Genomic DNA, 144,179 nt, shown 5'->3' on the forward strand with positions numbered 1-144,179 from the left:
TTACTGAGGGACACAGAATTGTTACTGAGGGACACAGAATTGTTACTGAGGGACACAGAATTGTTACTTAGGAACACAGAATTGTTACTGAGGGACACAGAATTGTTACTGAGGGACACAGAATTGTTACTCAGGGACAGACACAGAATTGTTACTCAGGGACAGACACAGAATTGTTACTGAGGGACACAGAATTGTTACTGAGGGACACAGAATTGTTACTCAGCGACAGACACAGAATTGTTACTCAGGGACAGACACAGAATTGTTACTGAGGGACACAGAATTGTTACTGAGGGACACAGAATTGTTACTGAGTGACACAGAATTGTTACTCAGGGACACAGAATTGTTACTCAGGGACACAGAATTGTTACTCAGGGACACAGAATTGTTACTGAGGGACACAGAATTGTTACTCAGGGACAGACACAGAATTGTTACTCAGGGACACAGAATCGTTTAATTAAAGAGTATGTCAGACAACATGCATAGGAGTGGCAGAAGAGGCAATGTTTTAGGAGCGAGCAGACGTGGCAGCAGAGGAAGGGGTCGAGGCAGCACTAGTCGCAGCCAGAGGCCAGTGCTCCCGGTGTCATCCAGCGGTCGTGTCTCCACCGACAACCCTGCCGTCATCGATTGGTTGGCTCGGTCGTCTTCCTCTTCCCAGGTCACCTCTGACACCTACAGCCAACGGTCGGTGGGTACATCAGACACAACCGTTAGTTGGCATGGCCCGGGAGCAAGCCCACTGAAATCACGTGTCCTCGACCTGCCCCTGTCCTTTGGTGTTCCCTCACCAAGCGAAGTATCGTATGCTGTGGGCTCAGCCCCACTGTACAGTGAGGAAGAGCTAACAGAGGGCGGTCAGGAACGGGGGGAGACATCCGCCTCTTCAGCAGCCAGGCGAAGAAGTAGTGGCGAGGAGAGTGGCTCGGTAGCCGGTCTAGAGACAGGTCTGTCTCCTGACCCACACGCAGCCGAGGGGGCTAGTAGTGAGGCGGAGACCCTAATTGATGATGATGAGGCTGATCGCACTTGGCAGCCTCGTCGTCATCAGGCTATTGCTTCCGCATCATCAGGAGAAGAGGGTGGCAGCTTGGCAGCGAGCAAAACAGTCGGTGGGTTGCTCAGGAGGCAGCAGGGTCGCAGCAGTGTCAGTGGAGGCAAACGGCCACGGAGTAGAGCACCAGCTCCACTGCAGCCTACCACCACGGCCAGTAGTGGTGCCGGTGTGCACGGAGGAAGCAGCAGTCAGCCAGTGAGGAGTATCGGGGGCAAAGTTTCCTACTCGGCGGTGTGGCAATTTTTTGTCAAGCCGCCCGAGGAAGTAAACGTAGCCGTATGTCGACTATGTGGCCAGAAAGTCAAGCGTGGCCAGGGGGCCCATGTTGGGACTACAGCGTTGCGGCAGCATATGCAGCGTCGCCATTTGGTGGCCTGGGAAAACCGTGATAAAGATACGGCGGTTCTGCCCGCCCCAGCCCCCGCTCCATCACCCGCTCCGTTACTTGCTCCATCACCCGACGTCAATCGCCCTCTATCAGCCAGTCAAGGCTCCAACACCTCTGCTGAGGGGAGTTGTCGCTCGTTGGCATCTTCCGCTTGTTCTGATGCTCCTTCTCCTGCTACTCCTCTTCACGGATTCCGTCAGCAGTCTTTCTTGGAATCCGTTTCCAAGAGACAACAGTTTGCGAGCACGCACCCGACGGTGCAAAAGCTGAACGTCCTCCTGTCCAAGTTGCTGGTGCTGCAGTCCCTCCCTTTCCAAGTGGTGGACTCAGCACCTTTCCGAGAAATGATGGCTTGTGCCGCGCCGCGGTGGAGAGTGCCAAGCCGTCATTTCTTCGCCAAAAAGGCAGTGCCAGCCCTGCATTCACATGTAGAAGAGATGGTGGGCCAGTCTTTGAGCATGTCAGTCTCTGCCAAAGTGCACGGCAGCTCCGACGTGTGGAGCTGTAACTACGGTCAGGGACAGTACATGTCATTTACGGCCCACTGGGTGAACGTGGTGCCGTCACAGCCGCACCAGCAACTTGGACAGGTCACGCCGCTTTTGCCTCCACGTTTGCACGTCCTTGGTCCACAAAAGATGTCCGCCTCTACCACCTCTTCTTCCGCCGTGTCCTCAGCCGCCACCCCCGTGCCAAGTCCCATTACCCGACCGGCATATCACATGTGCAGGGCGCAATGGTGTCACGCTGTGCTGCACCTGGTATGCCTTGGCGAACGTAGTCACACAGGGGAGGAACTTCTCAGTGTAATGAACAGAGAAATCGACAGATGGCTGTCTCCGCGCAAACTGAAAATCGGAACCATGTTGACCGACAACGGAAAGAACATGGTGTCTGCTCTGCGTCAAGGAAGGTTGTGCCATGCGCCATGCATGGCTCACGTGTTCAATCTGGTTGTCAAGCGGTTCCTAAAATCCACCATCCCACTGCAAGACATCCTTAAAATGTCACGTAAACTTTGCATGCATTTCAGCCATTCCTACACCGCAAAGCACACCCTCCTTGACCTGCAGCGGCAGAACGGAATTCCACAGCATCGCCTGATCTGCGACGTTGCAACAAGGTGGAATTCAACCCTACACATGTTAGACCGCCTTTACGAACAGCGAAAGGCCATCACCGATTTCCTGATGTTACAAGCGGATAAAGGTACTCCCCTGTGTAACTTCGATGTCAGCCATTGGCAGCTCATGCGTGACACCTGCCGCTTGCTCAGGCCCTTTGAGGAGGCCACGCTATTCGTGAGTCGGCAGGACTATGGGATGAACGACGTCATTCCTCTGTTGCACGTCCTGGAACAAATGCTGTTAACAATGGCTGGTCAGGGTGCGGTAGACGTGGCGCACAGATCTCAACGCCACATGACCCCTGTGGGGGCAGGACAGGAAGAAGAGGAGGAGGTAGAGGAGGACATTTGTGCTCAGGAATTATTGAGTGAAATGGGTGGTTTTTCCACTCAGCGGACAGGAGTGGAGGAGCAGGAGCATCTGGTAGAGGAGGAGGAGGAGGAGACAGAGGACCCAGACGCACCGTGGCAGTATGCTGTGGAGATGGAGGCAGGGAGTCCCTCTCATTCCTTGGCACAAATGGCCCATAGCATGCTCGGTTGCTTGCGTAGTGACAGCCGAATAATAACCATCAGACAGAGGGATGACTTTTGGCTGTCCACCTTGTTGGACCCTTGCTACCGTTCAAAAATGGTGGCCTTTTTCACACCTGCTGAGAGGGAGGCCAAAATAACGTACTATAAAAACCACCTATGTAGTCAGTTGGTCTCTGCCTTTCTGCGCCAAAGTCCATCCTCAGACACTGTGGACCCTGTGCGCTCGCGTTCCGCTGCCATGGCAGCAGGGGAGGGGTGGGGTGGTAGGAGCAGTGGCAGCTCCACCAGCAGCGGCTGCCTCAGTCTGCAGTCGATGATGAGTAGCTTTCTTCACCAGCGCAGTGAGGAAACTACTAACCAGCCGCAGCAGCAGCAGCAGCAGCAGCATCAGGTGGACCTGGAGCAGGACCTCAAACAACAGGCTTGGGCCTACTTGGACAGCACCCTGCCAACCGAGGTAGACAATCCCCTTGACTACTGGGCAACGAAACTTGACCTTTGGCCCCAACTAGCTGAATTTGCCCTTGAAAGGCTGTCATGCCCGGCCAGTAGCGTGGCATCGGAGCGCGTGTTTAGTGCGGCAGGAGGTATTGTAACTCCGCGGAGGACACGACTGTCCACCCAAAGTGTGGAGAGACTCACGTTTGTGAAAATGAATCAGGCGTGGATTAGTTTGGATTTCAAACCACCAGTTCCTGACACAACTGACTAAATCCGCCATGAATCATGCCCCAAACATGTGCCACTTTCAGGTCTCCTCACACTGCTGGTGTGTTCCATTTTTTGTCATAGGGTGCTGGCAGATTACGGGCCTCCCATAGCTGCTGCCAGGCCCCTAATCTGCCTTGGGCCCCTGTACCACCTCCTCATGCTGCTGCCAGGTCCACAGTGTCTCATGCCATGTGCCACTTTCAGGTCTCCTCACACTGCTGGTGTGTTACATTTTTTGTCATAGGGTGCTGGCAGATTACGGGCCTCCCATAGCTGCTGCCAGGCCCCTAATCTGCCATGGGCCCCTATACTGCCTCCTCATGCTGCTGCCAGGTCCACAGTGTCTCATGCCATGTGCCACTTTCAGGTCTCCTCACACTGCTGGTGTGTTCCATTTTTTGTCATAGGGTGCTGGCAGATTACGGGCCTCCTATAGCTGCTGCCAGGCCCCTAATCTGCCATGGGCCCCTATACCGCCTCCTCATGCTGCTGCCAAGTCCAGAGTCCCTCATGGGTCCCTGTACGGCCTCCCATTGCTGCTGTCTCCATCGCCACACTCTGCCACGTGCCACTTTCAGGTCTCCTCACACTGCTGGTGTGTTCCATTTTTTGTCATAGGGTGCTGGCAGATTACGGGCCTCCCATAGCTGCTGCCAGGCCCCTAATCTGCCATGGGCCCCTATACCGCCTCCTCATGCTGCTGCCAGGTCCAGAGTCTCTCATGGGTCCCTGTACGGCCTCCCATTGCTGCTGTCTCCATCGCCACACTCTGCCATGTGCCACTTTCAGGTCTCCTCACACTGCTGGTGTGTTCCATTTTTTATCATAGGGTGCTGGCAGATTACGGGCCTCCCATAGCTGCTGCCAGGCCCCTAATCTGCCATGGGCCCCTGTACCGCCTCCTCATGCTGCTGCCAGGTCCACAGTGTCTCATGCCATGTGCCACTTTCAGGTCTCCTCACACTGCTGGTGTGTTCCATTTTTTGTCATAGGGTGCTGGCAGATTACGGGCCTCCTATAGCTGCTGCCAGGCCCCTAATCTGCCATGGGCCCCTATACCGCCTCCCTCATGCTGCTGCCAAGTCCAGAGTCTCTCATGGGTCCCTGTACGGCCTCCCATTGCTGCTGTCTCCATTGCCACACTCTGCCATGTGCCACTTTCAGGTCTCCTCACACTGCTGGTGTGTTCCATTTTTTGTCATAGGGTGCTGGCAGATTACGGGCCTCCTATAGCTGCTGCCAGGCCCCTAATCTGCCATGGGCCCCTGTACCGCCTCCTCATGCTGCTGCCAGGTCCAGAGTCTCTCATGGGTCCCTGTACGGCCTCCCATTGCTGCTGTCTCCATCACCACACTCTGCCATGTGCCACTTTCAGGTCTCCTCACACACTGCTGGTGTGTTCCATTTTTTGTCATAGGGTGCTGGCAGATTACGGGCCTCCCATTGCTGCTGCCAGGCCCGTAATCTGCCATGGGCCCCCGTACCGACTCCTCATGCTGCTGCCAGGCCCGTAATCTGTCATGGGCCCCTGTTGTCGCTTGTTGGCATATTCCGCTCGTTCAGATGCTCCTTCTCCTGCTACTCCTCTTCACGGATTCCGTCAGCAGTCTTTCTTGGAATCCGTTTCCAAGAGACAACAGTTTGCGAGCACGCACCCGACGGTGCAGAAGCTGAACGTCCTCCTGTCCAAGTTGCTGCTGCCAGGCTCGTAATCTGTCATGCGCCCCTTTACCGCCTCCTCATGCTGCTGCCAGGTCCAGAGTGTGTCATGGGCCCCCGTACCGACTCCTCATGCTGCTGCCAGGCCCGTAATCTGTCATGGGCCCCTGTACCGCCTCCTCATGCTGCTGCCAGGTCCAGAGTGTGTCATGGGTCCCTGTACGGCCTCCCATTGCTGCTGCCAGGCCCGTAATCTGCCATGGGCCCCCGTACCAACTCCTCATGCTGCTGCCAGGCCCGTAATCTGTCATGGGCCCCTGTACCGCCTCCTCATGCTGCTGCCAGGTCCAGAGTGTGTCATGGGTCCCTGTACGGCCTCCCATTGCTGCTGTCTCCATCGCCACACTCTGCCATGTGCCACTTTCAGGTCTCCTCACACTGCTGGTGGTTTCCATTTTTGTCATAGGGTGCTGTATGGCCTCCCATTACTGCTGCCTCCACCGCCACACTGTGGCTCCACACTCTGGTTTTGGCCCGGTGACTGCCCAAATGAGTGAAGTGTGCGGTGATTCTAAGATCGACGGCACTCATCTGCATGTCATACTGACTGTCAGTATTATTTCTCTTCCCCAGCAGACTCCAAGGGCATTTAAATTAAAGGTACAGTGTTCTGCACTAATATAAAGGCTCTCTGAAGCCTAGAAACACCCTTTTATAAGTTAAATTCGCAGCGAATATATTCGACTTGAATCGAAATTTTTTCACGAATTCGCCGAATCAGTCGAATCGAATTTTTTAATAATTCGCTCATCTCTAGTCACAACACGTGACTTCATCAGAAGATGACCATTAGATGTTCTGCTGCTCATTTATACTGAACTCCATGATTGTTGTCAATGTAACTACCGACAATAATGAAACGAGCGCCATTTTCCCATAGCCCAACATCCTTACATAGCCTAATAGTGGAGCGGGTGCCATTTTACCATAGCCCACAATAATGTGCAATGAATATTCCAGTGTTTGCCAGCTCATCTTGTGAAAACCAATACATGAACAAAATAAAATATGCCAGTATTATAACTATACCCCCCTACAGTAGAGAAGCTAATACATTATTACACAATTTGATGATATAATATATAAAATAAAGAAAATAAATGAATACATAAAATTAAGTATATTCCGGTGTGTTATTAAAGCCATCTATGCAATGGATATATATAAAGACTACAACTGGACGTACAGCACATACTATGTGTGAGACATATATCCTCCCCTATAATTAATCCCCATACAATGCCTAGTAATAGTCCAATATAATACACAGTTAATTAAAAATTGTCTATAAAGCAATTAATATCAAAATCCAAGTTCAACCCCTGGGTACCAACGTTTGTAAATGGAAAATCCATTTGGATTCTTTCTGACTGAGGGTCCTGATTTTATTACTACCCCTCCATTGTGGTTTGTATCTTTCTATTCCCCAAAATTGGAGTCCTGATGGATCTTTGTTATGGTGTAATACAAAATGTTTGGGAAGGTTATGTTTCCTACACCCTTTCACAATATTACTAATATGTTCTTGTATTCTTTTGGCCAACTTTCTTTTAATCCTGCTAACATATTGTAGACCGCATTCACATTCAATGCAGTACACTAGTCCTTCTGGTCTACATGTAATGCAATCTCGAATTTGATACTGTTGCCCTGTACTGTTTGCTATAAACGTTTTCCGTCTTTTTAAATTACTTTTTGTACTCCGACATCCACAGCATCTACCAAAAGCAAAAAAACCTTTTTCATTGAAGATAATTTATTATTATTGTTGGGTGGATCCAACACATTTCTCACCAATCTATTTCTTAAGTTAGGTGCTCTTCTGTAAATAAATTTCGGTTTTATAGGTAGTATGCTCTCCAGCCATTTTTTCATTGTTAGAAACCCCAAATGCTTCTGTATAATCTTTTCTATTTTTTATATTGTTTATTATAATCTAATAATATTGCTACAAAGGACACAGCAATCACAGGCAGTGCCAGGTGCGCTCTGCTGGGGGCACGTTCTGGGAGGACGTCATATGATGCTCTCCCAGAACTGGACGACCATGCTGTAGCCGTCATTCAGCTATAGCACGGTAGTAAAGTGGTTAAATAACACCAAAGAAAGCTCTATCTGTCTCAAAAAATAACAATTTAATTTGGGTACAGTGTTGCATGACTGAGTAATTGGCATTCAAAGTGTCGGGTGGCTGAAAGCTTAAAAATGTCCTGGGCAGGAAGGGGGTGAAAGTATCCAGTACTGAGGTGGCTACAGTACAGTCTTTAAGGGGTCTCTGGGTGCTATGCATAAATACATTGTTCATCTCTTTTTATTTATCGGTGCTAACAGTGTGTTTAAAGGTGTATAGTACCTGCATCACTCTACAGCATACTAAGATCTCTATAAAGAACCACAACTTCCACTCCAAACAAACACACTGGTCCACCTACACTCTTAGGCCCAGGGCTGATTTTAAGAAGGGACAAAAGGGGCAGCTGCCCTGGGCCCAGTCATTGCTGTGGGACCCAAAGCAGCTGCCCCATACTTGCCAACTGTCCCAGTTTACAGTCCCTTGTCCCTTGATGTCTTTCTCCTAGGTGTCCCAATATCTCAGTGTGAAGTGCTGTCACTTATGCTGTCCAGCTCAGCCCTATTGTTATGTGCAGATGACTCAGGTGTGCAGACCATGTCATTCATATGTAAATAGAGACAACATTCATATGTAAATAGCGCCAAGAATGTGGCATTCGTATGTAAATAGCACCAGCATTCATATGTATATTATGTCTCCCTGCCCTTTCAACCACCATCACCTCTGCTAAATGCTGCCCACTGGGGAGGTCAACAGGGGCATGCTTGAAAGCCTTGAAAGCCTACCATTTGTCTGTTCTGCAAATGCAGAAAAGGAAGTTACAGTTTGGGGTGCACAGGTGAGCAAGAAGGGGGTGCACAGAGGTAAGGAAGTTGGGTGCAAAGATGAGCAGAGGAGGCATGTGGAGTTAAGGTGGGGGAGTTTGGAGAGGAGAGGATGGGGGAGGTTTTAGGTGCAGAGGTTAGTAGGGAAATTTAGGATGGAAAGGTGTACTGACAGGGTGGATAAAGATGTATGTCATGTGCAGGGCAGCCTATTCATTTCAGTGGGCTGCTCTATGCGCTAGAAATGCAGAAAAAAATCCCTGACCCTTTTTCAAAATCACACTGAGCCACCCAGTGCCACAGCACCATGAATTTTGGTACATGTGAAAACACACATGTCAGAAGATGCGTGAGGGTGTCATTAACAATTAACTTGCTTTTGTGGTTAGTGTCAAATCCTCCATTATAATGGTGGTCCATGTAGAAACCCCCTTAAGTTGGCGGTCAGTGTAAATTCCCCCTTACATTGGCATCCGGTGTAGAAATGTATTGGTTGTTGGTGTAAAATTCCCCATTGCATTGGTTGTCAGTGTAAATTCTTCATTACATTGGCGGTCAGTGCAAATTCCCCATTACATTGGTAAGTTGGTGGTCAGTGTAAATTTCCCCTTACATTGGCAACCGGTATAGAAATGTATTGGTTGTTGGTGTAAAATTCCCCATTGCATTGGTTGTCAATGTAAATTCTTCATTACATTGGCGGGTCAGTGCAAATTCCCCATTACATTGGTCAGTGTAAATCACCCTTTACATTGGTGCTAAGTGCAAAATTGCCCTTACACTGGTGATCAGTGTAAATCCCCCCTTACATTGGTTATCAGTGAAATCCCCCTTAATATTGGCGGTTGGTGTTGAAATGTCACCACCCATCCCCATCCAGCACTTCCACTGATCCCGTCCAACATTGCCACTGATCCCAACCACCCCAAGCACTTCCACTCAACCCATTCCCCCAAGTACTGCCACTGATCCCATCCCCCACCAGCACTGTCACTCATCCCATCCCCCCAACACTACCACTTACCCCCCCCACTGCCACTGATCCCATAGTCATAATGTGCAGTAACCACTAGCAACCAATCAGTGAGCAGTAATGATGTGCAGTAACCTCTAGCAACCAATCAGTTAACAGCAGTGATCTGCTGTAATCTCTAGCGACCAATCAGTGAGCGATAATGTGCAGTAACCTCTAGTAACCAATCTGTGAGCAAAAATTATGTGCAGTACCTTCTAGCAGCCAATCAGTGAGCAGTAATGATGTTCAGTAACCTCTAGCAACCAATCAGTGAGTGGTAATGATGTGAAGTAACCTCTAGCAACTGATCAACTGTGTGATAAGGATGTGCAGTAACCTCTTGCAACCAATGGGTGAGCAGTAATGATGTACAGTAACCTCTATCAATCAGTGAACAGCAGCGATCTGCTGTAATCTCTGGCATCCAGTCAGTGAGCGATAATGTTGTGCCGCAACCTCTAGTAACCAATCAGCAGTGATAATGTGCAGTAACCTCTAGCAACCAATTCATGAGCAAAAATTATGTGCAGTACCTTCTGGCAGTCAATTAGTAATGATGTGCACTAACCTCTAGCAACCGTTCAACTGTGTGGTAAGGATGTGCAGTAACCTCTTTCAACCAATGGGTGAGTGGTAATGATGTACAGTAACCTCTAGCAACCAATCAGCAAGCAGAAATCACTGTAACCTCCGGCAACTAATCAGTGAGCCTTAATGTGTGCTGTAACCTCCAGCAACCAGTCAGTGGGTGGTAATGATTTGCTGTAACCTCCAGCAACTAATCACAATCGCTGCCTGATCTGCTGCAGTAACTGATTTTGAGTCTAGCTGCTATTTATTGTATGTTTCAGAGCAGGCAGAGAGTGAATTTGTATGAAGGTCAGGGGGGCCAAGAAAAAGTTTGTCCAGGGTCTAATCAATAGTAAAGATGGCCCTGCTTAGGCCAGCTGAGTTAGTTGTGTCTCTGCTTTGACCTTCCTCTGCCTGGCATGTCAGAGTGGTCTTGTGTGACTTGATCTGCATTTTCTGCTGCTATTCTGATTACAACCCTGGTCTGTTTCCTGTTTTTTGCTGTTCTCTCTGTCTGCTGCCTGACCCCAATTCTGGCTGTCCTGAACTTTGTCTGTATTAACCACTTGACTAGAAGGCCATTCTAAGCGGTTCCCATCATATGACTCTGCCTAAGTACTGCATTTTATGGCCACAGCTTCCTTAAAGCCTAAGTTTAGTTACTGTTTTTTTTAATCAACACATAAGACGGTACTTACTGTACATTTAATGAAAAGTGTCCCCTGTGCTGGTGCCTGCTGTCTTAGTTGAAATCTTCTGCCCTCTACCCCCCAAAACCCCCTCAGGAATAATCTTCCTTTGCTGCTGGGGTTAATACAGTTGCTGGACCTGTCATAAGCACTTGTCAAGAGAATGACTATGTCTGCCCATTCTGCCTCCCTCCTCTATTCACAGAAGCTGTACTATAGCTTCCAGCAATGAAAAGTGCTCTGTGAATGGAGGAGGTGGACCTTTCATTCTGCTATGATTGTGCTCAGTAATACTGGACCTGCACATCAGGCTCTGCATTACCTTAAAGTGCACTTTAATTTAAAAAAAATGCAAACAGGCAGGCATTTTAGTCCAGAAAAGGAATACTATGTCTCTTCTGTATTAAAGTTTCTTACCTGCATGGGAGTAAAATATTCTCAACCAAGCCAATCGAATTGGCCAAAGATCAGAACCTGCAAGAAGACCTGCTGAAGATGATATCTTTGGCTTGTGAGGGAGTTCCAGGTCACCACAGCTGTGACAAGAAGGTAAGTATAGTTCTGCTTCCAGAGGCTTGACCACTGCTCATGCCAGTGAGACAAGTGCAGCGACTGGGCAGGGGGCCCACTATGGTTTTACCAGGCTATCGAGCTGTACTGAGGATAGAGTGTCTGGTATGGGCACTCTGAGCTCAGTGCTGCCCCCCATTGTGCCTCCATAATTATCATTTAAAGCAGCTGCTTTAGTTAGCCCTTATGGTTGGCTCAGCCTTGCATGGTATTTTGCACCTCCATGTGCGCTGTTAGGGTAGATCATTCATTTCCTATGGGCTGACAAAAATGCACCTAAAACCATCCATCTGTGCATTGTGGTGGTCTGAAATTCAGGTGAAGGTGCATTTAGTGTAACCATGTGGCAGGGTGTTAAGCATGTAGTTCTCACTTTTAACCACTAGATGCCTCCACATGTCTTTTGTTCCTTAATTGGAATTGTTTTGCAACCTTTCAGTCCTCTAGAGGGAAGTCAGTAATGGCACCAGAGTGTCTTCTGTCATGAACTTCCATGGCACCCTTTTGATGATTGGACACTAAGTTCTCCCAACATTTGGGCAGCCATATTAGACACAAGGAGACTTTATAAGCGCGCTGCTGGTTTTTTTTGGTGTTTATTTTTTGTTTTTGCTTCCTCAGTGTCCTCAGTATAGCAGTTTGCAGACCATTTCCACCCTTATTGAGATACCTATCAGGTATGATGGGAGGGGTGTGCAGGGTAAGTGAACTGTTATATATTATTGGACAAGTTTTCATGTAACTATGCTATGAATGAGTTATTTTGTTGACTGAATGCGTTAGCGTTTATTGCTGTGTGGAATATTTCACTCTTTACATACAATAAAGACGAGTTTTATTTTTCACCTTAAATAACTAAACAACCGGAAGCCTTACGACTTATAAATCCCGAGACGCAAAGATGTCACTTTCCTCCCAGAAAGTCCAAAACAAAACAAAGTCTCTCTCAGCGTCCGTGCAGTGAAATATCCCGATTATGTGAAAGATATTCTTCTTTTTATTCAGTGTTCAGCCACACGTGAATCTTAATTCATCTACTTAGTATCCTCAAAAAATAGATAAACACACATAGTGCATTATCCTCAGCATAAACATAGCTATACTAAGAAAAACGCACTCACAAAAATATGTAGCAAATCTGTGCTAGGTCACTCCACCATGTGATCACTTCTAAACGCCTGTAATTTCTGCCCTTAATCTGTGTGTGTATATAAACGCCTTATCGTAGATCCCAACAGTAGAACTCTTCCAATCACACCTTCTTCTTATCCGTGCTCCCTTCTATGGAAGATATAACTGGACTATGTCAGCCAGAAAGCATATAGAAGAAACCGCACGTCCCGATCCACAGTATACCTGGCCTTCCAATGGAAAACAATGGAAAGTAAATAGCATGTATTCCTCATCAATATGGAGCTTTTGGCTTCAAAACCTTATCCAAGATGGCTGCTACGCAACTTCCGGTGTACGTCTGACGTCACTGGCTGACGCGTTTTGTAATTTCCGACTTTGACTTTGTGTTTAAATTGTGTGGATCGGGATGTGATTGGAAGAGTTCTACTGTTGGGATCTGCGATAAGGCGTTTATATACACACACAGAGGGTAAGGGTAGAAATTACAGGCGTTTAGAAGTGATCACATGGTGGAGTGACCTAGCACGGATTTGCTACACATTTTTGTGAGTGCGTTTTTCTTAGTATAGCTGTGTTTATGCTGAGGATAATGCACTATGTGTGTTTATCTATTTTTTGAGGATACTAAGTAGAAGATGGATTAAGATTCATGTGTGGCTGAACACTTAATAAGAAGAAAATCTTTCACATAATCGGGATATTTCACTGCATGGACGCTGAGAGAGACTTTTTGTATTATTTTTCACCTTGTTGTCGACATTCAATATTTTGGACTTTATACATGAGCAGGTGTAGACTTCTGGTCTGGCATGGTGAATGGTGAATGATCAGGTTGTAGCACCTAGCCTTTGTTCTGAATCTACCCCTGCTGGGTCAGTCTGGAAGCTTGCAGTGTAGGCAGAGGTAGGGGGAAGAACCTGTCTTCTCAGGGACAGTTAGGTTTAGTACATGAAGCACCCTCTAGTGTGCAACTAGAATAGTGTAGTGCAGGGCTTGAAATTTCCGCTCGCCCGCTCGCCAAATGCGAGGGTAAATCCCTTTGTAGCAAGCGCAGATGGAGCTTGAAATGCGATCCCCAGGTCCCGGGGATCGATTTGCACTCCACCTGCTCTCCAAGCCTCGTTGTAAAGCCGACTTCCGGTTTCTGACTTCCGGTTTCTTCTTCGCATGTAGTCCATAAACATTGTCAGGATCAGTGGTATACGGAGCAGCTGACCTAGATCAGGTGAGAGACATCAGCCAGTGACCGTGATCTCAGACAGCTGGGTAGTGGGGCACAATTGTATACCCAGCCAACAGGCAAGAAAATGGAACAGTTACAGACGTGATGAAAGCAAAAGAGAAGTTCCAAAATCAGGCAGCAATGTATGTGGAAGGTGGGATATATGTAGTGGTGTATACAGTATAGGTACAGCACCTAATCATGTGAGTGGTACTATTTGACCTTTTTTTTATTAAATATTTGTATTTTATATTTTTGGCATTCCTGGGAAATATGGAGATATCTATGAAGATGGAGCAAAAAGTGTTTATTTTTTGCAATATTTTTTGGCCAAAGAGGCACTTCTCTAAGGCTACGTTCACACTAGCGTTGTGTGCAGGCGGCAGAGAGGCGTTTGGGAAGCGTTTTTACCGCTTCCCAAACGCCTTGGACAATCCTGCACATTGCAGCACATGGTGCTGTTCTAACGGGAGCGTTAGCGTCACATCGCGGCAAAACGGACGCCCCTGGTCAAGTCAGTGTTGAAGCCTCCTATTCTAGTTTATGGTGCCACTCTGCAAATGCCCGGCCGGCGTTTGTGCTGTGGTTGCGACGCAGTTGCGGGGCGTTTGCGGAGCGGTAACACCATTCAAACTTCATTATAGGCGTTTGTGGGGTGTTTTTAGTGCTCGGCAAATGCCTAGCAACTGTCGCTAAACCGCGCATGCGGTGTTTGTGGAGCGTTTGCCAAGCGTTAAAAAACGCTCTGCAAACACCAGGCCAACGCTTGCCAAACGCTATAGGGGTGTTTGGCAAGAGTTGGTAAAACAGTCAAGTGTGATTGATCCCTTAGGTCTCTGCTGGAGATAAAAAATACAACATGTTTACAGTAACTATTATTCCATGTTTTGTAGCATCAAAATAAGCACTTTTTCTTATGCTATACTTCTGTAAACTAAACTTACATCTTTTAAAAGAGACTTTAGTTACTAAAGTCTCTTTTTAAAGATTCAGGAGATAAACAAAAAAATGCAAAATGTTTACTACAGCTTTAAAGCTGTAAAGCTCAATATTTTGATTGCACCCTATTTCTATTAAGCTATTGCTGTTATGTTTAAATTGACATAATAAAGCTATGTTATAATTGCAGTTTTTTATATTTTGGACTCTTTATTCTAAAGAAAAATGTAATTTTATAAGCTTTAGGGGGGCGTGGTTGGGGTGGGGCTGGGGGATAGGACGGGGTGGGGTTGGAGGCAGACCTGGGAAAGGTTGGGTGGGGCAACTGGTGGAGAGTAAGGTTTGTGCCTGGCTAGTAGGTCTAGACTCGAATTTTAAGCCTTGGTGTAGTGCAGTGTTTCTCAACTCCAGTCCTCATGGACCCCCAACAGGTCATGTTTTCAGGATTTCCCTCAGATGAAACAGCTGTGGTAATTACTAAGGCAGTGAAACTGATTAAATCACCTGTGCAAAATAATGGAAATCCTGAAAACATGACCTGTTGGGGGTCCATGAGGACTGGAGTTGAGAAACACTGGTGTAGTGTATTGCAGGTAAAATCATTGTTCATGACTCAAGGTAACTGTGTGAGTCTGTGATTGAGGTGGGGTTATTGCAGGTCAGCTGGATGACTTAACAGGTTGTAGCTCTATTGCCTCTTCCTGACTCTGGAAGACCATGGAACCTTCCAGCAGCCAGTAAGCAGGAAGGGGTGGAGACCTAATCTACATGTTTATAGGAGTCTGGCCAATCCCAGGTTTGGAGGCCCTGGCAGAGTGGTGGACTGGCCCATAAATCTGGGATAGTCAGGCTGACAGGGGAGTTGGGTGGAAGATGGAGTGTTGAGGAGATTATCGGTGCCTGGGAGGGGTCCCCTAGGTCTGAGGGGGGTGGCGGCCTCCAGGCTGGGCTCCGGCTGGCTCAGGAGGATACATTTAGCAGTGAGGCATGAATGGGATCGAGACCTGGAGCAAAGAGGACAGAGTGAGTACATCAGCACTGCCTGGGATCCATAAGGGGGAAACCTGCCACACGTAACAAGTAGAGATGAGCGAATCGAACTCGGCGAAGTGGAATTCGTTTCGAATATTAGGAAAATTTCGATTCGCGTCGAATCCGAAAATTAGCAGACTTCGGATGCGCGAATCGAAATTTTCCAAAAATGGCGGCGACATGTGCGGCGACGGAGCAGAGATCTGAGGGACACAGAATTGTTACTGAGGGACACAGAATTGTTACTGAGGGACAGACACAGAATTGTTACTGAGGGACACAGAATTTTTACTCAGGGACAGACACAGAATTGTTACTGAGGGACACAGAATTGTTACTGAGGGACACAGAATCGTTACTCAGGGACACAGAATCGTTACTCAGGGACACAGAATTGTTACTGAGGGACACAGAATTGTTACTGAGGGACACAGAATTGTTACTCAGGGACACAGAATTGTTACTCAGGGACACAGAATTGTTACTCAGGGACAGACACAGAATTGTTACTGAGGGACACAGAATTGTTACTCAGGGACACAGAATTGTTACTCAGGGACAGACACAGAATTGTTACTGAGGGACACAGAATTGTTACTGAGGGACACAGAATTGTTACTGAGGGACACAGAATTGTTACTGAGGGACACAGAATTGTTACTCAGGGACACAGAATTGTTACTCAGGGACACAGAATTGTTACTCACGGACACAGAATTGTTACTCAGGGACAGACACAGAATTGTTACTGAGGGACACAGAATTGTTACTGAGGGACACAGAATTGTTACTGAGGGACACAGAATTGTTACTCAGGGACAGACACAGAATTGTTACTGAGGGACACAGAATTGTTACTGAGGGACACAGAATTGTTACTGAGGGACAGACACAGAATTGTTACTGAGGGACTCAGAATTGTTACTCAGGGACAGACACAGAATTGTTACTGAGGGACACAGAATTGTTACTGAGGGACACAGAATTGTTACTCAGGGACACAGAATCGTTACTCAGGGACACATAATTGTTACTCAGGGACACATAATTGTTACTCAGGGACACAGAATTGTTACTCAGGGACACAGAATTGTTACTCAGGGACAGACACAGAATTGTTACTGAGGGACACAGAATTGTTACTGAGGGACACAGAATTGTTACTGAGGGACAGACACAGAATTGTTACTGAGGGACACAGAATTGTTACTGAGGGACACAGAATTGTTACTGAGGGACACAGAATTGTTACTGAGGGACACAGAATTGTTACTCAGGGACACAGAATTGTTACTGAGGGACACAGAATTGTTACTGAGGGACACAGAATTGTTACTGAGGGACACAGAATTGTCACTGAGGGACACAGAATTGTCACTCAGGGACACAGAATTGTTGCTGAGGGACACAGAATTGTTACTGAGGGACACAGAATTGTTACTCAGGGACACAGAATTGTTACTCAGGGACAGACACAGAATTGTTACTGAGGGACACAGAATTGTTACTCAGGGACAGACACAGAATTGTTACTGAGGGACACAGAATTGTTACTGAGGGACACAGAATTGTTACTGAGGGACACAGAATTGTTACTCAGGGACAGACACAGAATTGTTACTGAGGGACACAGAATTGTTACTGAGGGACACAGAATTGTTACTGAGGGACACAGAATTGTTACTCAGGGACAGACACAGAATTGTTACTGAGGGACACAGAATTGTTACTGAGGGACAGACACAGAATTGTTACTGAGGGACAGACACAGAATTGTTACTGAGGGACACAGAATTGTTACTGAGGGACACAGAATTGTTACTGAGGGACACAGAATTGTTACTGAGGGACACAGAATTGTTACTGAGGGACACAGAATTGTTACTGAGGGACACAGAATTGTTACTCAGGGACAGACACAGAATTGTTACTGAGGGACACAGAATTGTTACTCAGGGACACAGAATCAATGAATTAAAGAGTATGTCAGACAACATGCAGAGGAGTGGCAGAGGAGGCAATGTTTTAGGAGCGAGCAGACGTGGCAGCAGAGGAAGGGGTCGAGGCAGCACTAGTCGCAGCCAGAGGCCAGTGCTCCCGGTGTCATCCAGCGGTCGTGTCTCCACCGACAACCCTGCCGTCATCGATTGGTTGGCTCGGTCGTCTTCCTCTTCCCAGGTCACCTCTGACACCTACAGCCAACGGTCGGTGGGTACGTCAGACACAACCGTTAGTTGGCATGGCCCGGGAGCAAGCCCACTGAAATCACGTGTCCTCTACCTGCCCCTGTCCTTTGGTGTTCCCTCACCAAGCGAAGTATCGCATGCTGTGGGCTCAGCCCCACTGTACAGTGAGGAAGAGCTAACAGAGGGCGGTCAGGAACGGGGGGAGACATCCGCCTCTTCAGCAGCCAGGCGAAGAAGTAGTGGCGAGGAGAGTGGCTCGGTAGCCGGTCTAGAGACAGGTCTGTCTCCTGACCCACACGCAGCCGAGGGGGCTAGTAGTGACCCTAATTGATGATGATGAGGCTGATCGCACTTGGCAGCCTCGTCGTCATCAGGCTATTGCTTCCGCATCATCAGGAGAAGAGGGTGCCAGCTTGGCAGCGAGAAAAACAGTCGGTGGGTTGCCCAGGAGGCAGCAGGGTCGCAGCAGTGTCAGTGGAGGCAAACGGCCACGGAGTACAGCACCAGCTCCACTGCAGCCTACCACCACGGCCAGTAGTGGTGGCGGTGTGCACGGAGGAAGTAGCAGTCAGCCAGTGAGGAGTAGCGGGGGCAAAGTTTCCTACTCGGCGGTGTGGCAATTTTTCGTCAAGCCGCCCCGAGGAAGTAAACGTAGCCGTATGTCGACTATGTGGCCAGAAAGTCAAGCGTGGCCAGGGGGCCCATGTTGGGACTACAGCGTTGCGGCAGCATATGCAGCGTCACCATTTGGTGGCCTGGGAAAACCGTGATAAAGATACGGCGGTTCTGCCTGCCCCAGCCCCCGCTCCATCACCCGCTCCGTTACTTGCTCCGTCACCCGACGTCAATCGCCCTCTATCAGCCAGTCAAGGCTCCAACACCTCTGCTGAGGGGAGTTGTCGCTCGTTGGCATCTTCCGCTCGTTCAGATGCTCCTTCTCCTGCTACTCCTCTTCACGGATTCCGTCAGCAGTCTTTCTTGGAATCCGTTTCCAAGAGACAACAGTTTGCGAGCACGCACCCGACGGTGCAGAAGCTGAACGTCCTCCTGTCCAAGTTGCTGGTGCTGCAGTCCCTCCCTTTCCAAGTGGTGGACTCAGCACCTTTCCGAGAAATGATGGCTTGTGCCGCGCCGCGGTGGAGAGTGCCAAGCCGGCATTTCTTCGCCAAAAAGGCAGTGCCAGCCCTGCATTCACATGTAGAAGAGATGGTGGGCCAGTCTTTGAGCATGTCGGTCTCTGCCAAAGTGTACGGCAGCGCCGACGTGTGGAGCTGTAACTACGGTCAGGGACAGTACATGTCATTTACGGCCCACTGGGTGAACGTGGTGCCGGCACAGCCGCACCAGCAACTTGGACAGGTCACGCCGCTTTTGCCTCCACAATTGCACGTCCTTGGTCCGGCAAAGATGTCCGCCTCTACCACCTCTTCTTCCGCCGTGTCCTCAGCCGCCACCCCCGTGCCAAGTCCCATTACCCGACCGGCATATCACATGTGCAGGGCGCAACGGTGTCACGCTGTGCTGCACCTGGTATGCCTTGGTGAACGTAGTCACACAGGGGAGGAACTTCTGAGTGTAATGAACAGAGAAATCGACAGATGGCTGTCTCCGCGCAAACTGAAAATCGGAACCATGTTGACCGACAACGGAAAGAACATGGTGTCTGCTCTGCGTCAAGGAAGGTTGTGCCATGCGCCATGCATGGCTCACGTGTTCAATCTGGTTGTCAAGCGGTTCCTAAAATCCACCATCCCACTGCAAGACATCCTTAAAATGTCACGTAAACTTTGCATGCATTTCAGCCATTCCTACACCGCAAAGCACACCCTCCTTGAGCTGCAGCGGCAGAACGGAATTCCACAGCATCGCCTGATCTGCGAAGTTGCAACAAGGTGGAATTCAACCCTACACATGTTAGACCGCCTTTACGAACAGCAAAAGGCCATCACCGATTTCCTGATGTTACAAGCGGATAAAGGTACTCCCCTGTGTAACTTCGATGTCAGTCATTGGCAGCTCATGCGTGACACCTGCCGCTTGCTCAGGCCCTTTGAGGAGGCCACGCTATTCGTGAGTCGGCAGGACTATGGGATGAATGACGTCATTCCTCTGTTGCACGTCCTGGAACAAATGCTGTTAACAATGGCAGGTCAGGGTGCGGTAGACGTGGCGCACAGATCTCAACGCCACATGACCCCTGTGGGGGCAGGACAGGAAGAAGAGGAGGAGGTAGAGGAGGACATTGGTGCTCAGGAATTATTGAGTGAAATGGGTGGTTTTTCCACTCAGCGGACAGGAGTGGAGGAGCAGGAGCATCTGGTAGAGGAGGAGGAGGAGGAGACAGAGGACCCAGACGCACCGTGGCAGTATGCTGTGGAGATGGAGGCAGGGAGTCCCTCGCATTCCTTGGCACAAATGGCCCATAGCATGCTCGGTTGCTTGCGTAGCGACAGCCGAATAATAACCATAAGACAGAGGGATGACTTTTGGCTGTCCACCTTGTTGGACCCTCGCTACCGTTCAAAAATGGTGGCCTTTTTCACACCTGCTGAGAGGGAGGCCAAAATAAAGTACTATAAAAACCACCTATGTAGTCAGTTGGTCTCTGCCTTTCTGCGCCAACGTCCATCCTCAGACACTGTGGGCCCTGTGCGCTCGCGTTCCGCTGCCATGGCAGCAGGGGAGGGGTGGGGTGGTAGGAGCAGTGGCAGCTCCACCAGCAGCGTCTGCCTCAGTCTGCAGTCGATGATGAGTAGCTTTCTTCACCAGCGCAGTGAGGAAACTACTAACCAGCCGCAGCAGCAGCAGCAGCAGCATCAGGTGGACCTGGAGCAGGACCTCAAACAACAGGCTTGGGCCTACTTGGACAGCACCCTGCCAACCGAGGTAGACAATCCCCTTGACTACTAGGCAACGAAACTTGACCTTTGGCCCCAACTAGCTGAATTTGCCCTTGAAAGGCTGTCATGCCCGGCCAGTAGCGTGGCATCGGAGCGCGTGTTTAGTGCGGCAGGAGGTATTGTAACTCCGCGGAGGACACGACTGTCCACCCAAAGTGTGCAGAGACTCACGTTTGTGAAAATGAATCAGGCGTGGATTAGTCTGGATTTCAAACCACCAGTTCCTGACACAACTGACTAAATCCGCCATGAATCATGCCCCAAACATGTGCCACTTTCAGGTCTCCTCACACTGCTGGTGGGTTCCATTTTGTCATAGGGTGCTGGCAGATTACGGGCCTCCCATTGCTGCTGCCAGGCCCGTAATCTGCCATGGGCCCCTGTACCGCCTCCTCATGCTGCTGCCAGGTCCAGAGTGTGTCATGGGTCCCTGTACGGCCTCCCATTGCTGCTGTCTCCATCGCCACACTCTGCCATGTGCCACTTTCAGGTCTCCTCACACTGCTGGTGGGTTCCATTTTGTCATAGGGTGCTGTATGGCCTCCCATTGCTGCTGCCAGGCCCGTAATCTGCCATGGGCCCCCGTACCGACTCCTCATGTTGCTGCCAGGCCCGTAATCTGTCATGGGCCCCTGTACCGCCTCCTCATGCTGCTGCCAGGTCCAGAGTGTGTCATGGGTCCCTGTACGGCCTCCCATTGCTGCTGTCTCTATCGCCACACTCTGCCATGTGCCACTTTCAGGTCTCCTCACACTGCTGGTGGGTTCCATTTTTGTCATAGGGTGCTGTATGGCCTCCCATTGCTGCTGCCTCCACCGCCACACTGTGGCTCCACACTCTGGTTTTGGCCCCGTGACTGCCCAAATGAGTGAAGTGTGCGGTGATTCTAAGATCGACGGCACTCATCTGCATGTCATACTGACTGACAGTATTATTTCTCTTCCCCAGCAGACTCCAAGGGCATTTAAATTAAAGGTACAGTGTTCAGCACTAATATAAAGGCTCTCTGAAGCCTAGAAACACCCTTTTATAAGTTAAATTCGCAGCGAATATATTCGCCTCGAATCGAATTTATTCCTCGAATTCGCCGAATCAGCCGAATCGAATTTTTGAATACTTCGCTCATCTCTAGTAACAAGCTTTCACAGGACAACACTGGGCTCGATCCCTAATCCTTGTCCCAGGAGATTTTCTGAGAAGCCAGGAGGGCTGGTAGTGTCTGCAGGCTGTGGAGCTGGGAGCAGAGCTCTGAAGGGGAGAAAGGATATCTCTGCATGTAATTACAAGAAGCTAAGTTGATGTCTGGAGGGGCTGCTAGTTCCCCGCCCATAAAGGGCTGTTGCTACTGATCTGTAAAAACTGACGACTTTCACGGAAAAGAACAGTCCAGGATCTGTCTTTGTACATATGAAGGAAGTTGTCCCCCCTTCATTGATTCAAGCCAAACTGGGCATCCCATAATGCCTATTTCCCTATCCAAGCTATTTCCCCTAATAAAATAAGAAATCCAAGCCCACAGACTGGTTACTGTCTCTTGGATGCAAGTCTGTGTGTATGGAAAATACTTATTGCCTGGCTGTGCACAGCTTAGGGGTACCCACAACACACAGCGGCCCTCATGAGGGTAGCGCTACATACAGTTAGACTCCTGTGGTATAGAGATAGTTTACACACCTCCTGGATCCAGTTGCATTGTTCCTGTAAAAAGCACCTCAGCTCTGCTGTTCAAGTGTCAGTCAGGTGCATCCCTGTAAAGCAAGAGAGAAACCAAGATATCCTCTTTGTCTGGGTCCTGTTTCACAGCCATGAGGACTTGTGCTTAAGAATGCAAGCCTCTGGCAGCCAGCTCCTGTAATCACTGTATAATTGTGCTATTCCATATTGCTGAAGATTTCCTGCCTGTGCCTTGCGTTGAAACTTGTTTGAACATTTATTCTAATTATCATTTTCCACTGCTGACTATCCGGCAGAGTAAACCAGAAAATCTATGGAAACTGTTGTCTTCTGATCTCTCTGTACCATAGCCACATACAAACCCCATCCACAGCCATTGAGGTCATGCATGGTAAAAGACTCAAGTTTTACATACCATTACTACAACATAAGCTAGCTTTTCACTCCTCTCCTCAGGAAAGCCCTTTTTTTTATATATATATATTTGGACCTCCACACACATCCTGGAGTGCAAATCTGTGTGGGTCAGATGTATGGATCAGGATGCAGACAGATTGTGTTCTGATCTATGCACTGGACATGCATGGATGAAAACTCTGAGATGCCCTTGGAGGTCCGTGCAGCTGGCCACCTGTCATTGATGTCAACATGCTGCCTGCTCTCCCCTGCACTGAACAAGTGTGCAAATGGGGTGACTGAAGGCAGTCCTATCCACGACCATATGGATCACTATAATTGTGTGAATGAGGCCTAAGTTCCCCGATATTGGGGCAAGATAGATACCCAGGTATTTAAAGTGGTTGTAAAGGCTCAAGGTTTTTACCTTCATGCATTCTATGCATGAGGTAAAAAACCTTCTCTGTGCAGAATTTCCGCCGGCCCCCCAATACTCACCTAAGCCCCCTCTCGATCCAGCAATGGGCACTGGAGTCTCAGCTATCTATCATTGGCTGAGACAAAAGCTGGAGCCATTGGCTTACACTGCTGTCAATCATAGCTAGCGAGCCAATGAGAAGAGAGAGGGGGTAGGGCCTGAGCCGCAGCTTTGCATGTGCTTGCTGTGGGGTACCCAACAGGAGGGAGGGGCCAGAAGAGGCTGCGGGAGACCCAATAAAAGGAGGATCCAGGCTGCTCTGCCAATGCACACAGCAGCTAAGTATAGGCTAGGGTTGCCACTTCATCCCTTTAAAACCAAACACTTATTAATTATATAGGTTCTGTGGCTGATTAAGGTGGTAATTAAGCTCAGTAATGCAGGCCATAGATGGGGAGAAAACTGGCTGATTTTTCTTAAAAAAAACGAAAAATTGGTCGTTCAAGCGTCTGACATTACCAGGAATGGTAAAAAAATCGGCCGATTTTCATCCCGTCTACAGCCGGCAAAAAGTGTCCCTGCAGAGAGCTCCGCTATTTCTTTGACAGTGCTTTGACATTTATAGCGGCTGCAACAATGTATTCTTCTTCTTCATCGTCTTCTTCATCCTCTTCTTCTTCTTTTTCCTCTTCTTCTTCCTCTTCTTCTTCTTCATCCTCTTCTTCTTCTTCTTCATCCTCTTCTTCCTCATCTTCTTCCTCTTCTTCATCCTCTTCTTCTTCTTCATCCTCTTCTTCTTCATCATCCTCTTCTTCTTCATCATCCTCTTCTTCTTCATCCTCTTCTTCATCCTCTTCTTCTTCATCCTCTTCTTCTTCTTCTTCATTGTCTTCTTCTTCATCGTCTTCTTCTTCTTCATCATCGTCTTCTTCTACATCGTCGTCTTCTTCTTCATCGTCATCGTCTTCTTCTTCTTCATCCTCTTCTTCTTCATCCTCTTCTTCTTCATCCTCTTCTTCTTCTTCATCTTCTTCCTCTTCTTCCTCTTCTTCTTCATCTTCTTCTTCCTCTTCTTCATCCTCTTCTTCTTCTTCATCTTTATCATCCTCTTCTTCTTCATCCTCTTCTTCTTCTTCTTTTTCTTCTTCTTTTTGTCTTCCTCTTGCAGGTCACTGCTCATGCGCAGATTTTTTATCGGTAAAAAGATCGGCCGATTTGCCCATAATTGCAGCGAAAATCGGCCGATCGGCAAAATCGGCCGATCTTTTTCTAACTTTACCGATCAAAAAAACCTGCCAAATACCGAAAAACGGCCGAACAATTAGCCCACTAACGATCCGAAAATCGCCCGATTTTATTTTCGGCCGAAAAATCGACCGCTTTTTGACCCATCTATGGCCTGCATTAGTCTACGTTCACACTAGCGTTGTGTGCAGGTGGCAGAGAGGTGTTTGGGAAGCATTTTTACCGCTTCCCAAATGCCTGGGACAATTCTGCACATTGCAGCACATGGTGCTGTTCTAACGGGAGCGTTAGTGTCGCATCGCGGCAAAACGGACGCCTCTGGTCGAGTCAGGAGGCATTGAAGCCCCCTATTCTAGTCTACGGTGCCGCTCTGCAAACTCCCGGCTGGCGTTTGCGGCGCGGTTGCGGGGCGTTTGCAGAGCAGTAACACCATTTAAACTTCATTATAGGCGTTTGTGGGGCGTTTTTAACGCTCGGCAAACGCCTACCAACCGCCGCTAAACTGCGCATGTGGCGTTAAAAAAACCGCCCCGCAAACGCCGGACCAACGCTTGCCAAACGCCATAGGGGCGTTTGGCAAGCGTTGGTAAAACAGTCAAGTGTGAACGAGCCCTAAGTGCCTTACCTGCATTAAATTAGCCTCAGAACCTGTGTAATTAATGTGTTTGGTTTTAACTGCTTCCCGACCGCCCTATAGCAGAAATATTGCTAGAGGGCGGCACGGGTGCGCAAAATCACGTATATATACATGATTTTGTATCTCCAGGTAGGGGGCGTGTGCACGATTTACCTGCACCACCATTCACGGCTGCGGCTGTCAATCACCGGGTCCTGGCTGGTGATTACTCACCGGCACCTGGTGATTGCCAAGCATCTCTGACAGAGAGAACTATTTGCAAACAAATAGCACAGCCATGCAAAGCAGTGTGCTTACAGTTAAGCACACAGACACAAATAAAACAGCACACAGTTAACCCTTTGATCGCCCCTCATGTTAACCCCTTCCTGCCCAGTGACATTAGTGCAGTGTCAGTGCTTTTTTTTTTTTAGCACTGATCACTGTATTGGTGTCACTGGGGATGTCAGTGACACCAAGTCAGTTCCCCCCAGTGTCAGAATGCTCGCCGATCGCCACTATTACTAGTAAAAATTAAAAAAAGAAATCCCAGTATCTATACCGCCATTTGTAAACTCTATAACTTTCACGTAAACCAATTAATTTACACGTATTTGGGATTTTTTTTAGCAAAGTGGGTATAGGATTATAACTTTTTTTTTTTTAATGGTTGAACTGGATGGACTTTTGTCTTTTTTCAGCCAGACTAACTATGTAACTATGTAAGTAAGTAGCGAGACCTACAAAGAACAGTAATACAACACAAAGAAAGGTAATATTTAAGGATAAGGGTTCATGTACACTGCAGCTAATAAACCGATGTTCAGGAGCATTTTTTTCAGCAGCCCCTGAACTTTCCCTAATGTTTTCCTATGTGTCCATGTACACATCTTCATTTACAGTCGTTTACAGGCAGTTTACAGTTGTTTTTTTGAACGTACCAAACTTGGGTTCAGGAGGAGATTTTACTGGCGTTTCAAATGCCAAACGCTTGTAAATACGTGTAACTGCTTGTAATCATGGTTAACTGCATTTATAAGCGTCTGCATTTTGGGCAGCACAGTGGCTAAATGGTTACACTTCCGCCTGGCAGTACTAGGGTCGTCGGTTCAAATCCCAGCCACAGCACCACCTGCCTGGAGTTTTCATGTTCTCCCTGTGCCTGCGTGGGTTTCCTCCAGGTACTCTGGTTTCCTCCCACACTCCAAAGACATGCTGGTAGGTTAATTGGCTCCTGTCTAAATTGTCCCTAGTATGTGTATGTATGAATGTGAGTTACAGACCAGTAGACTGTGTTCTTCTATTGTTGTGACTTAGATGACGTTCAGAGTACATTTTATGCCCAATTCATGCAAAACTCCACGTAATCCCAAGGGGTTCACATACTTTTTCTTGCAACTGTAATTGGTTCCTGTCTAAATTGTCCCTAGTATGTGTATGTATGTGTATGTGAGTTAGGGATTTTAGATTGTACGCCCTTTGAGGGTTAGGGGCTGATGTGAATGTACAATATATATGTAAAGTGCTGCGTAAATGGACGGCGCTATATAAGTACCTGAAATAAATAAAATTTAGAAGTGTTTTTTAACTGTTCCATGTCCAGATGCTGTCCAGAGCCTTTTGTCATCATCAGAAATACATGCAAAGCTTTTTCCATGTATTCAAATGGACCCAGTACACCAGCACAGTCAGTTCCAGGTTTGGCGTGAAGGAAAAAATGATAGAACATGCTGCATTATGCTCATGATGGGATCCATAGTGAATACAACCAGAAAAGACAGGTAATCTCAACACATACTGCTCTCTCTGCTTCTGCTCTCTCTATTCTTCTCAAAATAGTTATTTTTTTTACTATTTTTCAGTACATTCTGGGCATTTGGGAAGGTCTCCTGAGGTTATCTTTTAAAAACGCTTCTAAACGCAAACGTGCATAAACGTGGTATGCAAACGCAGCTAAACTGATGTTTTTTAACCTACGTTTTCCAGCAGTCAGTTTCCATTGTTCAGAAGAGTTTTCCAAACGCCCCGCATACATGAACCCTAAAAAGACATGGTTACTAGGAATGAAACAATTTTGGAAATATACTTTTTTTTTTTGGGTGGGGGGGTATTTTGAAACTTGAAATGAGAATGGCATTAAGAGTAAAGAATTAAACTAAAGGACACTTGTAGTACATTTCAGTGAAATATGTCAGTGATGGGCATTACACATCTCACAACTGCATTGCCCTACTTTCTCATTCAACGACAACGCAAAGCCATAAGCTTGGAGCTCATGCTCCACTGCATGCTCTGCTATGAACAAATGTCATCCATTATGTCTTTATTTCCTTCTCTCATTTCACCAAGCACCCAAATGCAGAAGTAAACCGCCTTCCCCGTCACGTTCACTAGGTATTATGTGACTTGGAAGCAGTTTTACTGTCACTGAAGGGTTAAAGCCCAACAGCTGTGAACTAATGATTCAGACAGAGAGAGGAGGGGAAAGCCCCATGCCATCAGTGATTGGATGACAGGAATCAGACAAGTGTGACATGCCTTCTGATTGGGCCATGGCCAGTCAGGAGCTGTAGGCTGTTCACAGACATGAGCCTTCTGAAGTCTCTGACCGACAGTTACCTCTTGCACAGTTCACAGGGTTTGTCATAATAGAGCTGCCTGCTATTGGCTCCGAGTGTTCAGCATATCCTCCTGCAGCCAGTAAAAGGCCCACTCTTCAGTCTACAATACACATGGAAGAAGGTGTGGGATGTGAACTTTAATAACGTTTAACTGTAATGTTTCAAGCATGTGTGAAGCGCCGCAAACGCCCCTGGAACACGTCGCCAAACAATGCTGATGCAAGGTGTAAAATTGTTGCCTGGCAGCGTGCAGTAAACATCCCATTTTTGTTCTACCATTTGTCATTATGTGCCGGGCCCGGCTCTGTAACTGAAAGCTGTGTAGTATCAGAAAGATAAAGTGTAGTCTTGTGTTTTCAGACAATAAAACCTGCGTCCAGGAGAGCGCACAATGGGGTTGATTTACTAACACAATATATTTGTAACTAAGCCTAGGGAAGTGTATTCAGTTCAGTCCAATTATGTGTGGAGGAAACACATTATTTTACAGAGAGAAATACTGGCCTCTTTGAGACCAATACAGAGAGAAATACTGGCCTCTTTGAGGCCAATACAGAGAGAAATACTGGCCTCTTTGAGGCCAATACAGAGAGAAATACTGGCCTCTTTGAGGCCAATACAGAGAGAAATACTGGCCTCTTTGAGGCCAATACAGAGAGAAATACTGGCCTCTTTGAGGCCAATACAGAGATAAATACTGGCCTCTTTGAGGCCAATACAGAGAGAAATACTGACCTCTTTGAGGCCAATACAGAGAGAAATACTGGCCTCTTTGAGGCCAATACAGAGAGAAATACTGGCCTCTTTGAGGCCAATACAGAGAGCAATACTGGCCTCTTTGAGGCCAATACAGAGAGAAATACTGGCCTCTTTGAGACCAATACAGAGAGAAATACTGGCCGCAATGCTTTCTGGGTCACGGGTCCTGAATAAGCAGGCATCAGAGCAAGTCTGAAGAGTGGAGTTCAAAACTTCTGATCTGCATCAGTGACTTCCAAAGTATTGGAGGCAACAAGATCGCTGTAACCCCCAGACATCATTTATACAGAGAAGGATCAGAGATGGCAGCCTTTATGTTATCCCTGTAAATGTTTTCTTTCTCTGCACATGATAAAAGCATAACTAAACCCAAAAATAAACATGTAACATATTGCAGCTTACGTTCTTAGTGGGGCCCACTGGGTTCAATACCATACTCTGAAATCGGATCAACAACAGATCTCTTTTCAGAGGGGAGGTAAGCTTTACTGCTAATGTGAACGAGAACTAATGCCCCGTACACACGATAAGAAAATTGTACAAAAAATTTAGCGGAACCACTGATCAAGCGATTTTCTCTTGATTGATGAGCAGGATGTTTTAACCAATAACGATATTGTGAACGAAAACATCCGGTTGAACAACAGTGAAAAATGTTGTCGTTTTGCATATGAACGACCGATTTTCTATGTGTTGATATGACAGTCGTATGAAAAAAATCTATCAAGCGCTATCATGCATGAGCGGAAACAGAAGATGACTTGGATATTTATGTCCAAGGAATCTTCGTAAACACGAGCGAAAAATCCAAATGTTAAAAGTAGATTGGCCTAATGAGATAATAAAACCAGAATTCTTCATATTATATTTTATGTATCACTATTTATGTATATAGTTAATGTAATAAACGATATTATACTCATTGCTGGTAATTGTTGTGTATATCGCTCGTTCTGGCCGGAAGGGTGTGGCTACAAGTTCACACGTACACTGCATCACTTCCACTTGTACGGAAGACGTCAACACTACATATTGCCCGACAAACGATTTTTTTAAATTGGTTATTGTGGGTCACGATTTCGACCAACGAATGAACGCATTCGGTCATCGGATAACCAATCGGACGATTTTCTAATCGTGTATTCCCACCTTAAGTCTGTTGTATTCCAAATTTGTCTAACAGAGCAAATTATCCAGCTAGAGGGCTGAGACAAACTATTTGAGCCCTGGTTTTCACAATGATGCGGTGCAATTTCTGTGTTTTCAAGTGCGATTTCATGAGCAGTTGCAATGCAATTCTGCTGCAATTTTAGACAGCTGCAATTTTTGTTTTGGCTAATTTTTTGACATTAGAAATATCTCGTACTGAAATCACATTGCATTTGAAAACCTATGCGTTTTCACTGCTGTTTCCATTTAAGGCTGTCGGCTTAAAAGCGCACCGCATCACACAGGACCCTTTTGGAAATTGCATCACGTTTGGAATGCATGAGTGCAAATGGCCAACATAGAAAGCGTCACTTGCGGCACAGCTGCATCCATTCATCCATTCATACCCGGGCACAGTGCATCTTGTTGTTCGATAGGATGTTGGACTATGGCTATGCCTATATCTGTCTACAAAACTTTAAGTTGCTCTCGTACGGACTTGTATATAGCCATACTTTGAGAAAATTTACAGACATATCTTATATGGGTGGGATTAGTAAATAATTTTTTTACATTTTTGTGTTTTTTTTGTGTTGAACACCAAAAAATGAGCACAGAAAAAAAAGCAAAACTGAAAACAGATAGTGGAAAATCATTCCAAGAGGCCTGGACAGAGTCAATTGGAGTGACTGAACACAATGGGAAAGCGGTATGTATTCTGCTTGGTGAAGGTGTTGTGCTTTGCACACCAACCACAAAAGTTATTGTGTTTTTTTGTTTTTTTTTTAAGACAAAAGATGTTAATTCGTTCAGACAATTGTAGGAGTTGTTTTTTTTAAACAAAAACCTCAGTATTAAGGTTTAATTGCAGTGTTGGCACTTTGAAATAAATAAGTGGGTTTGTGTTGCAGTTTGAGCACTCGGGCTTAAAAAGGTTCACCATCACTGCTCTATACGTTCTGGAACACATCGGAACCACATCAGATTTACATCAGTGGGAACCAAGTTGAACTATTTTTTCTTTTTTTCATTGCTGATTTCACTGGTGCACATAAATTCTCCATTATGTAATCCAACAGACCTACCCTCTATTTAGCCTGGATTGGTGCTTGTCAACAGTTCTTGTAATTTAGTCTGTGACATTTTGCTATGGCATTTTTCCCCCGCTTTTTTAAAAAATTGTTTTGCCTGAAATAGTCAATAAAAACAATTGAACAAGAAGAGTGGGACTAATACTGTGAGCAAGCAGGCTGTTTATTGCTGAATATATATGCAATGTCATGTGCAGCTCAGTTTACATCCTGGCACGCCATTGGGATGGGATGATTGCACTCCTGAACATGAAACCAATGAAGAAGGCTGCAGCCTAGCACCCAAAAGAAGGCAGGTAAAATATGCTGGCAAGGGACATCGGACCATTGAAGGAGAGGTAGATATTGCTCTGCTAGTTGGTTCCGCTTTACACTGACAGAGGTGCTTACAATGATCAGCTTTTATTCATTGATGTAAAACCTTTAACCCAAAAGGAACAAAACTGTTTGCTGCAACTGCTTATAAAGTATGGGATCAAGTTTGGTTTCAATTTGTTAGTGTATTTAACCATGCTAGTACATTTAACCCCCCCCCAGACTGACAATGCCGCTGTCCATAGATGTCTCTATGCTCCTTCATCCTGCTTATAAAGTGTTTGCTGGAGAGAGACTTTAATTTGATAGTCACTAATATAAAGTCTATTTACGTAGATCTACTAGGCCATCCAACACTACACTCTCCACAGGCTGATAATGCCAATTGTCCAAGGGTGGCTATGTTGCTTCTCCATAGATATACGGAAGGAGTGAATGTAGCCACCCTAAAGCTTGCCATAGACACTTTGATAAATGTTTGGTTTGATTTCCGATTGATCTCTTCCGATAGGAATAATAGATCTATAGTCGACAACTTATTCATTCAGTAAGCCGCACATGTGGAAGTGGATTACAATTGATGGTTACGTTACAATTGTAACTTATGATCTTATATTATCACATCTCTGTTTCCACCATGTAATCTCAAAATCTGATCAACCGAAATAAGATCGTATTCCTGAACAATGTTTTTCTGAGCTGTCGATTGATGCAAAACCATCAATAATACTCTGCCCTGACTGATCGACTCATTTTAATCAAATTTGATCAAAATTGAGGCTAAATTGATCAGAAGGGAAGTTGTTGCTAATCAAGCTTTTGTGAATTCCATCATTTTGATCAAATTGAACATTGAATAGATAACAAAAAATTGAAGCATGTATGGCCGCCATAAGACAGGGAGTGTGTTACTGGCCAGATCAACAGGTGAAAATAAAGGAAACTAATGCAGCCACCACATCTAAGATTTGGTATACTGCTATATATTACATATTTGTTTTTGAGTTTAGGTACACTTTAAATTGACCTTGTGCTTTGGCCATGAGGGACAAAGCAAAAGGTTCTGTTTATTCACAATTTCCACCAGTTTTTAGTTGAGTCTCCTTTACTCTTCTGCCATTTTGCTCTAGAGTGAAGAAAAACACCCAATACTTGCAGGTATGGGGGAGCATGTGAGACATTCCCTGTCATATAACAGCACTAATGCTTGGTGATTGGCTATCCAATGCTCTTAGGGCTTGTTCACACTTGACTCAAAATGCTGACTCTTCCCAGATCAGAACGAGAAAGTATCAGGCGTTTCAATCACCTCCATGGCCACAGGTGTATAAAATCAAGCACCTAGGCATGCAGACTGCTTCTAAAACAGCTGTGAAAGAATGGGTCGCTCTCAGGAGCTCAGTGAACTCAAGCATGGTACCGTGATAGGTTGCCACATGTGCAATAAGTTCATCCGTGAAAGTTCCTTGGTACTAAATATTCCACACTCAACTGTGAGTGGTATTATAACAAAGTGGGAGCAACAACAACTCAGCCATGAAGTGGTAGGCCACATAAAATGACAGAGCAGGGTCAGCGCATGCTGAAGCGCACAGTGCACAGAAGTCGCCAACTCTCTGCAGAGTCAATAGCTAAAGACCTCCAAACTTCATGTGGCCCTCAGATTAGCACGATAACAGTGTGTAGAGAGTATGGAATGGGTTTCCATAGCCGAGCAACTGCATCCAAGCCTTACCTCACCAAGTGCAAGACAAAGAGTTGGATGCAGTGGTGTGTAGCACATCACCACTGGACTCTAGAGCAGTGGAGACGTGTTCTCTGGAGTGACGAATCACGATTCTCTGTCTGGCAATCAGATGGATGTGTCTGGGTCTAGCGGTTGCCAGGAGACCAGTACTCACCTGACTGCATTGTACCAAGTGTAAAGTATGGTGGAGGGGGGATTATGGTGTGGGGTTGTTTTTCAGAGGTTGGTCTTGGCCCCTTAGATCCAGTGAAGAGAACACTTAAGGCATCAGCATACCAAGACATTTTGGACAATTTCATGCTCCCACCATTGTGGGAACAGTTTGGGAATAGCTCCTTCCTGTTCTGCTCTGGGGCTTTTGGAGGAAGGCCCTAGAGACAGTGGGTGGATATGAGGAGTGGCTGGCTGCACTTTTGAGGGATCCTAGCCCATCCCAAACAAACAGTTGGCAAGGGGCTGGACACCCTTAAAAGTGTTGGAGCCTGCTCAGCAGCAGGAGAGTTGGAGGGAGAGAGTCAGGGGGAAGAAGGAGAGAGGAAGGATGTGAGGCTGTGAGGAATAAGGCTGTGAGAAGGCCCAGTGGGATGGGGCCTACCTGCAGGCCTGGAGGTGGATGGGAGGAAAGCTTGAAACTCACTGGACCCCTGAGAGGGAACCATGTGTACCCCTGAGAGGGGACCACGTGTATGGCAGGGAAGGAGCAGCCAAGCTGATAGGCCTGGTAGCAGCAGCCAACCGACAAGCGGTGCAGGAGAGGCTCTGAATGAGTATACCTACGCCCTCTGGGCAGATATATGGGAAGGAGCACTCTGGTGGCAAACCAGATTGGCCCTCTACTTGTGACTGTTCCCCTCTTTAAAGGGACACGAGCTGGATCTCATGGTCAGGGATACCTCCAGATTGCTGGATGAAGAGAAGTTCATCTAGGGTCTGGGATAGTACACTAAGGAGACACTGGCTAGCTCTCCAACAGAGACTGTGCTGCAGAGAAGGCTTGTAAACAGTTCCAGGAAATTGTGCTCAGTTTTTCAGCACCCTTGGGCATCCTGTACACCCCTAACCCTATCCCAGTGCAAATCCCCTCAATAAAACAAAAAAACAAAAGCTCAAGAACTGATTTCTGACTCTGGATGCAAGTCTTGGTGAAGATGTGTAATGCCTGGCTGTGCAGGACTATAGGGGACCCAAATCTTCTAACGACTTCTAAGAGAGTAGTGCTACACACATAAGCAATGTGGATGCAGGGATCTCCCCTTCTGGGTTATTGTGTTCTTACAGGAGGGAATTCCCCCCCCCCCCTTCCCCAAATACACAGATCAGCACTAAAGCCGTTGGCTATAGTGACTGATTGATTGCTGGTTTTCCAGCATGACTGTTCGATAGAAGCCATTGAATAGAGAGGAGTAAACATACACCAAAATTTGGCTAGTTCCTGCTGAACCGGCCACATTTCACTGTGTGTACCGTATACAATGTATCCATATACAATGGATCGAACTCTGGATGCAATTCTTGGTGAAGATGAGTGATGCCTGGCTGTGCAGGACTATAGGGGGACCCAATTCATCATCATCAGCTCCTAAGGGGGTAGTGGTACAGTACAAAAGACAGTTATCAGAACAAAAAGACAAGGATCAGATATGCTTTGTTTCCATAGTTTTAAAAGGTAGTGTAGAAAACATTTTTGTTCAAAGTCAGTACTGTATGGACACATCCTAGCTTCCTACTATTAGATATGGTCCAGCCATGCATACATGATCTGCTCAGCGAGCAATCTTTCTAATGAGAGATCATTCTACAAATATGAATGTTCACATTGTACAAACTTGCATGGCTGTGCCTTTGAGGGAGAAGGAAGGAGGGAATCCTAAAGGCCTCAGCTGTCTCAGGGGGAAACAAGAATGATCAATTGGGAAAATCCATCCCCGCCAATCAACTTTCCTCCAAGTAGGCCTGGGTAGGGAGCCGATGCCGTGGAAAAGAGCATACAAACTTCTAAATATTTCTTGTTCTGTCCTGTGAATGTCCATGTCAAGTAAATGTTCTCTAATACAAGAAAATATGATTGCTTGGAAACTAACAATGAGGTGCTGATTTGCCCTTCACCTGATATCATTATTCTTTGCATGCCTCCCTACAGATGAGATCTGATTGTGAAAGCAGGCTATTTCTTTTTCTAATGAGACAAAAGCTGATCCCCTTGTGACAACAGCCAGGGGAATATTAACTGGGAGGCAAATAAGGAGTTTGCCTAGGGGGCGGCATTTATCGGGTGGGGGGGCGGTGCCACCCCCCTGAAGAAGGGACACACGCGGCATGGGGATCAGGTGGGATTTGATAGAGGCTACTGGTTGCTTGATGGCGTATGCACAGCCCGACTCTCATTCCCAGGGATGTTTGGAGCTGTGAAGGTAAGTGTCTTTCTCTCTCTCACCGGGAAGGGAGGGGGGTAGCGGCGGGTGTATGGGGGGGAGGTATTAGTGGAAGGCTCTCTTGGCCATTGAGGTAGGCTGTGGGGTGGTGGTGTTGACCTATGTGAGACTTTCTCTGTTTGTGGTCGTTGTTCGGTGTCAGGCTCTCTTCGCACGGGGGAGGGGGAGGTGTTGGTCTGTGTTAAGCTCTCTATTTTTGGGGTTGCCAATTTTTGTATTGCCTAGGGCAGCAAAAAACCTAAATACACTACTGAAAACAGCTTACTTCCTTTGTAACCATTACATTTTATATATATATATATATATATATATATATTGTTAGATGATTGTGTCAGAATTTTACAACTTATGTGACAACTATTTGTTCATTTCAGCTGCTAATATTCTCTGTCTCATTATTTCTTTATTCAGCCGTTTTCTGTCAAGTGCCTGAAACAGAGAGCCACAGTATTATTCTGTTGTCATACCTACCAACCTGGCTCATTTCCAGGAGGTGAGAAGCCTGTTTCTGCTTCTACCTAATTTCCCACTCCAAGTTGAGGTTGTTATTTTTAGCTGATCATATAAACATTATTAGTACCTCTGCTGCATTCAAGCTTCTCATCTGACCCATCTTTGGGTCAGTTGATTTAACATACTGTAGGTCCCGTACTGTACTCCAAGAAACATTTTATCGGTAAATCAAAAAACCTTTCTTCTTAGTCACACACAGGATACTTAGTCTTTACCATGGGATGTGAAGAAGCAGTCCGACAGGCTCCCATAACAAACAGGTCATGAAAGGCTTGAAAGACTCTGGGTGCAGCTTGCAGCCTTACACCCAAAACCGGCATCAAAGAAGGCCTGGCCATCCACCTCCTAATACAACTTAAATCCTATCTCTGGGCTGGAAGAAATAAAACCCCATGCAGTTGGGTCCCGTGCACTGCATAGGTTAAATGCTTGTTATATGTAGGGGGAGATGAAAAGGCAGATTTTCACCCCTGTTCTAGCTGTGTCCAGTGCTGTCCCCTTTTTCCCCGTGCAGAAATAACCCAGTAATGTAGCAAGCTGAAGTGCAACTGCAGTCAGGGGCACCTTAGAGAAGAGGGTTCACAGGACAGATAGCATTGGTGCAGGAACCATGTTGGAGTGAGGAAAAATGTAATACACTTTATTGCTCTACCCCTAGGCCAGAAAGAGCATTTAAACCTTTGATGTCAGCGGAGCCAGCTGCAAGGGAAGGTTTTTCTTATGCCCAGAGTTGAGCTTTAGCAAAAGTGTGAACATTTTTTGGGCAGCACAGTGGCTAAATGGTTAGCACTTCCGCCTGGCAGTACTCGGGTTGTTGGTTTGAATCCCAACCACGGCACCACCTGCCTGGAGTTTGCATGTTCTCCCTGTGCCTGAGTGGGTTTCCTCCGGGTACTCCGGTTTTCTCCCACACTCCAAAGACATGTTGGTAGGTTACTGTAATTGGTTCCTGTCTAAATTGTCCCTAGTATGTGTATGTATGAATGTGAGTTAGGGATTTTAGATTGTACGCCCTTTGAGGGTTAGGGACTGATGTGAATGTACAATATATATGTAAAGCGCTGTGTAAATTGACGGCGCTATATAAGTACCTGTAATAAATAAATAATAAATAACATGGCAGAAACTAGAGGGGGGGTGGGCTATGCCTCCCCAGATTTCAGTTTTGCCCCCCCTTTGAAAGCTTCCCATTTACAAGTCACAATGACCCTCCACACCTCATGCTGTGCACGGCCATCCCCCATCCCTGTACTGTACATGCACAGTCTGATCACAGACAGCAAGATCTCCCCCTCCGCTCTTCCCCACACAACAGAGAGCTGAAATCCGAATTCTCTTTCACTTAGCTACGATCTGCACAGTGTAGTTGGTTACTGTTTTGCACTTCTGACCTGTGAAATTCCCTGGTCAGCATGGCAGCACAGCTGTAGTAACCAGCTACACCCTATGCAGATCATAGCTAAGTGAAAGAGAATCAGATTTCAGCTCTGTGTTGTGTGGGGAAGTGCTGAGAAGGAGATCTTGCTGCCTGAGCTTAGGCTCATGTACAAGGGAGCTATGCTGAGTGCCCTGCCAGCAGTCACCCCTGTGCTCTCTCCTTCCAGCAGTGACCCCTGTGCTCTCTCCTTCCAGGTGTGACCCCTGTCTTCTATCTTTCCAGCAGTGACCCTGCCTTGCCAGCGGTGACCCATGTCCTCTCTCCTGCCAGCAGTGACCTCTGTGCGCTATCCTTCCAACGGTGACCTCTGTCCTTTCTCCTTCCAGCAGTGACCCCTGTCCTCTTTTTTTCCCAGCTGTGCAACTTGTCCTCTTTCCTTCTAATAGTGACCCTTGTCCTCTTTCCTTCCAGCTGTGACCCTGTCCTCTCTCCTTCCAGTGGTGACCTCTGCCTTCCATCTTTCTAGTGGTGACCCTTGTTCTCTCTCCTATGAGCAGTAACTCCTGTCCTCTCTCTTTCCAGCAGTGACCCCTGTCCTCTATCCTTCCAGTGGTGATCCCTGTCCTCTCTTCTTTCAGTGGTGACCCCTGTCTGCTATCTTGCCAGTGGTGACCCCTGTCCACTGCACTGCCAGTGGTGACCCCTGTCCTCCAGCCTGCCAGCGTTAGCCTCTGTTCTCTGTCCTACCACAGTAAACCCTGTTCTCTGCCGTACTGATTCCCAATACACTGCCTTACCAATTCCTGTGCACTCCCCTGCTGACCCATTGTGCACTGCTCAGCTGACTCCTGTATGCTGTCCTAAAAACTAATAGCCTCGGTACACTGTCCTACAAACTGCTAATCTTATCCTCTGCCCCACTAACCCCCTATACATCGCCCTGCTGACCTTCCATGCTCTGCTCCCCTGACATTTTTTACTGAACCCTCACATCAGACAGGTTTGATCGTGTGAACAGAAGTTAAGGTGTCAGCCTTGCAAATCTGAAAATCTGTGCAACAGATGCCTGATGCTAAAAAGGACATCCACATAGCAATGGCAAAGCAAGAAGCAAATTGGCCATGGCAGGAAAACTTAAGTAGTACAAAGAGAGAATCTGATTGCAGCTCCTCCCTAGCCAATTCAATGCAGTGGAAATCACTGGAATGCCCTTTATTTTGATCCTGTGGAAAAGACAAAATAGAATCTGGAGGGTTGCAAAAAATGTAATCAGGTAAAACTGATCCCATGGGATCACTAGACTGTCCATTGTGAAGGCCTGAAGGTCCCTAGACTTGGGGATGATCTTGTTTGTTGTTGAATCAGGATACCTGAAGATCCAGGTCTGGCATCCCTCACCTGTGGCAGAGTGCTTTATTTAGCGCTTGATGGGATGTAGACAACGGATAGGGTTGGTGCGTGCAGTAATGATCAAAAGCAGATCAAGTCTTCCTTTTGAGTGTTGCAGTTTTGGATGCCTCATTGATGGTTGATGTAGGCTATGGTCATGGCATTGCCTGACTGGATTCTCATTGGGAGACCATGCAATAGAGGAGGCCAGCATTCTTTGAACATACAGTACAACTAAATTACCTTGGGATGGGAAGGAAAAGCGGGTTTACTGCAGCAATCAAGTTCCCTGAACCAAGAGGGTATCCAAGGCTGTGCCTCAGCTTGACAGACTGGCATCTGCCATTAGAACTTTTCATGTCTTTGGAGGAAAAGGCTACAGCACTGGGTTTGAAATCCACCATGTATTGAGAGTCTGGCCTTGGGGGTCACAGGCACAAGGAGTTCCAAGGACCAAGTCTGTTCTCTCACACTGCCAGTATATTGACGTATAGCGGTCTGGAGTAAAACTGGAATATGGCACTGCCTCAAAGGAAACAACCATTAAACTCAAAACCCAAAGTGAGAGTCTCCCCTGGGCGTAAAAACCTTGGGCATGAGAGCAGAGGGACAGAAGTTTGTCCTGAGGTAGGAAGATCGTGGAGACGGCCATATTTAATGTCAGGCCCAGTTACTCCTGTTTGTAAGATGTATCCAGTGATGACTTCCTTAGATTGAGGATCCAACGGAAGCACTAAAAAGTCTGCACTGACTGCGGGATGTTGGCTAACAGAAGGAGGGAGGACTAGTCCTTCAACAGAGGATCATCCAGGTAACCCACAATATGAATCCCCTGACCACAGAGCACAGCCAGGAGCTGGGCAAGCACCTTGGTGAAAACCCAGGGAGCTGTGGCAATAAATTAGTAATGCTGATTAGTAACCCTGCAAAATGCAGACTTGATGAGGCGGAAATATGAGAATGTGCAAGTAAGCATCCTGAATGTCTTTTCAGGTCAGGAAATTCCCTAAAATGAGGTAGGCACTAATTGACCTTGCAGCTTTTATGTGGAACTTTTGCACCCATAGACAAGTCAGGAGTCTTCAGATCTAGGATGGGCCAGGTTTCTTCATTTGGTTTGGTAACCATGAAAAGATTTGAATGTAAATTTGAAAGCATTCTTCTGTTAGCCCTTGAGATAGGAGCTGCTGGACTGTAGTCAGAAGATCTGCTTGGCACAACGGGGAGAAAGGAAAGTTTGTAGGCAAAAAGCAGTGAGGAGTTAGAATCTGAAATTTCAGTTTTCAACCCCTGAAAATGGTTCAATGGACCTAGGTGTCTTAGGCTGGCCATAGACAGTTTTTTTTGTCAAGCCAGCCAGCTGACCCTAAAAAAACTAGCAGGTTCCTCCAACCAATCAAGCTGCAGCCATTGATAAAGAAAAGTTTTCCAACATTTTCCTCATCTAAAAAACTTCTGTCAAGCAGAGACAGCCACACACTGATTGAAATTCAGCCAGAACTAAATTTCAATACATCTATGGCCAGCTTTAGATTTTCTTAGACCAGAAGGCCAAGACAGCTGAAAGACGCATAGTTCCAGCCTTGGCTAATTTAAAGGTCCATACCTTAGGAATGTATGTACCTGCCTTAGATTTGGAACTGTAAGACTGTGTGGGAAGAAAGGAACCTTTTCTAACCCCGGAAGTATGATGACCTACTGATGGAGGCACAAGTCTTTTTTTTTTTTTTTTGGAGAAGAAGAATACTGTTACTCCCTGTATTCTACCTGATGTACTACCCATCTAAGGAGGTACCAAACAAGCATTTGTCTTCAAAGCTTCAAACAGCTGTTTGGATGGAAGCTCAGTTGACCAGCATTTAAAGTAATGTATATTATTATTATTATTATACAGTATTTATAAAGCGCCGATAGTTCACTCAGCGCTGTACATTACAAAGGGGGACAGAACATGTGACAGAACAATACCAATGCAATGCAAAACATGAGGGGATCGAGGGCCCTGCTCTTTCGAGCTTACAATCTAGAAGGGACAGGATAGTGATACAGGAGGAGATAGCTGTGGGGGATGGAGTGGTAGGAAGAGTGGAGGAGGTCGGTCAAGTTAGCAGGGGGTGGGGTAGGCTTCCCTGAAGAGATGGGTTTTCAGGGTGCGCCTAAAGGAGAGGAGAGTAGGTGATAATCTGATGGGTTGGGGAAGGGAGTTCCAGAGGATGGGTGACACCCTGGAGAAGTCCTGGAGGCGGGCATGGGAGGAGGAGACCAGGGAACTAGAGAGAAGGAGGTCTTGTGAGGAGCGGAGTGTGCTTGCTGGGCGGTACTTGGATATTAGGTCGGTGATGTAGTTCGGGGCAGTATGGTGGACAGCTTTGTACGTCAGTGTTAGGTTTTTTAATTTGATCCGTTGCGCAATCGGAAGCCAGTGGAGGGATTGGCAGAGGGGGGTGGCGGAAACGGAGTGGTTGGAAAGGTGAATGAGTCTGGCAGCCGTATTCAGGATCGACTGAAGCGGGGATAGCCAGCGGCGAGGCAGGCCAGTGAGGAGGGAGTTGCAGTAGTCGAGTCGTGATATGATGAGGGAGTGGATGAGCTGTTTAGTGGTTTCTAGGGTTAGGAACGTGCGGATTTTGGCGATGTTGCGGAGGTGGAGTCTGCACGAGTTTGTTAAAGATTGGACTTGGGGCTGGAAGGATAGGTTGGAGTCCAGAATGACACCAAGTACTCTGGCCTGCAGGGCGGGTTTGATATTGGCATTGTTGGATGTGATGGAGAAGTCAATGGGGGGTGGGGTTCGGGCTGGGGGGAAGACAAGAAACTCGGTTTTGGAGAGATTCAGTTTAAGGAAGTGGAGCGACATCCAATCTGATATGTCGCTCAGTAGGTGTGTGATTCGGGCAGAGACCGAGGGGGTGAGGTGGGGGGTTGAGAGATAGATTTGTGTGTCATCGGCATAGAGGTGGTAGTTGAAGCCGTGAGAGTGTATGAGTTGGCCAAGGGAGGAGGTGTAGATGGAGAAGAGAAGGGGCCCAAGGACAGAGCCTTGAGGGACCCCAACAGAGAGGGGGAGTGAGGGGGAGGTGGTAGCATTATAGGTAACGCTGAAAGAGCGTTGTGACAGGTAGGATGAGAGCCAGGAGAGAGCAGAATCTCTGAGGCTGAGGGAGTGTAGTATTTTGAGGAGGAGGGGGTGGTCAACTGTGTCGAAGACCGCAGAGAGGTCAAGGAGTAGGAGCACTGAATAGTGGCCATTAGCTTTGGCGGTTAGAAGGTCGTTGGAGAGTTTGAGTAAGGCGGTTTCGGTGGAGTGTAGGGGACGGAAGCCAGACTGTAGGGGATCGAGGAGGTTGTTGTCGTTGAGGTGAGAGCATAGGCCGGTGTAGACGAGGCGCTCGAGGAGTTTAGATGTAAGTGGGAGCAGAGAGATGGGTCTGAGGTTGTTCGGGTCATTGGGGTCCAGGGAGGGCTTTTTAAGTATGGGGGTGATGTGTGCATGCTTCAGTGGGGAGGGGAAAGTGCCGGAGGAGAGGGAGAGATTAAAGATGTGGGTGAGGGAGCGTAGGATGGAGGGGGAGGGAGGTCGTAGGAATTGTGAGGGGATAGGGTCGAGGGGGCAGGTGGTGAGGTGGGCATCAGAGAGGATCTTGGAGACTTCCTCATATATATACTTCTCACTGTTGCAAATTTACGCAGCATAATATAAAGGTACCCTGGGTAAATTTGCAACAGTGAAAATAAATACAAAAAAAAAAAAAAATATATATATATATATATATATATATATATATATTACAGTTTAGAGTTTTCTCAGATGAAGGCCTCATGGTTGACTGCAAGCATTTTTGAACCATGTCCAAGTTATTCTGCTCCAATAGACAGACGCACAGTGTCAATAAGGATATCTATTTATTCTAATTATTGAATAATATCTCTGCTACAGCCATGTCACCCTAATTAGATTTCTCAGAAAGAGAGGGATTATCCTCTACTACCACCTCCTCTTCAGGTAACCTGTCTGGCTCAAGGGCCAATGACAGACTCAGGAGGGGAGGTTGAAAGGGCACATGTGTGATCCCTGCTATCCATTACCTCAAACAATGTGGAATTCTGCCCATGAAAACTGACATTGTGGCAGAAAATTCATTTGTGGACAGGAAAGAGGAAGCTTGGGTAATAAAGAAACCAGCAGAATGGCCAGAGGAAGGCAGGTAGTCAGATAGAGGGCAAGGGTTAGATTAAATAAAGGGTGATAGGCCCTGATTGGATGAACTATCACCCCTTATTGGAGATTAATGCTGAGCCTGAGATAGCAATTCCATTTGATCCTGTTTCTATGTGCTTGTGATCTGCTATGCTTTGTGAAAAGTTGTCCCCATAGGGATATTCACGACCTCCACTGCTATGGAGAGGGAAGAGTAGATCTCCGTACCAAGTCCTTGTAGGCTGCTGTCAACCCAGGTAGTACTGTAAAACTGCTGTGCTATGCTAATGAAGGAGAACCAGGAGCTGTTGGAAAGTACGTCGAGAAAGAGGAAGAGGCTCGGCACACACCTGCAGTGACCTAATATAAATATGCTGTATATATTTTATTTTGCCATGACATTTACATTACGTTTGGGCAGAAAGTCCTTTTTCCTACAGAAGTCCCATTTTGTGGGGTTTTTTTCACAGAATTTAGATAAGTACATGTAGCACAACTCCTCTTCTTCCTCAGAAAAACCTGGGCTTGCCTCTGCATACCATTATGTTCCTGAAACCTTGCATTGTATTATTCAAAGATGTGAGAAAAAAACTTGACAGGTAATATTTACAGTTAAATAAAACCAGCAAGTTTTCCCAGCGAGTCCCTCAATTTTCAAGGAGAACTGCTGTAGCTGCTGTAGTTCCTTTGACTTTGTGGTGACATGAACTTATGTGGGGTAGTCATTTGGTTGGAAGTCTAGTTCTCAAAATAGACCTGTGAGGTCAGAGAAAGGCAAAGTGAAAGGCATCAGTTTGTTGGCAGATAAAAATCTGTAGTCATTTTCTATGCATTTCCCCTCTGAATTCAAAGTGTTACAGAAAAAAAAGAGATTTGACATCTAAACCATGTTTCTTATTTAATTACGTCTTAGCTGTCATATCCTTCAAGACTTTTTGAGAATAAATAGAAACACTGATAGGAAAGGCATATCTTTATACCTGGTTACAGTCAAATGCAATCAATTTCTTAACGTATATTAAACTCAACACACTTTCATCAGTGCAGCGTTGATAATATTTGTAACCCTTGGTAATAAATTAGCCTTCCATTTATTGTACCAATGTGATGATGTCTGGTTAATGTAGGGCTTTTTGCATTCCCTTACTAGGCTATAGACCCTTCCACAGAATGTCAGCCTTTTATCTAAAGCTTAGTACACACAATCAGAAATCCATACGAAAAATACTGCATTCGAAGCGATCGTACAATAATCTGACTGTTAGTACACAGCTTTCGTCCAAAATTATTCGAAGGGACATGAACATTTTTCTTGTACGATACCAGATCATACGATTTTCGTTTAATCAGTACAGTTTTCATCCAAAAATACAATACAACACATTACATCATTTTCAAATTTATATTCTGTCGTACAAGAATTTTCATAACTTTAGTAGCTTCTTCACTTTCGATATGAGGCTAGCACACAAAAAAAAACAAAACAGACAATCATTCATCCAATATTCTCATCATGTGTACAGGGCCTTAGACCATTTGGCAGACACAGGCTCTAGAGAACCCCTAGGCAATTGCAAGGCTTGAGCACTTATTGTTATTGGGCTACATATCTACATGCTTTAAAAAGCTGGCTATACAATAGCATTTAGTTGGACGTTTTTCGATTTTCTAATCATTAGTGAGTTCAAATCAATGTAATTTTTCCACTGTGATGAGAAAAGGAGCAGGATGCAGATTTTTTTCTCGGATAAACTAATTTCTAACCATGAATGTGGTTTTCATTTAGGAAAATACATTAATTCCAAAATCGAATGTTAAAAGCAAACAAAATGTTGAAGTCATTTTGAACATTTATCTGTCATCTAATGTACAAAGAATTTTCACATAAATGTTCATACAAATATTCATACAAACATTCTTTTGAATATCTACAAGTGAATAGCCAGTCTTAGTAGAGTGCCTACTGGTGTGCATTGTTCTCTGCAACAAGCATAGAAAGAACCCTGATTTTGCTAAAGCTGTCTCCCTAGCTTCCACTCACTGTGATTTTTTGCTACTGAAACCAACAGGAGTGGCAGATGCATATACAGTGTTGTCTCGAGAAATAGCGACGAGACCTGTCATTGCATAAACTACTAGTATTGACAATCAAGCTATTATGGGGTTGATTTACTAAAGGCAAGTAGGCTGTTCACTTTGCAAGAGTATTTTCCTCAAAGCTTAGTGAATGTGGTGACATTTCCCTTCATTAAGAATACTCAGTCACATACAAGGAAGATAAAAAAACAGTATTTATGCTTGTACATTATTAGATGACTTAAGTCAGCAGATCTTCTCATTAATTAAATAAAAGAGAAGTATGACCCATGTGGGTCACAGAAGTGTAATTACTTTTTCATTCCTGTGACCCACAATAAGCTGACAGACCCAGGCTAAAGTCTGCTGTTGGCTGATGTCACAGGGCTGCTTCAGGCTCTGCAAGGATCCCGACCATATTGTTGGGATCCTCCTGGCTGGTTGATTGACAGCTGACTCTGGCTCTCAGTACTTGGCCTAGTGCTCCAGTGAGCGCTGGAGGGGCAGAGCAAAGGGCGGTGACAGTCACTGCCCTTTACTCAGAGCTGATCGAGAACTGCGATCATGGGATTGCTGAGTTCTCAGTCTTAGAGCCGGCAGACCACAGCTGCAGCATCACACTGATGAGGTATGTATGTTTTATAGTTTTTTGTTGTTTACCCCAAACTTCTTAACCTCTTGAGAAAATTCCCTCACAAAATGAACATTGCATGAACCATTATTTTATTCTATCCTGTATTATTCTTGCACAGTCAAGTGCTCTAATAAAGGTTTTCTTTCTGTAGAAGCACCCCGATGAGGTTCTTTCTTATGTCTGTTCAAATAAGCTGTCTTTTTCTTAGGGGCTCCTGTGGAACAACATGAACTTCAAATGCAACATTTCTATTTCTGAGTGATCCCCAGACAGCTAGTAGCTTGGGGCCGCTCATGGATTTCTATGATGATGATCGCCATCTGAGTGTAGCAGTATGTAAAAACAGCTTTATTCGCAAGTGTAACAACTTAGAAAGAGAAATAGTAGCAAGCATGTAAAATCCCACTGTTGGGTTTTCCTCTGGCCACTGTGAGGAAGGACCGCTTGTCTGGGCTGCTCTGGTGGATCCCAGGGCTCCCTGGTTGGCGTGTATCCAACACTGACAGCTGGTGATGTCATTCCCAGACCTCGAGACAGACAGGGGGCGTGACGCACGTTCAGAGCATGCATGCTCCTTCTTCAGGCCATTATGAATTTTTACAGCTCTCACAGTAAAGAACCCTTTTAAAGCTTGAGATTCATCCTCTTTTCTTTCAGCCAGCCGGGATACCCTTGCATTTTTTCTGGTGAATTTAAAGGATAACTAAACCCAAGAACAAAATGCAGTATATTGCAGCTTACAGTCCTTAGATGTGCTGACTGCCCTAGGTTTCTTTTTTTGCCAGAAATGCAGTGTCTTTGTCACTTCACCTAAGAATATCTTCTTTCCAAACTATATTTTGTAATCTAACAATTGCCGTACCCCCCATGTAATAAAGATGAAGAAATAAGGACATGTTTGTAGATAATATCAGGAGAGTAGCCTAGGGTGACAACCATTGCTCCCTCCTGTGGAGCAGTCAAGAATATACCTAGGAACAGGAAGTGGGTTATTTGCAGAACTACCAGGTGAAAATAAAGTAGAAGCTTGAAAAAAGAAAATGAATGCTGACACCACACGAAGGACTAGTAATCTGCAATATATTACATTTTTGGCTTGGGGCTTAGATACACTTTACCGTGTAGAGCTTCTCAATTTTCTATATGAACCAATTACATATTAATTTGTGACCATTTCCTCATAAACACCTCTGTTAGGGTAAATAGTTTCAGTGTAGAGTTTTCTTGCAACTATGATTATCCACACTGCTTGCAGAAGAAAGCTGGGCTTAATGGCATTTTCCCCTTGGGCCATTACTAATAAAATATGTTGGGCTGGTGGCCCTAAGTGGAGATACTTCACCATTCTGACATTGATTGGAGCAGTACCAACAGTCAGCAACACGCAGTGTGCATTACATGCTGCCCATTTAAACCTGTAATCACAGTGCCTGGCCTATCTATATCTATTTTTAACACAATACGTTTTCTTGCTATTTTAAGAAGCTGAAACAAATTTGATTTACTGTTGGCAAATAGACTGTTCAAGGTAGCTGTCACTTTGCAAGGATTTTTTTTAGATTATTGAATGTAGTGGAAATTTACTATTGAAAAATATTCCCAGTCAGGTGCAAATAAAATAATAATAAAAAAAACAATATTTATTTTTACACCTGATGGGAATCAGCAAAGCTTCACCTCATTTACTAAGATAAAGGAAAATGCTCTTTCAAAGTGAACAGCTTATTTGCCTTTAGTAATCAACCCCATAGAATTAGTGTTTCTGTATGATCTAGCTTTTCCAAGCACAGTTGCAGTATAGAAAAAAAACACACAAAAACTCATCTTAACAATTTTTATTAATAGAAAATGTTACTTTCTGTCACACAGTTTAACAGTTTTGTTGGAACAGTATACATACAATTAACATTACATTTCAAAGTCAGGTTTACTTGGGTGCCAATTTCATTCTTGTTCCCTAGTGTTTCTCTGTGTAGGTCTTTTTTTCGAGCTTTACAATGCAATCAGTATATATATTTGCACCCACAGACCTCTTTATTTCTAGTCCAAAGCTGAGAGACCCAGACAAACACTCTAACTATGGTTTCTCCAACAAAATCACAAGACAATATACTATAATGAAATGATCAATAAAGAGAAAACAAACATCCTTAAAAGAATTTGTATGTTCAAAGAAATGTTGCTTGTTGCTGTCTCAATAAAAAGTCCCTGACTTTAATGTATTGTGTCGTTATCAAATTCCCTTTACTCACAGTTTATTGATGGAAACACATCTGCAATTGTTGAGATACTTTTTAGCATATTTTTATTGTATGAGCTCTAAATCTGTACACCAAAGGTATGATTTGCTGAATCAGATAAGGGTTATGCTTTGAACAACCAATAAGGCTGACTAGTGTTAAACTCAGTTTGTAGCTTATAGCAAATACAGATTTATGAATTTGTTTTTATTTTAGCTATGAAGCTTACTGTATTTTGAGCAACCAGTAGTAGGGACTTGAGCAGCAATCCACACAGAATGTTACATACTTAGTCTAACTATGAGTATACATTTTACCTTAATTTTAACCTACCATTGCTAAACAGATTAAACATCAGAACCAAAACCTAACACATCTACTTCAAATGTAAGTTCCATAACTTTGATGGCCAATTATTCTCTGTCTGCTAGAATCAAGCAAAGCTATCTGGAAAAAGTTCCTGTTTGGCCATAAGTTAAGAAACACAGTTTAAAACCCTACACTCATACACACAATCTCTTACATGAACTCTTCTGCAAGTCCACACTGACACTTGCCAAATTTGTGCATTAGCATAGACTTCAAGGCCCATTAGAAAACAAATCTGGTTCGTTATGTGGCATTGCAGAGAAGGCACCTCAATCACAAATTGTATTAGTATTAAATGTTTTTTACAGGAGAACTCCCAGAAAATAGATTAAATGGGGCACATAGATAAGCCAGATTTACCTTTCAGAGCCCCTCATCCTTTTTTGTCTAATCCTTTTCACTTGAGTTCATTTGACAGTGCAACAGATGACTCCAAGACAAACTTTTTGCACGTTTGAATAGAGTGGGGATGGTGTAGAACCTATATTAGGTTTAACTGTGGTCTATCCTTGTTGTGGAAGATTTCTCTCATTTTGTATTCCAATAACAGGGTCACCAAAATGGGAAATCTCCCAAATAGGGACTGAAACGTGCAATAAAAGCCAACAGATGTTCCAATCCTTCTGCACTCTATTACAAAGTGTGGGCTTGAGTTACATTTATATGAGGCAGTGCAAAGGTTTATATTGTATAGTAATTAATTAGAGGCAGGAAGATGTCGTCTTTCACTGGTCTGGCTACAGTAAATTTAACCTGAATTCCTGTTTTTTGCTCTGCCCTGCTGCCTGAAAGACTTCACAGGATCCAAGACCTGTACAATGAGGATATTTTCCAATTCAAGTATTTTGCAAATGACATACCAATGTGAGCTTTTCAGTAAAAAAATCCCCCAAAAGTACACAGCCAATCACATGGGCCCAACCTATATGTATGACAGGACAACCTGCACATTTACTAGGCAAAGTGCTAATTTCTAGAGATAGGCTAGACTACACTCTTAAGAATACTGGACTGACCCACAAAAGCTATCTGTAGTACTGATATTAGATATTCCATTATATGGGGAAGAAAACAGTTTGCTCAGACAGGTATGTGAAAAATAAATAGACTAAATTCACACAGCTGCATTATGTCTACTGATGGCCACACTTAATGCCAGAAAGATTATAGCACCTTGATAAGTACAGCCCAAGTCTACTTTATTTTAAAAAATAGTCCACTAATTGTTAAAAACAAAAATCTATCTGCTCTCAAGACTGACCACCACAGACTCACTCAATCTCTCATCTAGCGCTGGTTCTCTTTCAGGTTGAATGATGCCCAGTACCATTCATCCCATTTCCTGGAGTGCAGGGCATCATATCACCCCCCGGCCCACCTTGGGACCCAGCACTCAAGAGTATATTAATGCAGAGGATGGTGCTAAAGTCATGGGCTTTAGCATCATAGTAATATTTGCATCGTGCAGCATTTTATCCTGGAAGAAGCTGCAAAGCACTGTAGAAATGGGTAGCCTTTGTCAGCTGAGGAACAGCTGTAGCCTCACTTGGTTTAAATTCTTTAACTGGATGAAGCCTGCACAGTAGGCCACTGACAGAGCAAAAACACAAGTCCGACTAACACTAAGTCTGGTCTAATTTAAGTGCCTTTAAGAACAACCTCTACTACAAGGATAAGGGCCTCTTTAAACGTGTGCTTAATAAATGCACATCATACATACACACTGTCTGAGACCAAGATGGTTCCTTGATTCCTGTAAAAGTCTGCAATTTAACAGCAATGCCACCCTTGAAAAGTCATCATCCCCTTTCCTTTCATTGAGTTATACATTTTTTATCTGACCATTAATTCTCAGCCCTAAACTTGTTTCTTTTGAAATTGTTTAGGCTCATAGGGGATATGTCTCTTTAAGGTAGAGATTCGCTCCAGGAAAATTAACGTATTGAATAAGTGCTTTATGCCTAAGTGCTTGTGTTCATAAAAATATGAATTGTCTATGAAAGCCAAGGGAAATTACACTTTGGTAAAAATTCAATGCACCAGCCTACATTTAAACAAGCTTACTACTAGGCCAATCCATTGTGGCCGTACTTACTACAAAGCTAGTCTAGTCATAAATTGATGCAAAAAAGGCAATAATAAAAACATAGTGTGTATTTAAATACAGCACCATATTTGTCAGGCAAGCTCAAGGTTCAAAAAAGTGTCACATATTTGATTTTAGATGACCAAAAAGGATCTAACCTCCAGTCTCTAGAGACTGGAATTGATGCTTCCAAACTGCATCAGAAGGCTGGAAGAGCAAACATACAACATCAGAAAATTAGTACTTTACAGTGTAAAGTCAAAAGGGATTGCTAAAGGCTGATCAATAGAAGTGTATACATACACAGTTATTTTTCCCTTATAGTGGGAGACTGCAGCATGCTAAAAGCCAACAAATTTACAAAAATAATTTATTAGAATTTGCTTGCAACAATAAAGCAACAGAAGTGCACATACATTTCTATATAACACTGAGATGATTCTATAAATTGGAGAATCAAGTTTCAGATTTGCAATCCAACCAAGTGAACAGCAAAGGTTTTTAAGGAATAGGTTTATAAGATTAAGCTCTTTACCACACATTTGGCTACATTTCAAGTACTCCACATTACATTAATATTACATTAATGTAATTCATTTATTTATTTGATTACATTTTATAACCTATACCAATTAGGTGCTGCAATGAAAAAAAGACATAACTGCCTGCATGGTAATATTACCAGGGAGAGAAATTGTACTATAGAAAATGAATTAGAAAGCAGAACTTCTTAGCTCATATTTAAAATACAAATACAGACTTTATCTATGGATGGACAGCTAGAATAATCTATCCATGCAATGCTGGAACTGGTTACATTATTTTTCATGTTACTATTTTACATTACATTAGTTTGTTACTGATGACTAGATAACATATGTTCAGTTTGTTTTTCTCTTATTGGAGGCTTAAGCTGGATTCCCAAACTAACCATGCATGCTGCAATATATGTAGCAGTATTGTACAGAAGGCCTGATACTGTCAGGTTTTTTGATGGGACCCCCTTCCATTTCTAATAAGCATCTTATCAAATAATACAATAAATCAGACATGCTATACAACATTGACAGAAGATAGTCTTAGTATACTGTCATATTCCAAAGGGGAAAACAAACCTCTATTGAAAAGCTCTAACCATTGCACTTCAGCAGGATGTTATTTAAATTATCTATGTATGCAGGACCAGTAACCATCAAGATAAGAAATAAAACATAACACAACATTTGTTTCAGTTTTCTTAAACCAAACTTTAGTAAATTTTTTTGTCTTACTTCTTTGCTGCATGGATGTCTAAAGCCTTTAGGCATAGTTGTTTGCACTAAAGCCCCAATCTTCTGGGCTTGTCCACTATACACAAAAAAACCTAAATATTATACTTTCTAGAGGATCATAAAAAAAAAAGTCATGCAGGGAAAATCCACCATTTAATTTATGTTGCCCATATGTATGGACCCACAATGTTTAATGGTACATTTCAGCCCTTAGCATCAAACAGCTATCTGCTATAGTAAATTTTGGGAAATAATTTTTGTTCTATTCTAAAGTATAACCTGCTCAGTTGTATAGCACCCTTTACAGCATTAGACAACTAATGACCTGCTCTATCTTTCAGGATAATCCTTGGTTGAGATGTAAACATGTACTAATTTAAGAATATCATAATGCAAACCCTTTTTGGCCCATTTAAGTGCTTTTTGTTTTAAAAAAACTGAAATAGCGTTATTCTCCTACAATTAGGCAGGTATGAATCTAATAAGTGCATTCAACTGATAAATATTATAAGTATTATTTGTATCTTGTAAGCAGTTAAGTACTTGGATGTCAACTAGCTTTTACTGCTACAGAAATCCTAGTTATAAATATTCTAAACAGACAACATATTTTACATTATTAACTGAAGATTGACAGTAAACATCATAAAATACAAAAGGGTGGATTTTCAAGCCATGCCCATCAATGCACTAATTTCTAGAAATGATGCTATCTACTGAACAAGTTGGCACAGCTAACTGGGATGATCAAAGTATCAAAATCTGGCTTCTATGTTTTCCTTAACAATGTATTATAAAGGAAATGAAACATTACATACTATTATTGGAAGGACCTGTGTCTCTCTCAATGATACATTTCTAAACTGCCCCTCTACAATAGTAAATGTTTAGATCAATGCTGAAAATCCAAGGTTTCTATCATGCTCAGCAAAACAGTAACATTGTAAGCCATTACAAGGCCACAGAATGACCATCTCTAGGCTGGTGGTTTTGGATAAAACAGAGTAATGCATTAGCCTAAATGTTTTTGAATATAGAATCCTTTTTGCAATCATAAAATGAGGCAACAAATTTCTACTGAGGAAGCCAACTCAGTAACCTACTTTCTTGACCTCTCTACTATTATACTTTTCCATTTGAATCAGTTGAGTGGAACCTTTATGCGCACATTAATAGTCTAAGCAATCTTTAATATGCATACTGCCACAACTCACTTGAAGCGTTTGTCACAAAGTCTGCAACCTAACACTGCACCTAATCTAGAATCAGTGGTAGGGCAAACAGTTGCAAGACAGCAAAGGAACACCTAGAAACCACTTTTATACAAGAGTAAATGAAATAGATACAAAACTCATCTAGCTGTTTTTTCCGTATGTACAAATTGTTAAAAAATGGCACTTGTAAGTTGTCCACTATTTGATTTCATTCTTGTTGCAGAAAGCCTGAGAGCTGTCAATGAGATAACTTAAGAGAAAGAGAGAGCTGGAGTTGTGGTCAGTGTTCAAGACAAAGTTTACAGCAAGTAGAGATCTCATGGAATTAGGTCAAGAATTTACACTAACTTTAAGAAAGTGAATGCTTGGCAAAATATCAACCAATAAAACACAATTTAACTAATAACAAAATACAAAAGCCTAATAAAGAAATAGTACATATAACAAATAGAAGAAATGGTCTGAATGCTAAAACTTCAAGGTGGAGTTATAATTACTTTAAGTACATTGTTAAAAGAACACTGTGCTGGATCATGTTAAAGTAATCATATTCATCCTTGATCTATTTTTGTTTTTGTTTGTTAACTATATTGAGAATGGTCATTCTTTTCCCAGTATTCAGCCACTCCTATGGCTTCCATCCCCAGTACGCTGCTGTCGAGCTTTGATAGTATCTTTGGAGACTCTCTTGCGGTCACTGGCAAGGCCCAAGTAGCACATTAGATCTATAAAGCATGTAGTGAGATTGTATTTGATTCCAAACTCACTGCTAGAATAGTCATAAGGGAATGTGTGATGATAATTATGAAAGCCTTCACCTAGAGGAAGATGAAAAATAGTATTCAGAATTTAGAATCATTGGAGCTATAATTTTATATACTAGGTCATTTTACACAAAATTGCATTTACATATACTGTACATGTATGTCATTGTTGCTTTATTTTAGATTACGTATTACACTTCTTCCACATAAATGCACGAGATGCTGTTAGTCTTAGCTACGTATGATACGGTTAGTGTGTCATAGATATGTGTCGCCAAAATGATCATTTATATCTGTAGTAAATTAGGCCGGCAGTACATCTGTGTCTGCACGAAAGATGTACAAAGAGCATTCACTATAGTGTAAGACCAGAAACATCAGCGATTATAAGAATACAGCCACATACATTCATTCACTTGCATGGCAGGCTTTGTGCAGAATCTGTAGTTCCCTGGGCATGGGAGAACGGCCTGAATTTCATGCTGGACAGATCTCCAGCCTCTCACCACTATGTGCATGAAGCCTATAAGACAGTGGTTCTCAACCACTCCTAATGCCGCGACCCTTTAATACAGTTCCTCATGTTGTGGTGACCCCCAACCATAAAATTATTTTTGTTGCTACTTCATAACTATAAATTTGCAGTGGGAGGAGTAGTGCCACATCATTGGTGTCAGTGGGAGGAGCAGTGCCACATCATTGGTGTCAGTGGGAGGAGCAGTGCCACATCATTGGTGTCAGTGGGAGTAGTGCCACATCATTGGTGTCAGTGGGAGTAGTGCTACATCACTGATGTCAGTGGGAGGAATAGTGTCCCATCATTGGTATCAGTGGGAAGAACAGTGTCTCATCATTGGTATCAGTGGGAGGAGTAGTGCCACATCACTGGTGTCAGTGGGAGGAGTAGTGCCACATCACTGATGTCAGTGGGAGGAATAGTGTCCCATCTTTGGTATCAGTGGGAGGAATAGTGCCCCATCGTTGGTATCAGTGGGAGAAATAGTGTCCCATCATTGGTATCAGTGGGAGGAATAGTGCCACATCGTTGGTGTCATTGGGAGGAATAGTGCCCCATCATTGGTATCAGTGGGAGAAATAGTGCCCCATCATTGGTGTCAGTGTGGGAGCAATAGTGCCCCATCATTGATGTCAGTGTGTGGGGACGGGGAATAATGCCCCATCATTGGTGTCAGTGTGGGGGGGAATAGTGCCCAATCATTGGCGTCAGTAGAGGGGGGTTAGTGCCCCATCATTGGTGTCAGTGGGGGGGGGATAGTGCCCCATCATTGGTGTCAGTTGGGGGAGGAATCGTGCCCCATCGTTGGTGTCAGTGGGGGGAGGAATAGTGCCCCATCGTTGGTGTCAGTGGGGGGAGGAATAGTGCCCCATCGTTGGTGTCAGTGGGGGCAGCAATAGTGTCCCATCGTTGGTGTCAGTGGGGGGAGGAATAGTGCCCCATCGTTGGTGTCAGTGGGGGGAGGAATAGTGCCCCATCGTTGGTGTCAGTGGGGGGAGGAATAGTGCCCCATCGTTGGTGTCAGTGAGGGGAGGCATAGTGCCCCATCGTTGGTGTCAGTGGGGGCAGCAATAGTGTTCCATCGTTGGTGTCAGTGGGGGGAGGAATAGTGCCCCATCGTTGGTGTCAGTGGGGGGAGGAATAGTGCCCCATCGTTGGTGTCAATAGGGGAAAATAGTGCCCCATCATTGGTATTAGTGACACCAATGATGGGGCGCTATTCCTCCCACCGACACCAATGATACTTACCTTGCTCACCCTAGCCTGGGCTCGCTCCCTCCCTCTCCCATCTACAGCCAGCATACCTGGCTGCAGCAGCACCATCTGCATGGTACAGACACTTACCGGTCAGCTTTCTTCCTTCTCTGGCCGCTCTCCTCTTCACTCGCTCCGGCAGCTCCCTCACTCAATCTTCTTTGATCTTCACACTGCCGCTCGGCTCCTCCTCTCCAAGCTCCTCGCCGGTGATTGGCCGCCTGTGTGCCTCTCCTGAGCTACAGTTCCGGCGGCCAATCACCGGTGAGGGGGCGGAGCTGTTGAGTGATCTCGGGGGTGTGGCCAGATGACAGGGGCGGCATGTCATCCCACCCACACATCGCCTGGAGATGGATAGAGGAGCTGTGTCTCGGTTCCTAAGACCATCGGAAATATGTAATTTCCGATGGTCTTAGGCGACCCCTATGAAATGGTCGTTCGACCCCCAAAGGGGTCACGACCCACAGGTTGAGAACCGCTGCTATAAGATCATCGGTATCTACATACAGAACCTGTCAGAAGTACTCATCATACAAAGAGATGTATGTGTTGGAAAATCCCTGTGAGCATTTGTTCTCTATTTCCCCACTGACAAGTGAATGATCCTTTTCTACATCTGTCTGCATCCAAATGTCTTTGGACTTGTGCTGTGCCCAGATGCTGCATGATCCAGCTAAGCTCTTACCAGACATAATTTTTTGTGAGAAAATTTCTTTGGCACCTTTTCACATTAGGCAGCAGTAACACAAAGCACCAAGAGATGATTCCTCCCTGATCTCACCTTTACAGGCATACCTATCTATGGCCATACAAAGAATGTAAACCACAGTGCTACACCTATTTCTCTATGTAGATGCCTATGGTCTGTCTGTTAAAGTTTTCATCTTATATGATTCTACAGTCATTAGTGCACTTTGGACAGCTGAATAGTTGTCAGAAACCTGTCAAATTCATAAGTACCAAATGAACGCAGTCTTCTGTGGGTCCCTTTGGAGCTGCTAGTGCTACATACGCACCATACTCAGATCACATTCATGTATTTACATAAGGCAGCTGGTTGTTATTCTTTAAATATATAATAATGATTCAAAACCAGAGTTAGTCTGGCTGAAAAAAGACAAAAGTCCATCCAGCTCAACCATTAAAAAAAAAAAAAAAAAAAAAAAAGTTATAATCCTACACCCACAGTTGATTCAGAGGAAGGAAAAAAAAAAGCCAGCAAAGCATGGTCCAATTTGCTCCTGCTGGGAAAAAAATTCCTTCCTGATCCCTCGAGAGGAAATCGGATCAACTTTACCTATACATGTTAGTATCCAGTTATATTCTGTGTATCTAAGGACTTTTTTGAAGCAATCCACTGAGCTGGCCAGAACCAACTCTTGATGGAGTCTACTCCACATTTTCACAGCTCTCACAGTGAAGAAACCTTTCCGTGTTTGGAGATTAAATTTCTTTTCCTCCAGACGTAAAGGGTGCCCCCTTGTCCTCTGTGATGACCTCAGGATGAATAGCTCTACACCAAGTTCACTATGTGAACCACTGATGTATTTATACATGTTGATCATATCCCCCTTCTCAAGAGAATAAATTCAGTTCCTCTAATCTTTCCTCATAGCTGAGCTCCTCCATGCCTCTTATCAGTTTGGTTGCCCTTCTTTGTACTTTCTCCAGTTCCCCAATGTTCTTTTTGTGAATTGGTGCCCAAAACTGAACTGCATATTCCAGATGAGGTGTTACTAATGATTTGTACAGGGGTAAAATGATATTTCTCTCTCTGGAGTCTATACCTCTTTTAATACAAGAGAGGATTTTGCTCGCTTTAGAAACTGCATCTTGGCATTGCATGCCATTATTAAACTTGTGGTCTACCAGAACCCCCAGATCCTTCTCCACCATTGATTCCCCGAGCTGTACTCCCCCTAGTATGTATGATGCATGCATATTCTTAGCCCCCAAGTGCATAACTTTACATTTATCAACATTAAACCTCATTAGCGACATAGTTGCCCAATTAAACAGTGCATTGAGGTCGGCTTGTAAGTTGAAGACATCCTGTAAGGACGTTATTTCACTGCACAGCTTGGTGTCATCTGCAAAGACTGAAATGGGATTTTTAATATCAGACCCTATATTGTTTATAAATATATTAAAAAGTAAGGGTCCCAACACTGAACCTTAGGGTACACCACTAACAATCCTAGACCATTCAGAGTATGAATCATTAACCACTACTCTCTGAATACGATCTTTTAGCCAGTTTTCTATCCATTTACATACAAATGTTTCCAAGCCCATAGACTTTACCTTACACATTAGCCATGTGTGGGGAACTCTGTCAAACACTTTTGCACAATCCAAGTATACCATGTCCACCGCCACCCCTCTGTCCAAGGTTTTGCTCACCCCCCTCATAATAAGAAATCAGATTTGTTTGACAACTTCTGGCTTTCATGAATCCATGCTGTATGTTGCTTAAAATATTTTTTTCCAGCAAGAACTCATCTATGCGGTCTTTTATTAAACTCTCCATTATCTTTCCATCTATAGAAGTTAAACTAACAGGTCTATAATTACTTGGTAAAGATTTTGACCCCTTATTAAATATTGGCACCACATTGGCCTTACACTAATCCAATGGTACTATGCCAGTCATTAGAGTCCCTACAAACTAGAAACAATGGTTTTGAAATGACAGAGTTCAATTCTTTAAAGACCCGTGGGTGTATGCCATCCGGTCCAGGTGTTTTATTCACCTTTATAATGTCTAAATATTTTTGGATCATATCAATTGTGAGCCAATGTGGATCATCTGGAGCTTTGTCAATTCCATGCTCATTATGGAAAAGAGCTCCCCCATGCTCCTTTGTATACACAGAGCTGAAGAAGGTATTTAATAAATGTGCCTTGTCTTTGTCCCCAGTCATCCACTCTAGATTATTTTGTAAAGGACCTTTTTACTATTAATATATTTGAAGAATTTATTGGGGTTCGTCCTGTTCTCTTTTGCAATCTTTTGTTCATTTTCAATTTTTGCGGCCTTTATTTACTTTTTGCATATTCTGTTATATTCTTTGTAATGTTTAAACGATGATAGCGTTCCTTCATTTTTATATTTAATAAAAGCTCTTTTCTTATTATCTATAGCTTTTTTAACTTTGGCCGTAAGCCACATAGGTTGGATTTTTAGCCTTTTAAACTTGTTGCCCATGGGAATATATTTTGCAGCGTGTTCACATACAGTCTTTTTGACGAACTCCCATTTCTGTGTTGTGTTCATTGATGCCAATATTCCCTCCCAGTCTAAGTCTTGGAGAGCAGCTCTCAGCCTTGGAAAATTAGCTCTCTTGAAATTGAGCATTTTTATTTATCCAGTAAGTGCTCGCTGTTTACAGCTAACAATAAATTAAATCATGTTATGATCACTACTACCCAGATGTTCTTTTATATGGACATTCGTAATAAGCTCTGCATGGTTTGAAATTACCAGGTCCAGTAGAGCATCATTCCTAGGAGGGGCTTTTATGATTTGTACCATAAAACTGTCCTGTAGTAGGTTGAAAATGTTTGCTCTTTAACTGTTCCTACAGTACCATTACTCCAGTCAATTTCTGGGTAGTTAAAACCCCCATTATTATCACTGTCCCAGCCCTTGCAACCCTTTCAATCTGTGCAAGGAGCTGAGTCTCCACCTCCTCATTAACACTTGGAAGCCTATAACAAACTCCAATGATTACCTTTGTAGTACGCACCCCATCATCAGTTCCACCCATAATACTTCAGCCTCATCACACTCTCCATCAACTAGGTCCTCTTTCACACTCACTCTGAGATCACTTCACACATAGAGACAGACACCACCACCTTTCCTATTTACCCTGTCTCTCCAAAAGAGAACATAGCCAGGAATATTAATGGCCCAGTCATGTGAAGAATGAAGCCAAGATTCAGCAATACCAATTAAATCATAGTTCTCTTCATGCACCAAAGCTTCCAAACTCACCTATTTTGCTTGGCAGACTTCTGGCATTGGTGAACAAACATGCATTGACACCTTGTTCACACGTATTTTGCATATTTTTTTATTTTCATACAAATGGTACCAATTCCACTGGTTGTTTGTAATATGGGAACCTTCTTATCAACTGCCATAGCCTTCCCCTCATCTTTCCCCATTCCACTAATAAGTACTGACCCTTGTCTGATCTGTCTACTCCGTTATAATCTAATTCTCCCTCCCCCCTCGATCCTAGTTTAAATTCTCCTCCAGCCTTCCCATAAACCTCTCACCCAGCACAGCAGACCCCCTTCCATTTAGGTGCAGACCATCTCTAGCGTATAGGTTGCACCCCAATGAAATGTCAGCCCAGTGCTCTAGAAACCCAAATCCTTCCCTCTTACACCAGGTCTTCAACCATGCATTGAGTTCTCTAATCTCCTCCTGTCTTTCCTGAGTTGCGCATGGCACAGGTAATATTTCAGAGACTATCACCTTGGAGGTCCTTCCCTTCAACTTGCAGCCTAGTTCTTTAAATTGATTCTTAAGGAGCCTCCACCTTCCATGTATTTTGTCATTGGTTCCAACATGAACCAAGACAGCTGGGTCATGCCCAGCCCCTCCCAGTAATTTATCAACCCGGTCCACCACATGCCGAACCCTGGCACCAGGGAGACAACAAACCATACGGTTTAGGCGATCCTGGCGACAAATTATTATCAGTTCCTCTGACTATAGAATCCCCTACTACCTCCAGCTGTCTAGGCTTTCCTGCACTACCCTCACCACCCCTCCCAGATGGTCTGCCCTCCTGGCTGTTAGGGATAGCAGTGTAAAACATTTCATTTGATGGTAAAAACTGTTTTAAGAGAGAAAGAAAAATAACCATCTCTTTGCCTACTTTTGCTTTTCACATCTTTCTCTAGTTATTTGGTTTGCAGGATATCTTTGTTTTTCATAGCCCTCTAGGCTATTTCGCAACAACTTTCAAGTATTACAATGGGTTTTAGGCTCACAATTAATTTGACTTGAAAGGCAAAATGTAAGCTAAAGTAGAACTAATGGTAAAACCTTTTTTTTCACACAGCCAAAATGAGAAATCAGAGGAAAACCCTCAAATCTTAGGAAATCTTCATTGGAAATGTTTCCTATATTCCTGTTCTGACAATCCACAATTCTTTCACTTTCGCTCTCGGTGATAACGGTATACAGGACAAATAGAATGAGTGAATCTCCGTAACAGGGGTACAGGCAGCGTTAAAAGCCTGACAAGTGTTCTATTTCCTCTACACTCTATCCAAAACAAACAAAATTGCCGTTAGTTATACTTTAATGCACCAAAAAAGATGCATGACTTTTTTTTAATGCACTGCAATATAGCAGTCTGACATGAAAAATCCCCTCTAAACAGTGTACTTTTTCTGTGACCAATGCATTTTGATTGCATTGAAAAAATGCATCCAGTGTGAATGAGCAGCCTAGAATGGAAATGTTTGTACAGAGATAAATAAAATCAACAACTACTTTGGATTTGTATGGCTACTGTATAGCAATAGAGATTAGAGGAACAAGTGATACAGGAACTGATAACTAAGCAAACAAGGTCTGGGAACCAAGGCCATGGATTGAATGGAATGAAATTACAAGTTTGGTCTGTTCTCCAAAGAAACACAGAGAAGTAAGCAGTAATCTGATAACAACAATAACAGCATTTTGTTACATTTAAAGCAGACAATGAATGAGTCTAAAACCAAACAAAAGTTCTTGGTCATTCTTTTTTGGCATCATTAGTGTGCCAGGTCAAAAGTGCCTGATCCAACATGCTGGATTTTGTTTAAAAAAACAAAACAAATTATAGCACAATCATATGTGCCATATTCATTTTTTGATTGACAGAACGATTGGTTTTCAACTCGTCTATGACCTGCCTTAGTAGCAGCACAGTGTCATGTATAAAGTATGAATTTATTTTTACAGTATAAAGCAGTTGAAATGCAGACTGCCATCCAAAGATTGAATATATTATTTCTGGTCTGACTCCATATATACAGTAGGTTTGTCTGTGTATAACATAAAATATCATTACATTTGAAATCAACAATTTAGATTTTTTTGAGTATTAATATTTACAAATGTCAGTATTTTTGGTCAGAAATTACACATTATAGGGATTAAATTCAACAAATCCTATGGTGGGCTTAGAGAGAACTGCTGTTTGCTGTGACTCTTTAGTCTTATGTAAAGTAGCTCCATGCCTACATGATGGTAAAGGCAGGTCATGATACAGCCTCATGTAGCAGATACACCTATTTTATGGAGATCACTGAGGTATGTGAATTTGTCTTGTGAAGTTTACCACATCACTTTCACCTTGTAAGATCCTGTCCCTTATGCATAAGTGTATGTATTTACAGTACATATTTTCAATGAAACTAACAAATGAGTAAATGCTGTGCTATACTATGTATAGTGTTGGGTAACATATTGTCAGAATTGCATTTTAATTCAATGTTTATTTAATTTATAAATGTAATAAAGCTTTATAATCATCGTTGACAATAAATACATACCAATTGCTCCTATAGCAACAAGTTTATTCTCCCTTGGGTTGATGTTCTTGTCATATGGTCGGTTTCCATACATATGAGCTGCACTGTTCACAAGCCATGTCGCATTAAGCACCAAAGCATAGCGCAATAGACAGGGTACGTATAATGAAATGTAAAAAGATTCACCCCAGAAATACCAAGGGACCACAGTGGGAACCACAAAGCACATCAGTAGAATGAGTTTCTTGTAATGCCTGGTACAAAAAGTAGATGAGAAATTAATACATAGTGGTGCCAGTGTGAAATAATGGCTAAAATGTAAGATAATATATTTGCTAGAGTATGGCAAATTTAAAGCATGTTTCAGATATGGATTTCTTCTCACTCTGCTGCTCCATGATCCCTCCAGTACTACTGTATACACGAGCAAAAGTCTAAGCATTTTGGCTTGTTAGCTCTGCTGAAGGCAAGGATCAAATTTCAGCCTCATACCCTAATAAAGTCCCAGTCCCAGTAAAGCTGGCCACACATGGATCAAAATTCTGCCGGTTCAGCAGGGTCTGGACGAACCTTGATCCATTTATGGGCAGGGAGGTTGCACAGAAGAATTCAATCACCCAATCAACTTTTGCACAGCCGCTCTGTTGGATTTTAGCTTATCAATCAGTGCTGCAAACTACAGACTGCAGACCCGAGCAGTGTATTCAGATGGCAGGGAAGCCTTGCTGCTATCAGACTACAATACCTCAGCTGGGAGAATTCTCCAATCCACCTTGAATGTGTGGATTAAAGAATCAGGTCATATTTTTTTTATCTAACCCGCTGGTTCAATGAAAAAAACTAACTAATATATGGGCAGCTTAAAGCAGAATTTTACCCATGACAACTTGATAAAAAAAATGTTATTTAGCATGAAACATCCATTTCACATTAATAATTATGCTACCAAAATTGTGTGTGCTGTAAATTGCATCCAGCATTGCTTCTTGCTGGAGGTGGCCATTTTGCTAATGCCCAGAGTCCCAGTAAATCTTTGGGATGTCAGCGAACTGGCCTCTACAAATTCGGCACAGTGTTTAAAAATATGGGGCAACTGAACATATGCAGAGCAGGGTGAGCCAGTGTATTACTGGATTCTAAACTGTATAGGCACTTATTTTTAATGTTTTACATAGCTATACCTGCAAAAGGTGCCAGCCTGAAATGATCTAGCAGGACTTAAGTTATGACTAAAGTTGCACTTTAAGGCTCCATGCACACAAGCGTTTTTTTAAGCTCCTAAAAGATGTTATCAGCATTTTTTTCTTCTCCTCGAAACTAAAGAGTGTTATCATATGTGTCCATGCACACTATTTTAGGCTAGTAGCGTTTTTCAAGCTTCAGCGTTTAGGAGCAGAAACATTTTTTTTTTAGAGATTTTGGGAGAGTTTTTCCAACAGAATAAAAACCCCTGAATGCTAAACATTACTGAAATGCTCCTAACAGTTATTTCTAGTTTTTTGTACTGTAAAAACACTAGTAAAATGCTAACGCTCTAAACACTACTAAAAAATGCTATTACCAGTGTTTTTTTATCCAGTGTTTTTTGAGCTAAAAAAAAAATGCTAGTGAGGATGGCGCCTTAGGCTGTTATCTTTATCTATAGGAGTGGATGTTGAGTCAGTTATTTTTGCAACGTGTTACTGTCATTTTCATGTGATTTTCAGGTTTTAAATACTTCCTGCTTTAAATTCTTACCATGTCATGCACTTTACAATCTGATTGTACATTCTCATTTAAATTAACCAACAACTATGTAGTACAATTGCACAACTGACTGTATATAAATTGATTAGTTAATAAGGTAGGCCCTTGCACTACATAGCTGTTGGTAAATAAACAGGAGAATGTAGAATGATTATACTCCTAGGCTACAGAAAACTTCACTTAATTTTCATAACATAAGTAGGAGACACTTTGTGGTCTAGCAGAGGAGACTCATGCATCGAGATTTCAGCGCAGCAGAAGCAGCGTTGTCAGTTCAATACAGGAAGTTAGGGGCACACTGGAATTCTAGCAGGATCAGCAATTTCTGTGCTTGCACATTTCCTGATGTTTTGTCTTTAAAAAAACCCACTGCATTTATTATAGAGACATACTGCATTTTTTAAAATTTTGCCTAAACATATGCTTTAAGGTTAAATTACCAGGAACTCATCACAAGGTCTCTAATTCTACCTTTACCGTGACCCTAAAGTCCACCCAAAATACTATGCAGGTAATGCATTTTTTAAAGTCATCATGTGCCTAGAGGTAGGCACACTTCCTTGCCCCATGTGACAGTGCTCAGACCTTGCAACAAGTCTATCAGACACTGAGCACTGCATTATAGAATGCTGGGTACATGTATACCCATACTCAGAAGTTCAGGTCTTCCTCAGGAGCCCATCAGCAGATCAGAGAAGAGTAGGAATACAACAAAGGTAGAAGTGTGCAGCCTTTGTTAGTTCCCCTTGTGCTGTGACAAGTATAGATTCCCTTTTTCACTTTGCAAAAATAAAACAAGGCTGATAGTGCTGATGATGCTAGAACAAGGCCATTTCTGAACTGTAGCTGTGTTCTGCTTCATTTGTTTTTATGGTAGTTGGGATTGAGAATGAAAGAACATTGCAACTGTAATGGTTTACTATATAATAAATAATGTTTGCATCTTTACGAATGTGTCAGAACAACTAACAGTGATTATAATGAACATAGATTGTCTAAAGACACTGCCACTGCAAAATATACATATATCAATGTCTGAGTCACATCTTAGGAATAACTCACCTTCTCTGAAACATCACCACTGTGTCTGCATGGAGGTCACTTAAATCAAGCTTTTTTCCCTTTTCTATAACATCTGGGTGTTTTCGCATAAGAAGCCAACCAATATGGGCAAAAAAGAAGCCTCTCATTGCATTATGAGGGTCTGCATTTGTTTCAGAGTATTTGTGATGTGCCCGGTGGTCTCGTGCCCATTCATATATGTCATTCTAAAACAAAGGAAAAAAAATGTAACTTTATTTACCAGAACCTTTTTAAAGTATTTAGAGAGGATGTTGTTTTATTTACTTAGTACTTACTTAGGGCCCTTCTCACTTTTGCCCTTTTGTTTTTAAGTGAATGTTTTATACACTGCAGTGCGTTTTGATGTTCTTTGCATGCAGTCTGTAAACATTTTATATTGAGGGGCGGGGGTGAAGAAAACCTCCTGTGTGTGTGTAGTGCATTTTTATACCTCCATTAGAAAAATGTTTAGCTGGAAACAGTACATTTGGAAATAAATACACAGAAACCTCTATTTTGTTTTCTTTTGATAATTGTTTTACTCTTTGTAGCAGTTTTGCAGTTTTGTAGACTGCCTGTTTTCTTTACATCCATTTTGCTAATTTAAAGTGGTTGTAAAGGGTGAAGGCTTTTTGCCTTAATGCATTCTCTGCATTAAGGTAAGAATCCTTCAGTATGCAACTCCTCCCAGCCCCCCTTATATTTACCTGAGCCCAATCTTGATCCAGCACTATGCAGGAGAGCGGAGGCTCTCACCCTGCTCATTGGCTTAGACACAGAAGCAGGAGCCATTGGAGGCTCCATGAGCACAAGCAGTGGACCCAAGAAGAGAAGGATCAGGGCTGCTCTATGCAAAACCACTGCACAGACCAGGTACATATAACATGTTTGCTATTTTTTTTTTTCTTAAAGAATCAAACGTTTACAACCAACCTTTTTATTGGAACTACTAGGAATTTAATGTTGTTTCCAACCCTTACACATTTGTTAATGTATTTTTGGGAATATATATATAGATATATATGTTATTTATATTTTTCCAAGCATGAACTAGATTCCTGAGTTTATATTAGCTATCTAACCATTTCTGCTGGCAACTGGTAGACAGCCAATCCAGGCCTGCTATGGACACATTCACAAATAAGTCACAGGTATGTATTGTTTATATGGACTGACCACATGCATTCGGAGTAGCAAACAATTTCCCATGATGATATCTTCATGAGTGGCAGCAGTGGTCACACATGAGTCAAAATATTGTAGATGTTACAAACTGTTATAAAGCTTAAACTGGTTCTAAAGTCAAAAGGTTTTTTATCTTAATGCATTCTCTGCATAAAGGTAAAAATCGTTCCACTACCTGTCTCCCCCTCAAACACTTAACTAACATCGATCCAGTGCTGTGTCCATCTGTAGTATCGCTGTTCTCTCTTCCTGGTCTCACAGGGCACACTGATAGCAGTGGGGGCCATAGACTACAGTTGCTCTCAGTCAAATCTTGTGAGGAAGGAGCAAGATGTGTGGCTGAGCCACACTGTGTGTGTCTATGTATGCACACAGCCCAGCTCAGGAGTGCGCCTGAATGGGTGCTCCTATAGCACATGGTTTGGTATGAGGTCACCTTGAAAGAGAAAGAAGAGCAGACAATACTGGTGGGGGATACCAAAAGAGAATGTAAGAGACCACCCAGTGCAATATCATTGCACAGAGCAGGCAAGTATAACATCTTTTTTTATTTTAGGAAAACAAATATTAACCCAAGGCCCCAAGATACTTTTATTCTACTGTAGTAGGTTCTTCATCCTCCAATTTTCTGCACAGTGAGCATATAAAATGTTTACCTGAAATGCCATAGTATTTGAAACTGCCAGAAGCATCCTCAGGGGAAGTCTGGCTTTGTAGGATCTGTGACTCCAGAGGCGGTGAGCACCAGCAGTCACTCCAAGGGCACTCAACATAAAGCACAATACAGCTGTAAAATAATGATGTTGATCAGTTAGATCTGTGAATAAACCATTTACAATAATCTAAATCTAGTTTCCAGCTAGTTAGTTCATCATTGAGAGAAGCAAGTCAATGCAATATAATTATGTTCAGTGAATATTCTGATTTTTATGTATACCACTGCAGTGCCAAATATGTACTAAGGTAAAAGTTTTCTTCACACTTAGTTAACAATGCCTGCCTGTGATAACAATATGGGAAATAAACAGATCCAAACTTACAATAGTGCTTGTTTTAGATCCATTGGCTTTTAAAAAGACAGGAGCTTCTGCCCTTGTGTGGTATCGCAAATTAGACTAACAAGGACCTCATTTGTGTAAGTGTAAAACATTCCAGCATGCATACTGCCTTCTGACATTACTATATCGCGCTTTGTTTTTGCTTTATCTCATTTATTTTAATGTAACCTGCTTGTAACTGCATTGTTTTGGGATTAGAGGACACAAACTACCTTTGTAGATGGTGATTTTGCACAAGACCCCTTTAGGAGGCAGCAAGTCAAACCAAATGAGAGATAGATCATTAGTATGGACAAGGGCTTATCCTTTCTTTTCTCTTTTGAAGATAACAATAAGACTGATGGATCTAGGAATGCTATTGATTCTACTACTGATGGCGATGTCGGTGAAAACAATGTAGTAGCTCCTAAGTGGAGCAAAATAATGTCTATTAAAGTGGTTGTGAAGGCTGAAGGTTTTTTACCTTCATATGTTCTATGCATAAAGGTATAAAAAACCTCCAGTGTGGAGCCCCCACAAATACTTACCTGAGCCTGATCCCAGTCCAGCAATGTGCACAAGAGGCAAGGCTCTCCTGGATCTCTCTCCTCTCATTGGCTGAGATGGCTCCCGCAACTGTTAATCACAGCCAGTGAGGAAGGAGCGGAGGTGGGATTGAGAAATGCATTGTGTGTCCCATAGACACACAGAGGCAGCTCAGGAGCGAGCACGCCTAAGTGCTCCAGAGTAAGCAGCTTGCATTAGGGGCACTCAGTGGGGGTAAGGGACCAGAAACGCTGGCAGAGGGACCCATGAAGAGGAGAATCAGGGCTGCTCTGTGCAAAACCATTACACAGAGCAGGTACGTATGATGTGTTTGTTATTTTAAAGAAAAAAATAACCACTTTAAGGGAGTGTGCTAAACTGTTTCTTTGCCATCAATATCTGGCACTGTAACTGGAATTCCAGAAGATTAGCACACTGGCACCTAAACCCACAGCATAGAACATGGACTTCCTAAACCAAGGCATCTATTACAGATTGGCATTCATAGTCAAATTTGTCAGTATATATTATTGTTACCAGGTGACTGTGGAAAATGTTCAAACAGTGTGCAACAGGTATAAATAGTTGTCAGTGTATCTATCAGAAATTGCTGGATTTGCTCAGTATAGTTGTTTTTTCAGCACCAAGGACAATAGAAAAAGCTCTCCTTAGTGCCGCTAACATAATTAGTGTCCAACACTAAACATACTACCTGAACTCTTAGTCCTCATGCACACGGGGCATTTTGATAATGTTGGTAACGTTAGCTGTGTAAAGTCATGTTTTTTAGCATTTCTGCATTAGCGTTTAGTGGCGTTTTGCTACGATTAGCTGTGTTTTCCTGCATTTTTCAGCTTTTTTTGACCAAAAAGTCCACAAATGCCGGTTTGCACCATTTTATCATGTTTTACCATGTTTTGCCGTGTTTTTCAGCGTTAGAGCGTTTTTACAGCTGAAAAAACTCCTCTGGAAACCCACTAGTTCTGTTTTTTTTTTCCAGCCAAAAAACGTCCCTGCCAAAAAACGTCGATTACAGTCTATGTGTGCATGGACACATAGGATAACATGCTGGGGGATTTACTAGCTTTAGAAAAAAATGTCAAAAGCCAAAAACAGCCGCTGTAAAAACATCCAGTGTGCATGAGGATTTAACCTAATCCCTCAGTGTTGTTTCACACTGATGCGGTGTGGAATTTGCAGTGTTTTCAGTGCGCATTTCTGCACCGCATCACAATTGCACCCCGTTGATAGGAACCGATGCGGGTGTGTATGTTAAGTTAACAAAACCCCAACATCAGTCTGCAAAACACGGTGCGATGTGCAGAATCGGATTGCATAGGTGTGAATACCGATGCGATTTGATTCTAGTGCGGACCACGTTTTGGGTGTGGTGTGATTAGAGCCATACAAAATGTATGGCTCTAATCACACCGCATACAAATCGCATGTGATTTGTACGGGAATGCAGTGAGGTTCCTGTGCAAATCACATGGGATTTACCGCACCACTCTACTGTCAACCTAGGCTAAAAAAAGCCCTTTTCCCCTAGTCTAACCTCAAACCTTGAACTAATCCCTATATTTTAATTACCACCTTACATTTTAAATCCTATCCTTTTACCCCAACCAAAATATCCACTCCATCATCAACTGACTCAAAATCCAAACCTCTACCACTGCCACTTTAACAAAAACCAACGAAAACAGCTGCTGACCGGTATAAAGTGGTGCCTCCACATACCTGTATACCATGTAGTGCTGTTTAAATTAAAAAAGGCTTTGGCACTTTCTGGTACTGTTGAAGCATTTAACATGGGAGTAAGGGAAGCAAATTTCAATTTATAACTCAGCAAATTACGCATTGGGAAATGCATGATGATATCTGATGATATCTGGGTGAACCTGCAACTCTTTACAAATAAACCCCTTGAATCAATTTCTATGGATCAGTTACATGGTCCTTCACAGGAATATAATAGAAAAACATTCTTACTGTGGTGTCAGTGATTGCTACTAAACTGCTACACCAATTATATACAGAAGTTACAACATGAGACATTTCTTCCCAAGAGAACTTGTCTGATCTCAGTGCAATTATCTGCTTTAAATTAAATTATAGATTTTCATAATATGAGCTACAATAATCTAGTGATAAATGAATACCTGTAAATGAAGCATTCTCAAGAGACATAACTATAAAATGCACATGCTGCTTGTTCGAAAACTTTAAACAAACATATTTATTAACAAGCAGAGCAAAGTTGTTTTTTTTTTCAAAAAATGCTTGTACCATTAGTGAAATAGATGGTTTGCCTGCTGGCTCATACATTTTCCTGCTACACAGAACTGCTTTCACATTTGTTCAGGAAGGGCTGAATAATTGAATTAGCAGGATAAAGCTCTGAACAATTGAAATCCCATGAAAATGCACTGCGTTAGTTCTTTATGAAGAGTGACTTTATGACCTTCTGGGTGATTGGTAAATGTAGTATGACTTTATCAAAATTGTGTCTGTGTGGTGTACCACTAAAATGTTTCCATTTTACTGATGTGCATATAACCTGGAGAAAAGGTATTATAATTTTAAAATGAGATGGCAAGAAAAAATAAATATCTAATTCTACATATTTTTCAGTTCAGGCCACAGTAGCACAATATGGGGTAGAAGAGGTAGTAAAGGTTACTCATTCAGTTTCCTAAACATACCTATAATCCTGGCAAATAATGTAATGGAAATGAAGTTTGTTGTGGTATCAAATAACTAACTGTAGGTAAGGCCTGTGTATACACATTCTATCAAGGATAATCTATGGACATGGCACCATGCCCAATGCAGAGACTCTGTCCTGTAACTGCACCACCTAACTAACACCATGTAATGCAGAATATGTGACAAAGAGAGCAGGGGTGGGAAAATGTATATAGAATTTGAATGCTAAGTTCACCTTTTGCACCATGTTACATTTTATACCTGTATTTAGGGGGTAACATGGTGCAAATGCCTCCCCTCCCACCCTCAGCTGTAGAACTAACACTTGAGGAGGATGAGCCGGTAATCGGGCTCTATCAAACACTGAAAACACTTTTACAGAAGAGGAGGGCACAGGGATAGCCTAACTTACAGAGCTGTTTCAGGTGGAACATGTAACATGTTCCAAAAGTGAACTTATTCTTTAACATTTACACAGTAAGTGTACATTTATATGAAGTTAGGTCCTGCATACATCTCTACAGTGCAATGACAAGTGCTACCAAGGGAGAAACAACCTTCCTGCTCATTTATAAACTGTCAATAAAGACTCTAACAGCATATAAAGTATTTGGTCCAGAAACTGTGCTTGCACATGGACTGAAAGTTTCCAGATTTATGAATCTGTGCCAAGTCTTTCTGCTAAATAAAAGATGTGCAATTTATTATCCATTTCATACAATGTGCTCAGTCAATAATTCCAATTGTCTAATCCACTTAGAAAAAATGGCTGGAATCAATTCTGCCTAACAGCATATTGTAATGGCTTCAAAAACTCAACTGTTTATGCTGTTGATGCACCAGTCAGCATCACTGCAAATCCTTTTGTTTGAAAAATACTAGCTGTGATTCAGGGCCTTTTTAAATCTATGCATGTGTGCAGATGTGTGTTTTTTGTAGCATTAGTCAGGTGTGCTGTCCTGCATCAATCTATGTTTCCTTTGTGCACTGACGTGTTTTGATGCTTAATAACTTTTGTTTTTTAATGTTTTTGACTTTATACATTGGAGTGAATAGGGTTAAAAGTATTTATTCACAAAATTAGTATACTAACCAATCAGCTTCTTTATTTCAGGAACTTCTATAACGCTGTCAATTTACACAGAGCTTTACATATATATTGTACATTCACATCAGTCCCTAACCCTCAAGGGGTGTACAATCTAAGGTCCCTAACTTACATTCATACATACACATACTAGGGCCAATTTAAACAGGAGCCAATTAACCTACCAGCATGTCCTGGAGGAAACCCACGTAGGCACAGGGAGAACATGCAAACTCCAGGCAGGTGGTGCTGTGGTTGGAATTTGAACCAATGACCCTAGTACTGTTAGGCGGAAGTGCTAACCATTTAGCCACTGTGCTAAAGTTAAAGGAAAAGAATAGTCAAAGCTATTTTGGCTATTTTTCTCCTGTAGGTCACAGGAGTGCAGTTCGTTCTGTACTCCTGTGACCCATTTTAAACCAACAGCAGGCTAAAGTCTGCTGTCTGCAGACGTCACTCAGCCAGTTAAGCCTTTGAAAAGATCCCAACCATATAGTCAGTATCCGCCCAGAAGCTTGGACCGGCAACTGGCTCAGCTGCGCCGCTGGGGGACTGAGCCAGCTGTTCCCTGCCCCGCTTGGTGCTCCAGTGAGCGCTGGAGGGGCAAAGCAGAGGGCCGGCAACTGATAGTTATTGCTATCTGCTCAGAACGAAGGAGAGAACTGAGCAATCATCAGTGTTTGATCACTCAGTTCTCACTGCAGAACTGAGGGGACAGCCTACGTGAGTATAAATGTTTGGTTTTTGTTTGGTTGTCATGCACAGTTGCTGCTGATTCTGCATGCTTCAGATTTAGTAAATTCCCTTCACTATCATTACTATGGGGAACCATGACACACATGTTTTAGCGAGTAGGAATGCACACATTAAAAAGCAACAGTATATTATATTGTTCACAATAAAGACTGAGAATAAAATGTTTCTCAATATCTTATTCATTTATCCAAATTACTAACATGGCAATAAAATATATGTAAAAAAAACGACAGACCTATTTAATAGGGGCTCATTCACATCGCAATGTGCATAAAATGCATACATGTTCACAAGCAATTTGTAACGCACTGCACTGCATTTTACTTCATACTGAACTACATTTTTACATGCATTCTTCCTGTACAGGCCAATGTAAAGTTCAAAATTCTAACTTTTTTTCTATGATATGTGCATCACATTAACTCACACTGACATGCATTTTTGTGTGTTGTGTAAAAAAAAAGACACGCATCTATGGGCAGCACAGTGGCTAAATGGTTAGAACTTCCACCTGGCAGTATTAGGGTTGTCGTTTTGAATCCCAACCATGGCACCACCTGCCTGGAGTTTGCATGTTCTCCCTGTTCCTGTGTGGGATTCCTCTGGGTACTCTGCTTCCCTCCCACACTCCAAGAGCTGGGAGGTTAATTGGATCCTGTCTATATTGTACCTAGTACATTTGTGAATGTAAGTTAGGGACTTTAGATTGTATGCCCCTTGAGGGTTAGGGACTGATGCTGAATGTATGTAAAGCACTGCATAAATTGACAGCACTATACAATTACCTGTAATAAATACAAAATATATGGTATGAGCAAGTCACACAGAAAACAGTTGTTTAATTTGTGTTCAGCCTGAATTTATCAATATAGCTCACTGCAGCTCAATGGACATGGTGTGGATGAGCCCTAAGGAAATTAGAAAAGTGCAGTAACTCAAACCATCAGCATTCACCTGACATCAATAATATATCACCTGAATGGTTTCTATGTGGTATTACTTTACACTGCAGTTTAGATTTGCTCTTTGCAATAAATAACCCTGTGGTTCATGGAGTCAGCACGACTCCAACCGTTATACAAGGAAACATTTAGGAAAACTATATATTTGTGCAGCCCACTCCCGCTGCTCTCCTATCATGAACCAGTAAATGGTTTTTCCTAAAGCATAATGAATGGGTTATGAAGTTCAGAGAAGAGCTTGGACATTCATCAAACCCATCTCTATCCGAACTTCCAAGTTGCACTTTTTCACTCCAGTGGGTCATTTCTCATCCTACAGCACACAAACATTACCAAGGGGGTGGGAAGATGGTGACTTCAGTGCCCTTATATGAACACATGCCCATATTTAGTCAAGCTCAGTGGACAAATATAGATCTACCAAAAACTATGTAGTGTAAAGGCCTGCCTGACTAGATACAATTTAATTGGATAATTTAGGTAGGTCCTCAGATGGTAAACCTAAAGTTGATTGTACAAAAATGTTATGATCAGATTGTAATGTGTATAGTGTCCCTAAGAAAGATTTGGTAATTGGTTTTATTAATCAATCTAAAGACCTTTGTTGCTGGCCATTTGAAGACGTAGGTTCTGGCACTGTCATTCTTATTGATTTACTACATAGTGAGTCTCTGACCTGGAAAAAGCATGTGTTCTGACATGGCAACACCTGATATTAGTGAACATGAAGAGTGTATTGTCTTACCCCAAACCAAGGTAGCGGGCTTTGCTAATGGTATAAGAATGACTCCATATACTGCCGACATATGTAATAAAGACATCAGTATGACATTTCTCCACACTATTTTCATAGGAGGTCTGGGACCTTTCTTCTCGCGGTACGTAGTGTCAAATACATCATCCATCATTTCACGGTCTGCTCCAATATCCTCGGCATTTATAGTGGGATTTTCCACACATGTACCCACAGTCTGGCTTCCCCGATACATGATCTTAACAGAAGAAATCTGTAAAACAAAAGAAATATACAAGCAAATCTAAGTACCTCCATGCTATACAACAGGGCTTGACAAATTTGTTTTTAATCCAGGAGAGACAGCTAAAAATGGTAGGAGCCAGTTTAACTAACACAGCTTTTTTGCAATACGGCACTGCGTTACTTTACCGGGCAATTGCGTGGTCATGCACTATCAACACTACACAAATTACATTTATATAATTTTTTTCACAGAAATAGAGCTTTCCTTTTGTGGTATTTGATCATCATCTGATTTTTTTTTTTTATGTTTTGTGCTATAAACGAAGAAAGATTGAACATTTTGAAAACAAAACAATATTTTTTTACTTTTTGCTATAAAAAATATCCCATAAAAAACATAAATAAAATTTCTTCAAACATTTAGGCTAAAATGTATTCTCCTACATGTCTGGTTAAAAAAAAAAAACCCAATAAGTGTACATTAATTAGTTTGCATGAAAATTATAGTATCTAAAAATGATGGTATTAATACTGTGATTTTTTAATGCTAGTAATGGCAGCGATCAGTGACTTATAGTGGGACTGTGATAGTACAGTGGGCATTCTGACACTGGCTAACTGACATTGACATCACCAGTGACACTAATACAATGATCAGTGCTAATAAAATGCATTGTCACTGTACTAATGACACTGGGTAGGAAGGGCATAACATCTGGGGCAATCAAAGGTTTAACTGTGTGCCTCAAGAATGTAACGTAACTGCCAGGGTCGCTATTAGAAATCATGGGGCCCCCTACAGCCTCCTTGATGGGGTCCCCGACCCCGCATACCTGCCTAACAAAATGCAGGTTTGTGTTCAAAGTGGGACAAAAGGGGGTACTGGTGCTCAACTGGGGGAGATGGGGGGGGTCCTGGTGCTTAGTGGGGAGAGATGGGGGACTGTGGTGCTTAGTGAGGGGGGATGGGGGGTCTTGATGCTTAGTGGGGGGAGATGGGGGGTCTTGGTGCTTAGCGGATGGAGATGGGGGGTCTTGGTGCTTAGTGGGGAGAGATGGGGGGTCGTGTTTCTTAGTGAGGGAGATGGGGGGTCCTAGTGTTTAGTGGGGAGAGATAGGGGTTTTGGTGCTTAGTGGAGAGAGATTGTGGTCCTGGTGCTTAGTGGGGGGGGATGGAAATGGGGGTTTTGGTACATAGTGGGGTGAGATGGGGGACCTGCTGCTTACAGGGGGGAGATGGGAGGTCCTGCTGCCGTGCGGGGGGAGATAGGACCTTGGTGCTAGGAAGGGGGATGGGGGTCCTGGTGCTTAGTGGGGAGAGATAGGGGTTTTGGTGCTTATTGGAAAAGTTGGAAATGGGGGTCTTCATGCTAGGGAGGGGGGATTGGGGTCCTGGTGCTTAGTGGGGCCAGATTTGAGGCACTGCCAGGCAGTGGTGGAGGGGGGGCCACTGGTGCTCAATACCTGGCTGCTTGAACCATCTGGAATGCTTTAGAAGAATCATCCCCCTCTCACTTTTGTCTGCTAATTTTTCTCATCTGATAGGATGCCAGGGATGCCAGTGCAGTGATAGGTCACATGATCTAATAAAAAGGCAAAAGCAAAAGAAAACTTCCTCTCCTCACTTCTTTGCCAGGATCTGACGCATCTAATGCAGAGCCCAGCAGAGGAAGCCAGTGGTGGAAGTCTTCCTTTGCTGCCACTATTTGTTTACTTTGCAGAGCTGTCACTGCAGTGACATCTCCGGAATTCCTCCAAGCTTGCCAGCCACAGGAGCAGCGGTGGCGCCCCCCCCTTCCCTCACCTGGTGCCCTCTGGATGACAAGATGCCCTACCCCCCAGCCCAGGGAATATCAGTTACCACCTATATATCTGTGGTCCTCTCTCCTCAACAGCCTTCTAAAACACAAAGATCAAAGGCCTTTTCTCAGCTCCTGAAAGCAGGGGGCAAGGACCTGACGTCACACACTGCACTACATAAGAGGAGAGCTCAGTGTAATCTCAGACCTGAGTGGAGGGAATTGACACACCCCCTCTACACAGTCTAGTAGGGAAATTGGACAGCTGAGTCTGTCAATCACCTGCTGTGTGATGGGGATCAGGGTCCTCTCCCATGATTGTTTGTTGTCCAGTTCGACTGTCAGAAGTGATTTACGCAGATAACAGAAGATGAGATCAGAGAGGAACCACACTAGGTAAAAAAATCACAATCCACTCCTCTCTCCTCCTCCCGATGCTTGACGTTCTTCATTACCTTTAGTTATCATTACCACTACTCTTCTAAAGTCCTAATCCCCATTCCACCTCTGTAAAAATCCCAGTACTTTCAGATTCAGAAGCTTGCAATACACCATCTGCCCCATCATGGATGGACTGTCACCAGGCCACTCAATGCCACAAAGGTGATGCTGCAGAGCTGTAGAGGAATGCCAGTAAATGTAAGTATTGTAAATATAGAGTGCCTACAACAAGGGTGTTTAGTTGGAAATGGTATGTTTTTTACCAGTTTTTTCCCCCATCCACTCTGATGCATCTTCAGTAAAAAAAAAATGTCAATGTAAATGTATAGTTATGTAAATATACCTGTTTATAGACCTGGTAATGTCTACCATGGAAATCACACACAAAACTATGTCCACAGAGACAGAGATGGAATTAGCACATCCCCAACATGATGCACACACAAATGATTGACAGCGAGGTAACAGATTTAATAGGCAGGCCAAGGACAGGAGAGAAAGAGGGTAGATAGGCTTTGTAATGCAAGGAAGTTTTTGGGTCAGGAAACTAAGAAATTCTTAGAAAGATGCTGCATATTGCATACATTTTTATTGTGGAGGTGACAGCAGGCAGACATTTGAGACAAGGCCCCTTTAACACTGCCAGTTTTTCAGGCAGACCTGATCGGAAGGTCAATGGAGCCCTATAGATAGTCAGATGTAAATGGACTTCTGCAGCCATGATGTTGGTATAACAGCTTGAATGGGTCGCTCTCAGTGAATTCAACCATGGTCCATCCGTGAAATTTCCTTGCTACTAAATATTCCACGGTCAACCGTTAGTGGTATTGTAACAAAGTGGAAGCAACTAAGAATAACAGCAACTCAGCCATGGAGTGCTAGGCCATGTAAAATGACAGAGCAGGGCTGGTGCTGAAGTGCGCAGAAGCCGCCAGCTGTCTGCAGAGTCAATAGCTAAAGACCTTCAAATTTCGGGTGGCCTTCAAATTAGCACAACAGTGCGTAGAGAGCTTCATGGAATGGGTTTCCATGGCTGAGCAGCTGCATCCAAGTCTTACATCACCAAGTGCAATGCAAAGCGTTGGATGCAGTGGTGTAAAGCACGCCGCCACTGGACTCTAGAGCAGTGGAGACATGTTCTCTGGAGTGACCAATCATGCTTCACAGTCTAACAATCCGATGGACCTGTCTGGGTTTGGCAGTTGCCAGGAGAACAGTACTTGCCTGACTGCATTGTGCCAAGTGTAAAGTTTGGTGGAGGGGGGATTATGGTGTGGGGTTGTTTTTCAGGGGTTGGGCTTGGCCCCTTAGTTCCAGTGAAGGGAACTCTAAAGGTATCAGCATACCGAGACATGTTGGACAATTTCATGCTCCCAATTTTGTGGGAACAGTTTGGGGATGGCCCCTTCCTGCTCCAACATGACTGCGCAGCAGTGCACAAAGCAAAGTCCATAAAGACATGGATGAGGGAGTCTGGGGTGGAGGAACTTGACTGGCCTGCATAGAATCCTAACCTCAACCCTATAGAACACATTTGGAATGAATTAGAGCAGACTCCGAGCTAGGCCTTCTCATTCAACATCAGTGGCTGACCTCACAAATGCACTTCTGGAAGAATGGCCAAACCATCTCATGGATACACTCCTAAACCTTGTGGACAGCCTTCCCAGAAGAGTTGAAGCTGTTATAGCTGCAAAGGGTGGACCAACTCAATATTGAACCCTATAAACTAAGACTGGGATGCCATTAAAGTTCATTTTTTCTTTTGGGGCAACCACAGTACATGTACGACTCAGATGTAAAGGTTGACTGCTGTATAAGTGATGTTAGCATAGCTGAATACTATATGAAGCTCTCAAAACAATTTTCCTATTGCCTGGAGTTGTTTTTTGAGACAAACCCCCCATATATATAGATATTAAAAAGGTTTCAGCATGTAGGGCCTTTGCAGGATAATTTGGAGGTTGTGACTAGGGACAAAGAGAAGGCATATTTTTATTTCATCTCTGTGTATACAAAGGAAAATGGTGGTGTTTAAGTGCATAATGGGAATAGTATTGACATAGCCCCAAAAGAACCACAATGGCCCAAAAGTAATATAATCCAGAAACATTTAGACAAAATGAAAGGTGATTAAAGCACCTGTGGCGGATGGGATACACCCATGTGTCCTCAAAGAGTTGAGCTCTGTTATTTTGAAGCCTTTGTTTCTAATTTCTAAAGACACTTTAATGACTGGCATAGTACAACCAGACTGGCACAAGGACAATGTGGTGCCTATACTTAAAAAGGTATGAAAGTCTCTACCAAGTTATCTAAACACTGGTTAGTTTACCCTCTTTAGTCAGGGGGATGCTTGAGAGTTTGATCCACATAGAAGAGTTTTTGTTACAAAACAATACTGAAAGCAATAGTCAGCATGGATTCATGAAAGACCAGAGCTGTCAAACAAATCTGATTTCTTTTTATGAGGGGGTAAGCAAAAACATAGACAAAGGAGTGGTTGTGGATATAGCATTTGACACAGTTCCCCACACAGGCTTATGTGTAATTAAACGTCTATAAGCTTATAGGTCATTACAAATGGGGGGGGGGGGGGGCTCTCTTTGCATGGAGAAAAAGAGTTTTAATTTCCACATATAGGAAGGATTCTTTACATTAAGCGCTGTGAAATTTGGAATAGACTCCCTCAAAAATAGTTCTGCCCAATGTGGTGGATTGTTTTTTCCAAAAAAGAGAGTGATGCATTCCTAAATGCCAAATATAACTGGATTTTACCATTTATATGTAATAGCATCAGAGATCCAAGGAATATCCGATTTCCTTCAGGGCATCAGATGGGAGTTTTTGTCTCCCCCACTGGAGCATAATGGACCATACTTTATAGGGAATTATTTGCCTAGAGTTGCTAGATTATGTAGCTGTGTGTAACTGACATAGAGGAAATATTTAATGATGTATGGACAAATTATTTACAGGAAGTACCTGGCACTTGTCACACTTCCTGCATATAACAGCTATCTATTCTTGAAAAGAAAGGAATCACAAATGTGTGTGAATCATAAATGTTACCTGAGTAACTACCTAAAAGCCACAAGAAACAAGAGGTTTTTGGTTTTTTTTTTAAACAGAGGATTGACAATAAAGAATATATAACATTTATGAATAAATCCTATCCATGATTCAATGTCAACTAGATCTAAAAATAAATATGCTAAGCAACAATTCAAACATAACTGAGAAAAAGCAGTTAAATATACGTATACTTATGGGGTTACCCAGAATTGTTAGCAAAAAAATTTAACTCCCGTTTAACACTGGTGGTCAGAGGTGATTGGCTTATAATTTACCACTATATGGTTCCTTTTCATACCAATTAAAATTGGTGAATACTGAAAATTAACAATTACAAGCTGTAGACAGATCATTTGAATGTGTCACTCCATGGTCCACAGGTTCAATGGGGACTCTATATCATGAGCCACTGCTGTGCTGAGCTTGTGTTGTGTATCAAGGAAGAGAATCTTCACTTCATAGTCTGCTGAAACTAAGCTAGCTCAGATAGGAGGATCAACGTGCAGATAAGTAGCAAGTCTCAGTTCCTGACACCTATCATTTACTGAGAAGTGGGAGATGATGAATACAGTAGGTGAATACTTTTTTCACAATCCATTTACAGACAAGAAAGGGGACCCTTCCTACCTTTTGATGCTGATGTAACAGTTTATTCGCAACACAGTATTGTCACTACAAGATATATACTTATTTTCATTATCTTCCTACTAATATAGCTAGAAGATAGCTAATTTATTCACAATAATAAATGTATTTGAATAATTATACAGTTAAAATGAACTGTAGATAACATTTACATTTACATAAAATCTTATCAATTTTTTTTTTTATTTATTATAATTCTCATATTGTATGTGAAAGACCCAATATACTAAATACTAAAATGCCCTTTTACGTGAAATACAGAATTCAACGCAGGCAGGTTTTCCCAGAGAACTATAAAATAAACAGACTGCCCTAAATATACATACTGTATGGAAGCTACAGAAAGACTCAGAGATGTTTGGGTTCCGAATCATTATCGGAGCAGAAACTCCAGTCTGCTGATGACCATCTTCTAGGCCTATCTTGATATGGATTCCTATGCTTTTGTATTAGGCATTTTTATGCAATCATTTAAAAAACTGGTTGCCACCTTACCAATATTTTACAGTAATGATGACTTGTTTCCAATGGTATAAATAGGCAAGAGCCATAACAGAGATATTTTAAAAAAAATGGAAGGGCCATTATTTCACTTGTGACACAATGTAGACTATAAGATTATTGTGATATTGATGCTATAGTGAAGGATAAATTATTCTTGGACAAAGTATATATTATAAAGTATAGTAGCTTTTCCAGTTATAAAGCTAGTATATTACATATTGTAATGGCAGTCTTCCATTGAGTGCTAGGTCCTGTTTACTTAAGATGGGCTCATACAACCAATAAGAATGAGCCATGTTCATTCCTCCTCACTGCATGATCATATTTTCTCTGAACACAAACAAGGCTGTGCCCAGCAAACAATCTCTGTCATGATCACTTGATCAGGCCATAGATGCACTGATGAGATGTGAATCTGGCCCTTATTGAGTACCCATAGAAGCCAATATTGATATTAAAAGTGCTAGCTATAGCACATGGAGATTTTTAACATTTGGAAGATCTCTGTTTAAATTGGCTGATACTTCCCTCTTCTTCATGAAAAAAAGGAGAAACAATAACCACGTGTGAGTTGCTTCAGTCCACCAAGCAAGTCACACAACAAACACTGGTCCTAGTGTGACTGGGGATAGGCAGATGTCCCCCCAGTCACAGATGTCCCCCCACTCATTCTTTCTGAGAGAGGCATCTGCTTGTCTGTTGCTAGCTGAAGCCACAGATTCTTCATCTTAATGATGGCTTCACCTTGCACTAGGCTTTTATAAGTTTTAGATTTGCTGGAAGAATACATTTTGTTAATAAATGCAAAATATTTTTTTTTATTTCAAATAATTAGCACTACACTGCTGGAAACTCAAAACCAATAAATGCATTTACTTTTTCAAATTTTTATAGAGAAAAGCTGACCTTTATTTTGGTCTTCAGCACAGCTATGCTTTTCAAACTGCACATAACGAAAGTGAGCTTAATTCATCGTATATATCATCATATACATATATCAGATGATCTAGCGTGTGGAATACAAACAAGGTTTGGCCCTGCATATACGCAGTAACTGCAACAAGCAGAGTGAAGAAAATTGAAGGCATCCGGCTGAAGGCTAATTTAGGCATACCTTCATGAGCATGTGCACAAGCAGTATTAGATGTAATGAATATTAATGAATGTTTAAACTGAACCTTTTTTCAGAATTTGATTTTAAATCCCCCTGCCCTCCTTTCCCTCCATTCTTCATATTATAGGCTAAATAGAGCACAGAAGCACTTACCTGTGACTTGGCAGTCTCCCTCTGGGCCCTACAGGCTGCAAAGTCCCCACTGTTTCCAGTCTAAAGCCAGGGTTCAGAGACAGAAAATGTCACAGGCATTGCCTTTGTATGCACAGCCCCAGACCAATTGGTTAGTATTTGGATGCTCATTTTAGCAAAGTGGACCAAAAGTTTAAACATCAGGTCCACATTAACACATTTTGCTGTTTTTTTTTCTATATTAGAATTAAGAGAAAATGTTGGATTAGACATTTGATGCTTAATTTTCATAGAAAAAGTGGAAAACCCATCTACATGAAATTTTTATGTGCTACTTGGAACCCCACTGATTTACCAGTACTGTCAAGTAGCTCTGATGCTTCTACTACTTTTGACTGCTTGGCTTTCTTTGTTTCCAAAGGGTTTTCTAGGCTGGACCAATCAGGCATGGAGCAGCCCAGCTCTAAAAAGGTGAATTTCAGGGACTGAGCTACCACATACTGAAAGTAAATGAGCAGCCCTCCAGTTGGTGATAGTTGTTTTACTGCACAGTAGCATTAAGTAAAATGGTAACCCAAGGTAAAAAAAAATGAAATTCTAGATGACAATTATCTGTTTTTTCAAGCAAGGACACTTGTGCTGAGAGAGATATGTAGGCCTTATTTTCTGACCTCCTAACATGCCAGTTGCTTGGATTTCTATACCTTGAACCCCTTTTCAGGAAAGGTAGCCTTGGCTGCTGGAAGCATGGCATCCTTGAGGGTGTGAACCTAAAAGAGAAGTTAAGTGGCTCCCTTAGGACTGGCTGAAAAGTCCTGAGGTGACTGAGTGGAGCCTGAACGCTAGAGAAAGGCTATGCTAGGGCACGTCCAACTGCTCTGAAAAGATTCAGCTGTCACAAGAGTTACCTGCCCTCCCGCCCATTGAAATGTTTTGTCACAGCTTTATTGGCAGTTTTGGCCTTGCCAGCAATTGATGTTACTTTATGGGCTATGACCTTAAGTTAAATGCTGGGGTCAGTCTAATGCCTGTCTAGCACTGATGGTAAGGACAGGCCTCCTAGGCTATGTGAGTTTATGTTTTATGGGCGCTCACAGTATCACTGTCAATGGCATAGCTGTTTGGTACATTTGGAAAGTTGTTACATTTGCAAAGTTCAATAAAGCTGTGGCTGTTGCCAACTTAATCAGCTTCCTTGTCTTTTTGGAGGGCAAGGGGTTGGTTTATTAGTTGGTTATTAATGAACCTAAGCTTTTCAGCAGTCAAGTCAAACCCCTTTGTTCTGTGTTTTTTCCAGGTCGGCGACTTGGAGCACCAAAGTTACTTGATCGGAATTATAGCCAAGAAAGTAACATTTTCAGAAGAAGAGTTCAGCTATGACATCCTCCATTTTTACAAAATAAAAAAAGTTAAATGTATTTTGTATCTGGTGTGTATTAGTACCTACAACAGTTTTTATATTAGCATCCCATAATCCCCTGCACAGCAAGGTGCAGACTGGGAGGAAGAGGCGCAGCACTGCAAAACCAGTCAAGATCCACTGTACCACACAGCGCTGTCAATCTAACACTGGAGGTTTGCTGACAGGAGAGAGTTGAAGGATAACTTTGCCAGTGTGGTGACCCTACATGATTGTCCAGTCAGCAGGATGGGGGAGGGGACAGGAGCTATACTTCATAACTTTAGTGAAGAAAATTGAGCCCATCAATGCAACTCTTTTGTCTAGTAGGAGTGAGAGGGTTCACAAAACTAGACAATCAGAATATGAAATTATTTGGCAGGTAAAATAAGTATATTTGAGCTAAATATGTAAAGTGGTTTTAAAGTCTCATTTTTTTACCCTAATGCATTTTCTGCATAAAGGTGAAAACTCCCTATTATCTTTCCTACACCACCCCCATCCCTAAACACTTACCTGCCTCCTGTCACTGCTCTCCTCACTTCCTGGTCTCACAGGAGGCAGTGGGAGTCATAGGCTCCTGCTGCTGCCAATCAAACTCCTGTGAGGAGGGAGTCAGGAAGTGGCCTGTCAGTGCTGTGTGTGTCTATGGACACACTCAGCCTGTAGTGGGAGTGTGTCCAGATTGGGAGCCCCCATAGCACAAGGCATGCTAAGGAGGCACCCGGAGGAAGGAGGAGCAGACAGCTCCAGCGGGAGACTACCAAATAAAAGGTAACGGACCGCTCTGTGCAATATTGTTCCACAGAGCAGGTAAGTATAACCGTTTCCTTATTTTAAGAGAAAAAAATATCCTTGAATATTACTCGAACTCCTTGCATGGAGTTTTACTCCCAATTATCCAAATAAACTGCAGGCATGTATTCTAGCTAAATGATATACAACATTACAACTGCATTAATACATTCCTAAAATAACTATACTTGTTTTAAAAATCCCGATCCCCAGATGGAAATGTACATATGCTACAACAGAGGTGTGAACATGACTATAATAAATTTGCACATGTCAACTGTGCTTGATTTTTAGTAAATCAGAGTAAGGCATCCATGCTATGTTTCCTAAAATCAATGGCCAGTACAGGAGCCCAACTTCATAATACATCCATTTTATTGACTGTGAATGCATATATTTCCAGCCATTCCATGCACAAGTGCATCATGTTTTCTTTTAATAAATCATGAAAAGGCGGCTCTCCTGCATTGCTAGAGATGGATGGCCCAGCAAGCGAGCTCCCAATCACAGTGAATCTGGCCCTCTAAGTGATGTCTGATGTTGGATGCTGTAAACACACAACATTGCATCAGAGCTGTTACTGCATACGTGAAAAAACAAGAAACATGACTGCAGCACTGAAATGTGTCTGAACAAAGGCCTGTATGACACTCGCTGCGCTTGCACCATAGCCATGGTTTCCAGATGAACGTACAACAAGGGATCAGGTGAAATATATACATGTACAAACAAAAGATGAGAGCTGTAACAGAACTTTCCTGAAATATGCCATTGTTTCTTGTACACAGCTTTCATTTAAATGGAAAGCCAGCACATCCCTCCTTCCATTCAGTCATCAGAAATGCCAGTATTGCTGTTGTCATGCGGAGTCGAGAAAAGAGGGCAGAATAGATCATCAAAGCCTAAGGAAGGCAAGGGAATAGGGCTGTGAAATGACAATTTGTTCTGTTAGGCTTAACGTTGCTATAAATAGACCGGAAAGTGGCGTTCTCCGCTACATTTTCATTAACCTAGAATGAATCAGCTCCATCGCCACTAAAGCGCAGTGTGCCCTATATAGACCCCCCCCTTCCCCTCCATGGCCATGAATATCACCCCAGCCATGGAGCCTTCTCATGGATGTCCAGAAAGAACAACATTACAGGCAGGGGCAGAGAAGATATACTGATCCCACATCAAACACATCCAACGTATGAAAAATCTGGTAAAATAAAAATGAAAATGAGTCCTATGGAATCAATGAAGCTGGATAAACAATTCCTCCATGTACATAACAACCCCATGTATACATGGGAAGAGCAGGAGGGTCCACCATGCCATGTCGTCATTCCTCTGCAGAAGCAGCCAGAGAAATAATGAGGAGTATTAGGAGTACCTGGGGAGGGGGGTGTTAGGAGAACCTGGGGAGGGGAGTATTAGGAGTATCTGGGGAGGGGAGTGTTGGGAGTATACCTGGGGAGGGAAGTATTAGGGGTGTACATGGGGAGGGAAGTATTAGGCGTGTACCTGGGGAGGGGAGTATTAATGGTATATTTGGGGAGGGGAGTATTAGAAATATACCTGGGGAGGGGTGTATTAGGGTCCCTGGAGAGGGGAGGGGGTATTAGGAATATACCTGGGGTATCTAGGTGAGGATGTGGCTCTTCCTCCAGCTGCAGAGGACAATGTCCGTGCTGTTCTCTAGTGGTTGGATGGTGAAGAGATGTGAACAGCTCCTCTCTCATCTGCTGCCCAGCACAGCTCTCTCCTCTCCTCTCTTCTGCTGCTGCTGACGGGGAAATGATAATACAGGCTGCAAATTTATTCCAGGAACAGCGCCGCCGCCTATTGGCTCAGAGGAATTTGGTGCCACACGCTGCAGACACGTCTATTGGCCGCCCGCAATCTGCTGACTGTGAGTCTGCTGCACTACAAGTGCGCTGTGTGTGAATGACAGGCAGAGCCCCGGGGGATTCACCGACCATTCACTCCTGGAGAGGAGGAGGAGGAGGAGGAGGAGGAGGAGGAGGAGGTGACCTGTAGTAACCTACACAGCGCTCTCATCGCCTGATTCTACGTGTACATGCCTCGTTATACATGACACATGGATGTCCCTGGTGTGATGGCCCCTTCTCGGTATAGTCCCTCCATGGACTGCAGAGCCCAGCAGTCTCCCGCACAGCACCCTCCCTTCCCTACTTCTTTCTTTCACCCTTACAACACGTTTTTAGGCATTTCTTTTTTTACTGCTCTAAATGCATCCCATTGTTTCAGTGCCTGTTCACACAGGAGCGTAAACTTGCACAGAAAACAAGAATGTGCGTCACTGCACAGTATATTACACAAATGTGTGTGTGCAGAAATACACAAATATAGCCCAGGAAAGGCCGGAAGAATTTTTTTGCATATGTAAGCATACATGCAAACAGGGCTGTTGGGTACCACCAGTTCTGTACGGGGCCCAAGCCAGCAGGAGGGCCCAGGCAGCTGGGTGAATCAGATGTCACAAGGAAGGTGACCAGTATGGCAGGAGGGGGCAATTATTGGAACCAATCCCCTGTATGGCTCTTTGCAGCAGCTGAAATCTGGCTTCTCTCCCTCTCGCTGGCTCTGGCTAGTTTCTGCAGAGAGCCATACAGGGATGCAAAAACAATTGAGTAAATCCCCTGATCTAAATATGTACCTAAATACCACACTAAGCAGCTGACACCTTATCCTATACCTATAGGTGAACAAATGTATTAAACAATATAAAATGGTGTAGTGCTATATAAATATAAACTACATATAATAGTGAATATATGTGGGATGGGTTCCAGTACTGGTGCGGATGTCAGTGTTAAAATAATGACACCCCGAACAGGTCGCAAAACGTAGTGCGATTGCCAGAAATCACATCACATGGGTGAGAACACCTATGCGATGTGATTCAGGTGCGGATAAAAAAAAGGGTCCTGTACAAAATGTATTCCTCGAATTGCAATTCACAGGCATTGCATGTAATGCGGTGCAATTCCTGTGCAAATTGCATGCGGTGTCCTGGACTGCATTAGTGTGAACCCAGCCTAAATGAGCAAGTTGATAAGAAGATATGCACAGCTGCTCCAAATTGTGTCTTTTTTTTTAGTTTCCCTTACCCATTACAGCCATGAGCGTTTGAAAAAGACCCCCCAAACCCTATATTTACAGGGTGTGCAGAAACAAAGGTGGTGTTGTTGAATTTGTATGTCCTGTGACATCTCTGCAAATGCTTATGAAAACAATATGTATGATACAATGATTATTAGTGTACACAACACAACAAAACCACCAAATGATGTCAAGAATGTTATACGGCTTCCCTTATTTAACAATAGCATAAAATGAGGCCGCTATTATATGTTTAAATATATCATGTAGAAAGGTCCAGTGTACATGTGTGACATATTGCTGCGTATGGGGTTGTTACTGTATGTTGTATGGGGGTTTTTAATTCAATTTTATTTAGAGTGAAGCACAACCAACTTTAAAAAAATGTAGTGACTGTTCCCCAGTCGCACACGCTGCCATGTGTTGCTGATCCATGAGGCCACAACCTTCCTCCCTGACAATTCCAGTTGTGATGATATTTGTTGAAGCCACTCTGTATTCTAGTCTCCAAATGGATAGTGCAAGGGGGGGGGGGGTATTTTTTAGCAGTCACCATTACACGGTGCAGGTGTGATGCAGCATTGGGAGGGCTGATAACAAGAGAAATTGGAGAGTGGAATGCAGACTGGCTTCAGTCAAACGGTCGGCCCATCTGGAAGTGTTAGAAACTTTATTTTTAAAAAGCACTTATACCTATGGGAGGATGGGGGGGGGGTATTTATTATTTTCATTCTTTTTTGTGTTTCATTTACTTCATTACTGTACCAGTATCAGCAATTCCCATTACCTTAGTGTATTGCCCTCCTTTCCCATCCACAACTCCCCTTACCTAAGTGTATTACTCCTTTTTCACTACCAGCAATTTTCCTTAATTCAGAGTATTATCCCTCTTTTACTGACAGCAATTCACGTTATCTCAGAGTATTATCCCCTATTCACAATCAGCAATTCACGTTATCTCAGAGTATTATCCCCTATTCACAATCAGCAATTCACATTATCTCAGAGAATTATCCCCTATTCACAATCAGCAATTCACGTTATCTCAGAGTATTATCCCCTATTCACAATCAGAAATTCACGTTATCTCAGAGTTTTATCCCCTATTCACAATCAGCAATTCAGGTTATCTCAGAGTTTTATCCCCTATTCACAATCAGCAATTCACGTTATCTCAGAGTATTACCCCCTATTCACAATCAGCAATTCACGTTATCTCAGAGTTTTATCCCCTATTCACAATCAGCAATTCACGTTATCTCAGAGTATTATCCCCTATTCATAATCAGCAATGCTCCTTACCTCAGAGTATTATCCCCTATTCACAATCAGCAATTCACGTTATCTCAGAGTTTTATCCCCTATTCACAATCAGCAATTCACGTTATCTCAGAGTATTATCCCCTATTTATAATCAGCAATTCACGTTATCTCAGAGTATTATCCCCTATTCACAATCAGCAATGCTCCTTACCTCAGAGTATTACCCCCTATTCACAATCAGCAATGCTCCCTACCTCAGAGTATTATCCCCTATTCACAATCAGCAATGCTCCCTACCTCAGAGTGTTATCCCCTATTCACAATCAGCAATGCTCCTTACCTCAGAGTATTATCCCCTATTCACAATCAGCAATGCTCTTTACCTCAGAGTATTATCCCCTATTCACAATCAGCAATTCACGTTATCTCAGAGTATTATCCCCTATTCACAATCAGCAATGCTCCTTACCTCAGAGTATTATCCCCTATTCACAATCAGCAAAGCTCCTTACTTCAGAGTATTATCCCCTATTCACAATCAGCAATGCTCCTTACTTCAGAGTATTACCCCCTATTCACAATCAGCAATGCTGCTTACCTCAAAGTATTATGCCCTATTTACCGCCATCAATGCTGCTTACCTCAAAGTATTGCCCCCTATTCATAACAAGCAATTCACCTTACCTCAGAGTATTATCCCTAGTCACCACCAGCTATTCATCTTACCTATAAGTATTACCCCTATTCACAACTAGCAATGCTCCTTACCTCGGGCAGTACCCCCTATTCACAACCAGCAATGCTCCTTACCTCGAGCATTACCCCCTATTCACAACCAGCAATGCTTCTTACCACAGATTATTACCCTCTATTCACCACCAATATTACACCTTATCTCATAATATTACCACTCCATGTTCTTGCTCCCATCCTAGCACCAATTGCAGTGTGTTCACTACCATTCACCAGCAGCTTTCCTTCCCTCTGTGTGTCATATGTCCCAACTTTCTGGGACACCTGGCAGCAAAAGATATGTAGGCAAAGGACACACCCCTGTTACATGGAGATTTAACACACAAAAATGATTTATATAGGCTTTTTAAATTTACAAATGAGGAGGAAAGAGGGACAGAGGGACTGTGTTCCAAATCCGGGAACACTGGGAACTATCGTTGGGAGTATAAAGTATATTACCCCTCCTTTACCATGAGCAAGTCACCTTACCTCAGAGTATTACTCCTCCTTCACTTCAAGCCGCTATACTTACCTCAGAGTATTACTCCTCCTTCACTGCAAGCAGCTATTCTTACCTTAGAGTATTATCTCTCCTACACTGCCAGCTGCTGTACTTACCTCAGAGTATTACCCCTCTTACACTGCAAGCCACCATACTTACCTCAGAGTATTACCCCTCTTACACTGCAAGCCACCATACTTACCTCAGAGTATTACCCCTCGTACAGAGCAAGCCAACATACATACCTCAGAGTATTACCCCTCGTACAGAGCAAGCCACCATACATACCTCAGTGTATTACCCCACCTACACTTCTAGCAGCTATTCTTACCTCAGAGTATTATCTCTCCTACACTGCCAGCTGCTATAATTACCTCAGAGTATTACCCCTCTTACACTGCAAGCCACCATACATACCTCAGAGTATTACCCCACCTACACTTCTAGCAGCTATTCTTACCTCAGAGTATTATCCCTCCTACACTGCAAGCCACTATACTTACCTCAGAGTATTACCCCCTCCTACGCTGCTAGCCACCATACTTACCTCAGAGTATTACCCCCTCCTACACTGCTAGCCACCATACTTACCTCAGAGTATTGCCCCCTCCTACACTACCAGCAGCTATTCTTACCTCAGAGTATTATCCCTTCTATATTGCAAGCTGGTATACTGTACTTACCTCAGAGTATTACCCCTCCTACATTGCCAGCAGCTATTGTTACCTCAGAGTATTACTTCTACACTGCAAGCCATTGTACCTACCTCAGAGTATTACCCCCCCCCCCATACACACACAAACTGCAAGCTGCTATACTTACCTCGGAGTATTACCCCTTTTACACTTCAAGCCACCATACTTACCTCAGAGTATTACCCCTCATACACAGCAAGCCACCATACATACCTCAGAGTATTACCCCACCTACACTTCTAGCAGCTATTCTTACCTCAGAGTATTATCCCTCCTACACTGCAAGCCACTATACTTACCTCAGAGTATTACCCCCTCCTACACTGCTAGCCACCATACTTACCTCAGAGTATTGCCCCCTCCTACACTACCAGCAGCTATTCTTACCTCTTACCTATAGTATTATCCCTTCTATATTGCAAGCTGGTATACTGTACTTACCTCAGAGTATTACCCCTCCTACATTGCCAGCAGCTATTTGTTACCTCAGAGTATTACTTCTACACTGCAAGCCATTGTACCTACCTCAGAGTATTACCCCCCCTCCTCTCCCCCACACACAGACACACTGCAAGCTGCTATACTTACCTCAGAGTATTACCCCTTTTACACTACAAGCTGCTATACTCACCTCAAAGTATTACCTCCTCCTGCACTTCCAGCAGCTTCCCTTACCTCGGTGCATGACCATTCCACTACCAGAATGTCCTCTTAGTTTAGAGAACAACCCCCCTCCCCCCTTACTACCAGCAGTTCCTTATTACACCACTTTCACTTCCAGCACCTTCCCTTACTTCAGTGTATTACCCCACCTACACCACCAGCAGCTTTTCTTACCTCAGTGCATTACCCCGCCCTTACCACCTGCAATTCACCTTACTTCAGAGTATCAGCCATCCTTCACCACCAGCAGATATCTTTAGAGTATTACCTCTCCTCGAGTACCATCAAGAAGCTTCCCTTACTTCATTGCATTACCCCTCCTACAGTGCCAGCAGCTTTTATTTCCTCAGAGTATTGCCCCTCGCCTCCAGTACCAGCAATTCCCCTTACCTCAGTTTATTTATTCTTCTTCACTACTAACAGCTTCCCTTACCTCACGGTGTCACTCCATGGCTACCATTAGTTCTTCTCAGTAATTATCACCTCCATAACTACTCCAGCTCCCCTTATAGGATTGCCACCCATCTGCTTACAGAGAGGCCATGCGTACCATTTCATGTAAAGCCTGATACTCTTTAGCTCTGTGCCCGTGGTACATCCCCTTTGGCTGTAGCTGGACAGCCGCAGCAGTTTGTTTGATCAGAGTGAGTCCTCATAGGCCCACTCAGTCAGTAAAGTGTCATCTCTACAAATGGAAGGTTGTTCGTTTGAAGTGTTTGATTTGAAGTTATGGGTCAGGGATGGTGCCATTGGGTGAACTATGACTGGATGATAATCACCTCAGGAGTGGTACCGGCCACCTGTGTGTCCCTGCACAGTATTCTTTTAAACCTTTATTCTGTTATGGCTTTACACTTCAATTTACAAACATACATAATAACAGAATAAAGGTTTAGAAGAATACTGTGCAGGGACACACAGGTGGCCAGTACCACTCCTGAGGTGATTATCATCCAGTCATAGTTCACCCAATGGCACCATCCCTGACCCATAACTTCAAATCAAACATTTCAAACGAACAACCTTCCATTTGTGTCCATATGTGTCATCTAGTGTGTGCGGATGAGGGAATTGGCCAGGTCAGTTTTATGTTCGATACATGGCTCTGGGTTTTTCATTCACCCAGCGGGTCGAACATAAAACTGACCTGGCCAGTTCCCTCATCCGCACACACTAGATGACACATATTCTTCACATATTGCTATAAGAGCTAATGCTAACCCATGACATCCCCTTTCCTCTTTCTTTATCATCTTTGTTCAGCGTGATGTTTCAAGAAATTGTTTGACACTATTGAACTTTATTTCACGTGTAAATGGATTCAAATACTGTACACTTTTGCAGGGGTGAATGGAAGAAGACTCCAGAAATAAATCTATGGGCAAGCAACAGTGAGTCTAACATTGGATGTCCCTGGCCTAGGATGGGGTTTCTGTGAAGAGCAACAGTGAGAAGCAGGTAAAAATACAGCTGTACCTTTCCTACAAGTTGTCCATCATGGCATACCTACCCACATGGAAGAAAAATATATTTGAAATATATTTTAAAAATATTCTTCCCAAATATATTGACATATATTTGAAATACTACAATTTTGGCCATATTCAATATATTTCAATATATATATATATATATATATATATATATATATACATATATACATACACTGTATGTTGAAATGCGTTTTTATTACTAAATATATGAAAAATATTTTTAAAAATATGTATTTTTTAAATATATTCTTCAGATTTTTTTTTTACATATAAAAAAGTCATTTTAACATATATTTTTACATATAGTTGTAAATGCATTCCAAAAATGTAGGTTTGTATTTTTAAAGACATACAGTATAATTGAAATGTATTTTTAAAAATATTTTTCATATATTTTGTAATAAAAACACATTTCAACATATATATATATTTTTAAAATATATTTCAAATATATTTTTCTTCCATATGAGTATACTCCTCAGAGTGCATCCAAACCAGGTCAAATATTTACCTCTGCCCCCATTCCAGTGATATTTACTGTATGGCCCTGCCTGAAGCTGCACAGCCTTTCTTCAGATAGCGCCCCTGTCAGGTCCTCTTCACCCTGCTCATGCAAATTGCAGAGGGGAGAAGCTGCAGTCCTCAGGACCATTTGAAGCTGCTAGAATTTCAGCCTCAACTTAACTTGTCTTAACCTCCCTGGCAGTATGATTATTTCAGATTTTTGGTGCTGAAAGCGGTACCATTATTTTGCATGGAAATTTGGCGTTTTATATTGTAGGCCTGTAATTTTTAGGAATAACTCACTGAAATCTGTCCGAACAAGAGTCTAGTAAACATCCCGGGTTTGTTAAAATTTGAAACGCGAAATCATAAATTATAATTAAATAAATAATCATAAAAAATAATAATATATTATTATTATTATTATTATTATTATTACATCGAGTTTATATAGTGCCAAAGGGTTTACTCAGCACTGTACAATAGAGGGGGGGGCCAATACAAGAAACAGAACAGCAACAACAACAGTACACGAGGGGTTAGAGGGCCCTACTCTTTCGAGCTTACAATCTAGGAATATATTAACAATAAATGAATTCAATAATATAGTCAAACCAAAAACACTGAAATGTGAAATAGAGCGCCAAATTTGCACATCACTGAGCAAAGTTGCAAAATCGTTTTCAGTGTCTGATGACGAATTTCCCCACGAATCATTATCACTCAATTCTGCAAGTGGTTCTGATTTACTATCGCTGTTCTCTAGCTGGTCTAAAACCGCTTTTGACCTAAAGGGGCGCTTTTTGGACGCCATGGACGTTTCTCAGTTTCCATGCAGAAAGAACAGTAAAAATGCAGGCAGGGCACAGGACAAAGCACTCGGGACAAAATGTATGTGAAATGCTTTGATACAGTAATGTTTTACTATGTGATTTTAGTGATTTTAGTGAATGTTACTTTTTGTCATTTTCAAATTTCCCGCCGTTTCGTCCCGACACTCGCAGGGGACGAAACCCAGATGACAGATGCCGGCATCCGCCCGATTACATTGCTGGGGATACTGCAGGAGGGACATCGTGGGAGCGCAGGACAAGGTAAGTGATCGAGGGATCACGGAGCAGCGCCGCATGGTAAATCCGAGTGTAGCTCGGGAGTTACCGCTTGTGGTACTGAAACTTTACCCCGAGCTACACTCGGGAATACCGCCAGGGTGGCTACAAATGCTCCTACCCCTTCTTAACACCTCTGCCGACTAACCTGTGTAAAAATGTTCCAGCCAGATCCCCTGTGTCAGCCTACAGCAGATGCAGGGGAGAGGAGAGAGAACTGGACTGGGAATGCCTGGGAGTGGAGACATCACCAATAGGCTCCCATGACCCAGCCATTGTTGGCGCTCCCTCCTTATCCCTGCAGCCGCCTATGGCTGACACAGCGGATCGCGTGACCGGGCAGGAACAGGATGAGAATAGATAAGTATATACATCTTTTTTCACAGGATAGCCAGCATACTGTAGGTGTTAAGAGTGGGGGTTAGGACTAGTCAGGTTTAAGCTGGAATTCCACTTAAAAAAAAAACAAACAAAAAAATCACATAATGTATATTATTATTATTATAATAATACATTAATTAATTGCATTAAAATATCAGAGTACAAAATTTTTCCCTATAATGAAGTTGTGCAGCAGTGCTAATTAAAGCGCTGAGAAAACTGTTGGTGCTATATAAATCCTGTATAATAATAATAATAATAAGAATAAATAGAATTCACTATGCTCTCTTAGAGGAGTGCAAGGGTAATTCTGATTGGTTGCCATGAGTATATTATGACAAATCTTTTGTTTTGTAAACGTACCGCAGATGGGTAGTGTTTCTTGCACCTACAGTCATATTTATGTTGAGTTTTACAAATCCTATCACAGCTGATGGATTCAAAAGGACATGTTGATTATATTACTTCTGCTCTTGAGAACTTTGATCAGGAAATGTAAATTAAAATTTGGATGCTTGATTCTACCATATGTCAAGATAAATTGAGTTGATGAAAAGGAGCAATAATGTTTTCAAGCAGCAGATGTTTGGAGACTGATATAACTTACTTCAGTGGTGTTCTCCATATTTCTCTCCCTTTTTGGTTTAGGTTCTAGTGTGAATTGCCCATCCCATAACAACTACTGTTAGTAGATAGATAGATAGATAGATAGATAGATAGATAATCATTTTACTAAGACTAGCACACATGTGACTGCTGTTTGAAGGATACAAAATGAACTCTGTGCAGAATGAGGATCGCTGACAGTTGTAAATGTATTGTAAAATGTTCAGTAACTGGTATGATGAAAAATAATGATTATAATGAAAAGTTAAAATTAAACTGAGCAGTAGAATTGACTAAACTTATAAATAAAAGCTAGCTTTAGATTGTTTTTTGCTACATGTTACAGCTCAACTACATGTTACATGCAACTAAACAAGCACCTATAAAATCACATGCCCTTTGCTCCTCAATAAAACAACCCTGTTTAACTGAGTCTATTCCAAATACCCTTTCTTGATTACTTCTCCTCCTTTTGTTACTGTGTTGGATTTGGTTGACATTTTCAGAAGTTGAGATAAACTCAAAACAAACAGGTTCTATATAATATGAACTTACAGTAGCTCACTGCTGCCATCTGTGTGGCTCAATGAGGCTGATTTACTAAATGAATTGAGACTGTTCACACAAAGAAAAGAGGGAATATTCACTTCAATTATCCATTTACGTGAACAGAAAATTCTGGTTTATTTAATTCATGTGCACATAATTGGATAAATAGATGGCCATAGAGGGATTACTTTGACGCAGTTGGCCAGCTTAAACATGTATTGCAATATGTGTGAACCAAATATCCCTATTTGTTGCATAGTTTGCTTGAAAGGGTATATACCAGTGTGCAGAGGGTCCTTCAGAATTTCTAGAGTTAATGTGGTTACACCCCTTTAGCACCTGATGGATAAATGCATGCACTAGCTGTATGGATTTGAGCACAGGGATCTCTTGTTTGTTGTATTGCTGGGTCAGTAGCCAGACCTGAACCTTGTAGCTCTCCCCATTGTGTCTTTTCCCCTATGCTAGCATTGTGTCCACAGTAGCATTTGCGTAGGCAGGGCAGAGTAGGACTGGCCATAGAGGGATTACTTTGACGCAGTTGGCCAGCTTAAACATGTATTGCAATATGTGTGAACCAAATATCCCTATTTGTTGCATAGTTTGCTTGAAAGGGTATATACCAGTGTGCAGAGGGTCCTTCAGAATTTCAGGAGAGAGAACTGGACTGGGAATGCCTGGGAGTGGAGACATCACCATGTTACATGCATGTTTCTTGATTACTTCTCCTCCTTTTGTTACTGTGTTGGATTTTGTTGACATTTTCAGAAGTTGAGATAAACTCAAAACAAACAGGTTCTATATAATATGAACTTACAGTAGCTCACTGCTGCCATCTGTGTGGCTCAATGAGGCTGATTTACTAAATGAATTGAGACTGTTCACACAAAGAAAAGAGGGAATATTCACTTCAATTATCCATTTACGTGAACAGAAAATTCTGGTTTATTTAATTCATGTGCACATAATTGGATAAATGAGGTAAATCTTCACTCTTTTTTTATGAGAACATTTTCAGCTCTTTTTGTAAATCAGCCTCATCTCTATTTATTTTAGCCTTGTGCAACATTCCTCTCCACTCCCGACTATGATGTATTATTTCCAACAACAAAGGATAACAAGCAGAGTGACTGATATGTTTTACCAGTTGAAAAACAAACTTACTGTGAGAATCACATCTTAAAGTAAATCTAATCCCTTACCAGACAACATTTAGTTTGCCTTGTGCACTGTTTCATATACAAGTGCTCTTTTTTAAATCCTTTTTTCCTTTTTTTTCATCCTTTGGCCATCACCATATTGCTTGTGAGCAGGTTGAAATGCTTGTTAGTGAGACATAGAAACATAGAAAAGTGACAGCAGAAAAGACCAAGTGGTCCATCAAGTCTGGCCATTTTTTGTGTTTTTTTCTTTTTGTGTGTGTATTTTGTTTTTGTTTTTTTTTTGTTATTTTCTTCCGGGGGGGGGGGGGTAACTTTTGTGTCTGAATATAGATCTTTACTTGTCCCAAGCATATTTGAACCTATTTACTGTTGACTGGCTCACTACCTCTGCTAGGAGTTTATTCCAAGCCCCAACTACTCTTTCAGTAAAATAGTACTTTCTGAGATTAGTTTTGAACTATCCTCCAGTTAGTTTACGGTCATTTCCTTGTGTTCTTGACTTTTATTTCATGTTGAAAATACTGCCCTCCTGTACCTTATTCACCCCCTTGATGTGTTTAAAGGTTTCAATCATGTCTCCCTTTTCTCTTCAGAGGGTACATATTAAGTTCCTGAAGTCGCTCTTAATATGTTTTATCCCCCAGACCTTTTACCATTTTTTGTTACCTGTCTTTGGAGAGTCGTTGCCCCAGCTTGTTAGCTGTTTGTTAACCTGTTTCCCACACTTTCTACTGAGCTCTGCCTCTCTCCCTGTGCTGATAATAAAAGGGGAGAGGGCTCTGCCCAGTCAGACAGTCTGCAGAGGAAGGAAAGACACAGACAAGCCAAAGCATGTAATCTTCAACTGCTTATAGAGAGGAGAGAAGGGGGAGTATTTACACCTCAGAGAGCAAGGCATCCTGCTGTTGCTTCTACCATGTAGGGGGATTGCTGGGACCTGCAATCATCCCTGAAGAACACCAGTTCTCGAGATCTGCTATTGTGAACTCTGCGTTGTATGGACTCTTCCCTGTGTAGGTATGCTGGGGCAGCCTCAGACCGCTTTTGAAACTTTGTCCTTGCCTGGTCTGAAGTTGCTCAGGAGGTGTAATGCAAGTAACTGCTACACATACAGTAGTTTACAGAGTCGGTCAGCTAAGCACATTGGGGTATGAAGGAAACAGTGTAAGAGTTAATATGGTGTGAAATCACAAGTGGTTACCAAGGGTAGCTAAGGTTTCTGTAGCAGTCTGTTGCAAGTATGTACACTATGTGCACAATTATTAGGCAAGTGAGTATTTTAACCAAATCATAATTTTTATGCATACTGTCCAACTCCAAGCTGTCTAAACGTGAATGTTTATTGGATTTAAGCATATCAGGTGATGTGTATTTGTGTAATGATGGATGGTGTGGCCTAAAGAGATTAACACCCTATATCAAGGTGTGCATGATTATCAGGCTGCTTCTTTTCCTCAGGTACAATGGGCCAAAAAAGAGATTTAACTGACTCTGAAAAGTAAAAAATTGTAAAAAGTCTTTCAGACGGATTCAGCACTCTTGAAATTGCTAAGACATTGGGACATGATCACACAATCATCAAATGTTTTGTTGCAAATAGTCACCAGGGTCACAAGAAACATGTTGAGAAAAAAAGATGCAAATTAACTGCCAAAGATTTGAGAAGAATCAAACATGAAGCTACCAGGAACACATTATACTCCAGTGCTGTCATATTCAAGAACTGAAACCTACCTGGAGGGCCCAGAAGTACAGTACAAGGTGTTCAGTGCTCAGAGGCATGACCAAGGTAAGGGAGGCTGAAACCACCTCTGAACAAGACAAATAAGTTGAAACGTCAAGACTGAGCCAAGAAATATGTGAAGACAGATTTTTCTAAGGTTTTATGGACTGATGAGGTGAGAGTGACTTTTGGATGGATGGTCCCGTGGCTGGATCAGTAACGGGCACAGAGCTCCACTTTGACTTGCACACCAGCAAGGTGGAGGTGGGGTACTGGTAAGGAATGGTATTATTAAAAATTAGCTAGTTGGGCCTTTTTGGGTTGGAGATGGACTCAAAATCAACTCCCAAACCTACTGCCAGTTTTTAAAAGACACTTTCTGCAAGCAGTGGTACAGGAATGCATCTTTCAAGAAGACAATGATATTTATTCAGGACAATGCTCCAGTGAATGCATCAAAGTACTCCACTGCGTGGCTAGCCAGTAAAGGCCTTTAAGATGAAAGAATATTTACATGGCCCCCTTCCTCACCTGACCTAAACCCTATTGAGAACTTGTGGGCCCTTCTTAAATGGGAGATTTACAGCGAAGAAAAACAGTACACCTCTATGACAGTGTCTGTGAGGCTTTGGTTGCTGCTGCACAGAACAATGATCGTCAACAGATCAAGAAACTGACAGACTCCATGAATGGAAGGATTATGCCTGTTATTGAAAAGAAGGGTGGCTATATTGGTCACTGACTTTTTTTTTTTTTTAAATGTCAGAAATGTTTATTTGTAAATTTTGAGTTGTTTGTTTATTATTCTTACTTTAACAGATGAAAATAAACAACTGAGATTTCAAAATATTTTAATTTAGTTGCATAATAATTCTGCATATTAATAGTTGCCTAATAATTGTGCAAACATAGATATTCTCCTAAGAAAGCCAAAACCTCACTTTTATTTTCTTAAATATTCAGATTTGAGGCTTTTTACATTTTGGATTGACCAGGAGCACTGTAGTTGTTTGATAATTAAATGAATCTTCAAAAATTCAACTTGCCTAATAATTGTGCACACAATGTACATGTGGCAGGTGGGATGGCCGCTTGCAGGAGGAGTTGTTGTCGGCACTCTCTCCATGAGCAGGTCCGTCTCCCATAACAATGGGAGCAGATCAGTGCCGCAGAGGTACCAGCCTGTGCACAGATATGGAAGAGGAAAAATTAACTAAGTGCATGTATGGAGGCCAATTTATTTGTTTAGATGTACACAATGTACAGCCATCTGTAAGTTGGAGGTCCACCTTAAGGTTGAGTTTTACCCGAGAGCGGCCTCCAAGCATTGATGAGCACGGTACGAGTAAAAGTACCACATATGCAAGGTAAGTGACCTGGTCTACCGTGCCTGTCATAGCAGTCCGCATGCTGACCGCCTGCAGCCTTTTCCAGCCACTTTCTACATGCATGCAGTCACTCCAGCGCTGGATGCATATTATTGCCCTGGACCAGCTTTTCTGGCAGTGACAAGGTGGACACTGCACAATGTACAGTAAGTCAGCATGGCCACTATTAATGTTAGGGCTCTTGCACATGGGTTCCTGAGCCACCCACACGGAAAGTCAAGTTGCGGCATATAGCCTCCATTAGAAATGCTTTGCTGTGAGTGGCTGTATTCCAGGTAAACAGTGCCATCATAAACATGAGTATAGTGTATGGGCGTATACAAAAAATAAAAAGGTTTCTATTTATTGCATACATCTGTACTTTATACTCATGCTTACAGTAGCAACACTGGATACCCGGAGTACAGCTGTGCACAGCTATTCAAGTCTATGGTAGACTGCAGGCTACCAAGGCAAGGAAAATTTATGGAATTTATATTCAATGGGTTCAGGCACCCATGTTCTTGGCGTCTTATAATGTAATATAATGATGTTATTGCTAGAAACCCTGGGAGTGTTTTATATTTTATAAATAGAAAAAAATGTGGTTTTTAAGGCTCAGTCAGATGGGTGCTGAGACCAGACCTCCATGATGAGCCACTTTTTGTTGGTATGCAACCACCTCAGAGCTGAGCACATGCAGCCCACAGAAGTGGCCACAACAAAAAGCGACTCAGCACCAAGGACCAAGAATGAGCCCTTATGACACCTAGCTATATCTGTATGCTAAACTACAATGTATTCTAGAACTTGATACATTTTCTTTCATCTGCAGCTCTATGATATCAGCATTTGATTTTTTTTGTTTGTATAGTATTTTGATGTAAAACATTTTTAGATGGGAAAGTTAGCACTTAGGTACACCTGTGGCCTGTTCAGTTGTCAGTACAGGGAGGACTCTTATAGCCAGTGAAGTGGCTGATAATTGTTTAATTACATTTTCAGAATGCAGTCCTCAGAACCTGATATTTACAGCATTAGAGAAAGACAAACACTTTGTGCCCCATAGATTCATTCAAATACACTTGAGGTGAATGTGGATGTGAAAGTTAAATTCCACACTTTTCTCATGGGTACAATGCATACACAGAAAGAACAGAAATAGTGAGATTCTAGATATATGAACTTCACTGACTTCTCTCCCAATCAGCTAAAGAAGTTAAGACTAAAGTGGATGAAAAGGTACAAAAGACCAACACCCAGCCTGCAATATCTGTGTAGCCAGGTGCTGGGCTACACCAATATGAAGAAGGAGCAATTTGGGTTAATTTACTAAAACTGGAGAGTGTAGCTGTGCATGGTAGCCATCAGCTTCTAACTTTAGCTTGTAAAATTAAGTTTTGACAAAAAATGTGCTCTATCAGTATAGTTCCAGCAATCAGTAGAGCAGGAGTAGGCAACCTTCTAGAGGTGGAGGTCTACCTGTTGCAATCACGTACATTGAACTGCAATCATGGGTTTAAATCAGGTGGTGAGGAGGCAACATATTGCCTCCTAGCCACCTGCAAAACACACTTGGATTGCAGTTTAGAGGAGCAGCAGTGCCTGCTGCACTTGTGAAAGAGCCCTTAGCATTTTATGCTTGCATACTTATCAACCATATTGGGTGGCAGTATATTAAGATTGCATGTACTACTTGGTTTGGTGTCTGTTTTGTTTGATATAACACTACTATTGAATACTAAGTGTTACTTTCAGTGATTTCCTGTGATATTGTATGTTTGTACACTCAACCTGTAGTGTCAGAGGGACTGAGGTTCTTGAGAAAGTCGAGGCAAAGAACAGAGGACCCATCCTATCCAGTGGCTCCTACAGGGGTAGAGCTACATGTGCAGTCTACATAGTTCATCAGTATGAAAAAAAGACACCACAATTTAGCAACTGTTAGTCCCAGGACTATTGGCAAGACACCTTGCTAGCTTCGGTAACCTCATTAGGCCTCATACACATAACTGTCCATGGCTGTATACCACCTAGGACCAGGTGCCCCTTGGTCTTTGTGATGTTTACTTAAAGTTGATCTATCATTATATTTTTTTACAATTCTGTGTAGAAGGCAGAGGGAGGAGAGGCATGTCACCATTTGCATTCCTCTTGCTGTTGCTTTTCTTGGGAAAGTGCTCACAGCTAAGAAAAGCTCCAGCTATGAATCTGCTTTTTCTGCAGTGGGTACAACCAGATATGTTTTGGTCTTGGTGACATCTACTTAAAGATGATCTAGCATTATAATATTTTGTTTACAATTCTGTGTAGAATGTGGAGAGAGGAAGGACACGTCAGCCTCTGTTCCTCGCTGTTGCTTGTCTCAGGAAAGGGCTCACAGCAAGAAGCCAAGACAAGCTGCAGCTATGAATCAGCCATCCCCTTCATAGCTGTTGTCCTTTTGGTTGCGTCAAACAAGGAAGTGCGCAGGTTGTACCTCACAAATAGGGTTAGAAAGCACTTAGAAATATGGGACAACATACTACATGTACTTTATCCCATAGAGGAGAGAACTGTAAAAAATGATATTGATCTTGACTTAAAAGCAGATGTAAAAAAGGCAAGACTAGTGTTTTGACAACACTGGCCCTAACTCTCAGATTTGTATATTAGTGTTAATACAGCCAAATTCTTTATTTTTGTTTTGGATGGAGAAGAGAAGAAGAAGAACCCCAGCTAGGCATTTATTGTTTCCTGTCCCCTGTCGTCCCCCCCCCCCCCCGGGAAATTTCCCTGTAACAGAATAGCAAGTAATGGGAAATCTCCACTATGCGTACACTGAAAGCAAAGAAAACATTTTTATAAAGTAGGAAAAGGTTAGAAACTCTGTCAGGTGTTTATTACGCACTGAGAACATTTATTCATGGGGAACATTTTGCCTCTGTTACTCTTTGAAAGAACAGACAGAAAAAGGAGGTGCCCCCAGAAGGGACTCAATAATAAAAACTCAACAGAGGTTTTAGCCCTCCCTTACTCTATCCAAAAATGTGTTAGCTGAAGTAAATCTTTAACATTTTGGATAGTTAAAAAAAGGAATACAAATAAGCTGTAATCTTTTCACAATAAATAATGTTACAAAACAGTACTGAACCAGGTGAATAGTGAATGTGTGTTTGACATTTGAAACTCAAATCATCAGTGAAAAAATGTATTGCAGTAAAGAAAAGTTGCTTTCTTATTGAGAGATTATTTAAGAAAAAAAAAAGTTTTTGCCTTAGCTATTACTGGTTAGTCTTGCTGTCCTTTTACGTGCAAGTCAAGCTAAATGTTTTGGATAGAGAGGGGAAGGAATAGAGCCTCTGCTGGTTTTTACTACTATCTGGAGTTTCCGTGGGGAGATTTACATTCTGGGGAGAGTTACTGTACCACTGACACCAGTTTCTCCAGACCAGAAGTGAGGGAAAACAGCAACAGATACAGAAATAAAAGTCTGACATTGTTTCTAGCATTCTACTACTATGGAAAATTATTTTTATTTTGTCTGTGTTGCTGTTGGAGAGTTCCCCTAATTTCCTACCTTGTAAAATGTCAGCAGGACATTTTTTAATTGTAAATGCTTTTTTTGGGTAACCCAGCTGATACTTCTCGATTTCTCAACTAGGCAAGAATGATGTCCCCAACCTGGAGCTGCCTCATAGGATGCACATGATGGGGAGCAATCTACTGCACTTGCATCATGGGGGGCAGCTTGAAAACAAGGAAGAGATGGATGGCACCCTGGTAACATCAAAGAGGAAGATGGTGGCACAGGACCTGTAAGCATCAGCAAAAATGGCAGGTTACTGCAAAACATTGTTGGAGTCAATGGGCGTGTGAGTTACTTTATGAAGGACAACCCAGCAAAAAAGGTAGGATATGATAGAGAAAAGGTGAGGGTGATGCTCTTCTTCAAAAATCTCTATTGATAGTGATGGAGGTAGAGCAGCTTTTTAGCAAGGTAACAACAGCATTTAAACCCACCACGTTCTCTAACTAAAAATGGTCAGATTTGAAGACTGTCATCTATTGTGTATGAGTATGTTTACATTTATTCATGGTAACTGTAGGGTAAATATAAATGTAGGGGTAGATTTAATAAAGACAAATAGACTGTGCACTTTGCAATTGCAGTTGCACTCTGCAAGTGCAATTGCTCCAGTCCAGAGCTTAGTAAATGAAGTGCTGCTGACTTCCATCATCTTATCATGTGCAACAAAAAATGCTGTTTTTTTTTTTGTCCTTGCATGTGATTGGGTATTTTTTGCAAAGTAAACCTTCATCTCATTTATAAGCTCTGGAGCAACTGCACTTGCAAAGTGCACAGTATGTTTTCCTTTAGTATATCAACCCCTATTTCACTGCATAGGGCAAAACAAAAAAAATCTTCCTAACACCTACGGTGTTGCTGTAGTGTCAAACCAACTTAGAAAGCTGTATATGCCAAAATGTAAAAAAAAAGAGCTGAATATTAAATTAAAATACATGTTGTCAAGCTTGAAATGTAAGTATAGGTACAATTTTCTTGGAGGTATTTTTGTTAGATGCCCGCATGAGTAGAATAGCACACTGTAAAGTAATGTGATAGCTTTAACAGACATATTGTGAGATACAGTTAGGTAGAATTACTTTAAGGTTTTATCAGAATATTGTAGTAAGAAGTACAAAATATTTGCTGCAGCTGATGCAGGTTAAAGAAGGTCTGCTCTACTTACCAGGATAGTGAAAGTCTTGAAGCAAATGGTGAGATCTGACTACAGGGACTGGAGATATCTCAATAGCAGATTCAGATAAGGAAACAGTGATCCCATCTCTAGCTTTATACCCATAACTACATGTTTCTTATCTAGAAGTCCATCCTCCTGGCATAGATAAAACATCCCACGGTGACCTTGCTATTGACTTCATAACGGATGTGTCATGAACATTCCACTGCTTCACTAACAGGAGTAAACGTTTATGATGAAATGTGATAATAAAAAACACAATTTTATGATATTAATATTGATATGTATTATTATTGTCATTATTTAATCAAATATCATAGAGGAATATATACAAGTAGAGCAGGGGGCCCCCAAACATTTTAAATAAAGGTCAGTTCAATGTCCACCACACTGTTTGGGTGTCAGACAGTGGTCAGTGGAAATAAAAAATGCTTCTACATTGGTGGTCAATGGGAGTTAAAAATATCCCAACATTCGTGGTTAGAGCAAGTTAAAAATGCCCGTGTTGCTGGTCAGTAGGTAATGTGTTGCCCTGAGAAGGACTTTAAGACACAAATGAGCTTGTTGCTTGTGCTTGTGCCAGGGTCCAAGTGAATGTGGCACTGATCTTGATACAGGAAGGCACCCATATTTTTGGTGATTACAAGGTATGTATAGATTTAAAGGGGCCAACTTAGTGCTATGATTAGGTTTTAGGGCAGGCATCACTAAATGGGGGACCGGGGTCCGGATGTGGACCAAGTCACTATCCCATCTGGACCCATGTGATCCTGCCATTTAGGAGCCTTTTCTTCCCCCAGCCATCTCGCAGTCATCTTCACAGAGCTGACAGGAGACAGGACAGTACTGGATGGAGGGCGGGAGCGGCCCAAGGTTAACAAGCAGGTGATTAGGTGCTAGGATGAAGGGCAGTCTTAGCAATCAATCATTGTCTGTGTAAGGTAGGAGTGTGGGGGGCGGAGTTAAAGGGGCTAAGAACATTAGTGTGAAGGGTGGCTGATGTGAAAAGGAGCCAAGGAATGAATGTGGGGGGGGGGGGCTAAGAACAGTAATGTTGGGAGACTGAGGACGGTAGTGTGGGGTGGAGGACATTCAAATTAAACTGGAGAAGCTGAGAATGGAAAAGTGTGGAGGGCTGAGAGCATTAAAGTGGTGGGGGGCTAAGGACAGTAATGAGGGGGCTGAGGACTGCAGTGTGTGGGGGCTGAGGACATCAAAGTGTGGGGGGGGGGGACAGAACTGTAACATGGGTCTGAAGACAATAATGTGGGGTGGTTGAGGACAGTAACTTGGGGGCAGCTGAGGACATTAAAGTGGGGGGGGTTGATAACTGTAATGTGGGGGCTGAGGAAAGTAACGTGGGTGGGGGGGTTCGGAGGACAGTAATGTGGGGGATGATGTAAAAAAGGGTGGAGTACTCTGCAGCGATGGGGCAGAGGACAGTACTGTTGGGCGGGGGGGTTGATGTCAAGGAAGTGTGAGAACACTACTGTGAAAGGGGTGGAGGGGTGTGCTGTAAAAGGGAAGCTGAAGACACTCATCAAGAGGGGATCTGGCTGTGAACGAGGAGGAGGACTGTGATGTGCAATGGGGATTGAGGACACTGATGTAAGAACAAGCTCAGATCTGTACATGTGCATGTGGTACACATGTCGTGGGTAGATCAGCCCATTCATTTTAATGGGCTGCACTACCCACAAGAAACGCGAAGAAGTCCCCGGCCTTTTTTTTCAAAATTGCACTGCAGCAACATGTGGTTAGCGCACACAAAAATGCACCACAAGGGTGTACATGAGATTTGGACCTCTGATGGATAAAACATTTACTGCCTGGATCTCAGTGAATTTTATTTCAATGCCCCTGTTTTAGGGTGTTAAAGTGTTACTAAAGTCTGATTTTTTTTTTAAATGAAAATAACAAAAATGTTATACTCACGTGCTATGTGCACCTGAGTATTGCAAAGAGCGGCCCCGACCCTCCTCTTCTCGGATCCCCACCGGCAATCTTGGCTCCTCCTCTTCTTTGTGTGTCCCCATAGTAAGCTGTTTGCATTGGGGCACACGGTGTCTGCTCACTTCTGACCTGTGTGTCTAAGGAGCTGCACTCCATATCCATAGCCAGACATATCCCCGTTCCGCACTCCCTCTTCAATGCAATTGATTGACAGCAGCACGAGCCAATGGCTCCTTTTGTTGCTGTTCGAGTGCTGGGTGAAGAGAAAGAGAGGGGAGTAGACATACAGCCATGCACAGCACTGCATCTATTCTCCTCTCTCTTCCCCTTCACACAGGGAAGGGGGAGGACAGACTAATATAAAATTTCTTTTATTGCAAGCAATGCATTAAGGTAAAAAACATTTTTAGGTTTAGTATCACTTTTAGTGTAATCCAAAAGTCTATGTAAATCCCAACAATAAACTTCTCTTATGTACTCCCTCTCGGTCTGTTAAATATACCATTGAAAGTATCAAAGCATTTTCTTATATATAGAAACATAGAAGAGTGACGGCAGGAAAATCGAAAAAAATGTGGTCCTTTGAGTCAGCCCCATTTTTTTTCTTGAGATACATATATATGTGTGTTTTTTGGGTTTTTTTTTTTTACTTTATTTGAGTAAAAATCAATGTTTGAATCCACTTAGGGCCAGTTCACACCACATTTCTGTGCAATTCCTGTGCATTCCCCTGCAGTTTGCTTTTCAGACTATTTTTATGAATAGGGTGAAATCACACCAGACCGCAGAAAAACTAGTTCATGCACTACCTTTGAAAAGTGTGCCGCACCAGTTCACATGGTACTATGGTACCATGCTGTCTGGGGCTCCCAAATGCATTGCGTTTGAGATCTGCATTTGGGGAGCCGTTAACAATGTATTAGTGCCCATAGCAGATTGCAGAGGCAGTGGGTTTTGAGAGCAGTGTGAGAAACACACACAGAACATGTGTTCTGCCTTCAGCAGGGAAATTTATATTCATTTAGACGGTCCAGGCTGGGGAGAGATCCTAACCGGCAGCTGGCTCAGCATCTAAGCTACCCCGCTGAGTGTCTTAGCCAGCCGCTGCCTTCCCTCCCCAGCCCAGCGCAGAGTCAGTGCAGAGAGCAGGAGACTGACAGTCAGCGTGTAAGGGAGAACTGAGGGACCAACGGTGTTTGATCACTCATTTCCCAGTGCAGAGCTGTTGGAGGACTCAGACAGCATCGGATCAATGCTTCATCCACCTATGTGAGTTTAAGGCTTTTTTTTAAACCCCATACTTCTCTTTTAAGTTGTAAGTTTTAGATTTCCTGTATATCATATCGCTAGTATCTATCTAGTATACATTTTAATATTTAAATGTAATTTTAAAGTTGTTTAAATATTTTTATATCAGCATTAAAAAGAATATTTGGTGACCCTGCCATAAAGGTCTTTGTTTTGGCACATCCTTTTATGGGGTGATAACTGTCTTCTAATAGTGCTCCTGTTTCTCACCTTGTCATGCCCTTATGTGTCCCTGGTAAAGGCCACAAGTGGCCATTCTGACACTCATTGCACAGGTATGGTCCATCATTGGCACTGTCAAGAAGACGGTAAAAAAGCAATGATGTGCGACCGACCCCATTGCAAGTTCATGTAAAAAGGATGTGACTGAAACAGGTATAAAAGTTCAGCAAAACTGATAAATAAACAATTGTTTATAGTATACATTACTTAAGTAAACTAAATATAATCCAGTTAAGGTTTAGATGTATGGATTTAGTGTTCATTTTCAGGTCTGGGTAAAGGTTAATGTTGAGGGGAGAGGTTAAGGTGTATGTAAAATAAACCTTTTTTTGCTTTGTTCAAAGTCACTTCAATCCCCTTTCTTCCCATTTCTGATACGGTTTGAACTTCAGCAAATCATCTTCACCATGTCTAGATGCCTAAATGCATTGAGTTGCTGCCATGTGATTGGCTGATTAGCAATTTTGTGTTGCCAAGTAATTGAACATGTGTACCTATTAAAGTGGCCAGTGAGTGTATATATCAAGTGGTGAAAGATTAGAACCCCTGTTAGGTTTTTACTGCTATTCAAAGTTCCAGAGAGAGTTAACCTCACTTTCTTTCCTGTAGACAAAGTTTTACCAGATAGGGCATTAGATGATAGGGTTTCTAGTCCTTTCCATTCTATCCAATGCTAACTTAAAATGTTTCTAGTTTTACTTGCACTTTAAAAACTAATTTTTGTCATTAGATTAAGTTTTAAGGTTTAGATAAAGAGACCCTAGGAGTCAGGTGAGGATAGGGGTCAAGGAGTGTAGATGAATACTTTTCTTTTTTTGGCATCCAAAACCGTACAGAGAGAACTACTTGGTGTCAGTTCTCAGCATTCCAACATTAACCTTCAAAAGATCAGTATTTCTATGCCTGCTATCCTATCACTGGAGCCATGCAGTCAGAGAGTTTAAGAAGTCAATATTAATGGTAAATGCAAATGTAGGAATCAATATTGCAACACACCAGTTCATAGTGTCTCTGCCCTTTTTGTGTACTTATGTAACAGCCAAGACTTTTGTTGCAAGATATGTAAGCTATTTCAGTTTGGCCATTTATGGCAGGATGACACAGTGTTGTCACAATAAATTTCAAAGTTCACTGGGAAACACCCGATGGTCTGCTGATTAGACTAAAGTTTAAACTGAGGACTAATTTACAATAGTCTTACTTTCCTATCTGGTTAACATATGATGAAGAGGTATACATGTCTACAGTACATTCAGAAAGTATTCAGACCCCCTTCACATTTTCAATTTTTTTTTATTTGCAGCCTTATACTACAGTATTTTAAATTATTTTTTCCCCTTAATTTAATATACACTCAGTACCCTATAATGAAAAAGTGAAAACATAATTTTAGAAATATTTAAAGCTTTTTTGCAAACTCCAAGCAGGCTTTCATGTGTTTTGCAGGCTTCCCTCTAGCCACTCTGCCATAAAGCCCAGATTGGTGGAAGGCTGCAGTGATGGTTGTCCTTCTAGACCTTCATCTCATCTCCACACAGGATCTCCAGAGCTCACTCAGAGTAACCATCGGCCTCTTGGTCACCTCTCATATTAAGGGCCTTCTTCCCCAATTGCTCAGTTTGGCCAGACGACCAGCTCTTGGAAGAGTCTGGGTCGTGCCAAACTTCAATTTGAGAATTATGGAGGCCACCTTGCTCTTGGGAACCTTCAGTGCAGCAGAAATTGTTTTTGTGCCTTCCCCAGATCTGTGCCTTGCAATAATCCTGTCTCTGAGCTCTGCAGGAAGTCCCTTTGACCTCATGGCTTTTGTTCTGATACAGTATGCATTGTCAGCTGTGAGGCCTTTTATAGAGAGGTGTATGCCTTTTCAAATCATGTCCAATCAATTTAATTTACCACAGATGGACTCCAATCAAGGCGTAGAAACATCAAAGCAATAATCAGAAGAAATGTGAGGCACCCGAGCTAAATTTCAAATGTTGGTGCAAAGGGTCTGAATACTTATGCCAATGTGATATTTCAGTGTTTTCATTTCAAAAAATGTGCAAATATTTCTAAAATTCTGTTTTCAGTCAGTCATTATGGAATACTGAGTGTAGATCAAAGAGAAAAAAAATTTAATTAAAATCAACTGTAGTATTAGGCTGCAACATAACATACTTTCTGAATGCACTGTATACATGGCAAGTTACTATGAACCCAGAAATATCATCATGTAATGTCCGTTTTTAATCAATTATACTAAATCAAGAGGCACATAAATACTTTGTTATTCTTTTTCACAAAACCTTACAGAATGGAATAGAATTTACAATTACAGGAATCTTTCTTTCTAATATTTATATATTATATAGTGGTCAGCTTTATTGGTGCTTATATGTATACAATTATATTTTTTAGAAAATAAGAAAGAATAGAAAAAAGACTGTTTTTTACAGTAAATTACATTTCTATGACTATATACCCCCTACATTTTTTCTTTTTCAAAGTGTACCCCCCTCATAAGTGCACTGCTTTCCAGCATTTGTAAGTGGCAAGTGTGTCCTATTACTGATAGGCAGCACACATGTTGCGGGCCAGTCCAGAGACTGTTAATCAAGATGGCAGACAACAGTGTTAGTTCGTGAATAGAACAGGGTGTGGTAATGAATTTTCTTGTGAACGAAGGCGTAAAACCCACAGTACAGTGGTGAGATGCTCAGTCGCAGTAAGACATTTGAATAGTTTAAGCATTTCAAAGATGGCCATATGTCCATCAGTGATGATCCCTGCTATAGTGGCTCCCAACCCACAGCAGTTATTCCTGTGAACATTCAGCACGTGGAATGCCTTATACTGGATAACTGATGCATAACCTGTTATGTAGTTGCACAAGAGATTATTCTTTCTGTGGGAAACATGAACACAATCATTCACAAACATTTGTATTTTCTAAAGGTTATCACATGCTGGTTACCAAGACAGCTCTCCGCTTTTGACTGGCACAGAAGAGTTGAAGCCTGCACTGCGTTGAAGGAGCTGTTTGATAGGAAAGGCCAAGATTTTCTGGATCGCTAAGGGCGTCCTGTTTCTTCAGGACAACGCACAAGCTCATACTACTCAGTGCACTACATGAACCTTACAGCGACTCAGCTGGGAGGTATTGCCACATCCCCCTTACAGCCCAGACCTCGCTCTGAGTGATTTCCACCTGTCTGGACCCTTAACAGAGTTCCTCGGAGGTCAGCATTTCAGCACTGATGATGAAGTGAAGAAAGCTGTCCTAGGATGATTCAGGCATACTAAGAAATCTTTCTATGCCGAAGCTTTCCAGGTATTAGTTATATGCCGGCACAAGCGTATAAATGTAGCAGGGGAGTATGTCGAAAAATAATGCAGTTTCCGCTCCTTGAAATTTGTTCTTTTATTATATAAACTCAAAAGTCCAAGTTTGACTTGAATGCCCCTTGTAGTAAGAAAAACTATAATTACTATAGTTTACGGTAACAATTATTTCAAAATAACTTAAAATGGTTCTTAAGGCTAGACATATTTTACCCTAATGTATTTCCTGCATTAAGGTAAAAAATGTATGTGGAGAAATATGGCGCAGAAGTATATATGACCAACACACTTGAAGGAGATGGCTTGAGGGGTCCAGGTGAGGTGGTGGAGTAATTCCAAAACACGGTAGTGCAGGACCTCTCAAGAGACTGAAGATTCTGTACAGTAATAGATGAGGACAGCAGAGGGCACTTCTGAGTGTAGCAGTACAAAATCTCATTTATTCACACGACAATTGCCAGCTTACAAGACAATCTAGTGATATCAGGCATAAACATATAGAAACACCATTCAGGGTCAGCTTCCAGGGGCCTTCGCAGAACAGGGTGAGCTTCCTTGGGAGGGATTGCAGCATCTGTAGCTGTATTGCAAAGGTAACACCACCAGGGGAAACAGACTAAGTGTAGCAATAGGTGAATGAAAAGCAAGCTATGTAACTAACAACTCACAGAAGTAGAGGGTTAGGAGCCTTGCAACATGTGGGTCTTCCACCGCGCAGGGGTCCAATTGTCCATTAATCATCCAGATGCAGGTGAGCCAATTGGGGTTTAGCTGTCACTGGAGCCTATGGATGTAGATTGGAGACCTGGATAGCACTGGGAGACCACAAGATAGCCGCACAGTAGATCGGCTTTTGTACAACCACCCTGCCCATACATGGATCGAAATTAATTTGGCCCCAGCTCACCTGACCGAATTTCGATCCATGTATGGCTGGCTTTAGCCTTTCTGAATTGAAAAAGGAAACTCAAATGAAAATGGGGGGGATTTACTAAAACTGGAGCACACAGAGTGTAGTGTTCCTGTGCATAGTAACCAATCAGCTTCCAGATTTTATTGTCACAGCTAACCTGAATGAGCTGAAGTTAAGCTGGCCATACATGGATCAAATTCCGAAAGAATTTTAGAAATTTTAGTTTGAACCATTAGTGGGTAACAGAAACAGACGATTTTCATGTGACCATCGAATTTGAATGATCGGGCATGTTGGAAATTTTTTGAAAAACGAACAAATTTCGAATCAATGATGGGAGAATCGTGCAAAAAATATAAACCTGTGACCTGGAAAGAAAAGAAAATTCTTGGCCACGAAAATGCTTTTCTGTAGCAACATGAGGAGAAATTGAAGGCTTGGTTGGTTGAATTTCGAAATCAATGGTGGCACCATCGCATTACAAAATGCACAAAATTTCCAATTTTTTAAAGAAAATTTGTTTGGAATTTGACCCATGTATGGCCTGCATTATAAGCTGATTAGTTACTATGCACAGCTGCATCAGATTCTGCAGGCTTCAGTTTTAGTAAATCCCCTCCAAATGTATATGTGGCCATTTATTTGTGTTTCTCCGTTTTTTAATTAATTATTTGGAAAAAGAGGTTCCGTTTTACAAAGTCTGGCCCTTTTGTAGGAGGTAAAGTCTATTTTGTACAATTCAAAAGTACAAGGAGTGCAGCGCTACATCAAATTAAATGGCCCAAAAAAAAAAATATACAGTAAAATAATATCAATATAGTCAAATAATACTAATATTAAAATAAGTCCACTGTAATATAAATATATGGATTCCTCAGTCCACAGTGAAATATCAGACGTTGTAGGTGCAATCTGGTCTCCCGTTGTGATAATATGAATAGATTGCCTACTCACCAGAAACCCAGTAATAAACGCATATCTGTATCACATGCATCCTAGGATCTTGAATAAAGACAGCCCGGAAATGAAATCCTCTGATGGACCCGCAGTGGTGAAAGAAAGGATACCGATCTGATCTCCAAGTATTTACTTCATCAAGTCTGCAGCAATACCTAAATCACTGGGGCTGAGACATGGAGGCTCAGTGCCAGATATGGAGAATAAAGGTGCTCATAGTGTAGTATGGCATCACCCCTACTGCAGATGTGTGTTTACACGAAACGCGTCTAGGAGGAGCCCCTGCACGCTTTGACGCTACGCCACCGGATCAGGAGGTCCGGCGGCTCACATTAGATGTATACTGGTCAGTGTTTTTCGGTGCTTTTACTGCTCATAGCAGTTTCATACTATATACAGTCATTCATGTATGTATTTCTGCTCAGATTTTAATGTAATAAATTTATAGTTTTAAATACTACACTATGAGCACCTTTATTCTCCATATCTGGCACTGAGCCTCCATGTCTCAGCCCCAGTGATTTAGGTATTGCTGCAGACTTGATGAAGTAAATACTTGGAGATCAGATCGGTATCCTTTCTTTCACCACTGCGGGTCCATCAGAGGATTTCATTTCCGGGCTGTCTTTATTCAAGATCCTAGGATGCATGTGATACAGATATGCGTTTATTACTGGGTTTCTGGTGAGTAGGCAATCTATTCATATTATCACAACGGAGACCAGATTGCACCTACAACGTCTGATATTTCACTGTGGACTGAGGAATCCATATATTTATATTACAGTGGACTTATTTTAATATTAGTACTATTTGACTATATTGATATTATTTTACTGTATATATTTTTTTTTTTTTGGCCATTTAATTTGATGTAGCGCTGCACTCCTTGTACGTTTGAGTTTATTAGAAAGGTTTTGTGGTTCCTTTTGGTGCATTGGTCGCTTGTCGGATTGCGCTCACTAACTTATATATTTTTTGTATTTTGTACAATGTTTACTTCTGTGTATAAAAGACAAAAATAGGTATAGCTCACAATGCAACACTGAATCTACATGTCTGATGGGGCTTTCCAGTAATAATACCATACCCTACAAAATTCCCAAGAGAAAATATGTATGCCTTACCCAGCATTCAAACTGTGGGCATAGCATACATACGAGCAGTTACAAACAAACGTAAAGAAATAACTAAGAACAGAAGCAGAAGAAGGAGTTAATGAGAACTAATTAGGGTTTACAATCAGCTGATAAGTTAGAGGAATAACCTATTTAAAGAGCACTTTTCCACAATTTTAGGCTTCCCTTCATAAAAGAGCCAGCAGCCCTGATACACGGAACAGCCGGGCCCCAAAGATGATTACAAAGAGGGGAACGACTTTTTCAGTGTAGTTTGCTGAATTGGCTGCTAGCTTGAAGGCCAGGCCCCACTTTGTGTATCAGGATAACTTCAGGGCTCAGCATTAACAGCTCCTGGTAAATTGATCAAGTTCCAGTTGTCAAACAGCCAGGCTGGCTTCTGTATTACAGGAGTCAACAGCACATATGTCCCAAGGACCGGCGTGCATGTTAAAAAGAATAACACTGTGCTGGTGAAATGGTCCAGTTAACGAGTATGCAATATATGCAATATATCAATTTAAAAATTCAAGAGAATGTCCAGCACTTCAGGAACAGTTATAAACGATGAGTGTTATCCTGCAGATGACATTCAAAGCCTCTTACCAGATTTTCAATCCACTTATGCCAAATGGGTCCAATAAACTGTCAAAAAATCACCAACTATGTGTCTTCTCTTTATTCAACTTTACTTCCCAAATATCTTTAACCCGTTACATGTGAAACCCAAACGAAAATCATATAGTGCAGTCTTTTATAAATATATGGAAACAAATACGCTTCAATTACCAAGTTTCCCTCCTTCCCCAGACTGATAACTCTGCTGTCTGCTTTGCCTCCCGTGCTCCTTAATCCAGAGTTGTGTCCCATAATACAGGAGGTGTGTTACTGGCCAAATCCCCAAGTGAAAACAGAGGGAAAAAGCCAAAGAAAAAAACAACTAATGCAGCCACCACATCTAATGATTAGTAAGCTGCTATATATTACATTTTTGGTTTTGGATTTAATACTGCTTTAAGATGACTGTCCTAACGACCTACTTTAAAAACTTAAAGTGGGAGTTAAGACAAAACCTAGCTAACTCTAAACCTACTCTCAGCCACATTCTTAGCCTAATCTATCTAACTCCATAAAGTAAAAAATGACTATACTTACCTATTCTGAAGCCACTCCTGCCTCCAGCATCAGCTTCTGTGCAGGAAAGAAAGCCAACAATGGCTGGGAAATGCCTTGGAAGTGATGTCACCCATAGACTTACTATGGGCTTCCGTTGTCAGCTGCCTCTCCTACACACTGAAGCTGCCACTGACAGCTGGGCCCAGACCAGAGTGGCTGCAGAATAGTTAAAGTATAACAATTTTTTCTTTACAGGGCTAGACAGATTAGGCTTAGACTATTGCTGAGACTAGATTTAGAGTCAGGATTTGCCTTTATTTCTACTTTAACTCCACTCCACTTTAACTTTTAAGAACAATAAATACACTGTTTCTATCTTTATCAGCTACAGATGTAAATTGCAGATGTAGTATAAAGAATTACAATATTGAATTTTTTTTTTTAAGCTATGTGTAACATTTATTTACATCTGACACAGGTCACGCTGTAGTCATATGATTATTATTGTATAACATGCTCTGGGCTTATCTAGAAACAAGATTTGCACGTGCATAGATAATGACAAATGTCTGATAGTTGATATCGAGGTTTATTTAGGCTAATAAGAAACCAAGAATTAAGTATGAAACCTTATGTTATCATAAAGAAAACAGAAGACTAAACTTGACAAATATGAGGAAATATTATTTATCGGTGTTATTATCAAGGGTGGTGGATTGGACATATAATTCACAAGAAAAAAGTTGGGTTAAAATTGAAGTCATATTAAGTAAAATACAGTTGGAGAGGATCATATGGATTCCACAAGAATTTCGGGCATTAGATGAAAATAGTAGTACACTGACACGGGATGTATTGAGAGTTTGGGATGGTTTACACAAGGTTATAGGTTGGATATATAATTCATTACTGTTACCATTGGGAAATGTTTCGGGAAAATGGTTTAAAGATAGAAATGCATGTTTGGGAGATATACCCTCCTAATATGCCACCTGTACTCCTGATCCTCGTACTCCTCTCCTCATTCCCAAAATCTCCTCCCTCTACCCCCCTACTCCCCCAAAACAACTATACATCGCACCCTCACTACTTCCATCTCCCCACTATGGCTTTCACCACCTCCTTCTGATTCTCTACTCTCCTACTGACCCACACGCCACCACTAACAGAGCCACACGCTTTTGCACATCCCGCTCCCATGCCACCTTTCTCACCCTTCTTCTTCTCCTAACCGCCGGGGACATCTCCCCGAACCCTGGCCCCTCACTACCTCATTCACCCACTAGGCACCCTCCTACTCCCACAAACCTCCGCAACCCCCTCAACCTTATACCTGTCCCCCTCCTCCCCGCATCCACCCCTCCACTCTCGGTTGCACTCCTGAACGCCCGATCGGTTTGCAACAAGCTCACCGCCATCCATGACCTCTTTATCTCCCACTCCCTCAACCTCCTAGCGGTCACCGAAACCTGGATCCAAGCCACTGACTCCACCTCCCCTGCGGCACTCTTCTATGGATGTCTCGTCTGGTCCCATTCACCCAGACCGAGCTGTCGTAGAGGTGGTGGGGTCGGCATGCTCTTGTCACCGCTGAGCACCTTCCAGGTCCTCCCAAACCCCCCCTCTCTATCCTCCTCCTTCGAGGCCCACTGCATCCGGCTCTTCTCTCCCACCCCTCTGAGGATTGCAGTAATCAATCGGCCTCCTGGACCCGTATCCCGCTTCCTCGATGACTTTTCCGCCTGGCTACCCTTCTTCCTCTCCTCTGAGCTCCCCACCATCATCCTTGGAGACTTCAATATCCCTATCAAAGCCAATAATCCGGCTACATCCCAACTCCTCCACTTAACCTCTTCTTTTGCACTCACACAGTGCACACAGTCCTCCACCCACACCGACGGGAACACCCTGGACCTCGTTTTCTCTCATCTCTGCACCCCCCACAACCTCACAAACACCCCTTTCCCTCTCTCTGACCACAAACTCATTATGTTCTCCGTCTCCCCGTCCTCTAACACCTCCCCCCCAAACGTCAAACCATCACCAGCCGTAACCTCCGCAACCTGAACCTGGCCCCTCTCCACTCTGCAGCTGACCGTCTGTACGACAGTATCCTTCCACTGTCATGCTCTGACCTGGCCACTACTGCGTATAATGACTCGCTGTCAGCTGCCTTAGACTCCTTAGCACTCCTAACCACACACAGCATTAGACCCCAACCGCTTCAACCCTGGCAGAACAACCACACTAAAAATCTTCAACGACGCACTGGAGCGATTATGGCGCAAAACCAGATCCCCTCGAGCGTTCTCCCTCTAGAAATCTGCCTTCCTCACCTACACCTCCTCCCTCCATGCCCCCAAACAAGTCTACTTCGTAACCCTCATCAATACCCTCTCCACCTGTCCTCGCCGGTTCTTCTCCACTTTCAACTCCCTACTCTCTCCCCCCCACCTCCACCCAGTACCTCACTCACCGCCCACAAGATTGCCAATCACTTCCAAAACAATCCGTAAGGACATCGCCAAAGCTCAATCTACCTCCCCACCTAGCCTCCCTCCCACTATAACCCCATCAACTCTCCCCTCCTCTGACCTCGCACATCCCGCACACTATAACCTCCCCAACACTCCGCTCCTTCAGCATTGCAACCACTGAAGAGGCCACTAAGGTCTTCTCAGAAGCCCGCCTCACCACTTGCCCCCTTGACCCTGTCCCCACACAACTCCTCCGGTCACCCTCCCTCTCCATCCTACGCTCCCTCACCACATCTTCAATCTCTCCCTCTCTACTGGCGCATTCCCCTCCCCCCTAAAGTACGCGCACATCACCCCCATACTCAAAAAACCCTCCCTGGACCCCACCGACCTGAACAACCTTAGACCCATCTCCCTGCTGCCATTTACATCCAAGCTCCTTAAGTGCTTAGTCTACAATTGCCTAAGCTCCCACCTCACTGACAACAACCTCCTCGATCCACTACAGTCTGGCTTCCGTCCCCTACACTGCACCGAAACCTCCCTACTCAAAATCACTAATGACCTGCTAACCACCAAAGCTAATGGCCACTACTCAGTCCTCCTACTCCTCGACCTCTCCGAGGCCTTCGACACAGTTGACCACCCCCTCCTCCTTAATAAACTACACTCCCTTTGCATCAGAGACTCCGCTCTCTCCTAGCTCTCCTCCTATCTATCCCAACGCTCCTTCAGCATTACCCATAACGCTACCACTTCCCTCTCTCTCCCCCTCTCTGTTGGGGTCCCCCAAGGCTCTGTCCTTGGGCCCCTTCTCTTCTCCATCTACACCGCCTCCCTCGGCAAACTGATACACTCCTACGGCTTCAACTATCACCTCTACGCCAATGACATGCTAATTTACCTCTCCACCCCTCACCTCACCCCTTCAGTCTCCGCCCATATCACCCACCTACTGAATGACATATCAGACTGGATGTCGCTCCATTTCCTCAAATTGAACCTTTCCAAAACCGAGCTCCTAATTTTCCCCCCAGCCCGCGCCCCCACCCCATCCTCTCCCTCACGACCAACAACGCCACCATCAGTCCCACCCCGCAAGCCAAAGTCCTAGGTGTCACTCTAGACTCAATCCTGTTCTTCCAACCCCATGTCCAATCGCTGGCAAACTCTTGCAGGCTCCACCTCTTCAACATCTACAAAATACGTAGGTTCCTAACCCCAGACACTACTAAACAACTCGTTCACTCCCTTATTATCTCACGTCTGGACTACTGCAACTCCCTTCTCACCGGCCTACCCCAACACAGGCTATCCCCGCTTCAGTCTATCCTGAACTCAGCGGCCAGATTCATCCACCTTACCAACCGCTCCGCTTCTGCCACCCCCCTCTGTCATTCCCTCCACTGGCTTCCAATTGCCCAACGCATTAAGTTCAAACTACTAACACTGACATACAAAGCCATTCATAAGGCTGCCCCAAACTACCGTATTTGCCGGCGTATAAGACGACCCCGTACTTTTCCTGTTAAAATATAGGGTTTGGGCTATACTCGCTGTATAAGACTACCTCTCTTCCAACGCACACCAAAAATTTAAAAACATCAGATTTGATTTCAATATGGTATGGTTTTCCAATGATGGGGCACGCTTCCTCACTCTGACACCAATGATGGGGCACTATTCCTCCCACTGACACCAATGATGGGGCACTATTCCTCCCATTGACACCAATGATGGTGCCCCATCATTAGTGTCAGTGTGTGAGGAATAGTGTCCCATCATTAGTGTCAGTGGGAGGAATAGTGCCCCATCATTGGTGTCCGTGGGAGGAATAGTGCCCCATCATTGGTGTCAGTGGGAGGAATAGTGCCCCATCATTGGTGTCAGAGCAACGAATCATGCCCCATCATTGGTGTCAGTGGCAGGAATAGCACCCCATCATTGGTGTCCGTGGGAGGAATAGCGCCCCATCATTGGTGTCAGTGGGAGGAATCGTGCCCCATCATTGGTGTCAGAGCAACGAATCGTGCCCCATCATTGGTGTCAGTGGGAGGAATAGCACCCCATCATTGGTATCAGTGGGAAGAATCGTGCCCCATCATTGGTGTCAGTGGGAGGAATAGTGCCCCATCATTGGTGTCAGTGGGAGGAATAGCGCCCCATCATTGGTGTCAGTGGAAGGAATAGTGCCCCATCATTGGTGTCAGTGGGAGGAATAGCGCCCCATCATTGGTGTCAGTGGGAGGAATAGCGCCCCATCATTGGTGTCAGTGGGAGTAATAGCGCCCCATCATTGGTGTCAGTGGGAGGAATAGTGCCCTATCATTAGTGTCAGTGTGTGAGGAATAGTGTCCCATCATTAGTGTCAGTGGGAGGAATAGTGCCCCATCATTGGTGTCCGTGGGAGGAATAGTGCCCCATCATTGGTGTCAGTGGGAGGAATAGTGCCCCATCATTGGTGTCAGAGCAACGAATCGTGCCCCATCATTGGTGTCAGTGGCAGGAATAGCACCCCATCATTGGTGTCCGTGGGAGGAATAGCGCCCCATCATTAGTGTCTGTGGGAGGAATCGTGCCCCATCATTGGTGTCAGAGCAATGAATCGTGCCCCATCATTGGTGTCAGTGGGAGGAATAGCACCCCATCATTGGTATCAGTGGGAAGAATCGTGCCCCATCATTGGTGTCAGTGGGAGGAATAGTGCCCCATCATTGGTGTCAGTGGGAGGAATAGCGCCCCATCATTGGTGTCAGTGGAAGGAATAGTGCCCCATCATTGGTGTCAGTGGGAGGAATAGTGCCCCATCATTGGTGTCAGTGGGAGGAATAGCGCCCCATCATTGGTGTCAGTGGGAGGAATAGCGCCCCATCATTAGTGTCAGTGGGAGGAATAGTGTCCCAACATTGGTGTCAGTGGGAGGAATAGTGCCCCATCATTGGTGTCAGTGGGAGTAATAGTGCCCCATCATTGGTGTCAGTGGGAGGAATAGTGTCCCAACATTGGTGTCAGTGGGAGGAATAGTGTCCCAACATTGGTGTCAGTGGGAGGAATAGTACTCCGTCAGTGGGGAGAGGAATAGTGCCCCATCGTTGGTGTCAGTGGGGGGAGGAATAGTGCCCCATCGTTGGTGTCAGTGGGAGGAATAGTGCCCCATCATTGGTGTCAGTGGGAGGAATAGTGCCCCATCATTGGTGTCAGTGGGAGGAATATTGCCCCATCATTAGTATCAGTGACACCAATGATGGGGCACTATTCCTCCCACTGACACCAATGACACTTGCTGACTCCTGTTCTAGTATGGTACTGCTGCAGCCAGCATATGTGGTTGCAGCAGCACCTCTGCACTGCACACTTACCCTCACTCGATTTTCGCGGGTCCGCTCGGCTCTGCCTCTTCGCCCGTGATTGGCCGCCTGTGTGCCTTTCCTGAGCTACAGTTCTGGCGGCCAATCACCGGTGAGGAGGCGGAGCCGAGTGGCAGGAGTGAGGGAGTGGCCGGAGTGACTGAAGGAGCAGCGCTTCCAGGATGGATCGTCGTGGAAGCCAGGTAAGTGGCTGCAGCCCTCTGCCCACCCCTGTACTTGGTGTCCCTTCCGTCGGAAGGGGGGGACGGCGGCAGCACCGCGCCGCCCCCCTAAAAAGTGCCCCCTGACGTGTACCGGCGTATAAGATGACCCCCAACTTTTGAGAAGATTTTCAAGGGTCAAAAAGTCGTCTTATACGCCGGAAAATACGGTACCTCACCGACCTGATACCCAAATACCACCCAACCCGTACTCTTCGCTCCTCACAAGACCTCCTACTTTCTTGCTCCCTGGTCTCCTCCTCCCACGCCCAACTGCAGGACTTCTCCACGACTTCCCCCATCCTCTGGAACTCACTACCCCAATCCATCAGACTGTCACCTACCCTCCTCACCTTAAGGCGCACCCTGAAAACCCATCTCTTCAGGGAAGCCTACCCCACCCTCAACTAACAGCCGATCCCCTCCACTCCTCCTACCACTCCATCCCCCACAGCCACTTCCTCCTGTACCACTATCCCCTCCCTCCTAGATTGTAAGCTCGAAAGAGCAGGGCCCTCGAACCCCTCGTGTATTGTTTTGTTACTGTATTGTCTCATGTACTGTCCCCCACTATAATGTACAGCACTGAGCAAACCTTTTGGTGCTATATAAATACTGTATAATAATATAATAATATTAGACAAAGGGCAGTTATACACTTTTCAAGAATTGAAGAATAAAAGGAATTTGTTTTTTGTTTTAGATAAACTGAGATATTACCAATTAGGAATTTTTTTCTCAACACTTCCTCAGCCTCTGAGGATAATGGGGGACATGCTCCCATTTGAAAGACTGCTGAGCTCCAAAACAAGTTGTGGAAATATAACATCCAGGATTTATAAGATCCTAGTTGAATTGAAGGGAGCTGGGTCACCGTCGTTCTTGGAAGGTTGGGAAAGAGAATTGGGTATAAAAATGAATGATCACCAGAAGAGGAAAATGTTTAAGTTAATGCATGGGGTGACGACCACGAATATAGTTGAGATGAATTATAAATGTTTGTCTAGATGGTACTGTACACTGCGTGTGGCACATAAACAGAGAGAAGAAGAATCACCTTTATGTTGGAGAGGATTTGGGGCAATAGGGACAATGGCTCATATATGGTGGGAATGTCCAAAAATTCAGTTATATTGGCAGGAGATAATTTATCATTTACAGGAGATTTGTGGGACATCTATCCAGAAGGATAAATGGGTATGTCTTATCTATAGAACAGAGTTATCAGTAAAACAATATAAAAACAGTTTATTATATCATCTGATTGGTGCAGCAAAGGGTTTAATTCCTAGGTTTTGGAAGGCCCAGGATTTTATTGTTATTATTATACAGGATTTATGGATTTATATAGCGCCAACAGTTTGCTCAGCGCTTTACAATATAACTGGAGACAATACAGCAACAATACAGTTCAAAACAAGAGGGATTTGAGGGCCCTGCTCCTTGGAGCTTACAGTCTAGGAGGGAGGGGCTAGTGGTACAAAAGGTAGTAACTATGGGGGATGGACTGGTTGGAAGAGTAGAAGATTCCAGTTTTAGCTGAGAGCAGGATAGGCTTCCCTGAAGAGATAGGTTTTCAGAGATTGCCTAAAAGTGAGCAGAGTAGGCAATAGTCTGATAAATTGGGGTAGAGAGTTCCAGAGGATGGGGGAAGCTCTGGAGAAGTCCTGGAGACAAGCATGGGAGGAGGAGAAAAGGGAGCTAGAAAGTAGGAGGCCTTGCAGGAGCAGAGAGTATGGTTTGGGTGATATTTAGAGAAAAGATCGGTGATGTAATTTGGGGCAGAGTTATAAATGGCTTTATACGTTATTGTTAGTGTTTTGAATTTTATCCCTTGGGCAACGGGAAGCCAATGGAGGGATTGGCAGAGAGGGGTGGCAGATACAGAATGGTTAGTAAGGTGGATGATTCTGGCAGCAGCATTCATGATAGATTGAACAGGGGATAGCCTGCGATGAAGTAGGCCAATGAGGAGGGAGTTACAATACTCAAGACAAGATATAACAAGGGAGTGGATAAGTTGCTTAGTGGTTTCCAAGGTTAGGAACGGGCGTATCTTGGAGATGTTGCGGAGGTGAAGTCTACAAGATTTGGACAGTGATTGGATTTGGTCCTGAAAGGACAGATGGGATTGTAGGATTACACCTAGTACCCTGGCATGAGGGGAGGGACTGATGATTGTGTTATTGATCTTGATGGAGAAGTCAGGAGAGGGGGCACGGGCTGGGGGGAATACTAAGAGCTCAGTTTTGGAAAGATTGAGTTTGAGGAAGTAGAGTGACATCCATGCCGATATGTCATTTAGTAGGTTAGTGATGTGAGAGGAGACTGAAGGGGTGAGGTGAGGGGTAGAAATATAGATTTGTGTGTCATCAGCATAGAGATGGTATTTAAAGCCATGGGAGTTTGTCAAGTGACCAAGGGAGGAGGTGTAGATGGAGAAGAGAAGGGGTCCAAGGACAGAACCTTGAGGGACCCCTACAGAAAGAGGAAGTGAAGAGGAGGAGGCAGTGTTATAGGTAACACTAAAGGAGCGCTGTGATAGGTAGGAGGAGAACCAGGAGAGAGCAGAGTCTCTGAGACCAAGAGAGTGGAGTTATTTGAGGAGGAGAGGATGGTAAACCGTATCAAAAGCTGCAGAGAGGTCAAGTAGTAAGAGTACGGAGTAGTGGCCATTAGTTTTAGCAGTTAGTAGATCATTAGGGAGTTTTAGTAGGGCAGTTTCAGTGGAGTGTAGTGAGCAAAAGCTAGACTGTAAAGGGTCAAGAAGGTTGTTGTCAGTGAAGTGGGAGCTCAGGTGATTGTAGACTAAGCGTTCTAGGAGTTTAGAGGTAAATGGCAGCAGGGAGATGGGTCTTAAGTTGTTCAGGTTCGTGGGGTCCAGGGAGGGCTTTTTAAGTATAGGAGTGATGTGCGCATGTTTTAGAGGGGAGGGGAAGGCACCAGTAGAGAGGGAAAGATTTAAGATGTGAGTGAGGGAGCATAGGATGGAAGAAGAGGGTGACCGTAGTAGTTGTGAGGGGACAGGATCCAGGGGTCAGATAGTGAGACGGGCTTCTGAGAAAACCTTAGTGACCTCTTCGGTAGTGGCAAGGTCAAAAGAGGAAAGTGTTGAGGGAGGTTTAGCATAAGGTATGCTAAGTGGGATGGATGTCTGTGCAGTGGCGATGCCCCTACGAATTGCGTCAATCTTGTGTTTGAAATGATTCGCAATCTTGTGAGCAGTGAGTGAGGTACTGGGTGGAGGTGGAGAAAGTAGAGAGTTAAAAGTAGAGAAGAGACGACGAGGACTGGATCACAAGGTATTAATAAGAGTGACAAAGTAGGCTTGTTTGGCAGCATGAAGGGGGGACTTGTATGTTAAGAGAGCAGATTTATATAGGGTGAATGCTTGTTGAGATTTGGTTTTATGCCACAATCGCTCCAGCGCACGACTATGTCGTTTAAGATTTCTGGTGTCATCAGTCTGCCAAGGTTGTAATGGTCGTGGCCTGATGCTTCGTGTTGTTAGAGGAGCAAGTGAGTCTAATGTGGATGAAAGCGAACTGTTATAGACAGTAGTGGCCAGGTCAGGTCAGGACGAGAGAGATTCTGTCATAGAGTTGGACAGTTGCAGAGTGGAAAGGAGCAGGGTTCAAGTTGTGAAGGTTTCTGCGGGTAATTGTTTGCTGCTTGGAGGGATAGGTGTTTGAAAACGAGGACACTGTGAAAGTGATGAGATTGTGATCAGAGAGAGGAAAGGGGGTGTTTGTGAGGTTGTAGGGAGTGCAAAGACGGGAGAAAACAAGGTCAAATGTATTCCCATCAGAGTGAGTGGAGGACTCTATAAACTGTGCTAATGCAAAAGATGAGGTTATGTTGAAGAGTTGGGATGTAGCCGGGATGTTAAAATCTCCGAGAATGATAGTGGGTAGTTTAGAGGAGAGAAAGTAGGGTAGCCAGGCGGAGAAATCATCAAGAAAGCGGGACACCGGTCCAGGAGGCCGATAGATCACTGCAATCCTCAAATGGGAGAAAACAGCAGGATGCAGTGAGTCTCGAAAGAAGAGAAGGATAGAGAGAGAGGGTTATGGAGGACTTGAAAGGTGATGAGCGGGGATAGAAGCAAACCAACTCCACCACCTTTCCAACCACTGGGTCTGGGTGAGTGGGTCCAGAGGAGGCCTCCATAGGAAAGTGCTGCGGGAGAAGCAGAATCTGATGCTTGAAGCCAGGTTTCTGTAATTTCTAGTAGGTTAAGGGAGCGGGAGACAAAAAGGTCATGGACAGAGGTGAGCTTATTACAGACAGAGTGGGTATTCCAGAGCGCACATGAAAAAAGGGAGTGTGGGGTTTTTGGGAGCACGGGGACCGGTATTAAATTGAGGGGATTGAGGCTATTCCCGGAAGAAAGAGGACACCTGGTGTGGGGGTGAGATAGTGGAGGACCAGGGTTAGGAGAAGAAGAAGGATGAGGAAAGTAACATGGGAGCGGGATGTACACGAGTGCACATGCCTTCCAGTCCTGGTGTTTGGGTCAGAAGGAGAGTTAAGTATCAGCAGGAGGTGATGAGAGCAGTAGTAGGGAGATGGTAGCAGTGAGGGTGAGATTTACAAGTTTTGGGGTGGAGCAGAGGGGTAAAGAAGTGAGATTTTGGGAACGCAGGAAAGTAATATGAAAAGGTGGAGTAGAGGGGACATATTAAAAAGACTTGTAAGAGACGTTTCCCAGGGTGTTTGCTTGCAGTCTGTTCAGCATGCAGTAGAGTTTCTTGTTGTTGTATCTTCCTGCTGCTTGAGTTATCCTGCTTTAGTTAAACTTCAGTGTTTAACTGAGTCTTAGCACTCCATCAACGCAGCACTCATGCAAAAGCAGCACCCCATTTGTAACAGTCCCCCCATCTGTAATTTCCCCCTATGAGCTAATCTAAATTTATAGAGAGATGGTCAAATGAGCACTCTTCTCCGCCCCAATTAGGAACTGATAAGGATCACATAAATAGGGGGGATATGTTTCTCAAACACAGACCAGACACAGGCTACAGTCATAAAAAAGGGTTCAACTAGAGGTGAGAACTAATCAACAGACAAAAATATATATACACTATTTGTTCTGAAATTTACAGGAGTCTATGCATTGTTGTAGTTTAGAGTGGAGAAGCAGATAACAGCATTTACCCAGAAATAGCAGGAGTCTATGTAGTCTATGTAGGATCCACCAACAATGAGGGATTGGATAGACAGAGTAGAACGTGTTAGTAGGATGGAGGAACTTTGTTACATAGAGAAAGCTGAAATGGAAAAGTTTAGAAAAATTTGGGGTAAATGGTATTACCGTATTTGCCGGCGTATAAGACGACTGGGCGTATAAGACGACCCCCCTACTTTTCCTGCTAAAATTTAGTGTTTGAGCTATACTCGCCGTATAAGACTACCCCTCTTCCAATGCACACCAGTGGCAGGAATAGTGCCCCATCATTGGTATCAGTGGCAGGAATAGTGCCCCATCATTGGTATCAGTGGCAGGAATAGTGCCCCATCATTGGTATCAGTGGGAGGAATAGTGTCCCATCATTGGTATCAGTGGGAGGAATAGTGCCCCATCATTGGTATTAGTGGGAGGAATAGTGCCCCATCATTGGTATCAGTGGGAGGAATAGTGTCCCATCATTGGTATCAGTGGGAGGAATAGTGCCCCATCATTGGTGTCAGTGGGAGGAATAGTGCCCCATCATTGGTGTCAGTGGGAGGAATAGTGCCCCATCATTGGTATCAGTGGGAGGAATAGTGCCCCATCATTGGTATCAGTGGCAGGAATAGTGCCCCATCATTGGTATCAGTGGCAGGAATAGTGCCCCATCATTGGTATCAGTGGCAGCAATAGTGCCCCATCATTGGCATTAGTGGCAGGAATAGTGCCCCATCATTAGTATCAGTGGGAGGAATAGTGCCCCATCAATGGTGTCAGTGGGAGGAATAGTGCCCCATCATTAGTATCAGTGGGGGGAATAGTGCCCCATCATTGGTATCAGTGGCAGGAATAGTGCCCCATCATTAGTATCAGTGGGGGGAATAGTGCCCCATCATTGGTATCAGTGGGGGGAATAGTGCCCCATCATTGGTGTCAGTGGGAGGAATGGTGTCCCAACATTGGTGTCAGTGGGAGGAATGGTGTCCCATCATTGGTGTCAGTGGGGGGTGGAATAGTACCCCATCATTGGTGTCAGTGGGGGGGGGAATAGTGCCCCATCGTTGATGTCAGTGGGGGGGAGGAATAGTGCCCCATCGTTGGTGTCAGTGGGGGGGAGGAATAGTGCCCCATCGTTGGTGTCAGTGGGGGGGAGGAATAGTGCCCCATCGTTGGTGTCAGTGGGAGGAATAGTGCCCCATCGTTGGTGTCAGTGGGAGAAATAGTGCCCCATCATTGGTATCAGTGGGAGGAATAGTACTCCATCATTGGTATCAGTGACACCAATGATGGGGCACTATTCCTCCCACTGACACTTGCTGACCCTGTTCTCGTATGGTGCTGCTGCAGCCAGCATATGTGGTTGCAGCAGCACCTCTACACTGACCACTTACCTGCTGGGCCTGCACTCGATTTTCGCGGGGCCGCTCGGCTCCACCCCCTCGCCGGTGATTGGCCGCCTGTGTGCCTTTCTTGAGCTACAGTTCTGGCGGCCAATCACTGGTGAGGAGGCGGAGCCGAGCAGCCGCACGAACATCCAGTGGCCGAACTGAAGGCGCAGCCGCGCTTCCTGGACCGGATCGTCGTGGGACCGGAACCAGGTAAGAAACAGCCGCTGCCCACCCCTGTACTTAGTGTCCCTTCCATTGGGGGAAGGGGGGGGCGGCGGCGGCAACGCGCCGCCCCCCTAAAAAGTGTCAGTATGCCGTATACCGGCGTATAAGACGACCCCCGACTTTTGAGAAGATTTTCAAGGGGTAAAAAGTCGTCTTATACGCCGGCAAATACGGTAGTTTATAACTTCAGAAAAATACTTAAAAACGATAGGTCCCCTGATAGTAGTACCAGAGAATTTAAATGGTTAAAGATATCTATATATATGACTAGATTAATAGGAGGGGAAAGAGAGGATAAGATGAGATTGGACAGGGGTGTGTTGGGGTGGGTATGGGGATAATATGTATGTTTATATGTATGATGTAAAAAGATTTATGATGGGTTTTTTTCTTGAAAGAAAATGTAATAAAAGATATAATGGAAGAAAAAAAAATAAACCTACTCTCAGCCACATTCTAAGCCTAATCTATTTAGCTCTGTAAAGTAAAAAATAACTATACTTACCTATTCTGAGGCTGCTCCTGTCTTCAGCATCAGCTTCTGTGCAGGAGGGAAAGCCAACAATGGCTGGGAAATGCCTGGGAAGTGACGTCACCTGTAGACTTACTATGGGGCTTCCGTTGTCAGCTGCCTCTCCTACACACTGAAGCTGCCGCCGACCGCTGAGCCTGGCCCCGGACTAGAGTGGCTGCAAAATAGGTAAGTATAACAATTTTTTCTTTACAGGGCTAGACAGATTAGGCTTAGACTATGGCTGAGACTAGATTTAGAGTCAGGATTTGCCTTTATTTCTACTTTAACTCCACTCCACTTTAACTTTTAAGAACAATAAATACACTGTTTCTATCTTTATCAGCTACAGATGTAAATTGCAGACGTAAGTATAAAGAATTACAATATTGAATTTTCTTTTTAAGCTATGTGTAACATCTATTTAAATCTGACACAGGTCACGCTGTAGTCATATGATTATTATTGTATAACATGCTCTGGGCTTATCTAGAAACAAGATTTGCACGTGCATAGATAATGACAAATGTCTGATAGTTGCCTGTCAGATGTAAGTGACTTTTCATAACCTATTTGATGATGCTTTAGTTTGCACTGTAATAACCTTCCCTGGTGGCAACCTTTGTAACAGTTAAAGCCTTTTATTAGGGAACATTCTGTTTCATCACCTTGAGCAGAATTTGTAACATATCTTTGAGTACCATTACCAGTAAAAGACATGTAAAAAACTTTTTGCTCCGCTACTAGAAAAGATGGGACTATTGGGACAGCAGCACACACCTGGCTTTACCACTAGCAAATAACAACAAACAGAAAATTGATGTTGCGCTAATCACAATAATGCCACACATTCCAAGACAAATAGTGAGATGGGAAGACAATAGATAATACACCATAACATAAAATTAAATTCAATAAATTGAAGGAATAAGGGAGTGAAGGTAAAAAGTTAAATAATAAAGATCCAAAATGAGGACCAAAAGGTGTAACAGACAATAAACCGTGACCATGGGCAAAACGCATGGAAATGATCAGGGAAAAATTAAATATTACCTAAATCACAGTAATAGTGGGACATTAGAGTCCGTCATAACATAAATGAAATACAACTAATGAGAAAGTGGAGCAGAATGTGAAAAATACAAAATCAAATGCTTAAATATTAAAAGTAGACAAACCACTTATCACAGAAGAATGACAATAACAACGCACAGTGAGGCCAAAAAAATGTGACCAGTCGACTAAAGGATCATAACACAATATGCATCAAACGGCCATGTGACATAAAACAACTAATAAGTGCCCATATAAATACCATAAATAAATGTGGCAAACATATATAGAGTGCAACTAGTATAAAACATTAAATGGTGACACAAATGCACAGTAAAACCAAATGAATGTATTACTGTGCAATGTAAAATACAATAACACAATGAAGAAATAAATAAAATGTGACAAAACAAAATAGCTTAAATGAGACATAAAGTCCATGTGCAAAAACGTCTAACAAAAATGCATCCAAAAAAATAAAAAATAAAAAACAACAACATGGATAAGTAAATGATTAGTGAATCCCACACCGGCTAAAATGCCTCCTCATCTCCATGCCCAGACCCCAAGGGGCCAAAAGGCATTCAGGAGACTCACTGCAGGGGCCTTTAACCACTTGCCTACCAGGCACTTATACCCCCTTATTTACCAGGCCAATTTTCAGCTTTCAGCGCTGCCGCACTTTGATTGACAATTGCGCGGTCATGCAACATTGTACCCATATGAAATTGTGATCATTTGTTTCTCACAAATAGAGCTTTCTTTTGGTGGTATTTAATTGCCGCTGGGCGCTTTACTTTTTGCGCTATAAATAAAAAAAGTGCAAAAAATTTGAAAAAAAAAAAAAGTTTCTTTGTTTCTATTATAAAATTTTTCAAACAGGTATTTTTTCTCCTTCACTGATGTGCGTTGATGAGGCAGCACTGATGGGCACTGATAGGCGGCACTGATGGGCACTGATAGGCAGCACTAAAGGGCACTGATAGGCAGTACTAATGAGGTGGCACGGGTAGGCGGAACTGATAGACAGCACTAATGAGGTGTCACGGATAGGCGGCACTAATATGCAGCACTGATAGGCGGCACTCATAGGTGACACTGATGATGGGTACTGATAGACGGCACTGACTGGCATCACTGCTGGGCACTGACTGGCGGCACTGACTGGCACAACCCCTGGGCACTGACTGGTGGCACTGACTGGCAGCACTGCTGGGCTGCACTGGTGGGTGGCACTGGTGGGTGGGCACAGGTGGGTGGCACTGGTGGACACAGGTGTGTGGGCACAGGTGGGTGGCACTGCTGGGCACAGGTAGGTGGCACTTCTGGGCACAGGTGTGTGACACTGCAGAGTGGCACAGGTGGGTGCACTGCTGGGCACAGGTGGGTGCACTGCTGGGCACAGGTGGGTAGAGCTAGTGGGCGCACTGCTGGGCACAGGTGGGCGGAACTTGCGGGTGGCACTGCTGGGCACCGATCATCAGGGCACTGATCATCAGTGCCCTGATGATCGGTGCCGATCCCCACTCTGACAACTGCCGGTTCTCGGCAGTACTTTCCTCACGATCTGACAGCGTGAGGAAAGTACAGCCGAGAACCGGCACTTGCATTTCCCTCTGATCAGCGTGTCATTGGACACCGCTGATCACGTGGTAAAAGGCCGCTGTGATTGGCCTTTTACCACATCACGTGATCAGCTGTGTCCGCGCAAGAGAGCGCATTCTGGGAGGACGTCATATGACGTCCACTCAGAACTGGCCGGCCGCAGTGAAGCCGTCATTCGGCTATCTGCGGTCGGCTACTAGTTAAGTGGAATCCCAAACAGCGATGTAGGGATGATATCCCCCTCACAGGTGGACCATACTATTCAGTGGTGGTAATATATCTTTCACCTTTGGACACGGAAATCAGCCAGCGCACAGAACTCCTGACAGGTGTCCGTTTGGACCAGAAAAAACAGCCAGCTCACAGCACTCCCAGAGAGACAAGAAAAGGTGCTTCCATAGTGTAATATTGTAAATGAATCAAATTTATTGTAAAGACAAATGCGCACTTACATGGAAACAGATCAAACAAGGCATCAATCACATGTGCTGATATGGTTGTACTGGGTGTACCAATATGACTGCGGCCATTCGTGTCGGAAATTACGTCACCACATTCCACTCTTACGTCATTTCTGACACGAACGGCCACAGTCATATTGGTACACCCAGTACACCCATATCAGTGCATGTGATTTGTGCCTTGTTTGAGGGGTCTTAAACACAAGAACTGCTATTATATAAGAAAACAGACCTTGATGCAGGACAAATGTTTTAAAGAGAATCTGTTACTTTCACATATTTTCTTGTTATGACCCCCAATACTAACCTTTGCTAATCCCCCCCCCCTTCCCGCAACGTTTATTACCCGGAGTCCGAGGTTTTACCTTGTGTAGGCTCCATGTTGGTCTGTGTTGGTGCTTAAATAGATTTAATAACCTGCTACTCTCTCACTCCTCAGCAAAGGACTGCGTTGGTTTGGAAGTAATGATAGAAGGTCACATGTATTCCTATTAGCGGAGCTGACCTAGACCAGCTGGGCTAGACTACAGAGGGAGAGGTAATCAGCAAGTCAACAGTCAGCAAGTGCTTACTCAGTCATTATTATTACAGTATTTATATAGCGCTAAAAGGTTTGCTCAGCGCTGTACATTATAGTGGAGGACAGAACATGAGTCAATACAGTAACAAAACAAAACACGAGGGGGTCAAGGGCCCTGCTCTTTCGAGCTTACAATCTAGGAGGGAGGGGATAGTGGTACAGGAGGAAGTGGCTGTGGGGGATGGAGTGGTAGGAGGAGTGGAGGAGACCGGCTGTTAGGTGAGGGCTGGGTAGGCTTCCCTGAAAAGATGGGTTTTTAGGGTGCGCCTAAAGGTGAGGAGGGTAGGTGACAGTCTGATGGATTGGGGTAGTGAGTTCCAGAGGATGGGGGAAGTCGTGGAGAAGTCCTGCAGTTGGGCGTGGGAGGAGGAGACCAGGGAGCTAGAAAGTAGGAGGTCTTGTGAGGAGCGAAGAGTATGGGTTGGGTGGTATTTGGGTATCAGGTCAGTGAGGTAGTTTGGGGCAGCGTTATGAATGGCTTTATGTGTCTGTGTTAGTAGTTTGAATTTAATGCGTTGGGCAATTGGGATCCAGTGAAGGGAATGACAGAGGGGGGTGGCAGAAGCGGAGTTGTTGGTAAGGTGGATGAATCTGGCCGCTGAGTTCAGGATAGACTGAAGTGGGAATAGTCTGTGATGAGATAGGCCGGTGAGAAGGGAGTTGCAGTAGTCCAGACGTGAGATAATAAGGGAGTGAATGAGTTGTTTAGTAGTGTCTGGGGTTAGGAACGTATGTATTTTGGAGATGTTGTGGAGGTGGAGCCTGCATGAGTTTGCCAACGATTGACATGGGGTTGGAAGGACAGGTTTGAGTCTAGAGCGACACCTAGGACTTTGGCTTGCGGGGTGGGACTGATGGTGGCGTTGTTGGTCGTGATGGAGGGGGGGGGGCGTGGGCAGGGGGGGAAAATCAGGAGCTCAGTTTTGGAAAGGTTCAATTGGAGCGACATCCAGTCTGATATGTCGTTCAGTAGGTGGGTGATACGGGTGGAGACTGAAGGGGTGAGGCGAGGGGTGGAGAGGTAAATTTGCGTGTCATCAGCATAGAGGTGATAATTGAAGCCATGGTGTCACAGTATACACTGGATGTTGAGACAAACTAAGTGTGTACTTGAATTGGATGATTTTTACTTTACTCATTTCTAATTACAGGATAGGAAAAGCAGTAAATGTACAATGAAATAATATTCCAAATATTAAGTTCTTAGATGCTGTTTTTTTAATCTTTTTAATGCACTTATGTTCATGTTGAAGAATGGTACTGCAAGATAAGAAAGCCCGTTTTATAACACAATTAAATGCTGCACAAAGTATGTCTGGATGACACAATTTTGTCATTCTACATTTCAAAGTACAGAACTAACTGGGGAATTTCCGCATCCACCATCTGATGAGAAGAGTAAAGGTTGTGTTTCCTCCTCAATAAATATTATTACCACAATTTAGAATAGTCCTGCTTGTCTATCCTCTGTACATAAGGAGTAGTGTGGGTGAAGTCTGAGCTTATCCTTTAGATTGAGCAATACAATTAAATAAGGCATTTGTGTCTTTACTGTAAAAGTGTAATATATATATATATATATGTATCTTTGATATAGATTATGAGCTTAATTCACAAAAATTAAACACATAAAGTTATCATGGAACTGCATATACCATAGAGTTCTGCCAGTTATGAAACCAATTTCCAACCGCAATCATTTTTTTTTTGTCGAATAAAGAGTTAGAACTTCTGCCAAGTTTTTATTGTTTTATAAGAAAACACTGCAATACCACTCTGCAAAGAGGCCTAAGGGATTTGAGTGATTGCTGACAAGTTAAACAGTTTACACATGTGTAATTAAACCATGCATTTAGCCATTTACATGCAGGTATAAAACATAAATGGTCAGTGCACCAGGTCCCTTTGTCCTGCTTCTGTTAACATGCCTGATAAAGGGTCCTTGACCCAGACACGGGGCTTCGCCCCACCCCCCACTCCATCTTTATAGGATTTGATTGTCAGCAGTAAGAGCCGATGGTTCCCACTGCTATTAATCTGCCCAGTGATGAGGGAGCCGCTGCTCTTGTGCACATCACTGGATCAAGATTAGGCTACTTTCACACTGATCCACTGCAAAAATGCGTAGGCATTTTTACAACATTTTTTAAAGGACACATGACTTAAAACTGCATCAAAAACGCTTCTCAGGGGCGTTTTTCAGACGTTTTCCATTGACTTCAATGGGAAAAGGCATTTGTGGGGCGTTTTTTTTAACTGCTCAAACAGCCCCCAAAGATGCTGCACAAAAGAATTTTTACACTGCACCGCAAGCGCAATGCCTCAGAGTGAAAACATATATAGATATAAATTCACATACATAGGGAAGCAGTTTTGTTGAACTTTTCAGGTGCTTTTAATGCAAAAACACTTGAAAAACTTCTCAGTGTTAAAGTATCCTTAGGCTCAGATAAGTATATGGGAGGACTGAGGTTTGATCCTGGAAACTGAAGGTGTTTTACCTTAATGCAGAGAATGCATTATGGTAAAAAAAAAACCTTCAGCCTTTATAACCACTTTAAGGTTTATTCATTATTCATTATTATTTGAAGGTACCAATCTAACAATACTTTTTGCCTTTCATTTTGAATATGAATTCTGGATTTATTGCTATATGTCAGATTTGTTTGCTTTCACTTCTAAGCAACATTAAAGCAGTAATAAACCCAAAACTAAAAATGTAATATATTGGTGATAGATGTGGTAGCTGCATTAGTTTTCACTTATATGGCCATTTTCCTTCTGACTTCACCTGGTGATCTAGCCAGTAACACACCTCCGGTATTAGTGAGATACAACTCTGGAAGGATGAGCACAGGAGGCACAGCAGACAGAAGCATTGTCAGTCGGGAAGAAGGGGAGTGTTAAATGTATTCGCTTTAAAACAGTAACTAATAGAAACCAAACTCCAGCTCACACTTTAAAATCAATTACAGCAAACAGTTTTTTCCTTTTGAAATAAAAGTTTTACATAAATAAATATGTTTTACATAAATAAATAAATAAAAGCTGATTTTTTTAAGCACCCCTGTCAGTGTTAAATGGTCTGTATCATCCCTGTAACTACAAAACAGCTTTTTTCTGAAAAATAACTTACTGTCTGAATAGCCGGATGAAAATAGAAGAAAGAAAGCCTAAAAAATGTGTAGCACCCTCCTAGTAGGTGCTAGGATTAGGTAACTTTGGTTCTGGGCTCACTGTAATCAGGGTGGCTGTTTGTGATTGTTTAGGTCTGTTTTACAGGCTGCAGGTTTAATTGCTCTCCCCAGACTTTTCTGGGTGGTTCTGGAACATGGGTGTGGAGTAAGGCATCATGTACATGGGACACTTCTGAATGATGGAAACTGACTGCTGGAAAACGTAGGTAGCCACGTTTGCATAACGCGTTTGCGTATAGAAGCGTTTTTTAAAGATAAGCACAGGAGAACCTCCAAAATGCCCAGAATGCACTGAAAAGTGGTAAATTATTATCTATTGCAGACTGTTTCAGAGAAATACAGAAAGTATTAGTATAAGCAGAGAGAGCAGAAGGTGTTGGGATTAGCTTAGGTGTGAGTTGCTCATTAACAATTCTTTTGTTTCCAAGGGTGGGAAAGGTGTCTGGTGGAGTGAGTCACTAAGGCCACCTGGCAGGGGGTCTGCATGAAGAATTTGAGGTGTGAATGGTCATTTGCATGCATTTTTCATGATGAAAAAAGGCTCTGGACAGCATCGGGAACTGGAAGAGTTAAAAAATATTTTCAAACACAAATGCTTATAAATGCAATTTGCCGCATGTAGCCGCGTTTACAAGTGTTTTGTGCTTGAAACTCTGATAAAATTGACTGCTGAACGCAAGTTTTCTGCTTTCAAAAAACCGACTGTAAACTCAACTGCCTGTAAATGACTGTAAACAAAGATGTGTACATGGACACATAGGAAAACATTAGTATGAGTTCAGGGGCTGCAGAAAAAAACGCTGGACAGCACCTAAACGTGAGTTTATCAGCTGCAGTGTACATGAGCCCTTAGGCAAATTGGTAGCATGAATATTTATACTGTCCGAGCCAGTCCCTGGGAGAGACTGCACTCATGGTTACTACTTGCTGCGAAGTTGTATAAATAGTCTGAGACCTTGAACAGAAGTGTTTTGTCCCTGAGAAGGTGATCACAGGCTAAGGGGGCTGATTGTCCCCTGGGCAGGCCTGCCATGTGTCTGCAGTTCATTGAGGTCCCAGCTGGGCTAGCTAGTAAGGCTACTTTTCTGAAAGTTGCTGAAGCTGTCTGGGGGACTTGCTGTCTGAGGAGCTGGTCTGATATCACTGGGATAAAGTATCTGGAAGACATTGGGAGGAGGCAATCAATCATCATAAGGACATTAGTGAGTATAGACCAGGATGAGAGACCCTAGAGACTGTGTACTGTTGCCAACCCTCTGGTGCTATAGAGTTAGCTGTTTTCAAAGGGGACATTGTGTCTGATATCCTGAAGAGTGTAGTCTATTTAATTCCTAGTGAAAGGACTCTGCTCAGATTTCTCAAGTTGCTACTACAAGGCTGTCTGCAAATTTACTCGTGCAAGGACTTGGCTCATAGTTTTACAGAAGAAAGAGTGTCCTCCTATGGAGTATCCCATATAGTCCTCTATCCCTATCCAAGTTACCCCAAAAACCGAAACAACAAAAAGAGAACACCCCTGGACTGTTTACTGAGCCAAAGGAGTGACCATGACTGTGTGCCTGGCTACAGGGAAAAGAACCGTGGGCATCTATTCAGCGTCTGCTACGGGGGCACTGCTACAAAAGTAAACTAATACAGTCATCATATCTAAGAATTGGTAAGCTACAATATTATATAATAAATCTTAGCTTTTTCGCTTGACCTTGAGCCCGGGTTCACTGATGTAATCTGGCACATCACATGTGATTCGCACAGGAACTGCACCGCATTCCGATGCAATTTCTGTACGGTGCAATTTGAACCATACATTTGCTGCAATGCTGTTGATCTCCTCCAGCCCTTTTTCCTGTCTACATGCACTCACCGCAGCACCAGTTGCTCATTATTGCTTTGGTTTGGCTTTATAAAAGTGACAACGGTGGACCATGCAATCACAATTTATGTCTGGCATGTGACAGGGTGGCACTGTAGGAGCACAACATGAAGTGTAACAGTCCTTTTTAGAACTCAATAATGGTGACAAAAAGATCCATGTGTCCACACCTCAGTGCAAAGGCAAACGAATGGCTCTCTCACCAGACCTATATGACCCCATAATGGTGGTCATATATCGCACTGTGTTTTTATAAACCAGGGTATTCTCTTGAGGTTCATCCACATATGGTCTCCATCACCCCAACTTCATAGTTGAATAGCCAGGTGGACTGATGTAAAATTTCCAATATATTCACCAAAAAGATATTTAAAGGGGTTGAGACAGGTAACCCTTGCTGATTATGCCATACCACTCGAAGGAATCACAGAAATGAAAAATTAGGGCTCCGGTGATGTCACATCCGGCCGGGACAGAGGCTTGGAACGCACGTCGGCCATCTTAATTCAATACAAAGGCGATAGGCTCTGCATTATGTGAGTGTATTAAGTTTGTTTTTAATTCTTGCTGTTGCCTCATTAAATACTACACTTAGAACGTTTTTTTTTATTTCTGTGATTCCTTCGAGTGGTATGGCATAATCAGCACATGGACACATGGATCTTTTTGTCGCCATTATTGAGCTCTAAAAAGGACTGTTAAACTTTGTTTATTTAGCATGTGGTGGAAGCACAAGGACTTTCTATGGAAATAGGAGTATATACAGTAGTTAATGATTACAATGTCTTATGAATTATTTGGTTTCTGAATTGTTTGATGATTACTAATTGGTTGTTCATTCACAGTTAACCAATATTCAGCTATCCTATTGGGTTCATAGGGTGAATTTATATATTATTGTAAGTACAGCGCCTATCTACTCACGATCAGTCCACATACAAGTGTCACATTCACTTTTTAGGGGCAGCTGTAAAACCCCCTAGGGGGTTAAATAATAAAGCAACATCACTTAGTTTTTTATTTTTAGTTCTTTTATATTTGGCGCCACAATCATTTATTTTGGTTTGATGTGAACACTTCTGTCAGATTTGTTTTTATTATTGGGTTTACATCTACTTTAACACTGTTTTGTCTGAGTGGGTGTTACTGCCCATGTTTGTGTGTCGCAGAACCTTTTGTTCTTGTGCAGGCCCAAGAACTCAAGTCAGTGAAGTCCTCTAGAAATGTAAGAAAATGCTAGGTTGTGAAAGTGATACTAAACACACACATTGCTTAATTTGCATTGTCCCTTCTAATTATGTACATGGATGATGGCACTATAATTATTTTAATAAAATAAAACATGTAAGTAACTTTTCCTAGTCGATATACAGCTGTCACATGACCCAGCTCTTTCTCAGCCTGTCTGCTGTCGGTCACGTTAAAAAAAAAAAAGCCTTTGGAATACAGTGTGGTGTGGGCAGATTTCTGCCAGTCACAGGCTGTGTCACGCCCCTCCAGACTGTGTCTTAGAATAAGAGGTAGGTAAAGCCTCCAACAATCTACATGTAATATTCCTCCACCATTGTGTTTAGCTGGTTAGGTGGCATGGAGGAGGAGGGAGGGAGTGGGCTGTCATTTACCAGTATGTATACACCCAAATATGTGCCTCTACAGTCACATGGGCTGCTCAAATGTGATAGGGAGGAAATGCCCAGCATAGAAACTCACTAAAAACTGAGCATGTGCAAACCTGCCAACATTGCTCTGCAAAATCCCTAGCTGCATTGGGGACTTGGACAGAAGGGGGGGTATGAACAGCATGTATTACAGCATTTATTGATAGTGTTTTTATGTGGGTTTAGTGACACTTTAACCTCTCCAGCATTTAGCAAAATCTGCATGTAATGCAAGTTTTGGGTGGATTGAAGTAAAGTATGACCAACTTTTTTGGGCATGCTGTTCTGTAGAGTCACAGGTGTACACTTATATTTGTTCTCCTGCGACCCACAGTCATCTGATTACAGGCTTTTGTCTGCTATTAGCTGACAGGGCAGAGGCATGCCAGGAGGGACCCTGTCAATATTTTCAGGATCCACCTAGCTGTCTGCTTGAGCCTGAGAGCTGGAGCCAACCGTGCCCACTCTAGTGAGTGCTGGGGGGAGGCTGATCAGAGAGTAATGACTGACAGTCACGTTCTCTGCTCTGAGCAGACCAAAAGCTGAGCAATCAGCGGTCATTTGATTAAATGTTTTGTGGGCCTAGGGTTGGCATGGCACAATTATAGTGTGACACTAATGCTGCAGCATGGAGGTGAGTATGTAGATTTTATTTTTGCATATACCATTTAAAGCAAGAAAGTTGTATGTATAGAGGTCCTTACAATTTCTTAAAATTCATCTTATCAACGGTCACACTTTTTTATTTCATATGGCCACAGTAATCATACAAGTAGTGATTCATACATTGTATAAATGTGATATACGACAAGAGCCAATAACCCTACAGACAGGGTGTGCCTCTAACCTTTTAACAATTTTATTTAGCTTTGTATTATAGCCCACTTGATTTGATTCTTTGATTCTCAGATGTTTCCCAGGAAAGCTTAGCTGACACTCCCTGACTACACAATTGTATGTGATTTGGAAATGTCACAATGTTAAGCCATGTCAGAAAATGTTCTGCACTGTTCTTAATTTTCAAAGTTTGGATGTTCCTTCATAGTTCAGCTAAAAATCACCAAGTCACACAGGCAGGCTGTGAGCAGTTGGTAGCTGTATTGCTTTTAAGTTATAGTGTCAAACATTCCACAATGCAACCTGTCAACATTGATAATAAATTTGGAAAGAAGAAAGCAAAAAACACACTTCTGCTGCTGTTGTGCCAAACACCACTGTAATGTACCGGGGTGGACCGAAAACTCATGGGGCCCCTGGGTAATAGAAGTGGCAGCCATCTTTATGAGGCAACATTAATGCAGTAGCCCCACACAGAGGGGCACCAGGCTGGCGACATGCAGAGCAGCAGGAGAATAAAAGCTGGCAACCCAATAAACGTACCCGAAGTCTCTCATGTACAGTACAATAGTGAAAAAACCTCAGCACAAATACCCTAAAACAGTGCAAATTAATGAAAGAAAATAATGTCTAAAAGCTATATATAACTAATGTTAGTACTGCTGCTCACACTTTTTGTGTTCCCACAAAAAAGCAAAAAATAAGTGTCATGTTTCACATGACTGTCATATTGACTGTCATATGCCCTTAAGTATTTCTATATTTGTTTCTGCTCCTCCCTTTCCTTTGGTTTAGTTAATGCTGTATAGATAGCCCTCCCCCTTTCCATTAATGCATTGCAGCTCTAGCCTCATGTCATGGAGCAGGAAACATTATGATCTTTTGACCTATCAAATGTTCATTGTTGTAAGATTCTCTCAGTTTATGGAATAAACTTCACAAGATCTACAAGATGTCTTATCGATTGAGTCACTGACTGTGGTATCCAAATGAGGTTGAAGTTATCACTCATCACAACTGTAAATTACAGAGATCACACTGTCAATGTTTAGATTGGAGAGACAGAACAGTCAAAAGATCAGTGGAATGCTTCATAGGATCCTGGCTAGTCAAAGGATCAGTGAACTGTCTTCATAGGAATCCTTGCTAGCTAGAATACACAGTGAGATGTTACATGGATACTGGATATAACAGCTATAGAGAGTGCACCCACTTCTACACAAGTCTGTACATGCCTCCAAGTATATCCCAGCATAACACTCATCAGTGTCAGGACAAATTATTGATGTGAATGTTTTACAACTGCAAGTTTATACACTGCATCTGTATACATTACCACATGGCTTGCCTGTGAACTTATAAGAAAGAAAAAGAAAATCTTTCTGCAATCATTGCCTAGGAAACCTGAACTCAGCCACACAAAAATTGATACATTTCTCTGTAAACTTTCTATCAACCCCTCTACTTGCTAACATGATGTTTCAGGAAAGTAATATACAGTCTGGGGAAACCAATACACAACCACAATCAGAGCTTCATCCAGAGCAGGACTTAGATAAAAGAGAAAAACGCTTAAGAAATCCAACCTGGAAAGTGCAAGAAAATCTTAATGCTGACAAGTTAGAATTGCTGTCTAATATTAATGACTTATGGTCTAATACTGTTAAATGCATGTCTGCTCTCTCCCAACAATCTCATGAGCCAATAAAACTAGAGGGCGCTATCCAGCAATTGAATGTTGCTTATGAGAATTATCAAAGACTGTGTGTTAACTATATTGCTCTATTAAAGCGGTACAACACTCAAAGGTCATTGGAAGAATTAATGAGTTTTGAGGAGCTCAATCTTGAAAGAGACAATTTAGCGGTGTGAACAAAGACAAAGACAGAAGTGAGAATAACACAGCTCCATGAATCCAGGTCTTATCGCTCCGCATCTACTAGATGCTCCTCAAGATCTTCCAAATCCATACAATCAAGGTCTTCTACACTCAGTCAACAACTAATAAAAGCTCGTGCTGATGCTGAAGCTTCTAAAATTCAGGCAGCAGAAATGGAGGCTCAGGCCGCAGAAATGGAGGCTCAGGCTGCACATAAGAAAGCAGAAATGAAAGCTCAGGCCGCAGAAATGGAGGCTCAAGCCGCACCTAAGAAAGCAGAAATGGAGGCTCAGGCTGCAGAAATGGAGGCTCAGGCTGCAGAAAAGGACATCAGAAAGCAAAGAAAGAAGCTGAAGCTACATGCCAAAAGGCAGAAATTGAAGTTTTGGAAAAACAATGTGAGCATGCCACAGCCATGGCAAGGTTAAGGGTCTTAAAACAAGTTGCTAGTGAAAACAAAAGAGACAACAGTTCCAGACACTCAGTTGTATCTTATGTCTCAGATTCTTCACACATCTCCAGAACATGAACTCCCTGTCAGAACAGCCAAACTACTCCATCAAAGTCTCTTCTCTGCACCTACTGTACCTCAAGGCCATTTGCCCTTATATCCTCCAATACATCAGACTGCAGCATCTCAGCTAGCCGCAGACACTGGTGTGTATTTAACTGACCATCCATCATACTTTGGCACCAACAGAGTACCTCCTAGCAAACACACTACTCTACAAACCAACATGCCAATGGATTTTAAACTAGTTCTGGCATTGAATGCCTTAGCAGCAATATATGTTCCCAAGTCACTCCACATAAGTCCACCAACTGTCACAACCAACTCTGTTCCACCTGCAGTCATGCACCCAAAATCTGAAAACACGGACATGTCACAGTTTGCTAAATACATGCTCCGCAGAGAGCTTGTTAAGACAGGCCTCACCAAGTTTGATGACAAACCTGAAAATTACAGAGGCTGGAAATCCACTTTTAGGGCCACAATGAGTGACGTAGACATCAATGCCACAGAGGAATTAGATCTGCTAATCAGATGGATAGGTCCCCAGTCTACTGAACGCATCAAGAGGCTCAAAGCAGTTCATATTGACAACCCTGCGGCAGGCCTTAATGCTGCTTGGGGCAGACTTGAACATACCTTTGGCAGCCCAGAGGCCATTGAAGATGCTTTATTCAAAAGGTTGCAAAGCTTCCCAAAGATTTCTGCTAATGACAATCTAAAGTTTCAAGAACTCAGCGATGTTCTATTAGAGATTCAACTTGCTAAGGCTGACATCAACTTACCTGGTATCAGGTACCTTGAAACCTCTCATGGTATCAAATCTATTGTTCTCAAGCTACCATATGGAATTCAAGAAAGATGGGCAGCGCTTGGATCAAAGTATAAGGAAGAACATAGAGTTGCCTTTCATCCTTTTTCCTACTTCTGCGAGTTCATCAAAAGAATTGCAGACACTAAGAATGACCCAAGTTTCTCATATGGGGACTGTAACCTTCTCAGTACACTCTCTCCAAGACCTACGAACATACGTATGTCACACAGAGACCGTAGAGGTCCAGTGTTAGTGAAAAGGACTAATGTTCTACCTGCGCCTGCTACATTTCTTGAAAAGACAGACTGATCAAAACAAGAGAATTGAGGACCCAAATTGCCAGTGTCCAATACATACCAAACCACATCCACTTAAGAAATGTATCGGCTTCAGAAAGATAACCCTCCAAGAACGTAAGGAACTTTTGAAGAAATTTGGGGTTTGTTACAAATGCTGTGCCTCCACAGAACACTTTGCAAAGGACTGTAAAGCGATCATCAAATGTATAGAGTGTGACAGTGATGACCATGTGCAAGCTCTTCATCAATATTCGCACAACTCTACTATGCTCACAAGCAATCTTCCTGATGCAAAGCAAGGCGGGGAGCACCCAGATCAAGCAGCACCTACCACCCCAGTGTTCTCTACATCTACAGAGTTCTGTGGAGAAGGATTCTGCAACAAATCTTGTGCAAATATATGCATGGTCTGTGTATACCCCAAAGGTCAACCTGGAAAGGTCATAAGACTGTATACTATTCTGGATGATCAGAGTAACAGATCTCTTGCAAGAACACAGTTTTTTGAACTGTTGAACATAACTGGAGATGCTCTGCCGTATACTCTAAGCACTTGTTCCGGCACTACAGAAGTCTTAGGTAGGAGAGCCAGTGGTCTTGTAGTTCCTCCTCTGAATGACAAAGGGGAAATATCTTTGCCCACTATCACTGAGTGCAACCAGATTCCAAGCATCAAAGAAGAGATCACAATAATAAAGCAAGAGCAAGCCACCAAAAATGACACTAATTGTTAATGTCATAAGCACCTCTCCGACTCACTTATACAAGTGTGGATACATAAACCCAGGGGACAGCATACTAAACAATATGATAGTGTGACAAGAACACGCCTATCTGAAAAAGAAGGTTTCTAAAAGATCCACGCGGAGTAGTATGAATTCAAATGAATTTAACAATACTTTATTTGATCACATAGATCATGGGGAGGTTAAACATGAGCACGGTGTACATATGAAAAATAAAATCATGTTTA

The 144,179-nt window shown here is 43.2% G+C and overlaps 1 protein-coding gene and 1 long non-coding RNA gene across 3 annotated transcripts in view; both read right to left on the reverse strand.

Annotated features, from left to right (window-relative positions):
- Positions 1-47,173: 47,173 nt before the first annotated feature.
- On the reverse strand, positions 47,174-104,262 carry LOC149455473 (acyl-CoA desaturase-like). Of its 2 annotated transcripts, none has more exons than XM_089686195.1 (6): positions 104,178-104,262; positions 73,447-73,708; positions 66,261-66,391; positions 64,420-64,625; positions 61,633-61,865; positions 47,174-53,351 (listed from the first exon to the last, which is right to left on the reverse strand). In XM_089686195.1, exons 2-6 carry the CDS (start codon positions 73,688-73,690, stop codon positions 53,152-53,154), a joined length of 1,014 nt encoding a protein of 337 aa, XP_089542321.1. In that variant the 5' UTR covers positions 73,691-73,708; positions 104,178-104,262; the 3' UTR covers positions 47,174-53,151. The 2 variants fall into 2 exon arrangements, with proteins under 2 accessions (XP_089542321.1, XP_089542320.1); XM_089686194.1 differs by lacking the exon at positions 104,178-104,262 and adding an exon at positions 85,199-85,459.
- Positions 104,263-144,084: 39,822 nt separating this feature from the next.
- Positions 144,085-144,179, reverse strand: part of LOC149455474 (uncharacterized) — a 483-nt gene continuing 388 nt past the window's right edge. The window contains exon 2 of the long non-coding RNA XR_016314052.1: positions 144,085-144,179. This exon is cut by the window's right edge and continues 183 nt beyond it. This is a non-coding gene — a long non-coding RNA (uncharacterized LOC149455474).

Source organism: Staurois parvus, unplaced genomic scaffold, assembly GCF_062004578.1.
Source record: "Staurois parvus isolate SC_StPar_1 unplaced genomic scaffold, SC_StPar_1.0 ptg000393l, whole genome shotgun sequence".
Lineage (NCBI taxonomy): Eukaryota > Metazoa > Chordata > Amphibia > Anura > Ranidae > Staurois > Staurois parvus.

Excerpts from the sequence above, each read along its gene's own strand:
- LOC149455473 (XM_089686195.1), bottom strand. The coding sequence starts at position 73,690 with ATGTATCGGGGAAGCCAGACTGTGGGTACATGTGTGGAAAATCCCACT. Across the intron at positions 61,866-64,419 it reads GTGGTGATGTTTCAGAGAAG|GCATTACAAGAAACTCATTC; the intron begins GTGAGTTATTCC and ends TTTTTGTACCAG. Across the intron at positions 53,352-61,632 it reads TGTTGCTATAGGAGCAATTG|GTGAAGGCTTTCATAATTAT; the intron begins GTATGTATTTAT and ends ATCTTCCTCTAG.